Here is a 144,179-nt window from a genome sequence, read left to right as displayed (position 1 = left end):
CACATGAACTTATAAACAAGATGAAACATAAATAAGACCCATGTCTGTAATCAATAAACCAAAAGATGTAAAATGCTATACCTTCAAAAAGATTCCCTTTGTTCTAGAATTTTCAGAGGCGGTGGTATGGGGTTCATTGCGATCCAAAAGTAGAGACGCGAAGATCATTGGATAGTGGATGATAGGGTGATGATGTAGGGGACAATAGATGGTGGTGTTGTGGTGGGTTTGTTGCATATGAACGAATCGACCGGTTTTAGAAGGGAAGAAGGGAAAACGATGGTGGGGTTATTGGAGATGAAGGGATCAAACCGATTTCAAGTCTCCAATTCGGGTATCTCATCAATTCCTCCCAAACAATTGAACAACCTAGTAAGACGGATATAAAGATAATCAAAATTAATTTCATCCGAGTACATTTTAGATTTGTCACCATCTTCGTTCATTCCCCAATTTTCGATGATGTTCTTTACTCTAACCCAAAAACATAAGTGAGAAACGAAACATGAATGCCTTTCTTCCTAATCGTCCTTAATGTTTGTCTCTTTCCCTTGGTTGCCATCGTCTTCAACCTATCACTAAATAGGTGAGATAATAAACCATAGAATAGGAACTATGACGGACTCCAGTTTTATAGATGAATATGAAGATGAAGAGAAGTTTGAATGGAGATGAAGATGAACAAAGGTTTAGCCTGTGGAGTAATTAGGTCTTGAAATGGGATGGCGGTTCGATGATGAGAGAGGTTTGTTGGAGATGAGGAAGGAAGAAAGTGTTGGGGTAGCTTTGTTTCCGGTACGTATGCAATTGGGGTGTAATTGGGTTAGGGGTTGAGGATCGAGGTCAATGTTTTAAAAACCGGTTTTTTAGTTGAATCAATATGGCGACCGATTCCCGGTGCAACTGATTCGACCGCTTGGTCAATCGGTTTCTATATTTTTCTTTTTTTTTTTTCTATTTTCTTACACATACATACATATATAAATCATGAATTTGATGTTTACAAGTTTAAACACTAAAAATACATATAAAAATAAGTTGTAGAAGAATCCAAATATATTAAAATAACGCATAACCATAAGTTTTAGTGTTTTGCATCAATCCATATATATTAAAAAGAAAATAAAGTATAATATCGAAACAAAATATAGTTTTAGATGAATAGAAACACATCAAAAATATTATAACATTTACCATATGTTTTATTTAGAGAAAACTCAAAAAATTTGAAAAAAAAAAATCACTAAAGCAAAGTTTATTATGTAAGTGGTTTTTTTCATGTGTTTTTATTCGGTTTAACCAGTTTATTTTGACCGGTTCAACCGGCCGGTTTTAGAATAAACCAGCCGATTCAATCCGGTTCAGAAATCGATGTAAAATCGGTGATAATTAAACCGCCCCCTCTCCCTTTCCCAACCCAATCAGTTTGACGTGCCTGTTGAAACCGGTTTTTAAAACATTGATCGTGGTGGCTGTGGGGTGTTTTTTAATGTTAATATTAACTAAAAGAAAATATAAAATAAAATAAAAGGGTATAAAAGTTTTTTATCTAGCTAAGGAACCAACAATGCACGAAACTGAAACCACATGGACTCTTCATGAAACCGAAAAATGTTAGAGATAAAACTTGAGAAACTATTGGAACCATTTATGAAAATTAGTATTTTTTTTTTATTTTTGACAGTATTATTTTTTTTTATTATCCTTACATTATTTTTCTATTAACTTTTCTTAGAACAATTGAATGCAATAAAAAAAACTAGCAAGATGTAAGAACTAAAAATTACAAGAAACAGTTAAATAAAAGTGAGCAACACTATTTGAGGCCAATCTAAAACATTTAAATTAGAATTACGTTTGATCCGATTTAAAACCAAAGATTGAATGTCATCCGCCGTACTTAAAAGAGTCTGTTTAAAGTTCTTAAACATAACTCCATTTCTAGCTCTCCAAATCTATCACACCGCCAAATAGGGATGAGCATAGGCGGGTACTCGCCTCATTTGGTGAGAACCGGAACCAACGGTTCCTAGAAAGTTAGAACCGGAACCGGAACCGTTCTAGGTAATCTTTAAATATTTGCAACTAGTCACGGGTAACCCGGTTACATTAATTTTGTGAACTTTTCTCGATAAAGTCATAAAACAACAATTTAGTTTGATTGAAATCGAATCAATTCGGACCAAAGAGGGACAAAATCAGACCAATATATTCTAAATCGGTCTAAGTAACACACACACACACACACACACACATATATATATATATATATATATATATATATATATATATATATATATATATATATATAAACCGGTTCCGGCAGGTACACAACGGGTAGTGGTCCCGAAAAAATGAGAACCGGAACCGCTTAAGGTGGTTCCGGTTTCAGAACCGACAGTTTCGAGGCGGTTACGTTTCCAAAAACGGGTATCCGATTCCGATGCACATCCCTACCGCCAAGTACATAAGGGCACGTCTCAAAAACAACAACTTCTTGTTTGGCACACTAAACCAATTCCATATCGTATGAGCACAATCACAACCAAAGAATAGATGATCCACTTATTCATCTTCCAAGGTGTAGAATTGACACCTAGACGAAAAAATCAAGACACCTCTATGGATCAGATTCACGACGATTCGAAAAATTAATTTGGCATAATAGCTTTCTCCAACTATTAATATTTTCGAAAAAAGTAATTAATTATCCTTTTTCTATCTTAGATGTTTGTAGGGTATTTCTTTTACTAACATTTGTTAGTTTTTTTTTTTTTATCAAAACTATATAAATAATAAAAATTAACATATGTAGTTAAAAAAATTTAAAATAAAAATAAAAGATTAGTTAACCGTGATGTTTATAATATTTGATATATATATATATATATATATATATATATATATATATATATATATATATATATATATATATATATATATATATATATATATATATATATATTAGAGTTTGAAACTTTTAACAATTATTTTTAAATTGTATGACTTTTTCATATATTAATTTTTATTTTTTTTATTTAATCAATTAATTACCTAAATATAAAACCTAAAAGAAATATAATATCAAAACAAAATTACGGTATAAAATAAAATGTAATGATCATATGACAAATTCTAAAAAATAAATTAAATGGTTAGTAAAAAATAAAATTTTTGAAGTAACCTTTAAAGTACGTTTTCTTCTCAAATAATAAAAAAGTTTTTTTTTTTTTTTAAATCTTTTTTAAATAGTAAAAAGCTTTATAGAAAACAATCATTGGTTACATGGTTAGGCTATCAGTTATATATACCCCCGATTATACATATTATATCAGATCAAAAGTTATTGTCATCTTAGTTTTAAATCATCACGATTTTCCACCACTTAAGAAAAACTTACCACTTCACATCACCACGCTAATATGCATGTTGTCTTGTACATTAAAGAAGCTAAAGAAGGGTTCTTGCATGCCATGGCGTTGCACACACTACATCCTGTCATGTCATACCATGATGGTATGCACACTCTGACTTTTAATTTGACCACATAAAAAACACACCATAAACATGACATGCATACTGTTTTTATATCCTTAATAATGAATCCAAATACAAAACTGACATGTCTGTCGATTATAATTACTAGCATATATTAATTAAACGGACTTTAAAAAATAATTGTAATTTCTAATCTCAATTACATATAATAACATCATAAGAACATAATTTATATCGGAGAGCTTCAAATCGTTGCACTTGATTTGTCCCACTTACCAGTTACCACGCATCACTTCTAAAAACTAAGTAATAATTTTTTGTATTCAAAAAGAAAATATCATTTTGATAACTATTTAGGAAATTAAATCTCTTACACATTGAGTTCATAGTGTGTTTGTAGTGATGTTCGTTTGAGTGGATCTGTTTGGTCCGGTATAAACATATGTATGGATAATGATTTCTGAATGGTCCAAATTAAATCAAAATCTGATATGAACAAACCAAATTACAATTTATATGGATCAATTTTTATAGTTCATTTTTTAAAATGCCAGTAACATTTCAACATATATCAGATTTTTACATATTTACATACCAAAAGGTTTTTGATATGACAGTATCAGATGTTAGAAATATACCCACCAAAAAAGTTAGAGGCTTCAAGTCTCCAATGATGGATAAATAGGTAGTTCAGTAGAAGAACTGTCATAATAAAGAAGACATTAAAATATTTAAGTATCATATCTAGTCTAGGCAAGAACACACCATTTACAAATATTGGAGTATGGCTAGGCTAATCATGGTTAATTAACACCATTTCACCAATAGTAACACTTCGAATTCATATTGAATATTGCTATGAATATATGATAATTAAATAAGGATTTGGCCACATTCAAAATTGAATAACTCATTAAAGATTTGGCCGAATTGTAAGAATTTTTATATAATTTTGAAAATATAAATAAATTCTAGTAAAGAGAAAACGGTTGCTCCATTGGCAAATAAGTAAATGAAAACGATTTGTTTTATGCAAATTACACTACCATATTTTGTTGTTTTTCTTGTTAAACACTATTATATATTGTTCAATAGTGTTTAATTCGACATCGTTAGAATAGCTTGTGCGTCTGCTATATGCATGTATACTTTATCTACCATACAAAATGCCCGACAAATTCTTCACGCAATTGGTTGAAATCTCTAATTCTTTCCACATGCAGATTTTTGTACCTTAGTCGTGTCAGTCTGTCACATCCCCGACCGGCAGTGGAAACACCAATACCAACGTTTGATGTGATACACAAAAGATATAACCCAAGCAATAGTTATTGAATATATTGAATAACTGTTATGTTGTAGGATGATAGATGTGTTTGTCACACTTATTGACATGCTTGTATGTGCCGGTTGTCTTTATAACTCCTGCTAATATGAATGTATGATTAGATGTAGGGTAAAATAGACTCGTACCGATTGAAAGATACCGAGGGAGTCGGAAAGGACTCAGTGGTGAATTAGATCCGTCATAGCTTTAGGCTGATATGTATGCATGATGTGTATGTATGATATATGGTATTTTGGAAACTCGCTTTGTTTTGTGCTTACGATTTATGTTTAAATGTTTTTCAGGTACTTCTAGTTAAAAAGGGAAGGACCTGACATGATCACATCACATCCACAGTGTTTAACATTTTATGGTTTTGGGATTGTACTAACTATTTTCCACATTGTCATACTTTTGATGGTTTGAAATGAATGATTAATGGTTTTGTTGACTTAAAAACAAAAAATTTTACTTAGTGCTTTTGATTATTTAAAATTTTATTAGATTTTAATAAAAAAAATAAAGTATTTTCTCGAAATTCTAAAATTGCTAACTGAATTTGTTTTGGATATCCAAAAAAAAATTTCTTTTTCATTTTTAAAATTCCAGAACAAATATATCTACCAAAAATAGTACTTTTAAATATTGTGGAATGACCCTTTCAAATATATTGGTCATTAAAAAAAATAGTTATTTACTATAATGTTAACTTAAAATATGATTATTTTAGTTAATATCTCTATTTTATTTTATTTTAGATGGATTATATGAAATTAGTTTAATCACTTGATAAAATCATAGATGATCGAATATCGATGCATATAATATTTGTTGATGATGAAAGCTTGTATGCTAGTTTTAGCAATAATTAAAAAAAACTAAGGAAAAAGTTTTTCTTTCTTTCCTAAAAAAGGAATCCAAAGATATTGTCCTTCCAGATGAACAAAAGCACATGTAATGATGTAAATAATCCGATTAATAGGAATAACGTTTTATGAGTTTAAATAAATAATAACGAATAAAAGGATAATTAATGATGTAAATAATCCTATTAATAGAAATAACGTTTTATGAGTTTAAATAAATAATAACGTCTATACATTAATTTTGATTTTAGTTTTTTTTTTTTTTTGAACCGACAAATACATATATATCTAATCTACTCCTAAACTAACACCTAATTCCACATATGTCCATGATGGGACTTGAACCATCGACCTTAAAGAAGGACGGCATCACCTGATACCGTTGGGCTAGAAATCCTTAATCAATTTTTATATTAATTTTAAAAGGATTATTTTATTTCCTTATAAAACTCATTACAATTTTATGGAATTTTATTTTAAGAAAATAGAAATCCCTAAAAATGACAAGTGGAAAATAAAATTTTTAAAATTCTTACAAAATGACAAGTGTCAAAATAAAGAAAAAGATGACATGTGGCACAAACACTTTCATTTATTAAAGAAGATAACTATTTGAGATTTTGTTTTTAATGAACGCATCCAAAAATTATAGTATTTGGTTTAAGTGAAAATTCTTCAAGCATATGATTATTTTACCTGAAATCAACATATTTTGATGAGATTTTGTTTTAAGTCGGTAGGATATTTAACCTCTCTTTAAGCTATAATAAGGTTTTTATTATAAATGTGATTGTAATATACACTCATTTATTTGCACATTAACGGTTATTATAAAATATGTTGATTTTAGTCTGATGTCTAAATTTTTTTTAATTTATTGCAATAAAAGGACTTTTATGTATTGTATTTAAGTAAAAAAAACTCAAGAAAATTCACTTAAACCAAATATTATAATTTTTGGATGTCTTCATTAAAAACAAAATCTCAAATAGTTATCTTCTTTAATAAATGAAAGTATTTTTGCCACATGTCATCTTCTTTTTTATTTTGATACTTGTCATTTTGTGAAAATTTTAGAAATTTTATTTTCCACTTGTCATTTTTTAGGGATTTTCATTTTCTTAAAATAAAATTCCATAAAATTGTAATGAGTTTTATAAGGAAATAAAATAATCCTATTAATTTGGTAATAAATTCTCCTAAATACTTCAAATGATTTAATTTGTTTTGCAAATTTTCAAAATACTACATTCTGTTATATATAGTATTACATTATAAAATATTTCATATTTATATACTGATATTAATTTTTATTTTTAATAAACTCGTGTAATACATGGGTCTCACACCTAGTTTGTTATCAAATTATAATAAATGAAGATCCATATATTTTATCACATATCAATCTCTCATTAGTTTTGATACTTGTAATTTTATGATATTTATGAAATTAAATAATACACACATGTCAATTTCTAGATTTTCTAATTTTTAAAATTAAAAAGTCACATGATACTTATATATGCAAAGTATTAAATGTAATAAATATGATAATAATTGTAGTTAATATGTTTTTTCTTTCCTTATTTCAAAATTTTATTTAAAAAAAATACTTAATGTTTATATTTTAATATTTGATTTTTTTAATCAGCCCGTGTAATAGATGGGTTTTACACCTAGTTAATACTATACCTCTTCTCAAAATATACATAAATATATAAATAATTTTAGATTACTTTTATGTAAATAGAAATGATAGTTATTGAAACATTCTACATAAACCATACACAACAATTTATTATTTAACACGTTGTACAATATATAAATTGTATAGTTTTTAAAACATAAATTATTATGTACGACAAAATATTGTTGTGTTGAGATAATTTATAATAGTTTTTTAAGAATTAAATAAAATAATTTTAACTTTGAAGACTATTAAAGTAAAATTTTACATACTTATATGGTCTTATTAACACCAACAATACATTAATAAATACATTATAGATATTTTAACAAAATCAATAGTTGTATGTTCATCGTTAAGCAACCCGAATGACTATATTTCATTGCAAAGTATTTCCAAAAGTAGACACATCTTTTAGAAAAATTGATATAAAGTAAAGTTAAGAAAATTTTGGGAATTTAATCACTACCTTGGAACAACTTTAACTAAAAAATCGAGCAAAGAAAACGACACGCTCCAACGATAGTTGGTTCTCTTTTTCATTCAAAATCATTCGGATTCTAGTAATACTACTTACATTGCATTGTTTTTTAAAATTTTCGGTTTAAATTATGTTATTGTTTTTGGTTTGTCGACACATAAAAATCAATAAAAATATATTGCGACGAAATTTCATTTTAAACACCTCTGTTTCTCCAGCGTAAAAAAAATAACATTTTCTATATAATATGCAGTAGATTTATTTCTTGTAATGATTTTAGTATTGTTTTTTTGGAGGAACCAAATCTTTGTTTGAAATATATATGAAGATTAGGAGGGAGGTTGCAAAGACAAAACGGACACACCAACCTTCTTTTTGAAAGCATTATTGCCATTCAATATCGGAATTTAATCATTCATTTTGGGGTCCATGATTTTTGGGTAAGAACCAAGTGTTAGAATTACACATGTTCCACTCTATTCTTGACGAGTGGCAATGACTATCCAACTTAGATTTTCTTGTCTCATAACCAACAAAAAAAAAATCAAGATGAGCAAAAAAGATCGGTCTAAGAAAGATCAGTTTGGTATGGTCTTCATAAAGAATCGAATGTGATTGTAAAGTTATCTAATAATAACTTTGTTGTTGCTCTTCTTTAAGGGTAGAATCGATTAGACACCGTATCTTTTCTAGCATACTGAACCAAGAAATATTAATCCTTCTAGTAAAAATACTACACTAACTTATTTCTAAATGAATTCATGGTTTGCGGACTCTAATGAAATCCGATGGTACTAGAATTTAAGAGTCATTTCCATAGCTTGTACCACTATCAAATGGACCAAAGTACATTTATACATGTAGACCTCACAAACATATCTCGTTGAAACAGTAAACATGTTAAATACATTCGTAGGGATAAACCTTGCAAACATTACCCGTTTAGTTCGTATCCAGTTAGTAAGTTTAACGTTTAGACTTTGTAAACGTGTTGTGTCATGTTGGGTTGGAACACTAAGAGAGTGTTTGGATAAATTAGTTTATAGTTTATTACCTTATTTCTTATTAGCTTATTGCGGTAGGAATAAACAGTTTTTGCAAAAATGTCTGTGGTGGGAATAATAAGGAGATAAATGCTTATTAAAATCAGCTTATTTAGCTTATTCCTACCACAATAAGATGATTTTTAAGGATTTTTATCCAAACACTTAAACTTGGTTTATTGTGGTGGGAATAAGCAATAAACAATACCAACAATCTTTTTTTCCTATCCAAACACCCTCTAAACATGATGAAAGATAAGTTGGGGATAAAGCAAGTCAAAAGTAAATAATTAAGCAGAATATCCAAAGTTCATAACAAGTTTAAGTGGAATAAGTAGGAGTTGAAGAAACGGATGAAGATGTCGTGAGAAGTTAGGAGTGATAGAGTGCAATTGTGAAGTATGAGATAACATGAAAAAATTGAAAAATTAAAAATGAGGTCTTAATAACTTCCACGTTAAAAATGACTCAACCCAAATAATTTCTTTCGTATGTGGTTTTGGTTTCAACTCATTAGCAAAAACAGAGGCATTATGGAAAGTATGTTGTTCCTTAAATATTGATTTTCATAAATATTATGGCAAATTTTTGTTTTTTTTTTTGGGAGTTTTGATTTTATAGATTAGTGTTTGAAAATTGTGATATTTAGTTCAAAAATATTCTAAGATGTCAAAGGATATTAGATAGTTTTTATTTGCTACAATCTTTAATCATCAATCAAATAAATTTTGTTATATATATTGTCTAACACTAATTAGTTATGACATCATTTCTTTTTGTTTTAAAAAAAATAAGATGTCTCCTTCAAATTTTAATATTAAAACCCATCAAAAAAATCATAAGTATCAACAACAAGAAAAGTATGAAAATGATGTGTTAAAACGGAATATTTTTTCAAATGCATAATAGCTTTTAATGTAAAAAATGTTAGAGGCTTCTTTCCAAAAAGAAAAAAATAGGGGTGAGAAAAGTACCGAAAATTCCGATTTAAACCGATACTGTTTATGTTAATATGGATTGTAATCGGCACTCTAAAATCATGAGATTCGGGATTCAGTATCTGTGCTAGTATTATTGAAAACCGGTACCTGTACTAGTAGTATTAGTTCTGTCGTGTTCGGTATCGACTTTCCACCCAATTCGATATTCATAAATCTTGGGTCGGTACCGGTTCAGTTTAGGTCCCGTTCTATTCTTACCCCTGAAAAAAGGTTAAGGGCCGCTCGAAAAAATTATGTAATACCGAAAGGTTACCGGTGATTTTTTTTAAAAGTGTCAAATCGTAAAAATAAAAATATAAGTTATTTTGAGAAAAAGAAACGTTTAACTTTAAACCGGTGTATCATAAAATATAATGTATTTTATATATTATCCCTAGGTTTCGCAACATACGTGTATATACGACTAGTCCAAATAAGTACAAAAGTGTTTCACATAACTCATTAAGCCATTATGAGATCCAAGTTTAAGTTCCACAGAAATAATCCTTAGGTCGTTATAGTTTTTCAGACTTTGTTGTTCTTCGGTTGTAATTTTAGTTTTTCGGTGTTTGTACGACTTCCACGATCTTTTACTTCTAAAAACCTTCCTCTCCTTTTCAACATGTACAAAAAAAGTATATATACGTATTACCATATAACAATATAATTACGTATGACAGTATAAATACGTATTATCATATACTTACATACACGTTGATAATAATTATTTTTAAAAATAACTGTTAAATATCTAAAACCTTAAAACAGGAAAAATATAAAATACATAAAATCTTACATAATATATAATTAACAAATATATAAAAACGTGAATTTGAAAAGATATTTCGTTAAATTCAATCCGTTTTGAAAAACTTAATGGGAAGGGAATAATAAATAAACAATAAAGATTAATTCAATTCCCCACACAGAGAGAATTGAGAACACTACACAATCTCGTACTTGACGATCTTGCCACGTACACCCTAGCCCCTAAATTAGTATTAAACAATTAAAAATCAAATTAAAAAGAAAATAATTCAAAAGACTGACCACATGCCTGTCAGACCGTGAAATTACTCTCCACCAGCCGTGTTTCATTGTGATTGGCCCACGTCCGTCGCACGGAAAAGTTTACGGTACACGCGTTTGATGATATCAGAGATGGACGGCCGAGATCAGGGAGATAGGTGTTTAGGCGGGGAACCACTCTCATAACATACTCCCACACGTCACTTGATCAGTTGCCCCTGCCCAAAATTTTCACGGGCAGTTACCCCGTGGCGACACCAAAAAGCTTCCCTTGAGGTCCCTCTTGTTTCTCTTTAGTCTTTAGTGTCCCCTTTAAACACCTCTCTCTATCTCTCTCTTCTGCCTTCAATTCGACATATATTACGAATCTTCACCAGGATTTTGTGTACAGTGATGAAATATTCTTGAACATCGGTTGTTTATGATCGGAGACTTAAAGACGGCTGTTTTAGGGGTGGCGGTGGTGGTGGATTATGGCGGAGATTTGTTGTGGGGTTGTGAGTGAGAACGAGGCTTCGCCGAATTGCGACTCGAATTCTCAATCAGCGAGGCGTAAAAGGATGGAGCTCCGCCGTGTTAAGTTTGTGGCCGGAGTAGCGACGCTTGAAACGGAGAACGGGGTTAAGCAAGCGAGATTGTCGATCTCCCCGGCGTCGTTCTCACGTGAGTGCAGCGACGCTTTCCAGAACTGTAACACTTCGGAAATTAAACCGAAAACGGAGGACGATGGGGTTGATGTTGTTAAGCCTACGCCTTTAGTGGCTACAATTTTGAGACCTTCGGGGTCTGCTGTTTTTATTGACGCGGAAGCGCTTCCGAAATTCGGTGTTGCGTCGGTCTGCGGACGGCGGAGGGACATGGAAGACGCTGTCGCTATTCATCCTTCGTTTTTAACCAGTGATGATAATCAAACGTCTAGTTTGCACTATTTTGGCGTCTACGATGGCCATGGTTGTTCTCATGTACGTATAAACTTCATAATCTAAAATTGAACATGTTACAAGTTTCACGATTATTGAATTTTTCGTTTGATTATTTTAGGTCGCAACCAGATGTAAGGATCGGCTTCACTTGCTTGTGAAAGAAGAGTTGAACAAAAAGGTGGAATCGGAATGGACGAAAACGATGGAGCAATGTTTCAACCGAATGGACAAGGAAGTAATAGAGTGGAACCAAGGCACCGTCGCCGGCAACTGCCGGTGCGAGCTTCAGGCGCCGGAGTCCGACGCTGTTGGATCGACGGCGGTTGTTGCGATCATGACTCCTGATAAGATCATAGTCGCAAATTGTGGCGATTCTAGAGCTGTACTTTGTCGGAACGGAAAAGCAGTGCCTCTATCAAACGATCACAAGGTTAGTTGAGAATTACATCTAATGATTTGTGGTTTCTATGTTGAGTTTTTACTAATTTTACGTGAAAATTTGCTTGCAGCCGGATCGTCCAGATGAGCTCAACCGGATTCAAGCTGCCGGAGGGCGAGTTATATACTGGGAAGGTGCTAGAGTTCTCGGAGTTCTGGCCATGTCTAGAGCCATCGGTGAGTGTAAATAAGTAAATTACTTTCCATATCATTCAAAAGTATTTGAGAAAAAAAAGTTCGTCGTCTCCAATTCTCAATTCTCATACTGAATTTTGATTTTATCAGGCGACAATTATCTTAAACCTTACGTGAGTTGCGAGCCGGAAGTGACGATTACAGATCGGGCGCCGGAAGATGAGTGTTTAATAATTGCGAGTGACGGACTGTGGGACGTGGTGTCAAACGACACCGCGTGTGGAGTGGCGAGAATGTGTCTGAAAGGGAAGAGACCGGCGGCGAACATGAAGAATCCGGCGGAGAGCGAAGAGTCGGAGTTGGGGAACTGTGACAGAGCTTGCTCTGATGCATCGATGCTACTGACAAAGTTGGCGTTGGCACGGCGGAGCACGGATAATGTGAGTGTTGTGGTTGTCGATCTGAGGAAGAAATGAAGAATGATAATGACATTTCGCCTTGGATGTGTTTCGACTTTTGAGGGCAAAAACTGAAAAATGAAACTATGGGGAATGGAATGTTCATCTCCATCTTTTATGAAAAATTAAGTTTAGACGATTGTAATTATTTTTCATCAACTTAATTGGTTGTGCTTTCTTAATTCTCATTTCGATGTGTTTTTTCTTAATGTTTTCTGCCTTAACGTTGTTTCAACCTTCAAGAAGAATATCGTCACATTATTTTGATCTAAATTATTTAATAACTTTATTAAAAGAGTGTAATCAGTTTCGTTGTTTATTATTTGGGTACGGATGTTAAAATTAAGCATGATGAATGGCATTTGAAAAAAAAAAACACTCAAATGTTTTGATCATGAAATCCAACGTGATATGATTGTTGAAACATCATCTCAAATGTACTACTAAAACCATAAGGTGAATGTCATAGCACGAGTGTTATAGGCTTGTGGAATATGGTACTAAGAACGCAAGTTGTTGAGTGGTTGGATAATGCTCCAAGGGTGAGTGTTTGAATTATTTGATGGAACTGAGAAGTTGGAATTATGTAGTGGACAACTATGAAAATATCGATGAAAATGCTGGAAACAAGAGCTAAAGCACTCCAATTGTGGGATGGAATGAAGTCGGGATGTGAAACAAGAGCTAAAGCTAGGCTAGGAACACAAGTGCATAAAATGTGTGGTTACATTGCTATGAACATAAACGGAGGGAAACAATTATGCAATTGAATATGAAGTTTTCAAATCATGTAACACACATGTAGAAACACAAGCTTACATTTGTGCTATTGACAGTGCTTTGGAACATGAGGAACTTATCATCATGTGATATATCCTGTCCATCAACCACATAATGTGGATGTGATGGCAATGCTAAACGATGTTGTATGCTCTTACTGTGACCGTTACTTGATAGAAAATTGAAGATGAAAAATACTGGATCATAAAGTGAAATGAAAAGGACAATTGTTTCCAAAAATAGAAAATTTTAAAAAGAAGGGTGGAGAATGAAAGATGCTGTATTTTCAAAGGTGTAAGGGCGTCATGTGGGACAAAGTGAGATACGAGTGGGACCCACTAAGGATGCTGCGTCACGATCCAGGTTATGTGCTGGCACAAACCTGGCCCTCATTCTTTGCCTAAACAAAAGAAAAGTTCAAATAATTACTTCTAAAGAAATAAAATAAAATAACCAACAATATCAATCTATTAACATATATTGAAAATTAATGACAAGTCTTACATAAAAACAAAAAAGAAAAGTTTCAAATAATTACTTCAAATACATTTGGCGTGAGTTTTTACGTGCTTTTTTATTGCATATTAAAAAAGTAAAGCAGGGAAAATTATATATATATATATATATATATATATATATATATATATATATATATATATATATATATATATATATATATATACACACGTTATGGGGACGGGGATAAATACGGATATTAGAACATGAAAAGGTGAAAGTGTTATTTTAAAAAAGTAAAATAATAAAAGATATCATTTTACAAAATAGAGAGGTTGCAAATGATGGATTATACGAAGTTGAGGGGTGAAATATGAATGAACGAAAGTAGCATTTTACAACGTTGAAGGGGGAGGGGCTAAATGTGATATTTTAAAAAATAAGAGATGAAAAATACTAATTTACAAAATATAACGATTGCAAGTAATCAATTATATGAAGTTAAAGGATTAAAATACTATTTTACACATTGACATACTTGTATATTGTACGTTAATAAAAAAAAGGGCGGGAAATGCATTCTACAAAGTAAATGACTATAAAATTGTATTTATATATATATACTATGAAATGAGCACGAAAGTTTAGAAAGAGAATGAGTGAAAGTTACATTTTACAAAGTTGAAGGTGGAAGGAGTGAATGTGATATTTTAAAAAGTAAAGAGAAAATATTATTTTACAAAATATAGGGGTCACAAGTAACAGATTATACAAAGTGAGGGACTAAACTTGAACTTACTGCTTTAAGCACTTATACATTGTGCATTTTAACAAATGATCTCCACCTAGCTGATAGTGATGTATCGGGTTTATAACCCACAGTGAGGTGAGGTTGGATGTTCGAATCTTTGGGATTTTATAAATCCTCTTTAAATGCTCCTTGTGGGAGAATTTTCCCTGGAAATCCCGTCAGGGGCTGGGTTTGCCTGCTTTGCAAAGCTCAAACCTGTGGTGCATGTTTAAAAGTACGTGTAGGCTTCGTTAATTCATTTGTCGTTTCCAAAAAAAATGGTTGTAGTTTTAGCTCCAGTACAACCCATTCACACATATATATTTATAATTTATAATATATTTTTTTTATAGAGTTCAATAGATTGAGATATTATTATTATATATTCTATACAACTATATCAAAATTTTCTTATAGTGCATTAAACTAGAGAAAGTTCCCTGTCACAATACTTTTTAAAGCCGTGAGGGTGTTGCTTTTTCATGGGGTCCGGAGCAGCAGACCTCGTTTGAGAGACTTCGCCAGAGATTATGCGAAGCCCCAGTGTTAGCTCTCCCGGAAGGGATGGAGGATTTTGTGGTGTATTGTGACGCATTGATAGCGGGGTTGGGTGCAGTGCTTATGCAGAGGGGGCATGTGATAGCGTATGCATCGAGGCAACTGAAGCCTCATGAGATGAGGTATCCCACCCACGACCTGGAATTGGGGGCAGTGGTGTTTGCCCTCAAGATTTGGCGTCATTATCTATATGGGGTTCGGTGTACCATATACACGGACCACAAGAGCCTGAAGTATTTGATGGATCAACCCAATCTGAATATGCATCAGAGGAGATGGTTGGACGTGGTAAACGATTACGATTGTGAGATCCTGTACCACCCGGGCAAAGCCAATGTAGTAGCTGATGCGCTGAGCCGAAGGGCAGAAAGTGCCCCGATTCGAGGCACTTGTATGAGATTGTTTGTGATGACTCCGGTGTTGGACACCATTCGGGAGGCCCAGGTTGAGGCCGTGAGACCGGAGAACCGCAAGAGGGAGCGGGTGATTAGTCAGATACCTGGGTTCATTACCGATAGTCGAGGGTTGATGACCTTTCAAGGTCGGATTTGGGTGCCATATGCAGGCGGGGGACGTACCATTGGTGAGCCGTATGATGGGCAACTATCTCCTGCGGTTCGGAGAGGACTCAGCTGTTAGTTAGTACCCCCTTGGTTTCGGGGTGGACCCTTTCACTCTATTTTATTATATACGCTTAGTGAAAAGAATGTTTTTTGATACACCTAGGACATGGATTCTATATGAACCAATGGATCGTGACAAGTCGTTGATGGAGGAGGTGCATAGATCGAGATTCTCGATCCATCCCGGGGCTACAAAGATGTATTTGGACCTGAAGAAAGATTATTGGTGGCCCTGTATGAAGAGGGATGTCGCGTGGTTTGTTGAGAGGTGCTTGACATGTCGCAAGGTTAAGGTCGAGCACCAACGTCCGCATGGCAAGTTGCAGCCGCTTGAGGTTCCCCAATGGAAGTGGGAACAGATTTCCATGGATTTCATCACCAAATTGCCGAGAACCACGAGGGGTGTCGACACAATTTGGGTGATCGTCGACCGGCTGACTAAGAGCGCACATTTCTTGCTATCAGTGAGAGCTCTTTTGTCGAGAGGTTGGTAGAATTGTATGTGGGGGAGGTGGTATCGTGCCATGGGGTACCGATATCGATTGTGTGCGATCGGGATGTACATTTCACTTCCAGGTTCTGGAAGAAGTTCCACAAGGAGTTGGGGTACGAGGTTGCATTTCAGTACCGCCTACCACCCACAGACGGACGGGCAGAGTGAGCGGACGATTCAAACACTCGAGGACATGCTCCGAGCATGTGTGTTGGACTTCGGAGGAAGTTGGGACACGTATCTGCCGTTGGCTGAGTTTTCGTACAACAACAGACACCATTCTAGTATTGGTATGCCTCCTTTCGAGCTGTTGTATAGGAGAAGGTGTCGAACTCCCATTTGTTGGGGAGAGGTAGGGCAGCGTGTGTTAGGTAGCACTGAGATAGTGCTTCAGATGACAGAGCAGATACAACAGGTTAGACAGAGATTACTGATGGCTCAGAGTCGTCAGAAAAGTTATGCGGATCGACGACGATCCGAGCTGGAGTTCCAGGTGGGGGACTTTGTACTCCTGAAAGTATCTCCTTGGAAAGGAGTGATCCGATTCAGGAGGAGGAGCAAGCTGGGGCCCTGGTACATCGGTCCATTCAGGGTGGCCGCTAGGGTGGGCAAGGTAGCATATCAGTTAGAGCTACTTGTAGAGTTGAGCCAGATTCATGATACCTCCCACGTGTCGCAGTTGAGGAAATGTATAGCCGACGAGTCAACGGCGGTACCTTTGGAGGATATTCAGTTGGATGCGAGTCTGAATTATGCGGAAAGGCCAATCGCGATCCGGGATCGGAAGATCAAAGTTCTGAGGAACAAGGAGGTGTCATTGGTGCAGGTCCAGTGGCAACATCGGAAAGGGTCCAAGCTGACCTGGGAGCCGGAGTTGGAGATGCGGGAGCAGCAGCCATAGCTGTTTTTCGAGCAGGACTTCGAGGATGAAGTCTGATTCTAGTGGGGGAGAATTGTAACATCCAGATTCCCAGGTATCCTATATTAAGTATTTATATTGAGTTATAAGGGGAACTTGGCGAGTAGGCACTCTGACTCGCCGAGTGGGACCGCGCATTTTTGGTCTGATTTAATGAAGGACTCTGTGAGTCCATGAGTGGACTCGGCGAGTCCACGCTATTTAATGAAACCCTAAATTCTCAGGTTTGGGACCTATTTAAGGACCCTTATAGCTACTATTTGCGGCTACCAGACCCTTGAGAGAAACCCTAATAGTGCCTGAGCGTTTGTGAGAGAGAAGAAGCCATTATTGGACCTTTGTGGGTTTGTTTTGCAAGAAAGAAGGAGGGAGGACAAATAAGGAAGATTGAAGAGCTCAGATCTATCCCCCATTTCACCAGAGGAGGCTACTGGAGGTAATAGTTTGTGCTCAAACTCGTGTATTTGGTGTTCAAGTTGAACCTAGGGTTTTCTTATGCCTTCTTTGGCTTGGATTCGAAGTATGTGAGGTCCTAAGTTGGAGTTCCTTTTAGATCTGGAACTTAAGAGGTCCAGAGAGTCCCATCCATCTTGCTTTTTGCTATTCCATTCGAGTTATGGCCCTAGGTTGCCATTTTAGGGGTTATTTCACCCAAAGAAACTTTATGGTCATTGCATGAGTGTAAAGGTCGGACCTTTACGTGATTATAGTGGTTGGAAGGAAGTAGATTTGAAGCTTTGTTGTGTGCTTTTGAAGGCTTTGAAGGAGGAAGGAAGTAGATCCAGAAGAAGGGAAGCCATCCAGGCAATTATTGTGTTCTTCTAGCAGTTCCTTTGAGGTATAACCCGTTTTCCCCATGATTCTATGCTTAGTCCTTCATTTGGATCTTTCTTGGTCAAATCCCCAAGCTTGTCTGTGCATTATATGTCGTAATAAGATGTTTGGCCTTTGGATCTAGGCAAGATTGAGCTCCAGGAGCTCAGATCTGTTAGCTTTATGGCCCCATGTCACTTGTTAGCCCTAGATCTACCCTTTTGAGACATTTTGAGCCCTAAAATCCATATTGGTGAATATCCACACGTAAAGTTGGAAACTTTACGTGTGAATCGTGTCCTAGAAGTCCAGATCTGTGAATGGCATGGACTGGAATCGAGCAAATCGGTGTATTTTAGGAGTGCATGGCACGACTCGGCGAGTCGTTCATGTGACTCGGCGAGTCTGCTCGCGAGTCTCCGAGTTTGTCCCCCTTTCGTAGTGTAGAGTGAGCAGTGAGTCACGGGGTGTGACTCAGTGAGTCGGAAGCTTAACCCACCTATGGAGCTACTCGGCGAGTCAATGCCCTGACTCGGCGAGTTCAAGGCAATCTCCTTAGATCAAGAACAGACTCGATGAGTTGTTCATACAACTCGGCGAGTCTTAGCATGAGTGTTCATCGGATGAAGATGAACTCGACGAGTTGTTCATACAACTCAGCGAGTAGGATGAAGGACTTGATTATTGGTCATGAAGGCGAACCCGTCGAGTCGTCGCCTAACTCGACGGGTAGGATCGGGATTCAGGGTAGTCGCTTAAGTAGGGACTCAGCGAGTTGGAAAGCCAACTCGGCGAGTCGGGTCAACTGAAAGTTGACTCTGACTTTGACTTAGGGCAAGGTCAGGGGTAAAAAGGTCATTTTACCCAAAAGTCAGTTAGCAGTATTTGATTGAGTATGTTGTGGGAATTGTAGCCGGAGGATTTCCGGAGCAGCAGCAGCAGTCAGTCAGTTTCCGGTCAGTTCAGCAGCTACTTTGAGGTGAGTTACCTTCCAGTAGTGGTGGGTCTAAGGCCACAATGCCGGCCCACCAGTAGGATTTGTATGACTAGATGATTGTCTCTGTGATATTCATCTAGGGTCGCTACTATTTGTGTACGCTTATGTGCTAGTATGTTATGTTGCTATGTGCTAGGGACAGTAGGGGGAGTTAGTCCCCTAAACATCCGGTCGGTAGGAACGAAAGGGAGGCCAGCACCCAGATATGCTAGGCAGGATCCGGTCGAAAGGACCGAAGGGGAGGCCAGCACCCAGATATGCTAGGCAGTATCCGGTCGAAAGGACCGAAGGGGAGGCCAGCACCCAGATATGCTAGGCAGTATCCGGTCGAGAGGACCGAAGGGGTAGGTCGGGCACCCAGATATGCCTGACAACTTTTGTATGTTATGTGATTATGTGGTATGTGGTACAGTGGGGGAACTCACTAAGCTTTGTGCTTATAGTTTTCAGTTTTGGTTTCAGGTACCTCCTCAGCTAGGGGAAAGGAGCTGGCGCGATAGCAGCATGTCACACACACACTCTCCGGTTTTCGCATTACGAGTTTCACTGGGATCGATACTCTGATATTCTGATTAGTTGTATGTTTTGGTTTTCAGACATGGTTCACTTTATGTTATGGTTGATCAAACGATGTTTTTAGTTATTAATATTTTCTGAAGAAACGTTTGAAACAAAAATTTTTGGATGTGAAAATTGGGTCGTTACAATTCTATAAGTAGCAAGAATTTGATATTCTTAAACTTATGAAAAATGGATTTGGAGTTGTGAAATGAGAATGATTGGAAATGTGTTCAATGTGATCTATTTCACAAAGTAAGAACCATAGGTAACATTGTGTGCATGCTAGGAGCATGGGACAAGTGTAATAATTTAAGTAAGAAGTTGATTACTCGAAACGACAAATAATGAGTAATTGATATAGTGATAAATAAAAGGTGTTTTATTTATGCTCAAAGGTTTGAGGCTGTATGGGATTAGTATTATTCTTGTGTTTCACTTTGCATGTTTTGACTTCCAGAGTAATTTAATTGGTTAAGAACAATCAAATTATTTAAACGGGCCACAGTCGTTCATATGTTGGAAGTAGGTATGAATGAAGACTGTCGTGAATTGGTGTGTGGATTGTCTAGAAGAGTATTAGACATAAGCAATTGTTTGCTGCAACGTTCATGAGTGCTTATGAATATGATTTGAGCATTGGATTAAACCCACGCTCACTTGGATCACTCCATGAAATTGTATCACGAGTGATTAGTGAGACGATAACATCTTATATTCTTGAAACCGAGATGTGTGAGTTGTATCTTGCGAATCGGTTGCACATTGATAATATGTAAACGCACTAGTAACTTGGTGTTATAAAACATATTGTTGTGTGTGATTCGGTGCGTGAGTGCAAGCGAGCATTGTATCAAAGTTTATCCGTTCCTTTTATCCAAAGTAGGATAAAAGCGATATCTTTTGGGCCCCTCGATGGTTTAGTGATGACAAACGTAAATGCTCGGCCGGGTTAGGGCTAATTTGATTTGTTCAATTGGTCAGTCGTCATAAATCAGAAATCGAGAAGTAGTACAAAGAGAATGATTTGAAATCATATCTCATATGATATCTAGAATGGAGGAATATATGATCCCTTATCTAAGGACACGCGTATCTGATAGGATCAGAGTTGACAACGGCTTTGGAAAGCTACGATTGCAGATCAGGATCTGAAGTCATACGCAGAATAATTGTTAGACTTATCCAAGTGGGAGACTGTTGGATTAGTGTCTAAGTTCATAACTATTTTGGTATGTACTTGACCCGATGGTGCATGGTCTTTTTGGGTTGCCTTCACCAAAGCAACTTGATTGGAGAAATAAATAAAGAGAGAGAGGTTATTATGATTTATTAATATGATATAAGAATAATATATTAAAGGAGAAATCATATTTGTTTAATTAATATTGGTCAATAATTAATTAAGAATTAATTTTGTGATCAAGTGTAATTAATTAAACTAGAGGGGCTGAATTGTAATTATGTGATAGTTACAAAATAAGGTAAGGATTATCTTATATATAGGGTGAACGAATTTGTGGTGATAATGCCTTAGAATTCGACTAGGATAAGGGTTTCTAAGACTTATCTTATGGTTGCTTGGTGGACAAGCAACTAGATAAGGATAAGGGCTAAAACCCTAATCTTTACACCTATATAAACCCCCTAAGGCTCATGAATTCGTCCAACCCTTCCCTAGAAGTCCTAAGGACGAATTCCTACCTCTCTCCTCTCTCTTTATACCTTCTCCACTTGCTTACGGTGTTTGTAAGCCATTAGAGGAGTGACACTTGTGACTCTCAGCCTTCCAAAGTCAATACAAGGAGATTTGGGATTGTTATTACTACATAACAATCAAGGTAACATTATAAACCTATTCTCATGTTAATATGATTATTTGAATGCTAGAATTAGGGTTTATAGTCTTGGATAACATGCATGTACAATAGAGAAACCTAGATCCAAGCTTTAGGGTTTGCATGAGCACATAGGATGTTATTATGACCAAAACCCATCAGTTTTAAGGACTTAATGATTAAGATAAGTCATCAGGGAGCTATGCGGAGCGTAATCTGCCTTACATGGGGCGTAGCCATGATTTCCTCTTACCGCCTTGAGCTCTACACGGTACGTAGGCTGGGCGTAGGTCGACTGGGCCGATCGTTGACAGTTGATTGTGTTATGTATCCTTGTGTATAAGATGTTGCTATGTGTGGTATGCCAACAAACCCGGGAGCAGTCCAGCTTTATGTAGCATTCTCGGGAGCGGTCCAACTTTATGTTATAGGGTCAGGGGCGGTCCAATCTTGTGTTGCAGACCTTAGGGGAGGGGTTCCAGTCTTTTTATGTAGGCCCAGTATGCATGTATTATATGTGTTCTGTGAGATATTTTGGGGAAACTCACTATGCTTTGGCTTACAATTGTTGATTTAATGGTTTCAGATAATTATGATGTTCGGGGAAGGTGAAGGCATGATCGTACACTTCCTCCTATTGTTTGTCTTGATAGATTGATTTGACACTTTGATTTTCTGGGATATGATTTGAAAACAATGTTTGTTTATTAATGGTTTATTGTTGAAATGTTTTTATAAAAAAGAAAAAAAAATTATCATGGTTTTAAGGATGTTACATAAATGCTCTTAATGGAAATTCCAATGAGGTGGCTACTGGCAAGCATAATTGTTAGTTAATAGATAACAACTTCCATTATGAGATGTTATTTTAACACTCAATGAATTTGGAATCCAATAGTCATTGAACTCTTTAATGAAAAAATGGAAAGTTCTTTAATTATTTAGTGAATGTTTAAAAAAATTTCCATTCAACTTGATGATTTTAATTTTTTGGAAAAATAATTGATAGAGTTTATTGAATAAAGAATGAAGATGTGAGAATCTATTGTATTCTAAGTAGTCCACTTCAATGCATTATGGATAAAAAAACTCAAACCCAACCCCTACCCCAACCTACTCCTAAAACCCTACATCTTTATCTCCATCCATCTTCTCTAACTTAACGTGGATTTTTTCTCTTTAGAAACAATATCATCACCACCAGCCTCCTCTATGGTTGGATTAAGATCAAGTACAATGCGTGTGTGTGTGTGAGTGTCCATCCCCCTAAATAGATTTTTGTATGTGAGATTTCGTTTATGAATTCAATTTGTGTTTGGATTTGTATGTGTGAATCTAAAATCGATTTATGTGTGTTTTTATGTATGGGTTATCGTATGAGATCTGTTTGCCATTCTCCATCTTTTCAAATCAAAATTGAAATTGATTTTGAAACTCGAAATAAACCCAAAGTCCTAGGGACAAACACTAACAAGAAGTCTTCCCATATATGGAATCTGAAATCATGTGTAGGTTTCATTTTTGGAAATGAAACCCTAACTTGCTCCGACGATACCGAAAATTTCGAAACAGTGTACATATGTATGTGTTGCGTTCTTAGGACACAAAAAGATGTTCATCCTGGACACCAATTCTGAAATTAATTGTGTGTGTGTTTGACGATAACATATTTACTTTTTTTTTTTTTTCTAGGTTTTTGAATCATCTTCCTGGCATGATGAACTCACATAATCGATTTCGGTATTCAAGCTTCATTCATGGTGAGTGGTAATTTTAGATTTCAAGCTTCATCCTTAATGGCGATCGCTGATCAAAGGGTAAAATAGTAATTCCAAATCAGTTATGAAAAAAACATGAACATCTTAATAGTTGTACTCAACTAACCTTTTTTTGACAAACCATAGGAACAAATCACATAATTTTGTCTAACAAATATCATTTAAAGTAGATATTTTAAGACGTAATTTAACTGAAATTAAATTGTAGGATTTCTTTTTCTAAAGGAAGATAACGTTCTTTAATAAAGAAAATAGTAAACGAGGCTCTCTAATCATCAATCCAGGTGTTCTTTTTCTATCATTTTCCAATCAAGTGTAAATAATCTTTTTACACATCATCAATATCATCAATACTTAATATAAATATCACTATAATTGATTGAAATAGACATGTCTGAAGATTTATTTTGTTTGCAAAAACGAAACCATTTTAGAACAGTTTGTTTCTGATTTCTGACAATGGAGTTAAGATCCGTTAAAAATCATAATCAAAAGGACCAATAATTTATAAAGATATTGTTTTAAACAGTTATCTAGATATTTAATCATTCGTTGATAAATGGGTAGACATGAGGTGTTCCTTTACACCCATAACCAAACTTGATTAAGTAGATAACCAACTCTATCCTCCCTCCAAATCAATCAAAAGCATTAATTGACTCAAACTTTACCTAATCATAAAGTAACACTTCCACTTTAATTCTTGTAATATATTCCCAAAAGATTATATAATTTTTAATTATACTTTATACTTTGAGTATTGTTTTCTTTCACAAGTAAAATATCAAGACACAATCAACCAACGTGTTGTCCCCTCATTTCTTTATGAGCATTTTAACGTCTTAGAGCATTTATAAGTTTTTTCAAGAGTTTTATCAACCCAAAAAGTTCATGAAAGCTATTAGAGAAGTTTTTCTTTTCCTTTTTTTTGTTTTTTTTAATAACTTGCTAATCAACAAAGCTCTTCCAGTAAGATTTTTCTATCCTTTGTTGGGTCACATAGGTTTTCTACCAAAACTATAAGCATCATTAATTTAAAACCGCAACATTAAAAACAAAAACTAATCTCAAAACAATACTATGTGTGAAATGTAACAAAAAAAAACATTAGCAAATTAAAAGCACACAATTAGCAAGAAAAGCTAGACATGCTTTGGGTAGAAACCGTTTACAGACATCCCACCATCAACACATATAATTTGGCCAGTGATATAAGATGAAGCGGGCATGCAAAGAAATGCAACGAGTGATGAAACCTCATTTGGATCCCCTAATCTCCCAAGTGGTGTGCAATCAAGAACCTCTTCAACATACTCTTTCTTACTTAGTACCTGGATTCGATTAAGATTATAAGTTATCTCATGTCTTTTCTAACCTAAATCATTTTTTGTAAGCAAAGAGGAACTCACTTGTTCTACCATGGATGTTTTGATATACCAAGGGGCTACAGCATTGCTTCTGATACCATCTTTTGCCCACTCACAAGCCAAGTTTCTTGTAAGCTGATTAATCGCTCCTAAAAACGGATCAACAACACAACATTGTCATAAGTTTTCATCAACAAGACAAAAACACAAAATTGTCACAAGTTTACCTTTTGTGGCTCCTTGTAGAGTCATGGACTTGAGTGAGACAAAAGCTGATACAGATGAAGTGAACACAACGCTCCCTGTTTTTGATGCTTTGAGCAATGGGTATGCAAGTTGGCAGATGTGAAAAACCGATTCAAAATTTGTTGACATTATTGTGGTGAATTCTTTAGATGTTAACTCCACCATCGGCTTCCTAATGTTTGTCCCCACGTTGTTTACCTACTAATCAACCCAAGGAAGTTATAGTTATTGTTTCCTTTCGATTTAATCTGAAAAAAACGACTTAACATAGAAATTTGGGAAATTTACAAGTATATAAAGCTTTCCATCAAACAAGCAGGAAACATCTTTCATTAACTTTTCACGATCATGTTGTAAAGATACATCACAGACTGAACCAGTGATCTCAAAACCCTTATCCACCCAACCCTTCAAACAGCTATTTAGTTCAGATTCATTTCGAGCACAGGTGTGTACAGTTGCCCCATGCTCAGCCAATTCCTCCACAATCGCATGCCTGTATACAGAGAAAACAAAATCCTAAACCTAATCAGACATTTTGATGTTAAACTGTAGCACATTCGAATAGTAAAAAAATTCCATATAGACTTCGAATTTTAAAGCATGGCATGCGTATATGCAATATTGAAAATACCCAAATCGTACTTAGGGTTCCAAGCATAAATCGCAATTTTATCCAATACAAATATCAAAATCGTATCATATGTAAGAAGAGGAATTTGTCTGTGTACCCAATTCCCCTGGTACCACCAGTAACAAGTGCTGTCATCCCTTGAAGAGACCATCTGTTTGAATGACTTTGACTGAGGGAGGCATGAACGCTTCGGTACTTGGATCTAACTGAGGGTTTGAATGAACTAGTAGAGACATATGGGGAGCTTGAAATTTGAAGCTTTCTGAGGATTAGCAGAGATGGTGGTGAGACGAATGCATCGCACATGGCTACACAGATTGGGATTATGGAGGGAAGGAGGAAGCTTTTGTGCGTTTCAAATTTCAATTAGTTTATCTTGATGCATTGACTTACATGTGTTAAAACGAAAGCAAGAATCTACGGTTTGTCTCCAACCCCCTATACATCTTATTATATCCTTATATATTTCCTTCAACCTATCTTTTGTAATGAACATATAATTTGATACGTTAAGTAAACAATCTACAGTTTTGAAATAAAACACTAAATGATTGAAATTCAAAACAGTGCACAAACTGATATCATTAATACTATATAATCTCCGTATCTAATAAACAAAACCAACCCTCCACGTGTAAATTCAAAACAGCAGAATTATTCCAAAGTTAAATACCGATTATACCCCTACTTTGTTTCAACTACAAATCAAAATATGTAGAACGCCCTGTTTTCTTTCCATTTACTCAGTGATAACAGCTGTACATATTAACTCAAAAATTCATTACATACCCGATTCAATGCATGTTATTATGGTATCCAATTTCTTATATAAGGTATAATATCAATTGCATTCAATTTGATCGTATTCTGCTCAATATATAATTCAAACATATGATATCAATTGTTTATTTACAGCATCGTATTTCCAAGGTTTACAATCATCACAGTTGAAAATCGTCCACTCAATCACAGACTTCAATCGCTTCAGTAACTTTATAAAAACCTGCTTTCAGATTGTTTATTTATCTTTTGTTTTTTTTTTTTTTTTTTTTTTTTTTTTTTTTTTTTTTTAATGTTTGTGTTCTTTTTTTCACATCACTTTTTGCTTCTCAATGTGTATGAGTGTGTGGAATTGCTTAACTATTGCTATTTCTCTTTATGAACTAAATTGTTTTTTTAAGCCCCTGTTTCCCAGTCATGGACAGAAAATGGCGACCTTTATTTGCTCCCTTGATGTTGCTATTTCTGTTTAATATTAACCATCATATCTTAATATTAACGAAAGTATTACTTTTAACATGAAACTTTTAGTAAGTTTTTTTGTTTAAACACAAAACTGAGAAATCAAACGTAAAAAATGTTGACTGGAGTAAAGTTATTGAATGATTGGATATATATCGACCTGTTGACGAACACCGAGTGGATAGATATCGTCATATGTGACATCCCATTCGAAGAATCTGTATGGATCTTCATCGTCGTGTCACTCTGTAAAACGACCTGATACACCAAAAATATGATGGTGGACACCTAAGCTGCTCACATGCCATTTGAACAACTAACCTAAAAAACATATGCCACATAAAGCAAAATAAGTATTAACTGGTTCATAAATTTGATACTATTAATTTAAAAACAAAAACCAATACATAGATATTAAATCAAAATTACTTATAGAAGCATATATATTCAAGTTTTTTCATAATACCCGAAAAAGGAAATCTAATCCAAGCATATATATTCAAGTTTTTTCCATAATTGACAAATTTGCCCTTTAATCGCAAATTTTCTGTACAGGGACATAATTGTAATTTTCTGTACATGGATATAATGGTAATTTTCTGTATAGTGATATAATGGTAATTGACAAATTTGCCCTTTAATCGCAAAATTTATGTACAGGGACATAATGGTAGTTTGTGTTTGTATGTGTATTTCTGTTTTATTTTCTTTGTTTGGTAAGTCCATGGAATTTTTCTCTCTTTAATATTTGTTTCTCTTTTTGTGACTTTTAAATCCAATTGGTGCATTTTTGGGAAGTTTTCCACCCGTATAATATGTTAACCTCATTCACGACCACAATAAACTTTGTATTACACAAAGGGTAAAAAATTATGAAGCAAAAAAACTGATTATTTAATTTTATAACAATTTATTTCTGCATTTTTAGCCCTTAATAGCAGCATACTTTCATTTTATGCAGAAAATAGCAACATACTTTCAAGTTATTAGGATATATTTGTTGTTTCTGCATATTTTGTTATAAATTCCTTTTTAACAATAAAACTTCACAAATAATCCACAAAATAAAAAGGCGACCTTCTTTAATTAAACTTTTTTAATTTTTTTTTCTGCATTTTTATCCCTTAATAGTAGCATACTTTCATTCCATGCAGAATATTACATTGTACTTTATAAGATTTGTGTTTTTAACAACTTTTTCATAAGAGCATATACTATTTCTATAAGAACATATACTATTTCCATATGTGTTTTTTTTGTGTGTATTTGTTGTAACATAATAGAAAATTAGCATCACAATTTACTTTTTTGCCCCTACTCGATTAACTACTTTGTAATAACTCATATTTCTATGGTATTTTGCATAAATATCTACAATTTATGTAAATAAAAACTTAATTTTTTTCCAGTAACTAGCATATAATTTACTTAAATCGGTTTTTATGCATATTTTGTTATAAATTCGTTTTTAACAATAAAACTTTACAAATAACCCACAAAATATTACTAAAGTTCCAATAAATAATCATTCAACCATATTCACGGCCATAATAAACTTTGTGTTCCACGAAGGGTAAAAAATTATGAAGCAAAAAAATTTGATTATTTTATTTTATAATAATTTATTTCTGCATTTACGTAAATAAAAAAAACATTAATCCTTTAATTAATAATTTATTGAAAATGATTGATTCATAATTATGAGTTTTAACTATAAAAACTTATTTATTTTTAAAATATTATAATTATTATATGTTTAGGAATATATTTATGTAACATTTTTTAAAAATTAATTTGTTGATGTTAAAAATTAAAATTATGAAGAATTAAAGTCATTTTTAGGATACAGTTATGATCGGATTTAGGTAATAATAAACAAACTGCTTCATGAACATAAACTTGATAATTATCAATAGACTTTCGTTTTATGTGTCATATAGCATCTATTCAAATTTATATATTTTTTTACAAATATATATTAATATTAATTTTAAATAATGAATAGAAAAAGTGTTAAACAAATTTAACTCTTATTAATAATATAATTTTTTTATAAATTTTTTACCCGTGGTTCCCACGGGTTGTAACCTAGTTTACATCAAAACTAAATAAAACACCGCTAAAATTTTTTAGAAACTTGGGAAAATTGGGAGTCGAAACCGCAGACGATAGAGTCTGGACATATGTTTCTCATATTTTTCGTTATTCCACAATATTCAGCAAGATCATTTCTGTTAGAATAAGATAAATCATGTGAGGTGCATAAATCTCTAATGAAACGTATCAGATTTTGTAGAAGAAAATGTCGAATATAATTACTAAAGGTATATGATTTTTCTTTTAAATGATCCAGAATATATTTCACAATCAAATAATCATCAACGACACACATTTTGTGTTTTGGAAGGCATTCTAACGTTTAGTGGGCTGTCAACGGCCGGCCCAACAGTGTAGCTTATGCCTAGGGACTGTTTGACCCAAGTTTTTCTAATTATTTTTGTAAAATTAAACACACAATTAAATATTGTGTTGTATTAAAACAGTAATTTTGAGATTTTTGAGATGTTCATATCGACTGAAGTTGTAACAATTATTTAATTCAATATTTCAATATTTTGAAACTCTAGTAAGTTAAAAACTAATAAACAGAACAATAATTATATAATTCACTATTTCAGTATTTTTAAACTCTAATAAGTTGAAAACTAATAAACAGAATGTCTAAACGTATCCTTACATTATATCCGGAATTTAAGATATGAAAAATTATACAAACTATACAATGCTTTTTATAAGTTATTTTTTGATGAAGTTTATCTTTTGCAAAAAGTCTATCATATATAATTTCAAGAATTACCTATTTTCCTACAATGTCATTAACTATGAAAAAAAATATATGGATAAATTAAAGGGAAGTAATTTTACTTAACTTTAAGTTATCGGCTTTGTTGTAGTTATATAATGATACAAAATTGGTTGTTTTTAAAACATAAATAATCACAGCTGTAATAAATTTGATTATTATAACTTTAAATGCAATAATTATTTGTTTGAAACATGAATAATCATGTTTTAAAAGTCCTAATAAACACCTGACCATCTAACTTGATCTGAATTTAGTTGTGATGTGGTCGAAAGTTAACACAATATGAGACAGTTCACATAGATTTGTTGGTACATATGAAAGGACATGATTGTGACATTATTGATGTTTCCGCATATACGAAGCCGATGATTTGGTTGGATGAGTATTTGTTATCGATCACTAAATAAAACTTAAAAGGATAGAATTAAAAACAATAAATTTAGCTGAATCATGATGTTGTTGACGAGTATACCAAAGAGGCTGGATGGACTCCAATATTTTATTTGTTGTTATCGATATATGTTGAAAATATATAATGAGATACAATGAGGAAATGAAAGAGTTTTTATGAAATCTTTGTTTATCTTGTCTTTTATTGTGTGGATATTAATGGGAGATACGTAGATACGGGTGAACTTTTTTGTACTTGATTCATATACAAAACATATACAGACAAACAATATATTTCGTATTATCTTATATCCACTTTGTTGCCGTCTTTGGATTGTGTCAATTGAATCACTATATAACTATGACATAAATTTTATAGCAAATGTAATATCTTTTGTTGTATTTTATAATTTTATTCAATTTCGATAATTTAACAGGTATCCTGTTTGTCATGTTGTGTTAGAAAATACAATCTAAAAATTGCTAAAAGTGAAAAATAATAATGAAAACATAATGTCTTTTGAGCAAAAATTACAAAGTGCAGCGTTGGAAGTCGAAAATCAATAAAAACATAATTTCTTTTGTACTATTGAATTTAAATACAAATATCTTACATTAAACAAAAATAGAAAAATAAAACTCCACTTTAAAGCAAAATAATATAATCACAAAATCAAAAAAATAAAAACATATGTTTTATATTATTTGTCATTAGTTTTAATTTGTATACAAACTAATCGTTTTGAGAGGGTTAAAGTGTCTTTAAACTATAAAAATATTTCTTTCAGATTTTATATATTTCAAAATGTATATTTGTACAAACGCTAGTAATACTTTTCGTTTTTCATATTTTCTATACCACTTCAGGGTCATCGTATTTTTCTATCACTTTTCAAAACCTAGATCGAAACATAACGTATTTCTAGTTGTGTTCTTAAAATAGAAACACAAGATTTTTTCAGATTTTAGGATGGTTGGAATCCATTTTAATTGACAAAATAAATAGATTCTTTCTGAACACTTCGGCAAGAATATGGTATCTATCTATATATAAGCTGCAGGCCAACTTACCATATACAGTAAATCCTAAGATTTTCATAACTCATTCATTCATCACTTGACCACTACCATCTCCATCCGCCCTGGTTTCTCTCTCTCCGCTGCTCTTTTAGCCGTCAATGGAACCAAATCACTCAACCCCAGAAAACTCCGACGACGCAATAACCTCCACCACCACCACCACCACCGTTGAAGAACAGCATCAACAAAGTCGATCATACGAGTGCACTTTTTGCAAAAGAGGCTTCACCAATGCACAAGCACTTGGAGGCCATATGAACATCCACCGCAAGCATAAAGCTACACTGGCCTTCTCACCGCCACCAAGCGCCGCCACCACCACCACAACCACAACAGTCAACTCCTTTTCAAATTCCGGTCAAGGGAAAAACAAACCACTTCGACTTTTTGGGGATGGCTCGCATGATTCAAGAAATAACCATCAAGATAATGTAATGAAAGATCCAACATCACCGGCGCATGAAGTAGACCTTGAGCTCAGGTTAGGACAAGTTGAATCGCCGGGGAACAAGATTACGACTACTAGAAAATTCTTCTAACAAATTCAAACTAATTTTTTTGGGGAGTTTACTAATTTACTTTCTTTCTCATGCAATAATTGTAAATTTTACATGGAATATATGCAATTAACTTCTTTCTTCCTGCTTTGTGTTGATTTCTATTTAAGAAAACAATATTTTCTTAATCTTTTAAATCCTTTTTTTTTTAACATTTTTTGTTCATATTGGAGGACCCTGTTATTCATAATATACTATATTTCAATTCATTTTGTTGACAATATATTTACAAAGAGTTTGATGTTAACTTAATTATAGGTATATCTTTGGGAGAATTGGTTCAAGTTTACCTAAGGCAATATGAGAGTACACCGAAAGTTGAGGGTTGAGCTTGTATAACGAGAACAGATCCAGGTGATTGATGTATTTCTGACAAATGTCCGCGGAGATAATGTGGTCACGTATTTAATTTAATTTGCATGAGTTATCAAGAGAGCTAAAGAGAGATAAGAGATGATAAATTGAATCGGTTAATTTTAAACTAGTTATTCGATAATAAAATGGCGATTCAAGTTGATGGTGCGAGTTTCAAGCAGATCACATAGATTTTAATGTGTTGGTCTTCTTTTTAAATTCTCATGTAAAGTGTTTTGCTGAAACACAAACAGTTACATGAGTAGATCAAAGGTACATAGTCTCATGCAAGGAGACTTCAAGTTGTTCGAGCGAGAGCATTGGAGCTTCCGATTTAGAAGTTTAAATCCCTAGCGAACCTGAAGGGAGAGGAAGGATGGGTGACTTCATTTTCCGGCAGGTCCTAGTTAGCCTTCTTTAACGTAACGACATTGAAACAAGCTAGATAAGAAGATATATATAGTCGCGAAGGTTGCGATGAGGCAATGAAGTATTTAATTATGCATGCAGGTCGTAGTTCATGATTTCTTAATTCCACCAAGCTGTGTCCGTTCAATTTTGGCTATAACAAGGGATGAAGCTATGTTTAAATTTCGTTTTAGCGTTCCTTGGCGTACATGTTGAAGCATCACGAAGCCACAACTGTAAGGGTGGACGAAGTTGACATTTTTACCCCTATTTTGTGCGAAAAGTAAAAATGAATTATCAATTTAATTTTTTTATGTAGAAGCAAAAATCATTAATCATGTCATACGATTTGATACCTAGTAGATCATCAAGAATTATAGTATTGACTATCATTAAAAACAGAAGAACATATGATACACAAATAATCAACGAAATATTAGTGATGGTAATTAGAGAGCGAGAGAAGCCAGTTGATTCCAAATAAGCTAATGCCTCCCTACATAATTTTGTCGTTTGATATGTCGTTGTTAGCCTTAAGTCAAATTTCCAACGGAATTTAATTATGTCGATAATTCCTATATACTGTATGTCTTTAGTACATAAAAAATTGGGCCCCCATACACGAAACATGTGTGTTTGGTCGTACAACCTTAGAGTCGGCCATGATGTCTACTGTTAGGCCTAAAACTTTTGGTACATATCAATGTTAATTGTAAGATTAAGAAACATTGTAATTATTATATCGCAGTGATTTATATATTTAGGTTGCGTTTGATACACTAGCTTCTAGTTAAAAAGCTAGCTGCTACTTAATAATTTCGTTGTTAGCTAACTGATAAAAAAAATATTTGATAAAAACTAACTGATAAAATAGTTGAAAGATATAAAATTATATAAACGGATATTTTCCAAAATAAGTTTTCTATAATTAATTAAGGTTATATTTGAAAATTTTGTAAAAAAAACTTCTGAAAACTACTCCAAGTAGTTTTTTAAAAGTTGAGTTTTTGGCTTATCAAACACGACAAACCAAAAAAACCTTGAAAAATAAGATAGTTTTTCAGCTAACTAAGACGTGTTAAACACATTTTTAATTTATATCTACGTTATTTGATAAATATATGGACTATTGTGACGAATTGTTCTTAAGTATCTACATTAACGATCATATTTTTTAAGTTTGTGATATATAATGAACTATCAATCTATCACTTTAATTATATACCTGTGAAATCATATAGTATATTATATTTATTTTACATGGAAAAAAATCCATTGTGTATTTAACATACAGAATCAAATTTGATAAATAAATAGATTTTTTGAACACTTCGGAAAGAATTTGATATATATATATATATATATATATATATATATATATATATATATATATATATATATATATATATATATATATATATATATATATATATATGGAAAAGTGAATATACCCTTAAGGGTATATAAGCTTAGGTACCCAAACTCATCATACTATGTCGTTTTGTATAATTTATATACATTGTAATTGTCTAATGTTCTTATAATTCAACTTCTAACTTGATTTATTTCAAAGATTTTTATAAATTTCGCATTTATCGTCCTCTTACATAATTTTCATTTTCAACTATAATATATATAACTTAGTAGGTGTTCGTCAAAAAATATGATGTAAGAGGAAGATAATATTGAAAATTTGAAAATTTTGAAAATAAATCAAGTTAAGGATTAAAGTTTAAGAAAATTATAATGAATATATCAAACAAAACAACGTATTATGGTGAGTTTGGGTACCTAAGCTTATATACCCTTAAGGGTATATTCACTTTTCTATATATATATATATATATATATATATATATATATATATATATATATATATATATATATATATATATATATAGAGAGAGAGAGAGAGAGAGAAAGAGAGAGAGTTAGGTTCAAATGTTTTCACTATCTATTGTGTGCATGTATGATTAATTCTGGACCAATCATTTTAGTTATTTGAAGAAAATAATTAATGCATATTAAATGCTGAAGATGTAATTAATATCCATTATATTTTCAACATGTAATATGCATTAATTACTTTCTTAAAATAACTCAAATGATTGGTCCAGAATCAATCATACATGCACACAATAGATAGTAAAAACAAAATAACCTAACCATATATATATATATATATATATATATATATATATATATAAGTTGCATGCCAACTCCCAATATACAGTAAATATTATATTCTAAACTTCTTTCTCTTTCTCTCTCCCTTTGTGTGTTTGTTGCTCTTTTAGCCTTCGGTGGAACCAAATCAAGAAAACTACAACGACGTAATAACCTCCACCACAACTGTCGAAGAACATCAACAAAGTTGGAGATACAATTGCACTTTTTGCACAAGCTGCTTAACCAATCCACAAAGCACTTGGAGGCCATATATATGCAAATCCACCGCATGCATAAAGCTATGCCGGCCTTCTCACCACCACCAAACGTTGCTGCCATCAATGCTGCAATCAATCCCTTTTCAATTTATGCTAAAGGGAAAAACAAATCACGTCGACTTTTTGGGGATGGCTCACATGATTCAAGAAATAACCATCAAGAAAATGTAATGAGAGATCCAATATCACTGGGGCATGAAGTAGACCTTGCTCTCATGTTAGGACAATGAATCATCGGGGTGTAACGACCCAAAAATCACGACTAAAAACTTCTTTTAAAAACATTACTAAAACTAGATTTATAAAAACGTATCATAAGTCAAACATAACTATCGAGTATTAAATTCAAAACATAATATCATTATGAGAGTCAAACATTCCAAGGCTAACTGACTATGGTGTGTGCTCTGCAATCTTCTCGAGCTCCCCTTTTGAAAACCGAGTACCTGAAACCAAAACTGAAAACCGTAAGCACGAAGCTTAGTGAGCTCCCCCAATCTACCACATACCACACAATAACATATAAACCACATACTAGGCCTTGCCCACTGCATCGGACCGAAGTCCGGACTAACTGGGGCCTTGCCCCCTACATCAGACCGAAGTCCGAAGCTGAATGGGACCTTGTCCCCTACATCGAGCCGAAGTCCGAAGCTGACATCGGACCGAAGTCTGAAGCTGACTGAGACCTTGTCCCCTACATCGAACCGAAGTCCGAAGCTGACATCGGACCGAAGTCCGAAGCTGACTGGGACCTTGTCCCCTACATCGGACCGAAATCCGAAGCTGACTAAACATCGCATAAACATATCAACTGGCATAAACACATATATCCTGTCTGAGCCACGAAGGCATCAAACATACTAACTACTACATCGGATCGAGGTCCGAAGCTGACTGCTAGCTAAACGGGCCGGCATTGTGGCCTTAGACCCGTTCCTACTGAAGGGAAACTCACCTGGACTGCTGAGCTCTGCTGATAAACCTCTGGCTGCTACTCGACAATCCCCTGAACCGCTGCTCCTCTAGCTCTCCGAGCTATCAATATACATATAACACTTAGTCTGACAGCCAACTAAGTCAACTCTGGTCAAAGTCAACCTTCTAGGTCAACCCTACTCGCCGAGTCCTCCTAATGACTCGCCGAGTTCATAAGCTCAGGGTCTTTCTATTCGCGACTCGACTCGCCGAGTCATTCTATGACTCGCCGAGTCCAACTAGTTCCAAGTCCTGTCCTGTCCAACTCGCTGAGTCACCACCCGACTCACTGATTCGAGTCTCAACTCGAAGGGTTTGAGGTTTCGCGACCTGACTCGCCGAGTCCACTAATAGACTTGCCGAGTCCAAGGCAATCTTCAACCAACTCGTCGAGTTGTTCTTCCAACTCGCCGAGTTGATGCCTAACTTCATCCGACTCGACGAGCTGTTCATCCCACTCGTCGAGTTCCTCCTCATCTTCAAGATACTCGCCGAGTCCACTCGAAGGACTCGCCGAGTCTATTCAGTCCTTAATCCATGCAGTGGCTTTTCGAGCCAAGCAGGGCTTCCAACTCATAGATCCATACTTCTAAGGCCTATCCCCCACGTAAAGTGGCAAACTTTACGTGCAGATCAAGAGATCTAGGCTTAAAACACATTCAAACTAGGGTTTATGGCAACATACTTCTTCAACATACCAAGGGCTGATACTTTAGGGGATTCTAAACCAAAACAAACATGGATCTGAGGTAGCAACCTCAGATCTGGACCTCTAACTCGAAATGGTTACTTATCATGCCAAAATGTCCAAAACTCACACATGAGAATAGATCTAGGTGCAAAGGGATTCCAAGCAACAGCTTATTACCTCCAATTGGTCTGAAATGTCTTCTCAATCCCGGATCTAAAGTCCCTTCTTGCACCTCCAAAGCCTTTCTTCCTTTTCCAAGCTTTAGTACACTCTTCAAGGCAAGATCTAGCTCAAAAACAGATATGGTGGCTAGGGTTTGGTGTTCTGGGGTAGAGAGGCAGTAAAGGAACCCTAGGAAGGAGAATGAGACGCTTAAATAGGCTCCAAGTCCCGGATTTAGGGTTTTCCTCGTTCAGACCCAACTCGTCGAGTCTCCTTGGCCGACTCGCCGAGTCGGTCGCTTACACCTCGACCCGGATCCCGCTCGGACTCGCCGAGTCCCTCCTAGGACTCACCGAGTCTCCCCTTAAAATTGAGGTCTTCTTTCTTTTCTTGACTTTCCAAACTTTGGGGTGTTACACGGGGAGTTTCCAAATATTTACTTTTTTGTCAATAATTCTAAAGTTTACATGGAATATATGGAATTAACTTCTTTCTTCTTACCATTGGATGTGAACATTGACCAAGTTTCCTATAAATCAAGTTAAAATCGTCATGTAATTAGGACCAACTGATTTGTATGTTTGCTCTTTTTTATCAAACATGATATATAGGTAAAGGGATTCTTCAATTTGCTACCTCAAGGTTTTAGTTAATTAGTGGACTAACAACATATTCAAAATAAAAACATAATTCATCGGAACAAGTAACTTACATGTCTAGCAAATTTAAGACTCCTAGTTGGAGTTGGATCGGGAGGAAGATTATATGCAACATCTCCACCATTGCCTCGAGGACAATAAATGGTATTCCATTCATACACAACAATTTTTTTCATAGACAACAATTTATGTGTTAGAAAGTAGTACACAAATTGTACAATTTTATAAAATATAAATAGTTGTGTATGACAAAAGGTTTTGTATACATTTTGTATACAGATCACTTCCCATTAAGAAACAAGCTAGATAACCTACATGTTTAACATTAAATAATATTATGACCAATCATTCCCAACAGTACTCAACCACAACCCTAAGTTTATGGAAAATCTTGCATACTTAGAATCTATGATATTCTAATTTAACATGTGAGAGAATTTGATAACGAGATCGATGATTTATAATGAGGGGAGGCTGTTGCGATTGACAACCCATTGTTCTTGATATATCCTTATGTTTAGTTGCTCATTTAAGGTTCATGACCCCATTAGTAGAGAAACATGCCACATTATATGTTCGCTTAACGCTCATTATCACAAGTGACGGTACATGTAGCATGGTTGGGTTTGAATGTTTGACTTTGATTGACTCGTGACCATGTGTATAGTATTGGAAGACTTTGATCGACCCATGACCATGTGTTTAGTATCGGCAATATTAAAGCCACATAAACCAGGGTCTCCGGTTCTATCAAGACTTTGTTAGATGACAAAAATATTCAAGGAAAAAACATTGTGAGAAAACTGAATTGAGATGAGAAGCTTGTTCTTCGAGTTGAGAAGGTTGTTCTTTAATTTCGATGACCAAGCTACTCGCAACGTGGTGTGGCCGGACCACCCCCAGCACCGACCTCATCACTGAAAACTTGTTTGGGGGTACCACATTGTATGACCTTATGTGTTGTATATCTTATAAATCAATATAGCTTACCTATATTTATACTATTATGTAAAGGAAGTTGGTCACTTCTTGAAAAGTTCAGAGTTACAAGTTATGAAGCTCGTCGTACAAAACTCTATTGCATATATTATTAATAGTCATTGAAATAGCTTACCTTAGATAATATTTGTTAATTATCATATATAAATCGAGGAGTAAATTTACAAGAGATCCGTCAACTATTTGTAACACCCCTCGTAAGGGCTAGAAAAACTTTAGAAAAAATTTAGTCAAATTTTAAAAACATTTACTTCCTTGAAAACACCAATACAGAATTTGGTCAAATATAGTTTTAAATTCAATTTAGGTACGAGAGAGTTCAATCATAATATCTTCACAATAGTTTAGATAACCCATACATATCATGGATTTATAAATGTCCAATATTTCTAAATAAGTTTTTCGACTTCATCTATGAGTACATGTCAAAATAATACGTTAGGTTTGGGAAGCCTATTAAGTAATACTGAAACCCGACTGTTGAATGGAATTGGGTAATGGAAATAACCCACTTCCTAAGTCTAGACTCCAAAAAAATTTGAAAAAGTATTTCAAAATATTGAATCTTTTTCATAATCATGTCCTTATATCACAAGTCATTTACAAAACCATTCATCATTTCACTTATCATTTCACAATGGAAATTATAAGTTGAAGAGTAGATATGTTCATAATTATAGATGTAATGCATATACACCTAACCCATCCCAATTTGATACTCTCAAATAAGTCTCTCACTTTCTAAAGTATAAATGGTCTAGGCTCCACTCGAATTGACACTTCACGATAATCCAATCCATTGCAATTGACTCAACATATGAATCAAATTATGAACACGAAGATCATGTAACAAAAGGAATCGCTCCTTTAGGTAAACTTTTAAGAGAGTCATGTGACCATTACCATAACCTTGTTGGAATGGAATTGTAAATTCCATCCCTTAGCTTATAGCTTACGAGATTAGGAAATTGCTTACATCTAACTCAAGGGAGTTAGAGTCACTCCCTTTAACCTAGGATTCTTGTTCAATTTTCCTTTAAGGCGTCACTTCTTTATCAAGGGCACTCTCAAATTCCATCATGTAATTAATTCGCATTAAGGATTCTTAAACCATTTTCCAGACCAAGCTCAAAAAATTTCCAAACCAATTTACTTAATTCATTTCAAACATATTCAAAATTCTTCTTCATGCAATGCATACAAATGTCATAAGGCCAAATACAATCAAGTATATATATATATATAGTTTATAACATACTCAAAACATCTCAAATAAGTAAAAGGGACATGTACTTTGGGTATATGTTCACCTTAATCCAAAGCTAGATATCTAATATTTCCTTCATGTTTCACAAATAGGTTAAAAATTCAAGTGTTACCTATGAATATAAATAAAAATGTCAAAACCCTATTAATCTCTTAATTGAAAATATGAAATTTTATGGTCTCACAATATTTCTTACATCAAACCTTGAATGACGTGTTTTTTTATGTGCACTAGTTTTAAATTTATAAATCATAATTTATCACTAGTAAACTAAAATACACACTAAGCATTGTACATAATCGTGTAGCAGTATTGTTAAAGTAGTAAATGGTGTCAAGCATAAGGGGAACGAGAATGATTTAAATTGGATAATTCAAATATTAATCAAACAATAAATAGTAAAGTAAAAAAAGGGGTTTTGTTTAAATTCACTTAAACTCAACTAAAACTAATTAAACGAAGACAATACTAGAGATTAGATTTAGAGACAAGAGAAATAATGATCCTTTCATATAGATTCAATTACACATTTTAGTTATGGTGGATTTCAATAGATTGCAATGGATATTAGTAATTATTCATCGATTTCTATCCTAGTCAGTATCTTTGTTTGATTAACTAACATTATAATTATTAAGACAATCAACATAACAGTTGTGCAATTAACTATCTAAACATTTATTATTAAGTTCGCATCAATAGAGATTCGATTAGTGAATTAATTGCAATGGTCATGGTAATCAATTATATGTACATGATTGGTTATCTACACTCATACACTTTAAAGTTAACAACTTTATTAACCTAACTCTTGGATTTGGTTGATCATTGGTCATAATTATCATTGGATATTAACAATTATGATTCAAGCCAACAAAACCAGATTGGTCCTCTAGACTCTATTAACTCAGCTATAAGCAACAAAGATATCAACTAAAACATATACATAATTTAACCAAACAAACATACTAAACTAAATAAAACTAATAATTTGATTAAAGGAATCACAACAAATCTTTAAGGTTTCATCTACTCTATTGAAAGCAAAAGGGTTTTACGGTTTTACCCCATAATCAGTAAATAAAAACATCAAAACATCAAAAAGGAATTGTTAAACACGATCATAAAGCAAACTGATTTGTAGTCCTAATGCTCCTAGCTTCGATTCTTCAAATCTTCCAAAGTGCTTCTTCATCCCATTCAAAGCATTTAATAACATTTAAGATTTATTTATTAAGATACTAGTTTATAACCCGTGGGAACCACAGTTATAAAATTAATTAAACTTTTATAATAAAAATTTATAATTATTAATCAATTATTTTAAATAAGTCATTTTAAATAAATTATTAATTAAGAGATATATCAAATTTTAAAAGTTATTATAACTTTAAATTTAACATATAATTAGAAAATGTAAATTTGAATTTTAAAATGAGTTGCCTAATATATCTACATGACACATAGCATATTATTAATGAGGAGTTGTATTAGAGTGACACTTGGCAAAAGGAGATTAAAACTATTCATTTATTAAAATAGAGAATTGACAAAAATGTATAGCTAATTATGGCAACATCAATGAATGTAGATGAAAACACTGCATGATTTCGAGTCTATACAAAAAAATTATGAGCAAAAGAAGTTTGGTTGACTTAAGACTCTCAAAGCACGTCACGACCCGTATCATGCCCAGTAAGCGAAAAACAACCAACTTTCCATTCTTAGACATCATACTTTGATCCAAATGCAACTAATTGTCCTACAGGTTTCCCAAATGACCCAAATGGGTGTAATAAGTGTAAGCACCAAGTGTTTGAACTCATATACATCTTATCATTTAATGATTATGACCTTTTTAAGTCACAATAACTATAAGGAAGCTCATATAGACCTTAAGGTATCAACATTGCTCCATAACCTCTCAATGGCTTCCAGCATTACTCATAATTACTCCAACTAGCAAGTTCTTAATGAACTGTAATCACTCATATGGATCTATATTTTAGAATGAAAATTTTATTCTAAAAAATCGAAACGCTACAAAGAAAATGAACTTTGCAATTACTTTAAAACATATGCATTCCAGATTGGATTTGGTGTATGGAAAAATAGTACAAGAACAAAAGATTATATTACTACAACATACTACTTACTTGGATGTGCTAGAGGAGGTCTATATGTATCTAAGACAAAAAAAAAACATATCAAAAGTATTCTAAAACAAATTGTAAAGCAAAAATATACGTAATTACATATGGTGATGGAAAATGCACCATCTCTCGTGTTTTTCTTGAACATAACCATGCTTTAAGTCCCAAAAAATCTTGTTTCCAACAATCACATAAGAAAATGGATTCATATGCTAAGATAAGACTTGAATTGAATGATTATGTTGGAATTCCATTAAACAAAAATTTTCATTCGTTAGTTGTTGAAGTGGAAGGGTATGTCAATTTGTTGTTTGGCAAGACAGATTGTAGATCTTACATCGTAAAAGTAAGACAACTAAGTTTCGGGCTTAGGGATGCTGAGGCACTTCGTAATTTTTTTCTCAATATGCAAAAAAAAGAGTTTAAATTTTTTTCTACATGATTGACATGGATGATGAAAGTCGTATGCAAAATGTATTTTGAGCAGATGCAAGATCTAGGGCAGCTTACAAGTCATTCGGAGATTTTTTTTTTTGGAACAGCTAGCGCGCACACACCCATTAACCATACTCCTAAATCTATTAATTTTTCCACAACGAGACTTGGGCACGCATGCAAGAAGGAAGTTTGAGCTTGATGCAAATGGCTAAAATATCTTCTGTTGGGGAGGGGCACCTGTTCGCCACACCTAATACTGTTGGGCCACAAGCCCTTTGGTAGATGTTATGGCATATATTTGACCAAAAATATTATATGTCGTTTGCGCCTTTTGTTGGAGTAAATCACAATGGACAAACTATCTTATTTAGATATGGTTTGCTTTCACGAGAAGATACAGAAACATATGTATGTTTATCCAAGTCATGATTAGAATGCATGAATGGACGGGCGCCAAAAACAATAATAACATATCAATGTCGATGAACACAAGAAGATAAGAAAAGTGCTTATGATCCAAGTTCCAAATTTGATGATCTTATATTCCACAATGGCTCAATATAGCAAGGTACTTTGATCACAAATGGCATCATCATGATCAAGCATATCGGCTATTAAGTTGTGAACATGCAATATAAGAAAGCCTTGAAGATGCCATTAGAAGTGCCTCTTCATCTACTTCTACTCTTTGTATTATCGTCATTACCAATGTTGTTATCATGTTCTTCCAATTACTAAGAAAATTGAAAGGTTTAATGCTAAAGTACAAATAGAATTTGAGAAGAAAATGCAGAAGTTGAATTGAATTTGTGAAACTTCCATGTTACTCTTCTCCAACAAATACCATGGCACAAACAATAAAGCAAAAGTACATGGGAAAAAAGGGAAACATGAACAAACGTATCCATCAACATAACATTCATATATAGTAATGAAAAAACTAAAGAATACCTGCATGGAGCTATGTAATATAAGCTTGTAATAGGGTTTAGAGTTAAACTCTTTTTTGTAGAAGGACTTGAGTTAAAACTAACTTCAAGGCTTCTTCAAAGATGTCTGTTACTTGATAAAGCGTCCCTATATATAACATTAAAATGGATTTCCCCATATGAAGAAATCATGACTCTAACGGTGACCAATAACATGTTCAATAACACATCTCACTTAAGTTTGTTGGTTCCATTTAGGACTACCATGATAAGTGTTGTTATTGGCACTATATGTATCCATTCCAAAAACATTCACTTAGGTGGCGTTTTACATAATGTTTTTGAAGAAATTTGAATCTATTGAGGAATTGGAATTTGTCTTGAATTGGAATCCAATTCAATATTCTGTTTGGTTAGCAGTAAATTGAATTTGAATCCAATTTTATATTTTGTTTGGTTGGTGGAAAATGGAATTGGAATAGTGTAAAATGACAGAACTACCCTTCTTGGTTTTTCCTTACTTTTACTTTGTTTTATAATTACATGTAAATAGATATTATATAAATTATAAAAATAGTAAACCGTAATGGTGGCGGCGGCGATGGTGGCAGAAGCGACAGTGGTGGTGATGGCAGCAGTATGTGGTGGTGATGAAGGTGGAAGTGGTGGTAGTAGTGGCATCACTAGTGTTGATGGTGGAGGCAGTGGTGGTTGTGGCGATGGGTGTTAGTGACGGTGGTGGTGGTGGTTGTTGTTGGTGCGGGTGGCGGCGACGGTGGTGGTCGTGGTGGTGGCAATAGAGGTGGTGGTGGTGATGATAGAGTTAGTAGTAACAACGATAGAGATAGGGTGGTGGTGTAGGTGGTAACGGAGGTTATAGGTGGTGGTGGTGGTGGTGGTGGTGGTGACGGTGACGGTGGTGGTGGTAGTGGTATCAACGATGGTGATGGTGGTGGTGGTGGTAGTGGTAACGGAAGTGGTGGTAGTTGTGGGTGGTAGTGGCGACAACATCAATGGTGACTGTTAGTGGTGGTGGTGGGTGGGTGGCGGAGGTGGTTGTGGTGGGTGGTATGGTGGGTGGTAGTGGAGATGGTGGGTAGTGGTGGCGAAAGTTGTGGTGGAGGTGGTCACGAGTAGTGACAGAGGTTTTTCATATTTAATGTTAAAAATGAAAAGGGTAATATGGCATTCTTCAACATTCCTACTTTAAGGAATTTAAATTTCCTCATCTTTTAGATGGAATTTATTTTCCCTCGATGGAAGGAAAGTTGGACACATTTAAGAATCCAATTCCTTCTCAAAACTTGAACCAAACATAGGAAAGTGATGGAATTAAATTCCAATTCCTTCCGATTCCAGCGAACCAAACGATCCCTTAGTGTATTATTATATAAATAAAATTAATAAAAGATATGGATTATGGTTTTGCATATTTAGGGTGTGTTTGTTTTATCTTTTCAACCAACTTTTAGACTTTATCTTTTCCAAAAAGTTAAAAATGAGATAAAAGATGTTTGGGAAAGGGAAAAAATATTTTAAAACCAACTTTTCAGAAAGAAGAAAAAGGAGCATTTGGAAAAGTCACGTATCCGTGACTTTTTGGAACTTTTGAAGCCCTTGACACTTAAATTACTCATATACCCCCAACTACCACTACCCTAATCAATAAGCCCTTAGAACTTTTAGTTATTTTACATGTAAAAGTTAAACAAAACATCTTTTAAAAACAACTTTTGACTTTTGTTTCTCAAAAGCTAATCCAAACACATTTTTAAAAACATCTTTTGTAAAAAGTCCTTTTACAAAAAGTCATTTTGCAAAAAGGACTTTTAGAGGTAAAAAGATATCCCAAACACCCCCTTAATGCTCTCAGCATTTAACAAGTGTTGTAATTTTAAGAGATAAGAATATTTATAAGAATAGAAGGCAATTTAATTTCTCTATATTATATTTTTTATATTAAAAGAAAAACCAGAAAACCAAGTTACCTTTACGAGCGACCAACCAGAAATTTCAAATCCAATAAGAGTAAATTACACGAATGGTCCTTATGATTTAGGGTAATTTGCGCGTTTGATCCCTAACTTGTTTTTTTAACTCGGAAGGTCCCTACTGTTTGTTTTTGTTAGGTACTTGGTCCCTGTTTTACTTAAAAAGACTATTTTGTCTTTGATTTTTTTAATTTAGACAAAATTGCAAAAATGGTCCCTGTGGTATGCAAAATTTTGGGGTTTTAGTCCAAACCACGAGTTTTTTGGAACCATAGTCCTTTTGGAGTGGTTTCTATGTGGTTTTGGTCCCTGGACTTAACTCCCGTTAAGTTGGAACTGTTAAGCCCCCTCACGTGCCTCACACGTGAGGGTAATTTCGTCATTTCATATGTCAGGGACCATTTTTGCATAAACGTTTTTTTGGATTAATTGACATTTACCCCTCATTTACTTTCCCCAACACTCGTCAACTCCCCAACTCCCTCCTTCTTGCTTCTGCTCCATTGAACCTGTAAAAAACCCTCGTTGCTTATCCAAACAAGATAATCGACACTACACATATAAGGGCATACGTTTAATACGAAATGGTGTTCGTAATGTGGCATATCAGACCAAAACACGAAGTTGTTGATGTATCAACTGTATATGGTAAGCTGCTCTGTTTTCTTTAACTTTTATACTTTGCATTTTCTTATTGATTTAGAACAAAAAAATGCAAAATTTTAACTTTGTTAATATGTACAATTTTGATTTTTAGCTGGTGCACCCACATGGTTTAGTATTAAGCTTCATCACGGTGGGAAATTTACTAAATTACCTGATATAAAGTACATTGGAGGTGAAGTGTGTTATGTTGATTATGTGGACATTGATGAGTTTTTTGTGCATGAACTTGATGCCATAATGCTTGACCTAGGTTACCCAGACCCACGGAATTCTGAATTCGCTGATGAATCCCCAGTTATATACTACCATTTTAGGATACCCAATGGTGACTTTCAATTTGGTCTTAGAGCTTTAGGGAATGATCAGGATGTGATCAACCTTTCTAAATACATTGCACATAACAAGCTGATTGAGGTGTACACAGAGCATGGAAAGACAAATTTATTGACTTACTTCATGTCACCAAATGCAAAGGGTAAAGTTGTCATTGAGGAATTACCAGAAAATGATGATCAAGGGGCTGAAGTTGAGGGTCAAGTTCATGCAGATTCTCCAATGAAAAATGTGAACCATGGTAATGGTGAGCCTATTGGTGAGTTCATGTCTCTGATTCTTTTTGGGAGTAAGAATGATAGTTTCTCACCAGAGTATAAAAGGGGTAGGGTTGGGAATTCCAAAATAGGTGAAAGTTCTTGTAGCAAGAGGCTTAATTTAGATTATATTGATGAGGTTGTTCACATTTCAAAGGAAAAGAATGATGATCAAGATGGTTCAACTAATGTTCAGGAAGCAGCAACTTGTGTTCATATTGATGAGATGGATGGTGTTAGGGAGGATGCAAATGTTGTTCAAGAGGCATCAACTGTTGATGAAGAAGGCTACAACACCCCCATGTTAATAATGCTGATGAACAATTGAATGAGTTATTTGATAACCTTATGGAAAATTTGATTGGGAGTGATGATGATAATGCAGAGTATGAAGGGGATGGAGAATCTGAAGAGGGTAATCAAGAGTATGAAGAGGATGATGAATCTCAAGAAAGTGATCCAAATTTTGAAGAGTATGATGAATCTGAAAATAGTGATCCAGAGTATGAAGAAGATGAGAAACAAATAGAAGATGAAGATCATATGGATGACATAATGGATGTTGACAACAATATACAAGATGTGGATGTGGACATGGGAGACTTCACTCTCAATGTTGAAAGTGATGTGGAAGGTTCTTGTATAAATGTTGTTCATGGGCATGAACCTGAAGATATGGAAGTGATTAACAATGAGGAATTTGAATCTTTGGATGAAGGATCCGACCAAGACAGACAGAGAAGAGCTCTTATCAAGAATTTGAGAAAAGAAAAAAGGTGCAGTCTTGGGGCAGTACATAAACAATCTTTTTCAGTTGGAGATAAATTTAATAGTAAAAAAGAATTAAAGGAGGCAATTGATCTGCATGCACTAGAATCAAGAAGGAATCTTTTCTTTAAAAAAAATGACAATGTAAGGCTTAGGGAACAGTGTAGAGGTGTTGTACCTGTCACCAATAAAGGCCAAGTGGGTAGTCAAGCTACCACTTCAAAAAGAAAGGGTAAAGAATTAAAGACACAAAAAGTAACATGTGGTTGGTACATTCATGCATCTAGGTCAAATCCTGAATCCGACTGGTTTATAAGGACCTTAAACCAAACTCACACATGTTTGCAAACAAGGAAACCCAGGGCTTGTACTGCTTCTTTAATCAACAAGAAAATCTTTGATCAAGTTGAGGCGAATCCAGATATACCTTTGAGAGCCATACAAGATCACTTTCAAAAGACCTACCAAGTGGGTGTTAGTATGGACAAGGTGTTCAGGGCAAAGGATAAGGAAAGAAAGCATATAACTGGGGACTACACAAAGCAGTATGAACTGTTGAGGGACTATGTTCTCGAACTTCAAGCCACCAACCCAGACACCACGGTGAAAATAGATGTATGTTCTGAGCCTAACCCTGATTCCCTAACTAGGCGGTTTAGAAGAATTTATGTGTGCTTGGGTCCACTGAAAAAAGGGTTCAAGGCATGCCTTAGGGACTTGTTAGGTTTTGATGGTGCCTTCATGAAAGGACCATTCCCTGGGCAAGTCCTTTCAGCAGTTGGTCTTGATTCCAATAATGGAATTTACCCATTAGCATATGGGATTGTTGAGTCTGAAAACACAGAAAGCTGGAAATGGTTTTTAGATAACCTTGGGGATGACTTGGACCTTGGAAGAAACTCAAATTTTACTTTCATAAGTGACAGGCAAAAGGTAAAGTTGGAAGTAGTTTTTATACATTTGGTCATTTAAAGTGTGGTTGTAAGTTAATTCTAATGATTGACAATTAATTTTTGCAGGGTTTACATACTGCAGTTGAGCAAATTTTTCCCAATGCTGAGCATAGATATTGTATCAGACATATTCATGACAATATGAGGAAAAGATGGAGGCAAACAGAGTACAGGGACCACTTATGGAGGTGTGCATCAGCTACCACCATTCCTGAGTTTGAACATTTGATGAAGGAGTTTAGTCAGTATGATAAGGAGGCATGTGAATGGTTGAAGCAAATTCCTCCTAAACATTGGGCAAGGAGTCATTTTCCAATTTGGTCCTTATGTCTTTCACTTAGTGAACTGTTTTACATGTATGTGAATTGTATTAAATGTTTTTTAATGGTAATTTACACACAGGAAGAGCAGTTTCTAATGTGTTGATATCAAACATGTGTGAAGTGTTTAATGGGAAAATAAAGAAAGGAAGAGATAAATCTGTCATTGGATGTTTAGAATTCATAAGGGAGTATCTAATGAAGAGGATATGCAATGTCATGAAGGAAATGAAAAAGGCTAAAGGTCCACTAACACCCACAGCAACAGACATCCTAGCTGCAAGAAAAACAGTTGCTTCACAATACATTGCTAGGTGGAATGGGGGAGACAAGTATCAAGTCACAGGAGCTTTGCAGGATCAACATGTGGTTGATGTTAGGAACAAAACATGCACTTGCAGAAAATGGGAATTAATTGGAATTCCATGCAGAAATGCAATTGCAACTCTAAATGAGATGAGTAATGTAACGCCCGTAGATCCGGGCTAGTCAATTTAGAGGCAATAAGGGTCGAAAACGACTTTTCGACAAAAGATTATTTAGAATAAATAATCTTAACCAAGTTGTAGTATATGTCACGAGGTTTCCGTACATATAAAGAACGCCGAAATCTGAGTTATAACGAAGAAGTTATGGCCCGTCGAAGTTTTACAACAAAACCGACACGACACCGGGAAGCGTAAATAGTGAATTTACGATAGAGCGAGATTTAGCCTTAGCAATCTAAACAAAATTTGTAGAATATGTTAAACTAAGAGCGTCGGTAAAAAGAACGCCCAAATCTGACTTCGTATGACGAAGTTATGATTTTTCTAAGATTCGGCTTAGCAGTGCACGGCCCGAAACTCGAATTTTAGTTCGAGCGGTTTTTGGCTTACGCGACCTAAATGAGAGTTGAAAATCTCATTAATAGGAACTCAACGGTAAAAAGATGGACGAAAACGGAGTTCGTATGAAGGAGTTACGAATTCTTCGCGGTCATTTAACAGTCTAAACGCCTCCTACAGTTAAATTTGAGATCGGTCGAGAATTAGCCGACGGAGTCTAAATGAAAGTTGTAGATCTTGATTTTACCTACGCGTGGATATAAAGAACGTCAAAAACGGAGCTCGTATGCGAAAGTTATGATTTTTCTAAGTTCGGAGGCTGATACGCGATAGGGGGTGACGTGGCACCACCAGAATTGGACACGTGGCACCACCAGAAGGCCACCACATGGACCAACTCGGCGAGTCATGACTCAGACTCGACGAGTCCATCAGATTTTGCACTATAAATAGAGGTGCCGGGTCTAGCCTTCTCTTCACACCTCCCAAACTCACTTTCTCTCTCTAGTTTCTCTCTCTAAGCCTCCTTAAGCCCCCTAAAGCCTAGGTAAACCCCCTAGCACCCGAAGGAAGCCTCGAGGCTCCCGGAGTTCCGAGAAAAGAGCCTTTCGGCTCGGGAACGCTGCTCCAATTAAGTTCCGGTTTTCGATAAAATTCGTTGTAAGTGTGCTACGCTTACGCAATTTTTAATATAGCTTTCAAATAATTATAGGAATGTTATTAGGTCCTTAAAATAATTATTTGGGCTATTATTATGAGTTATATTGAGCGTTATTAACGCTTAATAATAGTCAGACTAATTAATTTGTCGCGGTTATCGTTAAACTAAACCCTAGTGGTATCGATACTAGGTTTTATCGAAGGAATATCGTTTTGAGAGTATCGAAGCGTTGTCCGAGTGCTGAGTCACCACCTACTCAGGTGAGTGCATGGTCCCTTTCATCTTACACATAGATATGAAGTATTTTAATATAAATTACGTGCTATGTGTGCATATTGTTTGAATACTTGTTGTCTATGCTGGATGAATGATTTATACATGTTTTAAATGATTTAAACTGTATATTTATTTTATATCTACAAATATGTTGGGATAAAACATGGGTAGATGAAGTAGTTCGTGAGTGATGAAATAAAATAATGAGAGATAGGTGATGATAGGAAGGTGATGATAGATAGGTGATTATGAATCGGTGATGTAGGATACTACAACCTTGTCCGACAATTTGGAGATGTAGTCATCTACCAGAGTATAGATGGCGACCACAGACTATTATAGACAACCCCGCGGAAACACCAGCAGGCTAGCAACCTGTAGGTGTTGAATTACGAGTTCAGGTGATGTTGTGACTACGTATTCATGCGATGATAGTCTAACCCTTATTATGAAGTACGAGTCCAGGCGATGTTGTGGCTACGTATTCATGCGATGATAGACTAACCCTTATCATGATTTACAAGTCCAGGTGATGTTGTGACTACGTAATCATGCGATGATACCCTAACACTTGCTAGACACATATTGAGGGAGTAATCCCCGGATTAGTATTGTCTATGCAATGTAGGCGATGATCCTTAGATAAAGTTCGTAGGAACAATCATATAAGGAAATACGATGTAAGGAGATGAGAAGTAAATATGATATAGGAGATGACCCTTGAGATAATATCTTTAGGGAAGACTAAAAGAAGATAATGGGGATGGGTAATTGGGTTGATTGTTTGATTGTTTGAACATAATAATTATATTATTGTGGGTTGAAAACCCTATGTACTCACCAGGTTTCCCAACCTGACCCACTCAGTTTATGTATATCACAGGTGACGAAGTGAAGTGACATTACACTGAGAGATTTAAAAGAGATGTAGATCACTAGTGTAAATAATTGTAGGTTCTGTTTATGCTTATGTTTCTGTATTAACAATGACATCCCAAACGTTTTAAAATGAAATAAATACGTTTCTTCAAAAATGTTTTAATAACGTATTTATCGTGTTTTTCTGGGAACAAATTCCGCAACATTTTTATAAAATGAAGTACTCTGATTTTTAAAGCATAAACAAAATCGGTCTTTTCTGAACGTGAAAATGGGGATGTTACAAGTAAAGACCCAGAGGCTGAGCTTGACATTTACAAATGGGTTCACAAGGTGTATTTTCTAGAGAAGGCTTATTCTTTTAAGGTGGAGCCAATTAAGGGTAGATCCATGTGGCCCAAAAGTGAATGTCCCACAAAGCTAATTTCTCCTCCACATCGCACTCAGGTGGGAAGGCCTAAGAAAAAGAGAAGATAAAGTGAGGGTGAAAGGTTAAGCAAAAAGCAGAAGGCAAGTCAAGGTGATGGAGTGAATGCTGCACAAGAAGGAGGTTCCCAAAAACCAACAAATGATGGAGTGCAGAAGCTATCAAGGAAGCATATCAGTGTTACTTGTAGCAAATGCAAGAACAAGGGACACAACTCTAGGACCTGTAAAGGGCAAGGTGGGAATCAATCCAAGAAGTAATGTGTCATGCATGCATGGAGTTTTTTGTGATTTTGGTTGGTTATGAAAACTTGGTTGTTATGTTTACAATATTTTGTTGAAATTTTTTGGTTGGTTGTTATGAAAACTTGGTTGTTATCTCAGGTATGGTAATGTGTCCCTTTTGGTAATGTTTAGAATCTTTGGTTGTTATGTTTAGAAACTTTGGTTGTTATATTACAAATCTTAATGAAATGTGCATTTTGGTTATGTGCAATTTGTTCTAATATATATATTTTGGTAACACATTCATACCATTTCTATTCATATGTTAATTCTTATACATTCATACCATTTTGGTAAAACATTCATTAATTGTACATATATCATTATCATCATAAGTCACTACAAACTTGATCACATAAAATTACAACAAAATGACCAAAACACCCTTCAGAGTATACCCCTACACAAACCAAATATAAAAGAATACAATCACAAAGAAAAACCAACTTCCAAACATGTACATTTTCAACTTCAAATTATCATCCTTCAATGCTCTGACATTTGCCACCAAAATGTTGTTCATGCATATCAGTCCATTGCATTGATCCTGTAGCATGTTCATACCTCTAACCAACTCATTGCACCGTTCCTACACTGAATTCAAATTTCTTAGCAGACCAGGTATGATGGCTTTAGACCTAGCACACATTGGGGGATCAAGCCACCCAATAAACCCACAAACGGAATCATTCATAGGGCATGCAAAAAATCTCCTTCATGGATTCAGAGGGGTCCAAGACGTTTTCACCACAGCAACTTTTCCACAAAAACATAACACCATTTTTGTTGTAGCAGAGCTCAAGAAGAAGAAGGGTAGAAGAAAAGAGACGTTGGGGAAGAAGATCGCAGGAAGTGGGGGTATTTAAAAGGAATTAATCCAAAAAAACGTTTATGCAAAAATGGTCCTTGATATATGAAATGACGAAATTACCCTCACGTGTGAGGCACGTGAGGGGGCTTAACAGTTCCAACTTAATGGGAGTTAAGTCCAGGGACCAAAACCACATAGAAACCACTCCAAAAGGACTATGGTTCCAAAAAACTCGTGGTTTGGACTAAAACCCCAAAATTTTGCATACCACATGGACCATTTTTGCAATTTTGTCTTTAATTTATTTAAATAAACACTCCCCAACCACACCCCTTTCACCTTACCTTATCTACCCCACCATTTTTTCTTATTTAAATAATAGTTTTTTTAGGTAAAGAAGGGACCAAACGCGTAACAAAAATAAACAATAGGAACTAAACACGTAACAAAAACAAACAGTAAGGACCTTCTAAGTTAAAAAAAATAAGCTAAGAACCAAACGCGTAAATTACCCCAAACCATAGGGACCAGTCATGTAATTTACTCATCCAATAACCCTAATTTAACATGTTTTAGAAGCCTGAAAAGGTGGCTTTGTTTGACCAGTTACTTGTTCAACACGGAACTTGTCCAATACGTTTAACTTGAACACTTGGGGAGTTGGGGTTTAAAAAGACTGATCCCCCTTTTGGGATATTCACAACCCACGCTGATTCAGTCCATATTATTCCCTAATTAGTTTAGTTAATAAAGATTCATCATCTTATGGTATATTTAGTAATCGTAAAGATATGGGTGTGCCATCTTCAAACGAAACACGTGTATTTGCTGAAGAAATTTTCCAGAAAGTTGAACACAAGAGTTCTGGATCAAATCTTTATCGACAACAAGAAGAGGCTGCACCAATGCTAACCAGGAAGCAGAGGATCACTTGCACGCTATTGGAGGCAGATGACGATGATGCCAAAGATGTGCCTGGTGGCTCTGTTTCTGTTGTCGATAAAGATGTGAAACGATTTAGGAAGAGGAGCCAAAACCAAGATGATGATGATGATGATGATGATGATGAGGGAGCTGGAATTTTGAAACAAGAAAGAAGGGTCAAACAAAAATCTTCTCATGAAAAATCAGATTATTCTGAATCTGAAGAAGAAAGATTACGTGACCAAATAGAACGAGAAGATTTGGAGCGTCGTTTAAGGGAAAAAGATGCATCAAGGATAAGAAAGCTGACTGAACAGAAGTTGTCTAAGAGGGATGAAAAAGAAGCAATCAGGAGAGCCAATGCCTTGAAAGATGATGACATTCGAGCTTTAAGAAAAGTTTCGAGGCAAGAATATCTCAAGAAAAGGGAGCAGAAGAAAATGGAGGAAATCAAAGATGATATAGAAGATGAAGAGTATCTATTTGAGGGCTTCAAGTTAACTGAAGCCAAACAACGTGAACTAAGATACAAGAAACAAGTATATGAGCTAGTCAAGAAGCGGTCACAAGTGGATGATAATGTCAATGAGTATCATATGCCTGATGCATATGATGAAGAAGGCGGAGTCAATCAAGAGAAAAGATTTGCTGTAGCTTTGGAGCGATACATAGATTCAAAAGATGGAGATAAGATGAATCTGTTTGCCGAACAAGAAGCATGGGAGGATCATCAGATTAACAAAGCAACGCTAAAATTTGGATCAAAAAACAAAAGGCAATCTGACGATTATAACTTTGTGTTTGAGGACCAGATTGAGTTCATACAGGAACAAGTCATGGGTGGTGTCAATGTTGATGAAGAGGAAGAGGAAGAACATGAAAGAATCATAGCAAAATCAGCACGCGAGAAGCTTCTTGCAGACAGAAAAACTTTACCTGTGTATCCGTATCGAGAGTCTTTGCTAAAAGCTGTTGAAGATCATCAGGTTCTTATAATTGTTGGTGAAACTGGTTCAGGGAAGACGACTCAAATACCACAATATCTCCATGAGGCTGGATACACAAAACGTGGGATGATCGGATGCACACAGCCAAGAAGAGTTGCTGCCATGAGTGTTGCTGCAAGAGTTTCTCAAGAAATGAATGTCAAACTTGGTCATGAGGTTGGGTATGCAATACGCTTTGAAGACTGTACTTGTGAGAAAACAGTGATCAAATATTTGACTGATGGAATGTTGCTTCGTGAATTTCTAGGTGAACCTGATCTTAAAAGTTACAGTGTGGTGATGGTGGATGAAGCTCATGAAAGAACACTATCAACTGATCTCTTGTTTGGTTTACTTAAGCAGATCGCACGCTTCCGCCCTGATATCAAGTTGCTGATCTCAAGTGCCACTCTCGATGCAGAAAAGTTCAGCGACTATTTTGATTGTGCCCCAATTTTTAGAATTCCAGGAAGGCGATTTCCTGTTGAGATTAACTACACGAAAGTACCAGAGGCCGATTACCTTGATGCAGCAATTGCCACAGCTCTTCAAATCCATGTCAATGAACCCCCTGGAGATGGCGACATTTTGGTCTTTCTCACGGGTCAAGAGGAAATCGAAACAGCCCAAGAGATCCTCAAACAGAGAACACATTGTTTGGGTAGTAAAATACCCGAATTAGTAATATGCCCGATTTATGCAAATCTCCCAACCGAGCTTCAAGCAAAAGTATTCGAACCAACTCCTCAAGGGGCACGAAAAGTGGTTCTTGCCACCAACATTGCAGAAACATCATTAACAATCGATGGAATCAAATACGTTATCGACCCAGGATTCGTGAAAATGAATTTTTACGACCCGCGAACCGGAATGGAATCGTTAAAGATTATCCCAATTTCAAAAGCATCAGCAAATCAACGGGCGGGTCGATCGGGTAGAACGGGTCCCGGGAAGTGCTTCAGGTTGTACACGGCTTACACTTACTATAACGAATTGGATGACAATTCAGTCCCGGAGATCCAAAGGACAAATCTGGCAAATGTGGTTTTGAGCTTAACAAGTCTTGGAATCGATGATTTGTTGAAATTTGATTTTATGGATCCACCACCATCTGAGGCGGTGCTTAAAGCTTTGGAGCTGCTGTTTGCGTTGGGTGCACTTAATAAATATGGGGAGTTGACAAAAGTTGGGAGGAAAATGGCGGAATTCCCACTTGACCCGATGCTGTCGAAGATGATTGTCGCATCTGATAAATATAAATGCTCAGATGAGATAATTACGATTGCTGCAATGTTGTCGATTGAAAACTCAGTGTTTTATCGGCCAAAGAATAAACAAGTCCATGCTGATAATGCTCGCTTGAATTTTTATACAGGTAATGTTGGTGATCATGTCGCACTTCTTAATGTTTATAATTTGTGGAAGGAAACTAACTTTTCTGCTCAGTGGTGCTATGATAACTACATCCAGTTGAGGAGTATGAAACGAGGACGTGACATAAGAGATCAACTGAAGGGGATTATGGAAAGGGTTGAGATCGAATTGGTGTCAAACTCAGGGGACTTGGATGCAATTTACAAGTGCATAACATCAGGATACTTCTCACACTCAGCAAAGTTGCAAACGAATGGATGTTATACAAGTGTTAAACATCGGCAGACTGTTTATATCCACCCAAGCTCTGGTTTATGTGAGGCGCTTCCAAGGTGGGTGGTATATCATGAACTGGTGCTGACAACTAAGGAGTATGTACGACAGGTCAGCGAGATAAAACCTGAGTGGCTTGTGGAGATAGCACCTCATTATTATGAACTGAAGGATGTTGAAGATTTGGGTTCAAAGAAATTGCCTCGTGGGAAAGGGCGTGCATCTAAACTCTAAAGACACTTTTTAAATGGCATGACTAAACAAAGTGAATAATGGTCTTGTTTTTCTGTTTTGCAGATGGAGAGGATCCTGGACGTTGAATGTTGCGATTTGTTGTTGGCACAATTGAAGCTTTCCAGCAATTTGCTGGTTGATTTCCTACTGCAGTGTGTAAATTTTTAGTCAGAATATGAGAGTAGTAACACTTGAGAAAAACAGATCGTTGTAATAATCAAGTTTAGTTTGTTAAATTCTTTTGGTTGCATTTGTGTCACAGATAATTTTTCTTAACTAAAAGTTTATATATTTTTGTGGTGGTAGATTTTTCAATTATCGAAAAAATATATATATATTAACAATTGTTATTTTATTGAAATTGCGACTTTAGTGATATACAAAATTTACCAACATATTAAAAACACCTTTTTATAGAACAGAATAACAGATGTTAGTTTTTTATGTCATGAACTTAAATCAGCAATGTGACACATTTATGGTAATGTATGTGAGACACACATTATTCTTAAAAACTGAATAGGCGCTTATCAACTTTACATCCTGTGATTGTTCTCCTTTTGAATGATCACCACCATTTGCTTATACCTCTTTACCAATAGATTTATAGATAGTTTCTGTGCTTTCCAATTTCGTCACACAACCATGCTTATTCTCCACTATGGGATGATGTTTGATCGTGTTCAACTTCTTTTGCATTAATGAAGACTGCATCAATCGAGATTGTGTTTCCATTGACGTTTCAGAATATAAATTTGGTGAGTTATCATGCAAGGTGTCAAACGACCAAACACAAAAATATATAAACTTTAAGATTTTCAAGACATCTTACTGGTTGGGAGCTTCTACAATTCTTGTCTCTTGATACCATTAAAGCCATGATAATGTCTTTTATTAACAATATATTTTAGAACTTGGCTTTATGTAATGAAAACAAATCTAGATTGAGTATGATTCTTCTAGATTGAGTATGATTCTTCTCCAATTTCGTCAAATGAATCCTCACAATTTAAGGAGTGCATTAAACATATGTTATCAAAATTGGAGCGAATACCTTTAATAAACTTATGTCACTACAAGGGTACCCATTCACATATTATCATGTATTTGAATCCCACAAGAAAATAGGAGACTTTTCCCCATTTTCATCAAAATAGGATTTCTCAATGTGAAACTTGTCATTCTCTAGGAGTAACATGTGCACGGTTATTTGAGAAAAAAGTTGGAAATTTCAATTGGTTTTTCAAGGTCCTCCCCCGATTGATGTTCTACTCAAACATCTTCCCCCACTTAAACGATCGTTCCTTCCGATAAAAACTTTTGATTTGTTTCCTATGTTCACATCAACAAACGTATCAAGCCATTAACCTTGAACCAAGAGCCATAAAAACCATTTTTTTATATTGATCATGGTTGTAAATATCGCCAAGCGGTAGCTGGTTGACTAGGTCAGGAAATTAATCGTTTATTTTGCTAATTTTGACCATTTACGAGCGTCACGCCCAATTATTGGCTGGCTTTGACTGAGCCCGCCTGACACAACCAATTACCACTATTTGTAGACTCGCAGTCGGATGGAGACAATGGATGAAGACTGCCAAGGCATCCGGTCATCGATTAATCAGTCACCTAGACCATGTCATAAAACTATCCAAAATCGGCTTCCACCTAATCAAGCACAAACATCCTCCTCTCAAATTGACTCTACCTCCTAAAGACCACCACTACAACTCTACAAGTATACTCACCGAAAAAGACAATCTCAATCATCCGATAGCTCAGTCATTGATAAAGGTAGCAAAATGAATTCCTTACCATCATAATTTTAATTGTACTAAAAAACCAACCCAAAGAGGCACACAACACCTATTTTCAAACATACCACCCTTAAATAAAGTGTTCTCTATTGAATTCCAAAAAGTTATGCGATAAGCATAGTAGGCGATTTCTTTCCTACTCTAGCATTGAGCCGTTGTATTATATATAGTCATGTTCAATCTCTATTAATAAATAGGAAATTTCAAAACTATTTTGCTAGCTCAATACCTATCATTAAGAATGTGATTGAATATTACCATTTTCAACTTGTGGAGGTTTGATCCCCAAGAGCCCAAACCAAACAAATGTCATAAGTCTACACATCCAGATATGCATATTTTTAGGATAATCAACAAATAACATCATATCAAGTATTTAACTATTTCCACAGATGGATCTATATATCCACCAAACAAGCACAAGAAAACTAAGTCCCCAGCAAAAAGGAAAACATTTATTACCGGCAAACTTAGCAGAAGGGAAGTCAGCACGATGAATATCCTTGAATTCCGTTCAGCTGCCATCAGCAAAGACAGACAAAGTGTATTAAACAGTTATCAACAATACAATACACAACCAAAATGCAAATGTCATGTCATAGGGAGAAAGAAAACATAATAATATTTTAAAGTTTTTTTAAAAAGAAAAGGAAGCATTGAAAATCAACAACAAAACTAATGACCAATGCTGCCCTTTTTAGCTCTGAGAGATTCAAGAGCTTTTTCCCTCAACTCAATTTCAAGTTTCTTCTGATCAGCATCTTCCTCATTTTCATCTGAAGATGGAGAAACATTCCCGCTTGCTTTCCTGCCTTTCTGCTTTTCTGCCTTCCTGCGACGTCGTTCCTCACGTCGTTTGCGCCTTTCCTCTTTTTTCAATCGTTTCTCCTCTTTGCGTCGTTTTTTAGCTTCCTTTTTGTCTTCTGTGTGAGAGTCATCATGACTATGATGGCTATAATCATCATCATCATCATCTGATGTCACGTCTTTCTTTTTTGACCTTTTGCGTTTTCTCTTTCCACCATCACTTTCATCCGACCCACCAGAATCCAATGACCCACTTTTTTGCAACTTTGCTGCTGCTGCTTCCTTATTATCATCACCAGCTTTATACCCTTTTTCAGCTGCTAAAATGTCCTTACGGTTTCGTGGGGGATTCTCTGTAACTTCATCGGGGTATTTCCTCCTTACATCATCGTTCTTGCTAACAAATTACAAAATCACAAAAAGATTACAATCCCTTTAATGGTTTTTTTTATATTTATACTAGCTAGTTAAAGAAAAACCTCTTTCGGTGATGACTAGTTAACTTTTCAGGAGAATTTTTGTTCTTGGCATGTTTCTCTTCCTTCACTCTGCATAACAAATTACAAAGATACACAATTTAAATACATTATACATCCTTTCAAGTACACGCTGAAATGGAAACATATCAATATTAATGCTAACCAATGATATATAACACATTTGGCAAATAAGGAGATGAAGGCTTTTATACTACATGTCTAAACCTAGTGAAAAGTATCATGGAGGCTGAAAATAGCCATTAAAGAAGACATAATTTGGTGGTATGGGACCCACTCAACCTACAAATTTGTCTTCCCATGCAAATTCGACCAATCTAAATGCACCCACTGGAATGAGTTCACTCTTGAATATGTTAAAGTAATTAAACATTAGAATATAATATTTATTGAATAGAGAGCCAACCTGGAAAAGGTCCTTTCTTCAACCTCAACATTATCCATACAGTCCTTGGTATCCATAGTTTCTTTCTGTCTCCTTGGAAGTATAGGGCTGTGGTCAGACATGTTAAAGTAACAAATTAGATAATATAATGTTACACTATAATGGAACATATATATATATATATATATATATATATATATATATATATATATTTTATAGCTGGCAATACCTCCTCTCGACACTAGGACTTCTGGCAGCAGGTGGGGGAGATACAGAACCCATAGGAGAGCTATGTTGTGGTGAAGACAAAGCTGGCCCTCCATTATGAGAAGTTCTCCTGCCCTTTGAATCTCTTTCCAAAGACCTTCCTGCAACAGGAGGTGGAGCAGTCTCTTTTCGTGGAGCTTGACGATCAACAACACTTCTCTGAACACCTCTGCAAAATTGCTCCATGGGTTCAGAACCATGTAAACAAAATATGACAAGCAAGAGTAACAATCAAAGAAATGAAATATATCAATCTAGAAGTATCAAAAACCTGTGTCCATCTCTAGGAGATTGTACAGGTGATCTCTGTTGTTGGCGCCTTGGTGATCCCCTGAAACTTTTCAGGGGTGTAGCATGTCTAGGGGAAAGAGACATCTGCCTTGATGGAGAAGAAGACATACTCCGAGGACTTGGAGGGGATCTTTGACGGGTGGGAAAAGCTGGCCTACGCCTAGCTGGCGAAGGAGACCGATGACGTGGAATTGACGGTGCTCTCTGGTATCGCCGCCTTACAGGAGGAGATGGGGACCTCCGACGAACCGGTGAAGGAGACACTGACACCTGGCGTGGCGGAGGAGACGCAGAGGATTGTGACCCGTGACGGAAAGGAGATCTAGGCCTGCGTTGAAACGGAGACGGAGACCTTCGCCGGATCGGAGAACGCGACCTTCGCCTGACCGGAGAACGTGACCTGCGCCTGATCGGAGAACGTGACCTTCGCCGGAGTGGAGAGCGGGACCTTCGCCGGAGGGGAGAACGTGATCTTCGCCGGAGGAGAGAACGTGACCTCCGGCGGATGGGAGAGCGGGACCTTCGCCGGATGGGTGTGCGGGACCTACGCCTTATAGGTGACCGTGATCTGCGCCACATGGGAGACCGAGATCTGCGTCTCACAGGGGATCGCAGCCTTCGCCTTGCAGGTGAAGGTGAGCGTCCACGTGGACGTGGTGGAGGGGATGGGGAATGCAGACGTGAGTCAACTCGGCGCCTCCTTTCAGAAGAAACTGAACGCCTTGGAGGTTTAGGAGATGCTGACAGGCTTCTGGACCTGAGATATGTTATGTATTAAATGAAATATATATGAATATATAAAAATCATGGATTATATATAATTTTGGATGGATGCAGACCTTGAATGACTTCTGGAATTAGAGAATGACTTGCTAACTGATCTTGAACGTGTACCTCTGCAGAAGAAACACCAAATAAGCAGTTAGATACTAAAAAACAACTCAAGCAATGCAAGATATAGAAGTTTGGGTAATACATACCGAGGTGGTGAGAGAGAATGATGAGGTGAATGTGGAGAGCGGGTGATCCTGGGTGTTGCTTTTGAGCCATTATTCCTATCATCTGTCCCTTTGTCATCTACAGTTGACCATTTGCTAGAATCTTTAGTGCGACTCCTTGAGTGGGGCTCCAACGTAGCAGCAGCAGCAACCTCTCTGTCCTACAGTAGTTTGAGGAAAGGACATGAACCCAAATAATTGCAGAAGCAAGCTGAATGTCATGAGAAAACCATACGTCAAAACCAAAAACTTGACTCTACGCTAACTAACTTGCATGGAAAGAATTACTACCATCTTCACTCTTTCTTGTTCAGCCTCCCGCTCACGCCCTTCTTTCTCTTTTGTTCTCTTCAATTCTCTGGTTATACGATCCGTATCCTCCTATATATACATCATGCTATAGTTAGAGGACAGATGATATACAAAAAGAAACCATATCTTTACCAAAAAAAAAAAAAAAGGTTACCTGCTTCTTTCGAGTTTCTTCCTCCTTGGCATCCAAGAACTGTTGAGGGACACCACTGGCATTATTCTGGGCACTCAGAAGATGTGTCCAGAGCTCCTTCATAAATTTCCCTGTATTTTTCTCCATAAACCCAGTAAGTGAAATTTGAATCTCTTTGCCATTAACTACCTGTATACAACAAAACATGTAACAGATTGTCAGACTTCTTATAGCAGCACTAATTCTGAATACAAAGATATATGGTAAGCTGGTAGCATGTTTGTTACCTTCTCCTCTAAAAGTCCATAAATAAAGTTGATCAGAACTTCATCTTCAAATCCAAGAAGTTCAGTCACCCTGTGAGCTATCCATGGGCGCATGACATCCATCTTAACCTTTGTCATGTCCACCTGAAGACAAGATCAAACTATCATCAAAAACAATTCCACCACTAGAAAGCAAGATAACCATTGAAGAGTGTAATACAAAGTTATAATGCATTGAAATTTTATGCTTATCATGCTTGAATTCTACTGTCCCATGTTTGTAACCCTTATGTTTTTTATATATCCAATAAAATTACAACATCCTCATAGGAAAATTCCAAAGTCAGATTACGCATTTTCCAGAATTATCCCTACAAAATAAACTGATGTTTCTTGATTTCTGTCCACATAATTCCTTCTGTAGCGGTTCTAGAATGGTATTTTTAGTTTTTAGATAAATAGTCCAACATTTTCCAAACTATTCATGGACATGGCATTTAAAAATATTACATTTCTTTTTGCACATCATGTAGACCATCCAGCCCTAAACCTACTCCCTTCCTCACAATTTAAGTAGGGTGCTACTATTCGTACCCCTTCATTACTATATGTACTCCCTCATGATGGGACATATGTGCATGGGGGTCAACCACTCACATATCTCCAATCAGTGGATGCATCTAGTAATAGGGGTCCGAATAGAATCACCCTTTTAGATGTTGCCCTATGAGCTAGTTAACATATTAAACTTAGAAAGTTCTTGGCTTTACATCTAATGTCATATACTCATATCATCCATCACTGAAGATGCTCCTACCATTCCAGAAAAAAGAAAAACACACACAGAAAAAATAATAATAATAATAATAAATCCCACAAGCATTTTGACCCCTAAACATAAATCTATTGTTTTCAAAGCTAAAAAATTGATACTGATTTTAGCATAGATCTAAAATTAGCATTCCTCTATTGGTAAAAATTTAGCATAGTCGTCGTTTCTTTCTCGAAATCACTCACTAAAATTTGGAAATTTGAACCTTTTGTTTTACCTCGGAGGTCAAGATACAATAAATTGACTCTCGCGTACACTCAAGATAACTAACAATAATGATTCCCCGGTTACACAAGGCCCCCTTACGAACAGGAACAAGGTAATAAAAACACGGATGATGTATAGATAAACGAACCAGATTTTCCAATTCAGGTGGAAACTTCTGCGATTTAAGAAGCTTAGCATGCTTGTTTGAGAAACGAGTGTCTTGATCGGCCGTAGTACCCTGCCAGAAAACAAAATCAATCAGTAATTTCACAACTTGAGCCACGAAGATCTACTCGAATCATCTATATCAATAAGTAACTTGATCGAACGAGATATTCATAACGAAATTGGTGTTGTAAGTGAAAGAACTAACCCGGAAGAAACCGCCTGACATCTTCTAGGGTTTTGAAATAGATGAGCCGAATGACGATGAAGCTGTGGTGTACTTTCCTCGAGTGAGTAACGAAGAACTGAGAACTAGGGCTACGAGCGGGATCTTTTTTAGGACATTTGTGGAAGGTGAAGGTACAACCCGCTACTGCATACGGAATAAAAGTGGGTTTACAAAGTGCCCCTTTGAAGTTTGGAATAATTGCAAAAGTTGTCCCCCAAGTCTTCAAAATAGACTTCATCCCCCGTATATCATATTCGCTCTTTTGGATGATTTTTGTCATTTAAATTGGAGAAATAATTGTGCCTAAAAACAAGTTCCAATTTTTGTAGGTGCATGACAAAATTATTTTCTGAAAAAAATAGTTTTACACTTTTAAAAGTTTTGTTTCGTACATAGACGATAGTTCCATTCTAATGTTTTAAAGGATATGAAAAGGTCTATCCTAAGTTATTTTTGTACGCCCCACTATCTATGTAAATACAAAATATTTAATATATAATTTTAAGAAACCCATAAAAATATATAATGTATAAATCAAATACTATAATTTAGTCCAAGCACGAGCATCATTATTTTAGTTGGTTTGGTGATGTCTCATTAGTCATTATTTAAAGTTATTGACTAAGGCTAAGTCTCTAACTGATATACACACAACGAATAGGTTCGTTGTCCACAGTTGCAAGAACCATGAGCACGAACACAGCTCTAGGTGTCCATGGTTGGGCATGTTCGTGGTGGTGAGTGTTGGCTACAACGAAGAAGAAGAAGGAGGTGAGGGTGTTTGAATCGGAGCAACGACTAATTTTCTACTTTCATTTTTTACCTATAAATACTACTTCAAACAAAAATATTTTTCACACCATTCTTTTCTTACTCTATTTACATGTAACACCAGTTCCAGCAATACTTATTTTGAGACTTGGTCATTTTCAAATCTTTTAAATGTGGAATTTGGTGGTGCCCACGACGTGGTGGATGAAGCACCATGGCGTGGCAAGGATTCATGGAACACACATTCTTTTAATGCATCATGACGTGGCAAAGGCATGGCTACGACATGGTGGCGGCCATTATGCAAAACACTGATTTATGGGGTTAGTGCCCGTATTTAAGGGATATGATGGCTAGGGTTTTCACCCTCAACCTCCATCACTTCCTTTAGACATGGAACAAAACCTGACCTCCCTTAGTGGTATCTTGAAGCTTTTTAGTAGTATTTTTGTGGTTTTAAAGAAAGAATAGGGTGTTCTTAGTCCAAGATTTAGCAAGTAAACTCCTTGCCACCTTCTTACATGCATTTTGGACCTTTGTAAGTCCTCGAGATCATAACTTTTGTGTGTAACCTTTCTAGGCTTTTAAGCAGTTTTCTCCCATGTTCAAGATGGTTTGAGTGTATGGATTCTATAAAGTTGGCAGCTTTATGGAGCCTTGAGGTCCCTTTGTGGTATCATGTTCTAGATCTGGGGTTTTATAGAGTGTTGATTCCATACATGAGGTTCTAACCCCATTTCTACCGTTTTTGACCTAGCTTAAGTTCAAGACATACATTGAACATGCATGTCCCCAAAGACATACAATCACATATTGTCAGGCATATCTGGGTGCCCGACCTACCCTGTTGTGCATACCGGGGTGCTCAACCTACCCCACTGTCAGGCATACCGGGGTGCCCGACCTACCCCATGTCAGCATATTTGGGTGCCCGACCTACCCTTTCGGTATCTTTCAATCGGTAACCGGGAGCTTGTCTCCCCTTCGGTATCTTTCAAACGGTGACTATATCACCCCTTAACACTACCATATAAAAGAATAGCATAAACACATAAATCACATACTGCCTAGCATATCTGGGTGCTGGCCTAACCCTTCGGTCCTGTCGACCAGTAACTGGGGACTATTTCACCCCCTACTACTACCACATAATATCATATCACATATATCATAATCTGTCTAGCATAGTTGGGTACTAATCTACCCCTTCGGTCCTATCGACCGGTAACTGGGGACTATTTCACCCCCTACTACCACTATCACATAACATCATATCATGCTAGCACATAAACATAACAGGTAATAGCAAACATAGACAATTATCACAAAGACAATCATCTAACAACAAATCCTACTGGTGGGCCAACATTGTGGTCGTAGACCCACCACTACTGGAAGGTAACTCACATCACACTGCTGAAGTCCCGTAGACACAATCTCAGCTACTGGATAACAGATTCCTGAACTGTCAATATCAAAACATCACCCAATTAATAATTGGGTTCCAACACATAACCATATGTACATACTTGGGGTAAATAATACTTTACCCCTAACTTAACTTTATTCAAGTCCAAGGCCCAATCCAAAGTCCAAAAAGTCAACTATGAGTCAAAGCCCAACATATGGCCTAATTTTCTAAATTGGGCCCAACCCTCTACATGGTCTTACTCTAAGGCCCAACCATTTATTCCAGTCCAACATTTGACATTCTAATGGCCCAATATCATATAATTATTAAGGCACAAACTGTGGCCCATCTATGGCCCAACTTTCCAAATTAGGCCCAAACCCTTTACATGGGCCTTACCATAGGCCCATTAAATTATTTTAGTCCATATGATTATTCTTGGATGGCCCATTAATAACCCAATTATCAAGGCCCAATAGAAAGGCCCAACAATGAAATTAGGGTTTCACATAAAATGACGATTAGGGTTAAGTGTCTCACCTAAACCCTAAACCCTAAACCCCCATTAATAACCCATTAAGGACTTAATCCATTAAGTCCATCACTCTTCTAAATAACTCATATGGTGTGATTAGGCTTAATACACACTTCCATTCTAATGGCCCAAAATGTGGGTCCCGATAAGTCCAAGCCCATAAATCCAATATTAGGGTTTTCAAAACCTAATTAGGGTTTCGAATCCCATCTTAGCCCAATAGGTCCAATAGCTAGGTCTTTTGATCAATTAGGGTTCATTAGGCCCATTCGTCACATGCTTGGGCTTTTAGGTCAATTAAGGCTTCATTGGGCCCATTAGGGTTTCACTAAGCCCATTAGGGCTTCTTTGGGCCCATTAGGGTTTCAAGCACCCCAAACGAATAAACACAACGAGGCAACACACACCGCCACCCGACACGGCAGCATATGGCGGCAGCCACCACCCTACGGTGGTGGTTTTAGATTTCAATTATTCCATTTTTGTTACAATTTACAATGCCAATTCGATTAACACACACACACATACTAATCTAATTAAACACACACATACACACATCTACCTAATGGTGGCCGACGGTGGCGCATGGCTGCAGCCACCACAAAATTTAGGGCTGAATCTATAAACGGTCAAGTCACCACGAACCTCTTCGTATCTCGACCGAACGAATTTTAATACATATTATAGTAAAAATATTCGTAAAAGTCTGAAAAAATCAGACGTTTTAGACCAATTAGATGCAAAACTTTAAACCTAAATTCACGGAGTTCTACAACTCAAAAAATTTATTTGTTCGGGTTTTTAGAACCTCGAATTAAATTCTACCATTCACCGCCTTAAAAAAAATACACCCAACGACATGAACCGGACATACAAAACGAAATTCGTTTGTAAAGCATTCAAATGTCTAATGAATTGTTACATTTTTGGGGTTAAATATATTAATAAATAAATAAGAAAAAGGCCAACCATAACGCCCACTCCGTCACGTGATTTCTGCATACAAAATATCATGATTTTATGACAAAATATGTTATTAAACTTGTGTCATAAGAAGTTACCACCATTGTAGTATTCCAAGTTCATACCCAACCTACGTATACGAGTTATCAAACTCTTATCTTGAAATCATTTATGTACCGTGTACACTACCATGAGATTTACCACTTGTTGGAATGAGCATTACACATTTTTATGGATTTTCTTATCAAGTATAACCGGTTTTTCATGACAAACTCTAGTTAAGGGCCTTATGAGTGAGACATTATTCATTACCCTAAGTGTAAACAAACACTTAGAAGACCCACACCATTATGACCGTTAATCTTCGGAGCTAAGATATGTATGTATAGATCTATACGGGTAGACATCCCCACCCGTGGTTGCTAGCTACAACCTCGACCGATCAATCGAAGCGGGTGATAAATATCTAAAACAGTTTTACGACGTCCAATGAAGCGTCGTAGAGGTAGGTACAGTCACATAGCTCGGTTATAGGACCCACTATAAGCATTAACTAGATCTCATAATCTAGAAACCACAGATCCGGTTTCTCTGATTATCAAACATTTTGAGTATGAATTTACTCACGGTTTTCTTTGAGTACCAAACATTTTGAGTATGGATTTACTCACGGTTTCTCTGATTATCAAACATTTTGAGTATGGATTTAATCACGGGTTTCTTTGAGTACCACACATTTTGAGTATGGATTTACTCACGGTTTCTCTGATTATCAAACATTTTGAGTACGGATTTACTCACGGTTTTCTTTGAGTACCAAACATTTTGAGTATGAAATTACTCACGGTTTCTCTGATTACTAAGCATTTTGAGTATGGATTTATTCATGATTCTTTGAGTACCAAACATTTTGAGTATGGATTAACTCACGGTTTATCTGATTACTAAACATTTTGAGCATGGATTTAATTATAAAGTTTTGTTTTATCAAACATTTTCAAACATGGCTTAAACTATAAATGGAATACTTTTTAATATTTTAAAGTATCATTACTGCGGTTAGCAGAAAATCTGTGAACTCTCACCAACCTTGTGTCGACCCTCAAATTTCATGTATTCTTAGGGTATCACCAAACGAGTTTTCAGTCAGAAGATTAGCCATGGATTTCAGGCGACCTAGTTTATCTAGTTTTTGTTAAATCGGCCTATTTGTTAAGCCAACTTTATGAATTTATTATTATGAACTTTGTATCCAAATCTTAAAGTGTAATGCAACTGCTATGTTGTTATTGTTGTAACTTGTGATGTATATTCAATTTGCTTGTGATCCATAAACTAAGTCGCACAGCCCGGCGTATTCCGCCGCCTCGGCTGGGGGTGTGACAACCGGCAACAGATGAACGATAGCGACAACATCTTCCATGGGGGCAGTGCCGCGGCAGGAGAATAGGGATGAGAAAGGTGAATGACTCCACCGCGAATCACAGCGGCCTCCAAGGTCGTCGACCTTCGATCCTCACGACTAAAACAGTGATAGGCGGCGACATTTCTGTCTTCGTCGACGGTGAGACGACAACGATGTCTTCTCGGATCTCCCCAATCGGTTATGCTTTATTCAGATTCCTATGGGTCTTCGTTCGTCTCCGACTGTAGATACAGTAGTAGTGGTGATCGTGTGCGAGGTGCAATAAGCGAAGGACGGAGAGAGAAGGTGGCGACGCGAGTTGTAGCAGCAATGAATAGTTTCGCCGGCCGGAGAATCGTGTGCGAAGGAGTGGCGGCTGGAAAGAAGACGGGTTAGGGTTAGGGTATTGGAGTAGCTACCTTAAAAAGAGATGGAAGATCACCGGGTCCAAGTCCCGTGCTCAATATCAAACTTTCATCCTTTTAACAAGTTTAGTCCCTCCCACACCAAGCCTTTCCAACTTGAGTCTAATATTTACCCATTCTACCCTGGCTTTAGAATTCTTCTTCAAATTAAATTCGATAATTACCATTTAAACCCTCAGTATTAAAATCCTTTACACCTTAGGTACAAAATCTACCAAACACCCCCCAATATCTTAATTATGACATAATCAGCCCTTCCACCTCATTTCCTTTTAAATTAAATCCAAATAATTACCACGGAGCCCTTGTCTTCATAAATATTTACAAACTGAGTTCGGAACTCACACTTTTAATCCCTAACTTTTAAAACTGTGACAATTAGCCCTTCGAGACCATCCTTTGATATATAATTATTTATTTTAGGGCTACCATTTGTTCATTAATTAATTTATTTATCTAATAAGTAAACAGGGTGTTACATATGGGCTTAAGATAAGACCCATGCGAGGTTGGGCCCAATTTGGAAAATTGGGCCATTAGTGGGCCTTTGAGGATCTTTTGGTTTTGGGGATCAATTTTGATGTATGTGGGGCCAGGGATAAAATGGCCATTTTACCCTAAACATGGACATTGGTTTATGGCATGGAACCCAATTGCTAATTGGTTTTGTTGTTGGTATTGATAGCTCGGAAAGCCGGTAGGGCAGCAACTAGGAATTTCTTTCGGGGGCTTCTGCATTCGAAGTGAGTTTTTCCTCACTGGACTTACTGGTTGAAGGCACCAAGGCCTGCCCTTTTGGATTGTTACCCTAGTTTATCGTATGCTTGTATGTTGTAGTGATCTGTTAGATCGGTATCAAGGTAGATAGGATGTTGTTATGTTATCATGATCTGTTAGATCGTTATCCTGGTAGATAGGATGATGTTATGCTTAGTGATCTGTAAGATCTGCCTATTTGTATATTGATTGGTTATATGTTAATTATTATGTATATGTCGACATATGTGTGTGGTTGGGTTGAGGTGGTATTGACTTGTGCTGAAGGACAACAGACCCAGGGCGGTCCGGATAGACTGAAGGCCTGCGAGGCGGACCAGGCCGAAGGCCCGAAAGATGGTCCAAACAGGCCATAGGCCCAGTGAGGCGGTCCAGACATGTTGAAGGTCCTGTGAGTGGTCCAGACAGGTTGTATACCCAGGAAGGCGGTCCATACATGTTGAAGGCTTTGTATACATGTTGTTATTTGTATTTGTTATATGTTTGGGTGTTGGTACTTTGGGGGAAACTCACTAAGTTTCGTGCTCACAGTTTTGGTTTATGGTTTCAAGTATTTCAGTAGATCGTGGAAAGGTGAAGGCTTGACCGTACACATCCTCACGTTTTGGACTTATGATTTATGGGAAACTCTGATAACGTGAACGTTTTGAAAACTATGTTGAAAGAGATTCTGATTTTAAATAATGTTTTGGGAACAACGGTTTTTGTAAATACTTATATAGAAAAAGGATTGTTTGAAAAGCTTAAAATTTTATGAAATTTAAGGGATGTTACAGGTGATCTTCTAGTTGTGACATAGTGTACTGTATTAGACCTTGTATGCAACAATGGACTATTAGACAGGTAGACTAGTGGAGACAGTTGCATGTGTTGATGTTCTTATTTGATTACTTGTCTGCATTACACATTGACATATCTTGTGGTAGGTTGAGTCGGTCTTGCTCCATGCAGCAGACCAATATACCTAGGCAGGTCAACGGTATGTTGTAGGCCAGTTGCGGACCAATTGTATGTTGTAGGCATGAGAGGCGGGCCAGTCATGGATTGAAGGCCGATGTGTGTATGCTTGTATGTATATCGTGGTGTGTGGTATTTTAAGGGAACTCACTAAGCTTTGACTTACAACTGTGGATTAAATGTTTTTCAAGTACCATTGATGATCGTGGGAAGGTGAATGCATGTATTTCAGGTACCATTGATGATCGTGGGAAGACGAAGGCATGATTGTACACACTCATCAAAAACATTGGTGTTCCGCATTTATTATATTATTCTAATTTTCAAATAATAGTATTTTGAACAATGAGTTTTATTATCTTGGGTTTTATGAAAATGGCGTTTTACCTTAACTAAAAAAATGGTTGTGAAAATGGGACGTTGCATTACATGTACACATTTCTGGTGCTTAATCCAAAAACCATGGATCTCAACCAAAATACCCCACCAAACTATCGAAACCACAAGCCTGATAATGTCTTTGCGCTGGATATAACGTCTCGTTAATAGCCGACCATGAGATCACCTCAAAGTGGTTTTATGATTTTGCTTTAAGGTGGTTCCGCTATTCAACAAAATAAACTTTTTCAACAATCATATCAACCATTCCCACCCTATCAACAAACTGTTCAACTACAATTCCAATCTGCTTTCGTATACCAATAACCTTTCCAAACACAATAAAAAGCACAACCCTCACAACCCCAACCATCGTATTCATCAGGTTTTGTAGCCGAAACACAACCTTCACCACCAACTTGACAAAAGAAAAGGAAGAAAACTTGCGGTTACCACTCAAACCAATCAAAGTGACAGGGTGAATTAGTCAAGAGGAGGAAGAGAATATAGCAATAGCATGGCTTTCAGCTTCCTAAGACCCCCATACACGGAGATGCTCAAACATCTACTTATGTTTTGGGCAAATATTTGAACTGTGTTTTATGGATTAATGGCAAATGAAATCTGAAATCCCGACAAAATTACTTCAAAGAGGCGCGATATCAGGCTAAAATGTACTGAATTTGGCGGAATCTACAACAATTTATCAAACCTACACAAAAGCGGGTCAATCGAGTTTGATGTGTTTAAGGCGGCCATGGGTCAATACAAAAAAACAAAAACACCCCGCAAAGCTTTTCCATATCTCAAATTTGGCTTAAGCTAAAGGATGTTGTGAAATGGATGATCCGAGGTCTTAGGCTTTTTAGCCTGACTTACTATTGTATGTGCCTACTCAGGCTTCCACTTGGTGCGGAAGTCTAACTCCATCTCTCGCCTACGGGCCTTCTCCACCATCTCATTTAAGGTTTTGCACCCTGTAAATCTCACAAACTTTCGGATATCATCCCTCAACATGGGATGATACCTCGTCCTCCTCATGTCCTTATCGGTAGCGTAATGTGGAATCAACAATGTCTGTTCCCGAAACTTGGTAGTGATCTCCGCCACAGTATCGGTGGTCTGCTGGAGCTCATGAAACTCCCTCACTAGTCGTTGCACCTCGATAGGTGGTGCAAACTCCAAGTCAAAATCACCTAACAAACTTAGCCCATGTCATCTCAGCCACACCGCATGCTCCCACCTGATTCGTCACCTCTCCCCACCAATCCCGGGCTCGATCCCTCAGCATACATGAAGCGAACCCCACCTTCGCTGCATCAGGGCATGAACTCGTGCGTTGGGCGTTCTCTATGTCCGCCACCCAGCGTCGGCTAACAATGGGGTCCCTGACCCCGAAAAACTTTGGCGCCCCACACGCCTTGAACTCCCGGAACGAGGGAGTTCGGGCCCCAACCTGGCTTGCAGCAATCTCAACTCTGAATGCCCCGAGCCTCTCCTCCATGATCTCCACCATAACCTCCTTGACCGTCCCATAGATAATTGGGGTAGCGTCAAGGATTCCCCTCATAACCGCGGTTACGATGAACCATATAAGACATGCATAAGAACATATAAGGAAGCCATGGAAACCCTCTGGGGTCTTACACCTAGTGTCACTGGAACCCCCACATGGTCTTAACTAACTGCCATGGGAACCCCCACACGGTCTTCCTGCGATGGGAACCCCCACATGGTCTTCCTACCAAACCCCCACACGGTCTTTACAATCAAAAGATGATATATAAACTACACAAGCAAATATACTAGAATGCCATGGAAGCCCTCCAAGGTCTTACATATAAGCGCCTCGGGAACCCCCCCTGAGTTCTTTCATGCGAGTATCACAGATAACTAGCATACCACATATCCTATAACCAACTAATCATAACTCATAACAATAATGGGTCGGCCTTGGTGCCTTAGACCTATTGGTATGGTGAGGAGACTCACCTCTCGTGAATACTGAACTGACAAGATAAGATCAGATAGTCCCTCACACTGCTCCAACTCAACCGCCTATAATCATCACATGATTAATTTGTCACAATCCCAAAATACCATAAATGCCCTCAAAATCAACCCTGGTCAAAGTCCAAGTCAATAGTCAAGGTCAACAGTCCATGTTGACCTCAACTCGTCGAATGCATCCAGCAACTCGTCGAGCTACCCGAGTAACTCTTCAACTCGCCGAGTTAACTGTGCAACTCGTCGAGTTCCTCAATGTCCAGAAGATCGATAACCCATGTAGACCGAAAACCTCAATCCTTTATAGAAATCACTCGGAATCTCGAAAACGGGTAAACTCCACTTGACTCGTCGAATTGGCTAATGGACTCGACGAGTTCCTTCAGTCCTTTTTATGTTCGGTCCTTTCCAGTGAGATCCAAGGTTCCAAACTTCATATCCAACCTCTCCTAGCGTAGTTACCACGTAAAGTTGCAAACTTTACGTGCATGTAAGGCCTTACAAGGCTAAAACACCAAAACTAAGGTTCCCACTAGGTCTTAATGCATGTAAAGGGCCTAAACTGAATAAAGTGAGCAACTTTATGTCATTGAGGACCTAGAGGGGTTTAGATCTGGAACCATATCCTTGTGAAAAGTCCAAATCTGAAGATGACACCCTTTTGGCACCAAAAGCGACCATTTACATCCAAGAAAAGAGATATAGGAAACTAAAGGTCAAGATAGTGACTTTATACCTCAGTATGGTCACCAATACAGGGTGGATGTCGGATCTACTGCTTCCCTCTTTGCTCCTTCTTCTTCAAGCTCCAAAATCTTCACAATCACACCAAAAATCACTCTCAAAAGCTCTCTTTCTCTCTCAAGAAGGTGCAAGGCTCAAACTAGGGTTTCTCTAGCTGTAGGAATGATGGAAGAGGTTGTAAATGAGCCATAAGTTCTTTAAATAGGGTATAAACTCTTGAATATTAGGTTTTCTCGTTATAGTGCCTACTCGTCGAGTCGGGGCCTTCCGACTCGTCGAGTAGGATCTGAATCTCGCATCCTCATAAATGACTCTACTCGATGAGTTGGAGCTCCCCAACTCGTTGAGTCCAAGCACGAAACCCTAAAAATTCCATAAATTAAATGATACCTGGAATAGGTGTTACAAACACACTGTCATCTAATGATTTAGTTTAAGAACCTATTTAAGTTAGATTACTTAGATGAGATTTAACTTGAAGATCTTATTTTGAGTAAATACTTTTGGAATTCTAAAATTATTTTAATTACCGACCTATATGTAATGGAGATTGATATTGCATCACATCCAATAATATAGCACTTGAATAGAATTTAGAACCATAAATCCTTCCTAATTCTGAATTTTAGTCATTATCTTGTATGTTATTTGTTTATGAAAGTTTATTTTTAATCAACAAAACTGTCTTTTATATTAGTTTTCAAAATGTATCGTGTGGAAAGGCTTAATAGCTAAATCTGTGTCTATGTGGATTGATCATGTGTATTTTATACTATTCATTCGTGTATTATAATAATGATTCCTAAATTTTTATCATTACACCCAAACACTACCTCGTTGGACTGCACAATGGCCATATTTGCTTTCTGGCGTGCACTCTGTTGGCTATAACTCTCCCAAAAAAAGTGTCATATCACCATGTTATGTTAGCGCCACATCATCAAACAGTGACACATCACCATGTCATATCAGTTGACTATTGGGTTGACCGGTCAAATTGTTAATATTATAACAAATTGGGAAATATAGTGTTAAAATCGAACGTTTGTTAAAACTTAGTGTTTTAATTGTAAAAAAAAAACAATGTCAAAATCAAAATTTTATTTAGTGTCTTTTATGAAATATATATATATATATATATATATATATATATATATATATATATATATATATATATATATATATATATATATATATTATAATCGATATATACAAATGTCATTATTTTTTTAGGGGTTTAGATCTCAATTGGTGGTGCTTCTCATTTAAATGTGCTAGAAAAAAATGGCGAATACTTCAAAATTTTCGTTACATACAACATGTAAGGGTTGACGGAAATTGTGTTTTTTTATAAGTAGTTGTGTTGTCTGAATGAAAATTACATGATAATAAAGCATAAAACAATTGAAATTAAATTGAACAGGAAATTCTATGATAATAAAACGTTAAAAATATCAAACATAAAAATAACCACTCTAGTAATATGCTAGCACCATATTACGCATCTATTGACAGTTTCCAAAAGTCTACATAATAGAAAGCTTTCTCATTTTCCTTGGCGGAAAATTCCAAGAGCATTGTTTAAAACCATTTTATCATTTTTAACATCTGATCATTTGTGTCTCAGTATACTAGTTTATTAAACATAGTGTTATACTACATCACCATTTTGTTCATGTTCCTCTATTTTGTATATATTTGTTCTTTGATTTGGTAGCAAACTCAATTCATTTCGTTGAGGAAATGCTGGGTGATTTTGTTTCAAAAAGACGACCTACTTTTTTATGCTAAAGGTTCTCCAATTAGGGGTAACAATTCTCGATCTGACCTGTTTATTTTATTAGATTAAAAAAATAAAAAATATATTTATTAAATAAAAGAGAGAAGAATGACTAACAATTAAATATGAGATATTTCGATCCCCCCCCCCCCCCCCCCCCCCCAAGAACTAGATTATAACTTACAAACTGATTTGACCTACTATCTCGAATCTGACTTGCAAACCCGTATAATTAAAATGGTTACCCGGGTTACACGAGTTGACATGTTTATGACTAATCCAGATTAAGGTTGAGCAAGACGATACAAATATTTATAATGCTCGTGTCCATGTTGTGATTTTATGACCCGGCAACCCAAACATGATACCAAACATGATAGGATTGCCACACCTGCCTAAAGCCACATCTTTATTGTCTTGTAAGGTAAAATCAAAGAACCGACTTAAGCGTTTGAGAGAGATATTTTTGCAAAACTAAAATTAAGACAAAACCATTTTTTTTTGGATCGGACCGGACCGGCAACTGTCCGTGTGCAAGCGAATCCTGAAAAAGCCCAAAAGAAAAGTAATTTAATCCTCTTTGAAACCGATGCAACCAAACCTATTTATATTGCGTTCCTCTCCTCCATTTCTGTCCCGCAAACCCCCGATCTCCAATTCTCCATCTCCGTTCTCAGGCGATTTTCGCCGCTCTCTCACTTTACACCACCTCTTAATCTCCCCGTTCATCTCATATCCCTAACCAATTATCATCTGAAATCAAATACCAACAAGTATCCTTACTCGTTAGGGTTTTTCTGTTAGCCGGGGTTTCCAAAAAAAATGGGAAGTTCGTCGACGAGCAGTGTATACATCCAAGTCATCGAAGACGTCATCACCAAAGTCCGGGAAGAATTCATCACCAATGGTGGTCCGGGTGAAGGCGTTCTCAACGAACTTCAAGGAGTGAGCTATTTCTCGACTCTCGACTCTTCCTCGTTCCTCATATCTGATTCATTTTCAATTTCGATTTAGTTCACTTCATCACCGATTTTTTCATCATCAGAAAGTAATCATCTGTTAATGGTGCAGATTTGGGAGTTGAAGATGATGCAAGCTGGTGCCGTATTTGGCCCCAACGACAGATCTTCATCGGCAAAGTTGCCGGCCCTTGGAGCTCCGGCCAACACTGTTCGTGATCTAAATGTGCCCTATGAAGGACCTGAAGAATTCGAGACACCTACAGCTGATTTACTTTTCCCTCCGGTGAGTTATATAAGCTGTCTGTTTAAATATGTAATTTTAAATTTTAAATTACAACTTACATCCAGATCTTTATCTGTACAGACACCACTACAGACTCCAATTCAGACACCATTACCAGGGAGAATCGATCATTCATACAATATACCTACTGCTTCTACTCCCATAACCCCAAATAATCATCCTCCTGTAGAAGAAAATGATCAATCTGGGAGGCCTAGCCAATTCATGGTAACTAAATCTTTCTTTTCTGAATTCTGATAATTGTGTAGCCCTAAATATTATTCCTTATTGAATTGTGTTCTTCATACTTGTACAGCAGCCACCTTCTTCTTGGTTGAACCAAAGACCACGTCTTGATGTTAATGTTGGTAAGTTATAGATTAATCACAAAGTAAATTATAAGTTCCATTCCATTTCATCTTAATAAATAAATTCTTGTTACAGTTTATGAGGAAGGTGATAGAGAAACAGCCCATCAAAACATGACTCAGGTTACCATAGTCCTACTCTTGTGATTAAACCATGTTTACTTCTTTACTTTTACATTATATAAAAATATATTATTTTATTTGTAGGATTTTCTGCAGTTGACTTCTGGGAAGCGAAAGCGAGAAGAGTTTCCTTCACAATATCGTCCAAGTGGATATATTCCACAACAAGATGGATCTGGAGATGTTGTAGCTGATGAATTTGAGGTGAGGTTTTTTGGTGTTTATCATTTTAGATGTTTAAGATTTAAACTTCTATTTTAGGTGGGTAATTAATTGATTTTCTTATGGAATTGAAGATATACAACTACCAAGGGGTTGTGAATGAAGACTACAATGTTGCTAATACACCTGCTCCACCTGGTAAAGTAATATATAGTCTATTTTGTTGTTTAATTTTTGGTTTGATTTTGAGAATTTGGTGTTACCTGGATTTGACTAGAACTACAAGGGCAAACTCCCAGCTTGGTCAATCAGAATGATGCTTTAGATGATGATGAAGATGAAGCTTTGAATGAAAATGATGATGATCTGGATGATGTTGACGATGACAATGATGATGATGAGGAAGTAAATACACAAAATTTAGTTTTGGCCCAGTTTGACAAGGTATAAGTTATGATATATGCATATAAATATCATTATTGCTTGGACTTTAAAAGTCAAACCTAGAGTTTTATCAAACCAAAACTCTGATTTTAAAAAATGAGTGATGTTGCAGTTTTTATATCCATTCCAAAATCAATAACTTTACAAGACATGGAGCAGTGTTTTTAGGTTAATTGGTATAACAACATAGTTGTAAAAAGTCTAGTCTTTTTACAGGTGACTCGTGCAAAGAATAGGTGGAAGTGCACTCTAAAGGATGGCGTTATGCACATAAACAACAGAGACATTTTGTTCAATAAGGTTTGTGACTTTGTTCTAACTTCAATGTGTGATTAAGTTCTCTTGTCTAATTTTAAGCATTCCATCTTGTTTGCAGGCTTCAGGAGAGTTTGATTTCTGATTATTTTGTCCAAACAAAATGATCACATTTTGAAGACGGGGTTAATCTAGAGCAATCATGCAAACATACCAAATTTTGTAATTCCATGTAGTAAAGATTGTAAGCATGTCTTTGGATAGGTTATTTTTTAAAAAGCAAAACTAGAATTCATGTAATTCTTGATGCTTATGAGGGAGGGATGCTTGTTGTACATAAAGTGGGGAAGCTTCATGCTGTTGGCTCTAGCATGACAAAAGAATATTAGTTTAATATTATCATTCGTATCATCCATATGTATAAAAGTCTACCTGTTAAATTGTAAACGAATAGGGAAAAAATGGTTTATCAAGTTGTGAAAGAACATGATTACTAATTTCAGCCTTCAATGGTTTTCGACTTCGATTATTTAAAATAAAATTTCCAAACTAAAACCCCAAAATTTTATACAGTAAGCATCGGAAAGAACAAACATGATCACTCAAAGAAGAAATTAACCTCTGAATAAGGATCACCGCTTACGAGGAAGGAGCACGCATTGCGATTGGAAGTAAGCATAGAGAGCTGATGCATCCGGCGTTTGCCCCGCCATGGCTGGATGCCGCCATCCGGAGTTGCTAGCACCACCGCTGCTTTGTTGCAGTTGAGGAATTATTCCGATCGCAATCTCATGGTTCATTTTGGCTTCATGATTGTTGTTGACGTTGTTAGGTGAGAGAAATGAATTTTGAGTTTGAGTTTGGCCAGTGGCATTGGGTAAAGGAGCCGGCGAGACTACCAGAGGAGATAATAATGGAATCACAGTTTTCGAGGAATTCCAAAGCTCGTTGTTGAATTGGAGAGTGGCCGGAGCTTGTTTCTGGAGCCGCGTCGGAGGCTTTCCTTCCGAGTTCATTGTAACGCTCAACAAAAATGGCAGCAACGGTGATGATGATGATGATGATGATGGTGGTGGTAGAAAATAAGAGTAGAGAGGGGCGGAAAGTGTGGTGGGTTTAAGTCGGTGAGAGTCATGTTTTGAAGGGCGGTTACAGGCGTTACGGTTTATGTGAGGGAGGAATGGATGAGACTTCCTTTTTGTCTATGCATATGTATGGCGTGTCTGGCTTTTGGCTACTTGTGAACTTTTTTTTGCTTTAGATTTTATTTTTAACTCCCAAGTCGTAATCATTTTGTATTTTTTTAATTTATTTTATTATTATTATTATTATTTTTTGTCAATTTTGCTTCTATTTTTTTTAGCTATTTTGATATTTTTGGTCATTGAAATCAAAATTTTTATATTTCTTTTGGAACTTTTTAATATTCAAAGTTTGACTACAATGCTTTAAAGAATTGATAACTTTGATCTCTTTTCTAAAACTTGCTAATTCCAACCATTTAATTCTTTAGCAATTTTGATATTTTTGGTCTTTAGAGTCAAAACTTTTACATTTTTTCATAAAAAAAATAAAAAACGGTCCGGGATGAAAGCCCGAATTTTTCCGCTAGTATTTTTTTTTTAAAATTTTAAGAGTCTTTTGTTGTTATATAATTTTTGTTAAGTCATTTGGGGGTGTTTGGAGATTCACTATTGAATTCTAAAAGTGTTTTGATATAAAAGTATTTATTGATTTATTGTGGTGGTAAAAAAGAGTTTTTAAAAGCATGTTTGAATTAGTTTTTATGATGAAGCAAAATGTTAATAAGTTAAAAAGTGTGACTTAAAATTTCATTTTTGAAACTATTTTGGTTAAAAAGCCAAAAACAATTTCAAAAAGCCAAGTTTTATATGCTTTTTAAAATCTGTTTTTTTGATGTTAATGAAAAACTATTCTAAAAAGTGTTTTTAAATTTGCGAAGCATTTTTTTTGCCTTATCGACTTTTTAAAAAACTAATAAGTTAATGCGTTGTTTTGAGAAGCAATCCAAACACCCATTAAAAATACCACAAAGTTGATGTAACATCCATAAATTTTTACGCCAAATTTAAACTTTTCCAATCACAAATAAAACCAAATAGTATTTGTTTACAAAATCTTTTCAATCATTATTCATCAGAGTGTCCCAATAACCAGATCATAAAGATGAGGAGCGGTATGGTCACGCCTTCACCTTGCCATGATCTCCTGAAGTACCTGAAACATTAAATTGAAAACTGTAAACCCAATGGTTTAGTAAGCTACCCCCAAAATACCAATACCACACCGATAATACCATATCAACAGCAGACAAACAACAACATGCATATTGGGCCATCGGCCTGACTGGACCGCTCTGCAGGGCCTACAGTCTATCTGAATCTGTCCCGAGCCTTCGACATAACTGGACCGCCACGCGGGCCTATAGTCCCCCCAGACCTCTCATAGGGTGTATTGGCCTTCAGCACAAAGCAGGACCGCCTCAACCCAAACAACAAGCAAATAACCATATGCGCATAACTAGCATATACTGTCATATACAAACATCAACATATCTATCTCACTGATCATCAATCATAGCAATCTCTCATAACTAGAGCATCGACTTAACATATCACTATCATACCAATCCCTACGGATCATAAAAGCATAACATATTGTCTATCCTAATTCCGATCTAACGGATCATAACCATAGGTATCATATCATAACAATAACAACTAAAGGGCCGACCTTGGTTCCTTAGACCCTATTGATATAGTGAGGATAACTCACCTTGCAGATGTCGACTCGGTAGATAAAATTCAACCCTCAGATCACCGCCACAAACTCCACCACCTATTACCATAGCATAATCATACCCATAAGTTACCAACCTTTCAAGGTATCCCATAAGGTAAATAATCAAAACCTGATCAAAGTCATAGTCATTATTTAAGGTCAACAATCCATGTTGACCCTAACTCGCCGAGTTCCTTGAAGTACTTGCCCACTCGCCGAGTCACCGGAGTGACTCGTCGAGTTCCTTCGGTTTATGATCGAAACCCTAAGGCCACTCGTCGAGTTTCCTTCTTGCAACTCGATGGTTACACACGCATACATAAATTGGGGAATCCTCCACCATATCGCCGAGTTGTTCATCCAACTCGTCGAGTCTACAACAATCTTCATCGGACTCGCCAAGTTGTTCATCCAACTCGTCGGTCCAGGCTCATCTTCATGAGACTCGCCGAGTCAATCTTGCGACTCACCGAGTTCCTTTAGTCCTTAAGCTATACAGACTCCTTTAAGCCATGCAGTGACTCCAAATTACAGATCTAAGCTTCTAAGGCATGCTTTTCACGTAAAGTTGCAAACTTTACGTGCATGCATAGCTACAAAGGCTCTAAATGTCAAATCCAAGCTCACAATGGGGTTTCATACTCAAAGAGGCTTCATACATGACCAAATTCGGAGCACTACAAGAAAAATACCCTTTTACGACGCGCAAACCACGACACTCATTGATTGATGTTACGCAATAGAGAGTGACATTAAAAAAGTGTCATCTCTTCAAAAATTTTAAGGATTTATGTCACGCATTATTGCGTGCCCTTAAATTAGTGTCTAAAAAGGAACACGGAGGGCACCTATAATAAAATGCGTGTCGTCTAAGGATGTCGCTTTATAAATTTTAATGGAACGCGCGTTCCATCGTTTAATAACCAGGGGGAAAATGAAATCCTTAAAAATTAAAAACCCTGCCTTCCTTTCTTTCTCCTTTCCGTCTTGCCCTAATTATCTACGCTCCTCTTTCCCCCTCCCAACATTGACTGCCGCTACTTCTTCTTCCCTCGCACTTCTTTGGGACTTACGAATTTTCGGCTCTTCACGCAGACAAAGACGACGATAGAATTAAGGGAAGGAAGATTGGAGAGATTCCAGCAGATACACATTCACATCCCTATTATGCGATTTTATTAGCAAAAAATCAAGTCCACAATCGAATTAGGCCGTCCAAGGTTTTCTAACCCTATATTTTTGTGAAATTTCAAGCACATCTCTCTAAACAGGGATGAGGATGGAAAATGACAGGTTGATCTAACCACTTGAACATTCAGGTTACGTTTTGACTCTTCATGATCTCTCTCTCTCTCTCTCTCTCTCTCTCTCTCTCTTCCCTGATATTAGGGTTTTTTTTCATTTATAAAGCAGGTAATTTGAAGAATGGCATCCCTAAAATCAATTTTATAATCACTTGGTGGCTGACTTGTATGAGCTCTACCAAATTTTGAGGTTTTATTATCATCTCTTTCATCGATACATCTTTTTACCAGTTCATCTTTTCATAAATTTCGTTATGGTGCAGGATTGGTAAACAAATGTATTTAGAGTTTATACATTCTGTGGTTTTATCAAATTTATATGTTTCTCCTCGTAAGAGTTCATCTGGGGCTGCCTCTGTGCTTTTGATTCGCTCAAGTGTAGAGCTTGGTGTCCCAGTTACTGTTCATCAAGTTTAATAATCACTAAACTTGTCAATTTTTCTTGATTATAACTTGTACAATTTCTCTATATATTCATGATTCAAAAACTCATATGAATTGATGGCTGCATTTATGACTTACCAGGATGGAGGTTGGCTTTATATTCAACTTCTCATGATACCCAATTTTTATATAGAAGGGTAAAATGGTCGTTAATTTACTCTGAAATAAGCATCTTCTTCAGCTATACCCGTTTAAATCTGCTTCAAGCTTCAAAAACAAGTCATTGTTACTTTGTGATTCCCAAATAAGAGATACAATTGACTTTTGGAAGTTGATTTTTGCATTCTAATCTTTAAAACTGATATTGATTGAAAAAGAGATTGTAAGTAATGTATTGATTATTGCTTTATTTATTTTGCCTCTGTTGTGAAGATCAGAAGATGTGGAGAAATGGCACGAAAGTTGCGGTTCTTCAAAGATCAAATGTCAAAGGCGGGTACCACATGGTCATTAAATATCTTTTTCAATCAATATCAGTCTTCATCTTCTTTATATTCTGCCATATCAAGTGATGGAAAATTCAGTCCTATGTCATTGTCTAGAGGTGAATATCGAGGGTATTTTGGTCTTTTAAATAAAAAGCGGACTGTGTGCCACCTGGACCTCGTGCTGGTGAATTTAGTCTGGTGAATTCAGTCGTATGTCATTGTCAGGAGGTGAATTCAGTCCCATGTCATTGTCAGGAGGTAAATTTAGTCTTATGTCATTGTCAGGAGGTGAATACCGGCCGCCCAAACTTTCACCTTGTCCTCAAGGTGAGTGGAAATGATGTTTAGCACCCAAATACTTCCAGGATAGCATTGTATCTTGTCCTTGGCATTGCCATGATCTGCATTCCCTACATCTCTTTGCTCCAAGGTGATGTACGAGCCACACTCACCAGAAGCAAATGATGTGTTAACGCCCTTGCTACGTAGATTTGCTAGTTCAGCTTCAAGTCCTTCGGTAAAACCATCACGGGAATCATCTAAAACCTTAAGGGTGAGCAACAGGAGCTCTTCTAGCAGATAAAGCTCACCAAGAGTAAATTAACTCCCACTTCCATTTGCTCCAGGAGACTTATCACGCAACCACTTTAACATCAAATCTTTGCTAACAACATATTTTTCCTTTTTAGCAAAAATAACAAGCATTTCTTTAGCAGTTTTTGCATAGATCCCTTTCTTCTTCAACTTCTCCAGGATTCGAGAGCTCTCCACCCCCTTCTTGTTCGCGCTTTTTTCCTGTATTTTGATTCCAGCAAGCATACACCAATTCCCTTGCACTTTTTCTTGGGGAACCATGATAGCACCCGGGAGGGGGTCCTGATGTTTGGACAAGGTGATATTAGAATCTTCATTGACCCTTTGAAATGTGTGGTATGCTTCTTCTCCATGAACCAGATGTTCAGAGAAATACTTGTCCCTTTTGTTATTAGTCACGAAAAGATGAAATATTTCATCACAGTTTGGGCAATTGACAATTTTTTCCAGGGCACCATCATCTTTACTGCAATCAACATTTGCTAATACACCATATGTGATACACAAGACAACACTGATCTCAGTAGAAGAGCCAATGTGCCTAGGTGAATCAACAAGATTGCTCAATAACTCGTTTCAATTATGTTCTCCTAGGTTCTTAGTGAGTTTGAAGGATGTTTTGGATGACAGGGATCCAATATTGAACCCTAGGGTTTTGAAGGTGAAATTGGGGTAAGCCATCGCCGCCGATGTCGAAGCAGATAGAGTCGTGGTTGAGTAAGAGGTGGTCGATTGGGGGTCAATCGGCAGAAGAGAAACAGAGGTGCGAGATTGAGGAATCAGCGCCAATTGTCTGGTTATTTTCATGAGTGTTATGTGAAAATAACGTGGATTTAATCGCTGTTTGACCTTCCTAGTCAAAGTCACAGATGATTCAATTAAAATTGGGATTGAGTTAGGAAAGTTACCCATTGAGTGACTCGTGTCCAAGGTCTGATCCATTTCAGAGGGGCCCAATTTTCCAATGTTAGTCCAAAATGCTTTGTTAAGCCCATGTCTGCATTGACCTAAAGTTACCTTTTCCGTCACTTCGTTTAACGGAGCCGTTATCTTCACGAGACTTGGTTGATACTCCGACGACGTTCCTCCCTTCTTCTCATTATATCCCGGTAATGGTGGTGGCGGTGTGGGTGGCGGCGGCAGTGGTGGAGAATACAACAGCGACGGTGGTGGAGGGTAGGGCAGCGGCGACAATGGTGGTCTGTGGCCATCGATCAAAGGCGTCTTGGGTTTTTTGACGAACTGATTTGAGCTTACAATGTTCCATATGACACCTTCTCTTCTGTTCTCGCACCCTAGAGGTCGCGTAGACGGTGACGACCACGGTTGTGCATCTGGTGACGTGTAGCTGATGCCATGGTGGATTTCCTTCTTCCTTTCCATTTCTTCGGTAGGGATCCATTTTTTCTCCCCCGTAGATGGTTGTGGTGACCGGCCTCCGCTGTTTTTCTTGTCTTTTGTGCGTAATTCTTCCCCCATTGTGAAGCACCTCTTCATATTCCCCCCGGTTATCTCGAGTCTCATCGGTGGTGGAGACATTGGTGGTAAAGGAGGGTAGGGCGGCGGTGGCAATGGTGGTATGTGGTCATCATACAAAGGCATCTCCAGCTTCCTAACACTCTGATTAGGGCTTTCTATGAACAGAATCGTAGCCTCGTTTCCCTTCTCGAACCCTAGAGCTGGTGTAAACAACGGTGGTGAAGGTGGTGGAGAAAGCTGTGGAGCCGACAACAGTGATGGTGGAAGCTGAGGTTCCATCACAGGTTCCGATTCCAGCTCAGTAACTTCCCATGATTCTTCTTCATCATCCGATTCCAACTTAGTAACTTCCAATGATTCTTCTTCCTCTTTATTGACTACTTTCTCCTTCTCCTTCAAAGTTGAGTAGTAAATTTGTCTCCATTTAGCCTTCTCAGCCTCCATCCCTTCCTCTGAGTAGTAATATTTTTTCATTTCTGCTATTTTAGCTTCTGTCTCTTCTTTTCTCTTTATCTGGTTCTGACGATGCATCTCCATTATCTTCACCATCTCTAGCAACTCCGTTCGGATGGTCTTCAGCTCTTCCTGGTCCTTTGCTTGTTGTTGAATCCACAGAGATTGTTGTTGTTCATTTGCTATCATTGTTTCCCCAACATCAACTGCTCTGATACTAATTGATAGACCCTTGTTGAATCTATCGTATATCCCAGGCATTGTAAAGCTCACACTAACAGAAATTCTTGATAATATTCATAAAGATAGTTTCTCACAATTCTAGAGGTGAGTCTCTCCAAAAGAAGAACAATGTTCTCTTACAAATTAATTCTTAGCTACCCTAAAACAAAATCCTGCAGGGAGATAAATACTAAACAAGACTCAGGGAAGTGGTCCCAAAAAACAGACCCGGGACAAGGTTAGTGTTGTCACATAACCAATAACAGATAAAATACCAAAAAGACCAAACTACCCCTGAAACTTCTAATAAAGCAAATCTACTAAAAGCAAGGCTAAGTTGGGGCTTATCAGCTGCATCCTCTTCCACCACCTGAGAAAAGCAAGGATGATATACTTATTTTCTTCAAGCTTTATGATCCCGTGAAGGAAGAACTCAGGTACTTTCAACAAGTTAGTTATATCTTTCAGTAGCCTAATGGGATGGGGTTATTGTGTAATCATATCATATGTTATATTATTTTTGGAGATATGTTGGTAGGTTTTTTGTCAAGAGTTCTGGTAAACCAACTGAAATTACATAAAAATTAAATGAGAGGGCTGGATTTAGTCTGGATGAAGAAATCGAACTCTATGAGGTATGTTTTCTGGTGTTCTTGCATTGCATTGCATGTTTGTTTGTTTGTGAAATCATATTTATGTGTTCATGATTTATCAGGAGATAAAATTTGAGCCATGCATGTGTGATGTGTGAACGTCTTGACAAGAGAAGCCCATTTAGATCTAGCCAGGTATTACTAGTCTCAACCCTCTTCTTCTTCTATAATGAAAAAGTTGCTTGCCTATATATATATATATATATATGTGTGTGTGTGTGTGTGTGTGTGTGTGTGTGTGTATATATATATATGTATATTTATATGTATATATATATATATATGTATATATATATATATATATATATATATATATATATATACAGTACAATACAGAGGACTTATCAGGGGGTGCATCAGAAAACAGTACCTTTATTTATGGGGAATGGTTGGAATTTACAGTTATACCCTTTACCCTTTACCCTTTATTCAAATGTATTTCTGCTTATTGCTTATATAGTTGAAAGTTGAAACACTTAATTCCGTTGTTGTAGGTGCAACAATTGATTTGTGGTATGTTGGCGTTATTCTTTTTGAGCTGCTTTTAGGGATACCACCTTTAATGCAGAATTTCCACAGGTACTCACTCACTCACTCTCATAAAATCAAAATCCTCTTCTGATGCTTTTTTATGTATGTCGATTGCATTGCATAAAAAGGTAATGAACGTCTTCTCATTTTATGAATTCAGGTTGTAGCAAGTTTTTGCCAACATTATGAACAGAGATATACCATGGCCAATGATCCCCGAGGAGATGAGCTATGAAGCATATGACTTGATTAACAAGTAAGTTTCTATTTGTTTATTAATCAATTCAATCATATCACATATTCATACATGATACATAATTTTGTTTATGTTTATTTCAGGTTGCTAACAGAAAATCCAGCTCAACGCCTTGGCGTGATAGGGGCTGTACAGGTAACATTTTCTCTCTCAATATATATATATATATATATATATATATATATATATATATATATATATATATATATATATATATATATATATATATATATATATATCAAACAATAAAAAGAGAGAAGACAAAGAGGTACGAAGTTAATTGATAAATAATGTGCGTCGACTTTGATTCTCTTAATTCTTCTATTCATTCCATTATTCTGTTCTTAAATGAACCATTATTTGTGTCTGGGTTTACGAAAAGCAAAGTTGCTACTGTGTTTTCTTATTAGTGACTGGGTTTAAGAAAAGCAAAGGTGCAGTCATTAATTAAGAAATCTCGTATTTGATAAGTGGGTGAAAGGGTGAAAGGGATAGAAAGATATTCGATATGTTTTTTAAATGAGTATAAAAATGAAATATTAGTCCCTCCACTCCCACAATATTTGCTTCTTTTAAGATACTATCCTAGTTTGTTTATTTTTTAAAAGCCAAAACATGAGGTAAGCCATATTCTAGTATTACTCAAGGACACTATTTTTCTTGTAATTTGTTGATGTATATTTTGGGCTAAATGCTACTTTCATTTTTTAGGAGGGAAAAAGATAAAGACCTGACGTTACAGGTAGTAACCACTGAAAGCCAGGCTGCCATGAAATTGGTATGTAACATAACTTAGTTGGTTCTAATCCTTTTATTACAAGAAAATGTATATTTTTATGATTTAGTTAGAAGGTTTGTTACTTTATTTTGGGGTATTTGTGGGCAAAACAAAGGGAAGATGAGATACAGGGATTGGAATTGAGATTAAGGTTTCATGAGGCTGCAGTAAAGAGGCTTGAGGGTGTGGACAAAGTGAGAGAAGTTGAAGGAAACCCTGATTTTTCCAACAAGGATGTCGGGTGAACTCAACAACCACCAATGGTTGCAGAAGTGAGTTGAAGAGCTGACATGGATATTAGCCTTTGAAAAACATTTGAGGGTATATTTTTTTATATTTCTTGTATCTAGTTAGTTTGTAAATTTTTGTTACAACTTTTATTGATTTGTTTTATCATTCCATGGAACGATTATTTGTATGACATTAAATTTATGCAATGGATTCTATTTTTTGTATATGATATTTTATTTTCTATTATGAAACATTAAATACAAATTTAATTTGAAAATAAGTAAATTTATAAATAATATTTTTTTTAAACATTTAAAATTAAGATACGCAAAAATGTGTGTCATTTTCATTTATGACATGGCCTTTCTTGACAGGGGTTTTCTTGATACACATTGCGTGTCATTAACATGCGCGTCGTAAGGTTACGACACGCGAATGCGTGTCGTCTTCCTTTATGACAGGGCCTTCCTTGATACGCATTGCGTGTCGTAAACGTGCGTCGTAAATGAGCGTCGTAAATGCGCGTCGTCTCTCTTTATGACAGGGCCTTCCTTGACGCGCATTTGCGCGTCGTCTGAGCCTTTTACGACGCGCAATGAGCGTCGTAAAAGGCTGTTTTTCTAGTAGTGGAGCTTTATGACTCTAGAACCCAAGAGGGGTCCATATCTGAAGTTACAACTTCAGATCTAGCTCATATCCCACATTATCATCTTAACCAAACCATAAAAACCCTAAATCTCAACCAAAAGAGGTCTAGAAGGAAAATGAAGTAAAGGTGACGACTTGATACCTCCAAATGGTGCTATTTGAGGTAGATTTATGATTTCCCACACTTCCTTGCCCCTAGCTGTAACGCCCGGGTTCCAGGGCTAAGCATTTTTGTCAATGTAATAGTCTAGGTCAACTCTTGTAACTCTTTTTGAAGTAATAAAGATGAAATATTTGAGTATTATGTGAATTATATGTGTTTATTATTTAATTATAAATGTATAATTAATAAAGAATAAAAATGAGCGTCAAAATTAAAGTGTGAGATAATCCCGATATCTCTACATAAATTTGTTGAATATGTCTCAAGGTTTCCGTGCATATAAGGAACGCCGAAATCCGAGTTATAACGAAGAAGTTATGACCCGTCGAAGTTTCACGACAGAACCGACACGATACCGGGAAGCGTGAATAGTGAATTTACGATAGAGCGAGATTTAGCCTTAGTGATCTAAACGAAAGTCGTAGAATATGTTAAACTAAGAACATCGATAAAAAGAACGCCCAAATCTGACTTCGTATGAAGAAGTTATGAGGTTTTAAACAGACCAATCCTGTCCCGGCTTGTTAAAAATATAACTTTAAAAATAAATCAAAACTAGCCGACGGAGTCTAAACGAAAGTTGTAGAGTACGTCTTCACCTACGCGTGGATATAAAGAACGTCAAAAACGGAGTTCGTATGAACGAGTTACAAATTATAATAGCATATTTACGTATTAAAATAAAGTATAAATCATGTATACGTACACATATATATACATATGTATATATCATTAGAAAGGTATCGACAATGCGGTCATTATAAGACTAATGTTGAGTTCTTTCGACATTAGTTTAGTACAAATATCATTAAATCCATTTATAATAGTATTATAGAGGGGTGTTTAGTTGTTTATATAACTAAAAGGTCATTAAGTAATTATGGCGGGTAGTTTTTGAAAATTCAATTAGTATAAATAAGAGCCTTGGGCTCTCATATTTCTTGCACCATTCTCTTGATTCAAGAGTCTTTCTCTCCTTATCCCCCGAGCATTTCGGTCCCTCGTGATTCGACTTCTCTTTCTGTAGCTTAGTATAGTAAGGTGAGCGCTGAAGCGCTGCACGAATCTTTCTTAGAAAGATTCAACGACGAAGTTCTGCCCCTGCAGAGCCCGACTCCTAGCTAAAACCCCATTGTAAGTAAGTTATGCTTACCTTATTTTAATATAGCTTATATTTAAAATTAGTATTGTTATTATGAACTTATAATAAATATTTGAGCTATTATTATAACTTATATAAGTGTCGTTATAATATTTCTTTTAACTACTCGCGGTACGGGGAATCTGGTTTAAAGGGCCGCATAGGGTTGTTGGATTTCAGAAGTACTATATGCCAAAATGGTCCTGCCCTCCGGTGTTTTATGTCTGGCCCCTGTCTGTACATAGTGGTTGGAAAATATTGTTTAACGCTTATATAATAATAATAATACTAAGACTAATAGTTGGTCACGGTAAATATTAGACTAAAATTTAGCGATAATAATGCTAGGTTTCGTTGAAGGAAAATAGAATCGTTAGAAGCAAGCGCTGCCCGATTTTGGAATCATCACCTTAACAAGTGAGTGCATAGTTACTTTCAACTTACACATAGATATGAAGTATTTTATATAAATTACGTGCTATGTGTGCATATTATCTGAATACTTGCTATCTATGCTAGATGAACGTTGTTATACATGTTTTCAATGATTTAAACTGTATATGTATTTTATATCTACGAAAATGTTGGGGTAAAACATGGGTAGATGCAATAGGTGATGTGTGATAAAATGATGAGAGGCCTCGATGTTGATGTTGTTGATTCTGTCATCTAGCGGAGTATGGATGACGACCACAGACTCTTTTAGACAGTCCAGTGGAACACTAGCAGGCTCGCAACCTGTAGGTGTTTGTGAACGATATGTTCACCGGTGTACTCCATCCCCCACATGGTTGCCTTTAGGACATTTATTGCTGAGGAATCCCCTTAGCAGTAGTGTCCGTCCCGATGATGATCCTTAGGCTAGGTCCCTTATGATAGGTGTTTAGGGACATAAAGTGAGGATAACGGGAACGGGTAATCGGGTTATTGTTGATCGATGAAATTAATAAACTTATTTATTGTGGGTTGAAAACTCTATGTGCTCACCAGGCTCCCAAGCCTGACCCACTCAGTTTTATGTATTACAGGTAGTGGCGCATGAGCATAGGTGTGATGTTTTGGACGAGGGATTACGGATATAGGCCTGTAGATATGAAATAATGTAGTAAGGCTTATATTGTACTGTTTATGCTTTTGATCTGTACGAACATGACATCCCGAGTCTTTTAATGAAATACATTTCTATGGAAATGCTTTTGATAAATCTTTATCATATTTTTGTTTTGGGACAAATTCCGCAACACTTTCATTTAAAATGTAACTCTGATTTTTAAACAAAGCATAAACAAACCGGTCTTTTCTGGCCGTGATTTTGGGGATGTCACACTAGCCTTTTGTCCTCCAAGCTCTTATTCTCAAAAGATCTCCTCTCCAAAGCTTTAGACACACAAGAATGAAACACCACACGAATTAGGGTTTCTGAGCTCTCAATGGACCGCAAAGAGGCCAAATGAGGCTTATGCTTCCTTAAATAGGGTGCAAAACCCCGGGATTTAGGGTTTTATCTGCCAGCTCCTACTTGCCGAGTCTCTTCATGGACTCGGCGAGTAGGCCACTAAATACGCGTCCCAATCCCGCTGCTACTCGGCGGGTAGGACAACCAACTCGTCGAGTAGACCTTAAAATCAAAGAAATTCATATTTAAACAATACTTTAGAATCGGGGCGTTACAGTTGAATTAATATACTAGACACCCATTAAAATTCCATTTACCAAAAAAACAACCACTATCTCCACCAACTAATGGCCATGTTAGCTTGACTTAGTGCTTGCAATTTAGGTGTTGTTTGTTTTTTGTAAAAAACATCTTCAGATCTCTTATTGCTGTGCGGCGCAGCACACGTGCAACACTTTCAATATTGCAGTTGTTTATTTTTTAGAAGTCTTCAGATTTAAAAACTTTTACGCATGTTCTGTTTGACGCAACACTTGTATTGCCTCTTCCAACCTCTTCTTCTTCTTCTTTTTTTCTTGCTGAAATCTTGATTATATGTTGTTAAAATCTTATTTTACATTTTTTTCCTTTTTTTTTTTTGTTTATTCTTGTTGATTTTTTTTTTTCATTTTTTATATTGAATAATGATAATTTCTTAATGAAATATCATTATTCTTTTTCTAAAATATCTTTATTTTTTTTGTTGAAATATCATTATTTTTTACTGAAATATCATAAAATTTTGCTGAAATGTCATACATTATTAAATTTTCGGTATTAAAAAACTATTTTTGGTTTATAAAATCAGTTTATTTTAATTTTTTAATATCTGCAGCAGCATGGAGATGTTAAAAAAAGCAAATACGCTTCTTATTACAGTTCTGCAGCCGTTTGATCCATCTTTTCTACTACAGAAGGTTGTAGAGGTGGTCCGTAGACTTCATGAATTTTTGTTTCAAAAAAAAAACAACACCTTGTTCTCCATGAGACTACTTTATTATATAAAACGATTATGACAAAGCTTGCTAAGTATTTAGGAGAGGCTAAGAAGATAGTTTTTCTATTGGATGTCCAATAGGAACAAAAATTTAAAAACAACTTAGCTTGGTTTCTTGCAAAAATTCTATATTAATTATTAACACTTTATAATTTTCTAGCAAGTTTATAAAATCTTACCATTCTAAAAATAAAATAAAATGGAGAATAACATGACAAAAAACCTCTTTAACTTATGTCATGTATCATAATTTATATTAACAAGCTAATCATTGCTATAATAATTAATAAGTAGATTTTGTCAAAGTATAATATAATATTAAAAATTATTTTAGAAATATGATGTTATTATAACAAAATGAAAAACATATAGTCCCTCCGTCCCAATATTATTGTCCACGGACAAAAAACACACAGATTAAGAAAAACATTAATTATCACTAACTTTATATAACAAAATGACAGTTTTGTCCTTACTTTGCATTTAATGTTTCATTAAATGCTTAGTTGGTTAAGTAATAATGAGAAAGTATTTTGGTAAAAATGTTATTTATTTTTAGAAGTGGACTTATATTTTGGGACAAACCAAAAAGGAAAGATGAATTATAATATAATAAAAAATATTAAGTAGTTTTTATATTTTAATTTTTTGCATTTAGCCTAAAAAATCAGTAGTAGCGGGCTCGTGATGGAAGCCAAACAAACTATTTGCAACTACTGTTCATGGGGATGGGGACTGGGGAGTAACAGTAAGCTGATTAAGTTTGGATATTAACCATGCAAACAGTGTTAAAACGCCAATTTAAAACAACGCAGTGCCTAATTTTTCGCCCTTTATCGACCCTGATAAACCCTAAATCATTTCTAGACATCAATTTCAGCTCCTTGGGTAACGTTGCAGCTCTTGACGATCACAAAGAGAATCAGTTAAAGCTGATTGATTTGGATCTTTTGGCTCGGTTGCAACATGGTTCTCATGGGTCCATTTGTAGCTCATACCCTCTTAACAAGCTTATATCCTCATGTGCAACTTCAAGATCACTTCATACTGGTATTCAAATTCATTCATTTGTTATCAAGATGGGTTTTTGTCCGCATGTATATATCAGCACTGCTCTTCTGGACATGTATGGCAAATGTGGTGTAATATCCGATGCCCAGAAACTGTTCGACGAAACGCCTCACAGAAATGTGATTACATGGAACTCGTTAATTTCAGGTTATCTTCATACCCATTTCGTGGATTTTTCAGTCGAGTTGTTTCTAGAAATGCTTAGATTGGGAATATACCCAACTCATTTTACTATTTCGACTGTTCTTGTTGGGTGTTCACAGTTGGAAACACTCGAATTAGGGGAACAAGTGCATGGGTTAAGTACAAAATTTGGGTTTCTTTCTAATGTTGTGGTGTGTACGTCTTTGCTTGAGATGTACTGGAAATGCTCTAATGTAGATGATTCTAGGAGAATATTTGACGAAATGTCTGATAAAAATGCTGTTGTTTGGACCTCAATGATCACTGGTTACACACAGAATCAACAAACCAACATTGCAATGTGCATGATTAAAAAAATGCTGGTTTCAGGTCATAAAGCAGATTCCATAACTTATAATACTTTGTTGAGTTCCTTTTCCAATATAGATGACATGATCCATTGTGAACAAATTCATGGCTCAATCATAAAACAAGGGTTAGATTCAGATGTTTATTTAGCAGTTACTTTAGTTACTGTTTATTCAAAATGTGGTAGCAGCTTACAGGACTTCCACAAAATATGTGCCACTCTCCCAGTAAGGAACAAAATAACATGTAACGCCATTATTGCTGGATTTTCAAACATGGGAAATGTCGAGAAAGCCCTTGGTGTCTTTTCGGAAATGAGGCAGATAGGTATTGATACTGATTTCTTTACAATTTCAAGCATTTTAAAAGTTATAGGAGTTATGTCATCTTTCAAAGAGGGTAAACAAATCCATAGTCTTATAGTCAAGTCAGGTCACTCTTCAAATATATACATACAAAACGGGCTTATTTCCATGTATGCAAAAAGTGGTGACTTTGATGAAGCAAAATGGATGTTTACATCAATGGTGGAACACGATACAGTATCATGGAACTCACTTCTTTCATGCTATGCTCAACATGGAAAAGGTAAGGAAGCAGTTGAAGTTTTTGAAGAAATGAGAAACACCAAAGTCAAACCTGATTTGACCACGTTTCTTATTGTGATTTCTGCTTGTGGTCATGTAGGATTGGTGAAGAAAGGGTTAGAATACTTTGAGTTAATGAGAAGTAATTATGGTTCACCAAAAGTTGAACATTATGCTTGTATTGTTGATCTTTATAGTAGAGCTGGTTTTCTTGATGAAGCAGAAGTGTTTGTGAATAAATTGGGAATGGAAGTGGGACCTGAGGTGTATAAAGCTCTATTAAGTGCTTGTAGGGTTCATGGAAATAAGGAAATCGGTTTGCGTATGTCAAGAAAAATTGTGGATTTGTTTCCTGATGATCCTGCAGTTTATGTGCAGGTGTCGAATATTTTGGCTAGTAATGGTTATTGGGATGATTCTGCTAGAGCACATAATTTGATTTGTAGTAAAGGAATCAAGAAAAAAGCAGCATGTAGTTGGATATAACCTGACTTATTGCTAAGTTTTTTCTTTCTTGTGTATGAAAATTGAAATGAGAATGATTAATCATCTATTTTGAGGTTGTGAAAGATTATTGTTTTGATAATCTTACTGATTTTACATATTTGATTCCTCTAATTCGGTTCTGAAAAATTGACCAAAACACTCCGTTTGCAAAATGTTCAAAGGTCAAATCATAAAACACATTTCTAATTGCTATAACATAATAATTATTGTATATGACAACTTGAATCAATTTGTAATTGGATACAATTATGGCTTTGTATTTGCAAATAAATAACTAATTTTCTGAACAAATTCGAAGAACTTACAACATTTAAAAAGCTAAATACATTTGTATTAAAAAAATGATGCCACATTTGGTGTTGGGATTAGCTTTCACAACCCTAATTCCCTTTTTAGTTGAGCAAGTGCAGCTTCAATCTCATCTATGTTTTCTTCAATACTGCTTCCTTTACTATCATTTCCAGTTCTACTCTTGCCAGAAGTTGCAGGTTCTTCATATCTTCTTTGTGTTTCATCTTCACTATCTGTAATGTTCAGCTCTTTTTCAAGAAACTCAACAAATTCTTCTCCAATTTCCTAACAGATTCAAAACTTTTAGTAAATTCTTGTTTTATCCATTATTCATTGAATCAATTTAAAGAAAAACTATTACCCCTAATTCCTCCCATAAGCTCTTGGGCTTTGCTCCAGAAGGAGCACTTGCTTCCCAGTTCTTATATTCTTCTTGCAGATCTCTAAGGAAGTCCCCTATAACAAAAAAAATAAGATTTCAAGAACACTAGACAACATAGATTTCATTTGCAAGATTACAAATTTGCCCAAAAAAGTTAAATTTTTTATGTTACTTTTGATATATCTGTGATAAAAAAGATGTGTCTACCTAATGATATTTGAACATCCCTCACAAAATTACCTGCAGTGACATGAAGCTCAAATCTTAATCATATCAAAGCATATGAGGTTTTTAATGGGACCCACAAAAATGAAAATGTTGGATGACTAAAACAGATTGTTTGCAAGATTTTGCAACAAGGTTATTTCAATGATTTAACATATGATCACTTAATGATACATCATACACTCATATACAAATAAGAAAACAAGTAAAAGTTCAATGTGTATAAATTATAATTAATTTAATTTACCAAAACCATAAAACTCTTCATCTTGAGCAGGCTTGTATGCTTCAGATGTACGGTTTCCAGAATCATACTTCCTTCTTGAATCAGAGTTGAGTACTGTATTGTATGCATGCTTTATTCTCATAAATTTCTCTTGAGCATTGGGCTGAGAATCAAGAATTCAAATATTTGTTAAACCTTTCATTACTTCACATGATGAAATCTTTTTGTTCTTTTAATTGCAAGAATCTTTGATGTTTCAAAGGCGTATTCACAAAGTGCCAATTATGACATTAACCTAATGGCAAGCTTTAGGCATTGCTTGTTATCTTTTGAGAGCAAGCTTGAAGAATGCCATTAATTATTTCTTTGGAAACAATTGGGACTCAAGCACTAAACCATCTCTGCACACATCTTTGTTACTTGAGAATTAATTAATCAAATGATCACTATTGATGACATAGCACCATAGTTTCAAGCATACTATATTCTTAGTTCCCTCTTCTTACCTCTTTAAAAATTTTATGATTCGAGTTCAATTTGTAAAATTTGTCGATTTCACAGGTTAAAATGGCAAAAAGTTTGCAAGTCTGCCTCTTAACAGTTAGATCAGATATCCATTATAAGAAGCAATAATAACATGGAATTAACTAAATTAAGAAAACATTGAAATTCGAAACAAAAAGCTCCATGTTTCGTAATCACTATGGAACAAATAAATTCACCAATAGTTCTTTATTGACTACAAACGCAAATAATTGAAGATTTTGAAATACCTCTTTGTTTACATCAGGATGATACTTCAAAGCAAGTTTCCTATAAGCCTTTTTGATCTCATCAGGAGTAGCAGAGGGAGAGACACCCAAAACTTGATAAGGGGACTCTCTACTACCGGCTTTGACAAGAGTTTTAGAGTAATTTCGTCCTATTCTTCTTCTCCTTCCATCCAAATTCCGGTAGATGGGTGAGCAGGGAAACGAAGCGCGAATAAGAAAGTTACAATTGAGACGACCGCCATAGCCAAATCTGCAAATGGGTATGGAAAAAGTCGGTTGATTTTGGAAGGAAAAGGAGATATGGGAAAGACTGGAATTCAAGGGCTTGAGATTTGGGGATAAAGGTTGGGGAACTCCATGCATATTCATCAAGTCATAACCGTGTAAAGATGAGCAGGCAAAATAGAAGGGTTTGTGGATGTGGGTGATGTAACGAATGAGTATATGGTGTGGGTTAAATCAGCACAAAATGCCATTCATCACGAGGAAGGGTGTATTGTTTAGGTCTTAGGTGATTTTTGGTCATTTAATTTTTTGTTTTGTGTTTGTTTGGTCACTTAACTTTTTTTAAGTTTTAAAAGGTCATCAAACTTTTGATTTTGTGCTCCTTTAGTCACTTAACTTTTATTTTGGTCACTTAACTTTTATTTTAAAATTATGTTCATTTAGTCACCTAACTTTTAAAATTGTGTTCATTTAGTCACTAAACTTTTGAAAAAATTCAAAAGTTTAGTGACTAAATGAACACAATTTTAAAAGTTAGGTGACTAAATGTGACAAAACTAAAAGTTAAGTGACTAAATGAGCACAAAGCCAAAAGTTTGATGACCTTTTAAAACTTAAAAAGAGTTAAGTGACCAAATGAGCACAAAACCAAAAGTTAAGTAACCAAAAATGACCTAAACCCTATTGTTTATACACTATACACTATTCTTGATAGTTATTCACTTGTTCGATTATGAATTTGATAAAATTAGTTATGATATGGGTCAAAAGGTGTGTTTAAGATTGCGTTTAAAAATTAATTATAATCATTATATTTTCGAAATTTATATAAGTTAGTTTTTGTATTGTATCATATATTACATTATCAAAATACATCTTTTACCATATCCCAATTGCCTAATTTAACTAATTCTATGCATACCCAATTCGTGATGTTTAAAGTTTAAACCATAGGTGATCTTTAAAATGATATTTACATCTTTAGTACCACCAAATCTTGCTGAGTATTTAATTAAGTAGATCTTTGCAGTTAACTGGAACAACTCCATATCATTTATAATCAAAATGTAGTTAATACAATTATACAATATTATTAAATGATTTTTTCACAAAATAAATCAACAATTTTGTTAGTTTATTATAAGCTAGCTAATAAAAAATAAAATTTGGTAAAAACTAACTAAAAGATATAAAATGAAGTAAACCGTATTTAGAATGATTCATTTTTATAATCAATTAATGGTATATTTGAAAATTAAAAAAAAAAAAAGAACAAGGAAAATAGTTTGACGACTTTTTAAAAAGTTAGCATACAAGTTATATTTTAATTTGTCAAATATGACATTAACAAACACTTTTATCAGGAAAAATATTCATACAAGTTATTAATTAAGAAATGTTTAATGATAAACGAAACCATTTGTATAAAAAATACAACTATTAATTAAACTAGAAATAAACAAGAAAATAAATAACACACAAGAAATAAATGAGTATCATACATACACTCAACATGTAATTTTATCAGAAAATTATTTATATAAATGGTCAATTTTAAAAATGTCGAATGATAAATAATTTGTATAAAATTATATATATTGTATGTATATTAGAAATAAACAAAAAAATAAATCACACAAAAACATAATATATAATATTTAACCTGATTCGGTTAATGTAACATATATTCACAGACCATGAATAAATATATTCTTATTCATGAGTTTGAAAATTGAAAATATAATTGAAACCCTAGCTATCAGCCATATTATATAAACAAAATACAAAATATAATCTGAAAAGTATAATTGAAACCCTAACTATCAACATATTATATAAACAAAATACAAAATATAATCCAGGACAGGATCTAGCTACAATTTGTCACAAATATAGGGTGTCTAGGTTGATTTGAATATTTTTATAAAAAAAATTCTTTTTAATCATTACATAAATAAAATTTGTTAACATTTAAATGAGAAAATAGTACATACACTCGCTGGGAAGGTGACACCATTATGCTGAAAAGAAGCTGAGGAATCTCGAAGGAGTAGAATTCGAATTCGGAATTTGGCAATTCCCAAGGAAAATGCTTGCTGGTTTTTGTCATCAGCAGTTTTTCTATGCATTGTTTTCATTTTTCACAATCACCTTCCGATTGGTTCGTAAAAATTATCGAAAATTATGCTAGCAATCGAGCACTAGAATTAGGAAAACGGCTACATGCTCACCTAATCATCAATGGTTTAGCTCGTTCCACCCACGTCGCCTCAAAGCTCATATCTTTCTACACCGAATGCCGTCAAATATGTGATGCCCGCAAACTGTTTGACGAAATTCCCAAAAGAAACACTCGACGTTGGATTGTTCTGGTAGGCACATATGCACGCCACGGCTTCCACCAGGAGGCCATGGGCGTGTTCTGCGAGATGCAAAGAGAAGGGCTGGAACCCAACAATTTTGTAATACCCAGTGTTCTAAAAGCATGTGGGCACCTTTTGGATCGACAAACAGGGGAGAAATTACACGCTGTTGTTGTAAAACAAGAATTCGAATCTGATCCATTTGTTATTAGCGCGTTGATTGACATGTACTCAAAATGTGGGAAAATCAATAAAGCGAGAAAGGTGTTTGATGTGATGGTAGAAATCGATTTGGTGGCTATGAACACCATGGTTGCAGGCTATGTTCAACACAGACTAGTCAATGAAGCCTTAATCTTGGTTGAGAAGACACAATCAATAGGAGTAATACCAAATTTGGTGACATGGAATACACTAATTGCAGGATTTTCACAAGCCAATGATGATTCAAATGTCGCTAAACTATTCCAATTGATGAAGGAATCCGGGATTCCACCCGATGTAGTTTCTTGGACTTCAGTCATCTCTGGATTCGTTCAGAATCTTCGAAATCAAGAAGCTTTTGATTTGTTCAAGAAAATGTTGGCAACTGGAATGCATCCAACTTCAGCTACAATCAGTTCTCTTCTTCCTGCTTGTGCAAATCTTGCAGATTCGGTTCATGGGAAAGAGATTCATGCATATTCCATAGTTATGGGAATCGAAAAAGACATCTTTGTTTCTAGTGCTCTTATAGACATGTACTCCAAATGTGGCTTCATATACGAATCCAAAACACTCTTTCACAACATGCCTGAAAGAAACACAATCACATGGAACTCGATGATATTTGGATTTGCAAATCACGGAGATTGTGATGAAGCAATTAGGTTATTCAATCAAATGGTTGACCAAAAAGTCAAACTTGATCATCTAACTTTCACAGGTGTTTTAACTGCTTGTAGCCAGTGTGGGATGATTGAGCTTGGTAAAAAGCTGTTCTTGATTATGCAAGAGAAATTCAAGATTGAGCCAAGATTAGAGCATTATGCTTGTATGGTGCATTTGTTTGGACAAGAAGGGAAATTAAAGGAGGCTTATGAGTTGATTCAAGAAATGGGGATTGAGGCTGATGTGTATGTATGGGGTGCGTTGTTGGGTGCTTGTAAGCTTCATGGAGATGTTGGTCTTGCTGAGGTGGCAGCTAAGCGTGTTGCTGAGCTGGAGCCTGAAAGTGCTGGAAGTAGTTTAGTGTTGTCGAATATGTATGCTGATGCTGGAAGTTGGGGATATGCTGCAAGGGTTAAACGAATGATGAAGAAGATGAAGATGAAAAAAGTTCCAGGGAGTAGCTGGATTGGAGGTGTGTGATTAGTTTTGATTTTTTTTTTTTGGTACAACAATCAAAAAGTATCCAAACCGAAAAATTGAAATTTGAAGTCTGTTATCTGCGGATATCATACACATTTGGCATGCATATACATATAGTCAAGTCATCAGTCAACAAAAACTTATTAAATATGATCTTACAAAGAAGTTAGAAGTTGTCACCAAAACAGGACTTACATAGAGAATCTAAATTCTTAATTGAAAATTTCGATATCATCCAATTGACATATGTGGAAGTTTAATGATGATTACTTCGAAAACTTCTCAATTATATAGATATACCCAAGAGATAGAACTTGTGATACATGTTATATGTTTTGCAAATAGTAAAAATTAATTATCCACGCTATAAAAAAGTTATAAAACAAAAAGAACAAGATACTATGTAATTTTAATATAATTACCTACAAATAATATATATTTTATTTAAATTAAAAAATTATATATTTGGAGTTTTAATTTTTTTAGAAAAAATTAATATTTATTAAAAGATATATTTGGAGTTTTAATTTGTTCTTTTAAAAAACTAAAATTATTTTCTTTGGAATGAGATTAAAATCAGTATAAGAGAAGGAAGCGTAATCTAAGACAGAATGATAAATTTCATTCTTTCTTGGCATTTAAAGAGGATTTTTCAATTTGTCATAATGCTAATTTTTATTCATCATTAGGTGTAAGACCTATGTATTACATGAGTTCATTTAAAAAAAATATATGAAATTTTAAACATTTAAGAAGTTTAAATTTATAAGTAAAATTAGAAAAATATTGAATTATTAAAATTAAAGTGTTTTTCTCTTTTAAATTTAAACATATGCTAATTTAGATAAATAAACAAATGAGACTAATGGGGTTTTAATTTAGAAATTTTGAAATTAGTAGTAAGTCAGTTAATGAAATTGATATGCATTTATTATTACATTTATTGCAATTAATATATTCAATCAATTATTATAAGAAATTTAATAAAAATGAAAACAACCACAAAATGTCATGTGAAAAAAAATTTAATTGAAAATAACCACAAAATTACAAGTGGCAAAATCAATGAGAGTGTGCCATGTGGAAAAAAAAGATTTTCATTTATTAGAATAACTATGTGTAAAACCTGTGTATTACACGAGTTGATTAAAAAAAATTAAATATTAAATTGTAAACATTGAGTATTTTTTTAAATAAAATTTTGAAATAAGGAAAGAATAAATGTATTAATAACAATTAGTATCATATTTAATATATTTAATATTTTACATATATAAATATATAAGTATTATGTGACTTTTTAATTTTAAAAATTCAAAAAACCTAGAAATTGACATGTGAATATTATTTATCTCAAAAATATTATAAAATGACAAGTGTCAAAACTCATGAGAGATTGACATGTGGCAAAATGAATCTTCATTTATTATAATTGATAATTGATTTGGATATTACATATCAAACCTTGTTGGTATTCTTTTTTCATATATTTAGAGCCTCCTTACAATAAAAAAAAACGTATCACCTATGTTAGCTTTTAAATAGCCACCCTCTGGACAATGCAAAACTTATGTGCCATTGCATTTCTTATAGAGTAAATTACATGAATGGTCCCTATGGTTTTGGGTAATTTATGTGTTTGGTCCATAACTTACTTTTTTAACTCGGAAGGTCCCTAATGTTTGTTTTTGTTACGTGTTTGGTCTCCGTCTTACCTGAAAAGACTATTTTGCTCTTTATTTTTGAATTTATTTAAATAAACACACCCACAACCCCACCCCTATCACCTTAACTTACTTACGCCATAATTTTTCTCTATCTAAATAAGTCTTTTTAGGTAAGATAGGGACCAAACACGTAATAAAAACAAATAGTAAGGACCAAGCGCGTAACAAAAACAAATATTAGGGACCTTTCGAGTTAAAAAAACAAGTTAGGGACCAAACGTACAAATTACCCCAAACCATAGGAACCATTCGTGTAATTTACTTTTTCTTATAAGACGATTTATTTACAATGTGTCATAATTTACTTTTTTCTTTGAAAAATAATTTATTATATATATATATATATATATATATATATATATATATATATATATATATATATATATATAATTCTAATAAATGAATAGTTTTAATCTCTTTTTGTCAAATATTACTCTAATACAATTTCTCATTAATATTATGTCATGTGTTATGTAGATATATTAGACAACTCATTTCAAAATTCAAATTTATATTTTCTAATTATATGTTAAATTTGATTTTATAATAACTTTAAAAATTTGATATATATCTCTTAAGTAGTAATTTATTTAAAATGATTTATTCAAGATAGAGGTCATGATGCAGTGGGAGATTCCGAGGTCTCCAACTGAGATTCAGAGTTTCCTGGGTATGACAAAGTATTATAGAAGATTTATTCAGGACTTCTCCAAGATTGCAGTTCCGTTGACCTGACTGACCAAGAAGTCGGTGGTTTTTCGCTGGGGACCTGAGCAACAGGCAGCCTTTGAGACGCTCAGGCAACGGTTGTGCGAGACACCGATTTTCACTCTGCCAAAGGGTGTAGATAACTTCGTAGTCTGCTGTGATGTTTCGATCACAAACATGGGAGCAGTGTTGATGCAACGGGGTCATGTGGTTCCCGCGAGTTATATATATATATATATATATATATATATATATATATATATATATATATATATATAGAGAGAGAGAGAGAGAGAGAGAGAGATTCAAATGTCTTCACTATCTATTGTCTGCATGTATGATTGATTCTGGACCAATCATTTTAATTATTTTAAGAAAGTAATTAATGCATATTAAATGTTGAAGATGTAATTAATACATATTATATCTTCAACATGTAATATGCATTAATTACTTTCTTAAAATAACTAAAATGATTGGTCCATAATCAGTCATACATGCACACAATGGACAGTGAAAACAAAATAACCTAACCATATATATATATATATATATATATATATATATATATATATATATATATATATATATATATATATATATATATATATATATATATATATATAGGAGTAGGATCAAATGAGAACACCTAAAAGGTTGAGAACGTGAGAACAGATCTGGACCATCTAAATACTAAGATCTATGGTTAATATTAAATGGGTGATTTATGTAAAAATCTAAAACTATTGGCATTTATGTGTAACTTTTAAATGGTAAGAAGGGTATTATAGGAATTGCAACTTTGCCTATTTCCTATAATTTCTCACCCTCTCACCTATTACCTTTCTAATTCTCGTATCTATATCCTCTTTATATCTCTCTCTAGGATTTCATAAGACGCATCGACTAAACAACCGACACTGACTCCCCATTTCCCCTTTATACGCATCGTCGCTTCCATCACCGAAGATCTCATCGGCTTGACGACTTCTACTCATCGGCTGACGGCGACATCTACTCACCAGCGCAAGGCAGCGAACAATGGTAGACCCCTATGATGACGTTCGTTCTTCATCGTCATCGTCACATTCAGAGTGAGACTTACAACCGACATCTCTTTTTCTTAACCTTGTCGGCAATTTGGTGAACTCGACTGCTACTCATCGGTGGTAGCAAGCAGCGATACACTACTGGATTTTGATCATCCACTCCGGAGCAGCAGGGAAGTGACGAAGTATTCTGAATCAGGTAACATTATGTTTTTTTCCTTGCAAATGCTGTTCGAAATCCACCTCTTCTCTTGATTGGAGCCTTACAATGCTATATATTGTTCGAATTTGTACATGTGTAGTTTTTTTTCTTGCAAAATCAATTGGAAATCCAAATGTTATGCTGATTTGAACCTCTTCTGCTTTTTATTTTATTGTATGCACCAAAGATTCACAATTCTTTTGCTTGAATCAAATGGTATGGTACTTTACTCATTAAAATTGGCTAATAGGGGAAGAAGATAAGTTGTGCATATAAGGTGCTCGATGAAATGCCTAAATTCAGAAAAATGGAACTTGAATGCTTGCAGTTGTAATCTTATATGAATATAATGTCAGATGTCTCATTTTACAGTTAATCATCAATGAATACTCCATGAGGTTGGTCCGAGAGGAGCAAGGCAAGCAACCACAGCAATTCAGGTGAGGGGAAAAAGCCAAGAGGCTGATGCCTCTTTTGATTTAACCGGAAATACAACCCCATCCTGGTGGTTATTCTTTGTAGGGAACGAAGAAGAAGAAAGGGAAAGAAGGAGCAAAAATCAGTTCATCAATTTCAACAACAAAAAGTGGGTTCAATGGAGATTTCTTGGGTCTTGATTTATTCAAAATTCAACAACTAACGATGACTAGAAAGGTAATTTTTTGTAGTTGTTCTTGGTCTTTGATTTCACAAGCAAATTAAGCATTAAAATTGTACTTTTGGTGTGGTAATACTTGACAAAAAGGAATGAGAAAAGAGATAAATTGAGGGTTGAAACGAAAGGGCAACAACTATTTTCTTATATTGATTTGTGAATATCAGTATATTTATGTGTGAATTTCTGTTTGAATGACTATATTTATTTATGAATAACACGGTATTCATTTATGAATATCAGTGTATTTATTTGTGAATATCAGTGTATTTATGTGTGAATGACTATATAATTATACATAATTGTTTCTTTAACGTTTTTGCAGATACAATGAATAAACATACATATAGTGGGAGGTGGGAGATTTACCAAAGAAACATCTACACCAATACCTCTTTCGGAAGGAGCACGAATGTGTTTTATTCATTTATAATTGTAATTTTAGTACTTGTTTCCGTGTCAAAAAAATATATATATTCTAACTTATTCATTTACTATTATAATTATATTCTTATATGAATAGAAATGTGTTTTATTTATTAAAATATGAGTACCATTTTAGTTGATTTTATAATCTTTTTTTCGGGTTTTATTCATTTATGATTTTACAAGTGTATTCATAAATACAATCGAGTTAATTCATTTATAATTTACAATTTTATTCATTTTTAAATGAAATGTATAAATGATTATTTATGAAGATATTTTTTTAAAAAAAATAAATGAGGTAAACCGATAAATTATTCATTATCTGATATTTGATTTCTAAAAATAAAAACATAAAAATGAAAAATGAAATGAAAAAAACGTTTTCTTAGATAGATATTAAATCATGATTTTATTAATTATTGGTTCATTAAAGAAAAGAATCTAAAAATGAGATATTTTGGGTAATTGTCATCATAATCACTAAAATTTAGGATATCATAATTTAATTAGATGGTAAAATTCCATTTACGCGCTCATAAAATGATTGGTCTACAATTGTTCTCGCGTTCTCAACCTTTTAGGTGTTCTCATTTGATCCTTTATATATATATATATATATATATATATATATATATATATATATATATATATATATATATATATATATATATATATATAGGAGTATGATCAAATGAGAACACCAAAAATGTTGAGAACGCGAGAACAAAGTATATTAATTTGTGGAGGATTGATAATTTTTTACGTCTTTAATTTCAAATGAATACATGAAATGACAAATGAATATACTTGTTCTCGCGTTCTCAACCTTTTAGGTGTTCTCATTTGATCCTTTATATATATATATATATATATATATATATATATATATATATATATATATATATATATATATATATATATATATATATATATTAGTTTATAACGCGTGGAAACCACGGTTACAAAATTAATTAAACTTTTATAGTATAAAAATTCAAAGTTATTAATCAATTTTAAATAAATTATTAATTAAGAGATATTTTTAGTTATATAAAATTATAATCATTTGTTTAAATAAATATATGAGATTATATCACTTTATAATTTGTATTAATTTTATTTTAATTTTTATTCTAATATTATTAATTTAATGTAATTAAAGTGACAAATTAAATTTTGAAAATTTGAAATGAAGATTTAATATGTTGGCAAGTGGTATGCATTAATTAGGAGACACAATAGGGTGACACATGACAAAAGAAGAATAAATATACATTAATTAGGAGGCCTAATAGGGTGACACATGTCAAAAGGAGAAAAAAACTATTATTTTACTAGTTTATAACCCGTGGAAACCACGGGTATAAAATTTATTAAATTTTTATAGTAAAAACTTAAAATTATTAATCAATTATTTTAAATATATTATTAATTAATATATTTTTTTAGTTATATAAATTTATAATCATTGATTTAAATAAATATGTGAAATTATATCATTTTATAATTTGTATTAAATTTTATTCTATTGTTATTAATTTAATTTAATTAGAGTGAATTTTAAATTTTGAAATTTGAAATGGATAATCAATATATTGACAAGTGACATGCACTAATTAGGAGGAATAATAGGATGACACATAGCAAAAGGAGAATACAATATGCATTAATTAAGAAGGCTAATAGAGTGACACATGTCAAAAGGAGAATAAAACTATTCTTTTATTAGAATAGGGATTAGAATATATATATATATATATATATATATATATATATATATATATATATATATATATATATATATATATATATATCACACGATCAAAATTTTATTTTACCGTTTATATTTTATTTGTAGGAAATTAAAAACTATGAATTATAATATAATTTTTTAATAAGCATATTATGATTATTATGCATAAAAACAAAATAAATAATAAAAAATAGGCAATTTGTGAAATTGTCAAATGGACGTTGTACGAGCTCTTTCAGGTTCAATCAACTGGCTTATACATATTTTTTCCCACCTAGACTACGACGTGGCAATCGACTGCCCACAAATAAACTAATAAATATAGTAAAATGCTATGTGAAAAAAACCATTAAGAACTTCTTATATTCCAAGTTAAAATTTCTAACATGCCATCCTTAAATTCGCAACTCCAACAATCCGATATACAATTATTATTATTATTGGTAAACTCTTAACAAGAAACTAAATGTACATGTTTTTTATTCAGCAAAAACCAAAAAGTATTTCATTTGAAGTATCTTTCAACATAAATGTTGAATATAACATTTGACGTAATTTTTTTTATCATAAACTCACTATTAAAGTTACATTAAATGGTTAAATGTGTAATTTAGATTAGAAACTTATCTAGACAATAAAATATATCTTTCAAAATGCTTATTGCAAAATAAACTATATTTATTGTTTAATGAGTTTATAAATCACATTTTCGAATCATTCCAGTTAGCGAAAGTTAATATTTTTATTAGTTGATAGAAAACTTCGAACATAAAAATTAAAATATAATATCCTATAGTAAATGATAAAATATAATAATTCATTAAATAATAAAAATATCTTGATGTATTTTTAATTGAGATTCTATTAAAAAGTTATTTGGATTTGGATGAGATATTTTGGAAGAATCGAGATTCGAGAGTGAAGGGGGGTAAGACTTCCACGGTGGCATTTGGAATCAGATCCTGCACTTTTGCCACATTTTATTAATAAATAATCCTTCCCTTTCGCACTTTTCGTTTCTGAATTTCCATTTCTACCCTCACCCCCGAAAAATCTCACAATAGTTCCAATTCCATCTTCATCTTGTTGTTGTTGATGCTGTCTAGTGGAAGCTTCAATGAACATGGCGGTTTTAGAGACGAAGAGAAAAGCTCATGTAAATGGAGTAAAGGGGTTTGGATTATGATTTATGTTAAAGCAAATATGAGCCACACATGTGGTGGAAGTTGCATGGAGCGAAGGCTAACTAAAGGAAGCTACAATTTCCTTAACCCCATGGCTCAATACAAAACAAAAGGAGTGTTTTCTTTCTTATTATTTACTTCCCAATTATATTTTAATAATTTTTTTAAAATACTTAATTATCGTACAAAAATCAAATTTATTCTAATTACCCTTATGTTATTTAATTTCTTTTGTAAAAATCTTTAAGATGGACCAAGTATAGTACGTACAATATTAAATCATAATTAAGCAAGAATACGATTTTAACCTATTTAAAGTACTGATTAAATTACAAATTATAAGTCAAAATAGTATGGTTTGCAGGCGTGGTATGCACAGACAGAGGCGAGACATCTCTACGTTTTACATCGCAGGTTTTCCAGACGGGACATGTAAACTGGATCTACATGTTATTTTAACCTATTTAAAGTACCTATTTAAAGTACTGTTTTTTTGCCCTTGTCTAATTTCATTTTTTTTTTTTTATGGTATTTGTTCACGTATGGGCGGTCGAAATTTCGTAGAAACAACCGGAGATGGTTGGTCGAAGGTTTGCAGGCGTGGTATGCACAGACAGAGGCGAGACATCTCTACGTTTTACATCGCAGGTTTTCCAGACGGGACATGTAAACTGGATCTACATGGGGTTTTTGACGCATTCGGGCAAGTATCGGACATCTATATTGGAGGGAAGAAGAACCGACGCAACCAAAACTTTGCTTTTATTCGGTATGCAGGTGTGAAGGATATACAAGATATGGAAAAGAAGATGAACGGTATTAGATGTCGTGGTGTATCCCTAATCGCTAACCTTGCAAAATACCAAGCGGAGAATCCTGACACTGGTCGAACTACCAGTGGCAAATCAAAGGTCTCGGTCCCCAAACCGGGGATCAAAATTGGAAGTAGGGATTCAAGGACCTATGCGCAGGCGGTTGCTGGAACAAATGCAGTTCGAAGTGGTAATTCCCCCCCTATTCCACTTAATGCAAAGACTGCCATGTGTGAATGGATCAAGAAGACCCTACTGATTGGCGAAGCCCACAGCCTTGATCACATAGCAAACTTGCCAAACCATACTTTCACGCATGAAAACACTAGATATCTCGGTGGTCTTAAGCTTGGAATTAAATTTGGTTCGTCAAAGGAGGCCAGAGAATTCTTAGAAGACAGACCAAGGTGGCATGAATGGTTCAAGTGGCTAAAGATAGATGCAGATAAAGAGGTACAATACGAAAGACTAGCCTGGCTAAGGATTACCGGGGTTCCTCTCAGATTTTGGGACACGGACAATTTCTCCTTAATTGCTGGTCGCTATGGTCAGGTTATTATTCCATTCGACAGCATCTTCGATAGAAGAGACCTATCCATGGGTAATGTGGGTATTATAACATCACTGAAGAATTGGATCAATGAAGAGGTCAAAATCTACGTCGAGGGTGAAACGTACAAAGTGGGTGTCGTCGAGTATACTGAAGGTTGGTCTCCCTTTAAACCTGGGCATTTCGATAGAGCGGAAGACGATCTGAAAGCAGAGGATAGTGAATTCGACAGCGAAGAAGATGGTATATCTGATACATGGATACCAGAGTACGCTAACGATCTTGAGGAAGGAGAATTCCGTTCCGACGATGAACCAGGAACACAGCTGGAGAAGTCTAACAGGCAGGCGATGGGAGGCAATGCCCCGGTGATCGTTGAGAACTCAAACGTCGCATCGCACGATACTATTGGTGCAATTCCCCAAAAAGATGTCAACCTGGAGCCTATTAATGAGTCGGTTGCAATTCCACATGTGACGAATCGGATGGTATATTCTCGGTGGCAATCGTCCGACAGCTGGTAGACAAGCTGCACACGGTCTGCCCAGTTGCCCCTGTGATTACTTGGAGCAAATTAGTACCGATTAAGGTTATTAGTATGGTTTGGCGAGCTGCACAGCTACGTATTCCAACTGCTACAGCCTTGGAACGGAGGGGTATTTCAGTCAGCTCAACATTATGTTGCTCGTGTATTGGTTGCCCTGAATGCGCTGATCATGTGCTAATCAACTGTCCGTTTGCTTACATGATCAGATCCTCCATATGGAGCTGGTGTGGAATTACTAATCTGTATGATTCTATCAAAACCATTAGTGACCTGTTACATTTTGCTAGCAATTGGGGTGGGAACATAAAGAAAAGGCAACGATTCATTGCGATTTGCTACGGCATGCTATGGAATTTATGGAGATTTAGAAACAAAAGATTATTTCACGCGGAGGGTATTTCTGTCCATAGGGGTTTGGAAAGTATCAAGGTTATGACTTTCTATTGGATTAAACATAGAGGCGATAGGGATATTTGTAGCTGGGAGGATTGGGCTACATCTCCATTTTATGATTTGTAATTTCGGATTCAATTGTATGCCTTTCTGTTTTTGGTCCCTCTTCTAGCTCCTTGCTGGGGGGGTTCCTTTTTCTTTAATATATTTGTCGTTTCCAAAAAAAAACACGTGATCGCCTAATTTCTTCACTCAAAATCTAACATTATTTTTGTGGATTTAGGGATTGAGATCGATTGATTTTGATTTTTTATTGTGATTTCGATTCTGATCTGTAATCATGGGAGAGGAAGTGAGAATCACCGACTACGATGTCGGCGGGGAGGATGACGATCGAGTTTTGGAGTGGGAGGCTGGGTTGCCTAACGCTGATGATTTGATGCCGTTGTCACAGTCTCTGGTACCGGTGGAACTGGCATCGGCGTTCAGCATCACGCCGGAGCCTCAACGGAGTATGATTGACGTCAACCGCGCTTCTCAAAACACACTATCAAATCTCCGAGGGCAGACGGTGAAACAGACATTGAATAAATTCAATGGTTTTAAGTCGTTTGGTGATGATAAAGGAGATGAGATGGTTGCGGAAGGCGATGAAACGGCTGATCTAACTGGAGATTGTTCAGATTCGAGGAAATTGAGGAGAGTCGATAGTGGTGGTACCGGTGCGATTGGTGGAGCTGGAGAGGAAGCTGACTCGGCTTTGCGAGCCGATGATTCCTCGGCGAGGACATCGAAGCGACCTCGTTTGGTCTGGACGCCGCAATTGCATAAGCGATTTGTCGATGTCGTTGCGCATCTAGGTGTTAAGAACGCGGTTCCTAAAACGATCATGCAATTGATGAATGTTGAAGGATTGACCAGAGAGAACGTCGCTAGTCATCTTCAGAAGTACAGGCTTTATCTGAAACGGATGCAGGGGTTATCTAACGAAGGGCCTTCGTCTTCAGATCACTTGTTCGCTTCAACTCCTGTTCCTCAGAGTTTACACGAGTCCAGTGGTGGTGGGAATGGGAATAGTCACGCTCCAGTGCCGATTCCAATGCCATACCCACCGCAGATGGTGCCCATGCCTTATCCACCGCCGCAGATGGTCTCCCATCCGGGTGGAGCCGGTGGTGGTGCTTATCATCATGGGTTTGACTCACATTCTCATCCATATAATATGATGATGCAGCAAAGGGACTGGTCTGGGAGTAAATTTGCTTCAGTTTCACCTTATCAGCACCGTATGACTCCCAATGACAAATAGAGGTTCTATACCGTTAGTTGGATATTCAAGCAAAAAGAGAGGTGAACTACTTGTTTGACTTCGTCTACAGTTTAATACATGATTCAATCAACGTTTATACACTGTCTACCTTAATCTAGATAGCTTGCTCATCTATACCTTGGTCTAGATTGCTTGCTCTAATCTCAAGTTTTATCTAGACCTGTTATCACTGAAATGATGCTACCATACATTATTTTTCTACTAATCCATCTTATTCTAAGGAGTGATGTGCTGATATTGTTCTCTTGTATAGTCTACCAAAATGTTGTCTGATGAATTGACATGTCAAACGTGTTATATCAGATTCTGTGTTGTATCTGTTTCATAACCATTGCTTTCTTTTTTGCTCTGATAGGTATGTATGGTTACCAGGGCATGGCTGACCAACTTCTTTGCAGCCCCTCAAAATCTATACTGGCATCATCATCAACTTCAAGTTTGAACTGTTGAGGTGTTACAAACTGCTTTGATGATGCACTCCTCTGAATACAAGAGTTGACCTTCAATGGTTTCAAAATTCCAACTGCGAATTTAAATGTAGCATTAATGATTTGTCAACAAGGTAATTGAATTTGCATATAGGATGGAAGCAAAATAAAGTAGATGGCAACAATAGTTTTTCCATATCCATTTAATTACTTCCAAGTATTACATGGAATAGAGGCTTCAATTGGTTCTTGCTTTTTATGGACCCTTGTCTCCATATTTGTCTTTTGAGAAATAAAATAGAGATTCAGTATTTCATTGCTGTTCCACTTTACAGCTTCTTTCCAATTGATTGATAATTTTGAGAAATTTTAATCATTGTGGTTTGGTGGTTTTTTTGATATTGGTTTCTTGGTAGAATTGTATCTTTGGATCTTGCTACTCCTGCCAAGTGCCAACTCTTGAGAAACAGTACAACAGATCGTTAGGCATTTCCTGGGTTAAGAAAAACAATGATTTGACAGAATCTTCCTTTTCTTAAAATAAATGTGCTATAAAGATTATTAATTTAGTTGACATATTAATCATTGATGTTATTTATTTATGACTCATGACCTACAAATGAATTAATAAATTTAGTCAACAGATGAGTAGGTCTTGTTTGTGGTTAATTAAGGAGTCATTCATTAATTTAATGGGGCAACGTTGGTACATAATCTAATAAAAAATTTGATAAAGATTTTATACCACTAAAATAAAGCCCTAAGGAAAATTCCCTCAACGTTCACAATTTCACGACCTCAATCTTCATCTTACTTAGTAATAGGGTATAGGGCCCGACATTATGCATGTACCCTCACTGAACCATCATGGATAAGTACCGAATCATGGAGAAATAACGACTAAGTACATTAACATTTACCTTTTGGGACCTAGCCATAAATGCAACAAGAAGATGAACCTGTGCGGTACAAGAAGAGGTCGCCACCCTTTTGTCACGACTATAAATAGGTAAGCTAAACCATCTTCACACGGTACGTAACACTCAATATAGTAAACAATTCAATAAATTCTTTTACTTCCCATAATACCTCAAAGTCTTTACTGACTTTATCATCGGAGCATGACCCAGGATCCCTCCTAGTCATCGGCTTACGAATTGTTTGTGTTTCCAGGTCAATTGGCAGTCGAGAGTTACACATCTAGCTTAGCTTAACCAATGGAAGACGGACTCGGTGGCATATCACTTAGGTTGGATGGAGTTGTAGCATTTCTAGCACCTTGCCACATCTGTTTTTTGATTGTCATGTCATTTTTTTGTCCCACAATGCTAACACATTTTTTTTAGCATTTTATAGAAAGTGGTAACACCCTAGCACCCCTTGTTTTTTTTTTTTTTTTTTTTCATTTTCTTTTTGTGGTCAAAAGATGCAACAACCAATCAAATCAAAGCTTCTCCTCTCTCTTTCTCTCCTCTCGTTAACTGGCTAGCGAATGGGTTTTAGAGAACCCCCTAGCATGTGCTAGGGGGCGATGTGTAGCGCCTTGCTAGAGGCTTGGCGAGAGAGGCACAACGAGCCACTCCCTATGGCCTTATTCACTGACCACCGCGTCCCTTAACTCCTAATTGTTTCACCCCAACCCTCCAAGTCGTTGTTGGCCCCAACTCAGTCACATATCTCCCTCTCTTCTCTATTGCCCCTTTCCTATAACTCCAACATTGATGCCATGACACTCACCACCCCACCTCCATGTTTTGAGACCACCAAAAAAACCTTGTCAAGCTCAAGATCATGCCTTCTTGTGCGGGTATACCACATTAAAGCTCATGTTCTTGCTACATTGGAACCATCAAATATACTCTTGCTCTCATGTCCCCTGCCCTCACCTGATTTATGGTCTTCCCACAACATCACCGTTGGTGTTTCACTTCTCACATGCGACATCCATCTCACCTCCTTTTGAGTATTAAATTTGTTTTGATCTTTTTAGGTTTGGATTTTGATTCGAAAATTATCCTTTTGATTTTAATTTAAAATTTTTAGACATGGAAACAAAATAACGTAATTTGATTTTTATGTGTTGATTTTGCTTTCCATTTTTCATTATATATAGAAATATGAACAATTGTGGGTGGTGGGTTGGCTAGAGACTGATTGTACCTATTGTGACGATGGTATATTGTGATGGTATCTATTGTAACGATGATATATTGTGGTGATAGAAGCATAGAGTGGGGCCTATTAATTAATTAATAATGATAATTATTCTAAAAAAAAGATAATATAAAGGGGGTTGGTCAATTCATATGTATTTACCAGAATTGTGTAGACCGAAACTGTGATAAGGACCAAAACTAAAAGATTTACCAACCATATCGATTAGTAGTATCAAAATTACAAAACTATGACTAAACCTATATATATATATATATATATATATATATATATATATATATATATATATATATATATATATATATATATATATATATATATATATATATATATATATATATATATATATATATATAGGTAAAGGTTCAAATGAGAACCACAAAAGATTAAGAACCCTAAGAACCACTATTATTAAGACTATTTTTCTTATTTCATAATACCTGATGCATTACTCTCGTTTTACAAAAACAAAAGGAATTATCTCATCTATTTCAACCACCTGTAATAAATACCACGACCACCACTGTCGACGACCTAGTTCCGCCACCATGGCTGCTCCACCACCGCCACGGCGCCCACTGCCGCCACCATCATCAACGCCAGCTCCACCTCCTCTACCTCCCTTCCTCTCTGCAGCTTCCGATTACCTGCGAGAAACATACATCTGTCGCACAAACTTCAGATCTGGAAGCGCCACTTTCAGATCTAGATATGTTGTCACTGCCTCTTCTCGTTCATTACTCTGATTCTCTGTTAACGACCTCAATCTACCACCAACAACTTGGCCTCCTTCAGTTCCATTCTATCTCTAAATTGCAAAAATGTTTCAGATCTGGAGAGAGAGCATTACCAACAACTTGGCCTCCTTCAGTTTCATTCTATCTCTAAATTGCAAAAATGTTTCAGATCTGGAGAGAGAGCATTACCACCGACGTTAAATCACCTCCACCACCTCCAGCGTCAAACAACCACCTTGATCTGACAGAGCACTAGAAAGCTTATTTGATATGCTTTGCAGGAACACTAGATCTGATGGAGAATGAAGTTATTTGTTGCCTCCATATGACCGAACACCTCCAGATTTGTTTTTTTAGCCAATCTCCTCTAGATCTGAAGCTAGGAAGCACTCTCAGATTTGGAAACAAGAGTTTTGAAGATGTTTGATGATATGCTCATGAAAAAGGTACATTTTAAGTTGTGAATGATGTAAATGTGTTATTTCATGTTAGATTTGGTGTTTATATGTGTGGTGTATCTGTATTGTATCTGGTGATGGTGTTTACATAAAAAAATTCTGCAAAAAAAAAGATGCACACTAGGTGCTTGATGAAATGCCTCAATGAAATTAGATAAATTATTGAGTTGTAAATTTAGTTGTGAATGTTACTGGTAAAGTTTTTTTTAGAGTTAAACAATGAATAAATTGTTAGTATAACGTCTCTTTGTATGTTTGTTTAGATCTTCTGTTTTATGGTGATTATGGATATGATGTATATGGTGAAAACAACGTGTTTGATGAAATGCTTCAACGAAATTCGATAAGTTATTAAGCTATGAATATATGTTTTTTTATATATTAATTTGTGAATATATAAGTTATTAAAATGTGATTATATATTTTGTTTATTCACTAAATTGTGAGTTAGTATCTGGAATATTGAATTATGTTGTGAATTAATGTCTCAAATATTGAATTAAACTGTGAATTCTGATATTTTTATATCTTGATCTGATTTTTTTATTCAATAAATTGTATATGTTTTTCTTTTGATGTCTGGTTTTGAAAGATGAGATAATTTATGTATATATTAAATTGTGGATAGTTTGTTTAATACAGTAACATATGAGGTTATACTTGTAAATGAGCTATAAATATATCATATTAAACTGTGTATTTTGTGTATTAAGTTGTAAATTTTATTAATGACTTAATATAATAAATTCACAATTTAATACATAGAAATGTCTGCATATATGAACGTATAAATGTAATTTTTAAGTTGATAATATTTATGTGAATAAATAATTTTACGTATTAAACTGTGAATTGACTATATTAAGTTGTGAATTGATTGTACTATGCTGCGAGTTTGTTATGAATTTTGTGTTTGCTTCTGAAATATAAGAAGAAATAATCATTATACACATATATGATTTTTTCTAAATTTAAATAGATTATACAAAAACTTAAATTTAAAATATTGTGTAAATTTAACTTTGAAAAAAAACACTAACCTTCATATATGAAAATATAAATGTATGTTTTAAGTTAAGAATATGACATTTCATCGTATTAAATTGTTAATTTAATATATTAAGCTGTGAACTTTTTGTATTAAATGGTAATTGATTATATTAACTTGTGAACTGATATCTGAAAGTGTAAATATAAGTTTTAAGTTAAAAATATTACATTTCAGTGTATCAAATTGTTAATTTACTATATTGACCTGTGAATTTTATGTATTAAACGGTAATTGATTATGTTAACTTGTGAACTGACTGCAACTTACTGTGATTTTTTTTATATATAAATTTTGTGTTAACATATAAATGATTTATGAATGAACTTTTGTATTAATGTTAGAATACATTTATTTTTTGTGTTGTATAAGTACGTAAGAATGCATTAGTTTTTTTAATTTTTTTGTATTAAATTCAATATGAGTGAATTAATAGGTTTATTAAATTATGAATGTAGTATTTACCCTCTCATTGCATTACTTTATATGCAGATCTGATTTTCAAGAAAAGATGGTTGCAATGTTGGCATAGGTGGTTGGTGGCAGCGTGTGCTGCTGGTGGTAGTGGTAGAGTTTGGGTTTTACTTCTTTAAATTTGTTAATTGGTATAAAATAAATTGTATTAAGTTGTGAATTTTGTCTATTAAACTGTAAATGGAATGTATAAATTTGCATTTTACATAAATTTTGGGTTAAAAATATAAAATGATTGTATGAATGAAAATATTAGACTAAAAAAATACAATTTTGCCCTTATCTTAACAAACAAACCAAAATTAAGATTTTAACATACTTAGTAATTTTCACAATACATATTACTTATTAAATGTTGGTTCTTAGGGTTCTTAATCTTTTGTGGTTCTCATTTGAACCACTCCATATATATATAATTCTATTATAATTCTAATACTAACCGATTTTATTCTTACATCTATTGTGTGTTCGTAAGCATAATTCTGGACCAATAGATGGATAAAATCAATGGTCATAATATGAGAGTCTATGATATTACAATACGGTAACATCTACCATATAACCACACAAATTTCAGCAGAAAGGTGTTTTGGTCAATTAACCTACATTAAAAAGTTGAAATTTCCAGATTTTAAGAGATAATTAATTCCTTTTTTAAATCTGAATTTTTTAAATTAATTCAAATTTAATTTTATTATAATTCTAATACTAACCGTTTTTATTCTGTCAGAATGACATAGAGTCAAATATAAACTAGTAATATATTCTCGATTTTATTCATGCAGAATATGGTTCATTCAATATATTTTTTATAATTAACATACTTATAGAATTATACAACATATTATCAAGAATAACATTTTTTAAGGAATACAGATTTTATTTTTAAGAATCACTAATTACATTAATTCGTAGAGAATAAGACTAAACAATTATTACATTCATTCTAAAAAACATGATTAATAATGGTTTAAGAATTACATTTCTTAGAGATTAAAACTAGGAATGGTTAAAAAATAAAAATTAAAACATCAAAATCTAACAAAAGCACTTTATACATTCTGACAGAATACATTCTGTTAGAATACTCTTGTTCTCCATGTTTTTTTTTTCTACATCAATGACAACCTCTTCAAAATCTATATCCACAAAGAAAACGTAATCAACTTTAAAATATTAAAACTTTTAGTATATTCTAAAATAATAAAACTATCAATTCTAATAGAATGTATTAGACATTAAAGACTTTTAATTTATTCTAGCAGATTACCAGTTAAACAAATATACTTGTTGTTCACATACATTCTTAAAGGCATTCTGCCATAATGAATTTATGCAGTCTATGCTTTAGAATGTTTATACATAAAACACATTCTGCTAGATTACACTATCATTCGCCATGATTACTTTCTTTTCGATATCATAACACAAAACCCTGTTCATTCTATGAGAATGTAAATATAAAATAAGAATGTGTTTCTAGAAATTCTGACAGAATGCATACCACATGGTTAGATTCTTTGATTTTTTTTAGCATTTCAACAAACACTTGTTAGCCATTACCATAAAACAAAGCCAACTGGTAATCACTAATCTGTTAATCATAAAAATTATGAGAATGAACTTGTCCATTCTGTGAGAATATAAGTATTACATAAAACATGTGTTGTTGATATCATATTCTGTCAGAATAGTATTACACAAGAAAAAAACACTAAAAAACACTTAAGAAACACTAAAAAAATATCAAATTTGGCTATAGATTAGAGTAAGGAATTTATTTAGTAGGAAGATAATATATATAACTGAAATAAGCATGAATTAGGCAAATATTAGAACAAAATAATGGTAAAACAAATGTAATTTACTTACACATCCGACGAATACAACATAATTTCAAGATTTCCATCAGTAACATTTGCAATCAGGTTTCCCCTACTTTATCACCATGTAGGACAAGGAGTAAGTGGAAAGAAAAGACTCAACTTTGGTAGCTTGTAGCTACAAGAATATCAAGAAGCCCCAAATGACAAGGAATATATAGTTAATGGGTATCTCTCTCCCACACAGGAAACTATGAAACTGAATATGATCAAAAAGTTTGAAATTAGTCTAAAATATGGAATAAAATACATATAAAGAACCAAAGAACATAAATTTTTGTGTATTTTGTTTTTCACCTAGGTTGCAGCTGAAACAGAATGAAAATCCATGTTAGGAGTGCAGCCAATGGTGATCTTTGAGCATTTATCTGCATTATTAATGAACCATTAATTCAAAATATTTGGGAATTAAGTGCAACAATGTAGATATCTAGTGATAAACTTCACTTCAAATCTTGAAACATAATATCTGTAGTGACCAAGCGTATTGACACATGAAATCAAACATGATCTTTTCAATACCGAGACTTGTAAAAAAATACTTACGTGAATGAAAAATCTCCAAAAAGCCGAGACTTGGAAATCGAGAATGGTAGGCAAGAACGGAATGCAAACCATCATCTTCAACCCACTAATAACAATATTTTGATAATGAGTGGCAAGAGAGAATGTGGAGGCGGTAATGGTATTGATCGATGGTGATGCAACCTTTGATGGGAAGAGAATCGACTGCTGACAAAGAATTCCAACACCGACGTCCTCTCTTTTTCAACTGCAGGAGGGGTAATTCACTAAGCCTTCGAGCTTACATTTATTGATTTTGTTTCAGGTACTTCAAGTGACCATGGCAAGGCGAAGGCGTGACGTACACATCCTCTCATTTTATGATTTGGGATTTATGGGAACTCTGATATGAAATAATTTTGAAAACAATTTGTGAACTATGTTGATGTTTGAATAGTTTTATTTATCTGGATTTGTTTTGAAAAGTTTAAAATGTTTGGTAAATGTTCGGAAGCTTGTTACGAAGAGAAGCTAAGGCACAAACATTATCATAACCCATACCATATATGCCGCTATCCCATAAGATATGGTCTTGCAATACCCAAGATTGGGCCATTAAGGCAACATAAGCATATGAGGTAGCCTATACTAAAGAGTATAAACCCAAACCACCAACGAAATAGCCTCACACTACACAACTCCACGCTCATCTGTAGGGAGGTTCAAACTCTTGATATGAGAAATCATACGACAAATCCCCTTACCACCTACTTCACCATTCATGCAACAATGAAACCCCCAAAAAGGGCATGGCCAAGTTCTGCTCGCATATGTATGAGAAGACGCCATAAACACATAAATAAATCTTATTAAAGCCTCAAAGGGAAGGCTCGATATGAGAAGCAAAAATCTAAAGTAAAATGTGACACTCCATTAAAAGGTTGGAGTGCAAAATGAAAAACAACACCAGAAAGAGACTCTACATCTTCTTGAGTCCTAAAATGGCTGCAACACTTGAAAAACTCATTTAGACATTTTATCGAACAATTGTCGGGCAAAAAAAGAAGTGTTTGATTTGCACCAATGAAGCTGGATAATTTAACCCATGTATAATCTTCAAGCTTGATGATTAAGAAGACAAGAATTTCGAGTTTAAGAAAAGACGATTCTGATTTCTTTTTTCTTTTAAATATACTCAAGGATATAAGTTGAGAAGCAAAATCATGAAACAATAAAAATCAAGAAACCTAAAATATGGCAAAGATTAAGCAAAAAACGACAGGAGAGTACTATGAAATTTATTTTTATTGGAAACGAGGTGAGGAGGAGTGATTATGGGCATGAAACCGTCGAAATGAAAAGTTAAATGCCACCTTCCTTCAAAGCCAAAAAAGTGTATAACTTGATGTCGTAATTTTTTTTTGTAATGGCAGATTCATTGAGACTTTAACAATACGTTAGAACAAAAATAAAGTATAGGAAGCATACATTACAACAAACAAACAAGCAACAAAAGGGGAAAATGCAACAAGAAGGCCAACATACATAATTTAGAACTTTTATTATTTGGTGGAACCAAGTTAACTATATGTCATTTGCTCTCCTTAGATGAGAGTAGCTTTTTCTGTTGAACATCAAATCATTGCGGGCTTCAAATTTTGGTAATGATATGACGCTGAGGCGACCAACACTTTTGTTGTGGTTGTGTGGTGAGTATACTCAATAGCTTTATATGTTATATAAGTAGCAAAAACAGCTAAAACCGTTATCATCGGTAACAAAGATATTTTTAAAAATATATTTTTGTTTTTGTTTATGAACAAGTTTTGATGATCATTAAGAAAGAAGTGTAGACGACAAATTTTAACAATAATAGACAACAAATATTTTGTAATGTAATATATAAAAATTTGCATCAAATTTGGTGTATTTTAATAAAATTTTATTTATTACACCAATTAGTATATTCGTGTCTTCTTGTAAATTTGCATCAAATTTTCTGCCTTCTGAAAACTTTATTTTTTTATTTTTATGCCAAGTTACTCTAATCTTTAGAAGATAATTAGAAATAGATGATTGAAGTATTTATTAGGGACAAAAATAAAGAACATAATTAATTAAATCCACCCCCTCTAGCTCTTCTATTTCAGGACCAACCTAAAACGGCCCTCCTCCTAAAACATCCAGCTATCATCAAGTCAACATGCATTCCACAGTGCCGTCAATGAACCGTCGATGTAGACCAAAAAAATTAAATAGCTTATCCCCTGAATTCTAAAATATATAAAAATAAATAACAGGATATAAAGTATAACGATATAAACTTATTAAAAACTTAGTTTTATTGATAGATATATAGTTTAAAAAAATTATAAGTATTGAGTGAGTACCTACCATGGAATGGAGAACGCCGTTAAATCATATTCTGTGTATATAAAAAGCAAATTTACCTCGTTTTCATAAAATCAATACAATACACCACACCATCGTCTGTGTGTGCAAGCTTCCGATACCGGAATATTGTTTCCGGCCATTATAGTATTCTCACCGACTCGCCGGATCTTAATTACCTAGTTGAAACCTAGGGGTGAAGGAGCTGATCCTAGTATAATTTATTTCTGAACAACATGCCAACGGCGTCGTATTGGTGTTATCGATGCACACGCTTTGTCAGAGTAGCGGAAGAGGACACGGTTGTGTGTCCTCACTGCGAGGGAGGATTTATTGAAGTTGTGGAGCCCAACGCGCCGCCGCGGCGACGTCTTCCAGCCGCTGCGATGTACATGCTACGGAACAGCGATCGATCAGATCTGAGGCTCCGGCGTCGTGGTCGACGTAACAACGGCGACTGGTCTCCTTTCAATCCGGTCGTCGTCCTTCGCAGTGTTGCTGACGTTTCGGCTACCGGTGTGGACGAGAACTCCGGAGGGGGAGAGAGAGGTTTTGAGTTGTATTATGACGATGGAGCAGGTGCCGGTCTACAACCGTTGCCGGCGATGATGTCGGAGTTTCTGATGGGGTCAGGATTTGATCGATTGCTTGAACAGTTATCACAGATCGATATAAACGGATTAAGTCGTTCAGAACAGCCGCCGGCGTCAAAAGCTGCGGTGGAATCGATGCCAACGATCGAGGTATCGAGTTTACACGTCAGCACCGAATCGCACTGCGCAGTTTGCATAGAAGCGTTTGCTCTCGGCGCCGAAGCTCGTGAGATGCCTTGTAAGCACATTTACCACCCCGATTGCATCATCCCATGGCTCTCTATGCGAAACTCCTGTCCCGTCTGCCGCCACGAACTGCCAACAGATACAACGGAGTCAATAGAACGTTCGGAGCCAATCGAGGAAGAATCAGCGGCAGTTGGATTGACGATATGGAGATTACCTGGTGGGGGATTTGCAGTCGGCAGGTTCACCGGCAGCAGAAGAACCGGCAGTGGCGACAGAGAGCTTCCGGTTGTGTACACCGAAGCTGACGGTGGGTTTAGTGACAATTCCGGTTCACCAAGGAGAATTATGTGGGAATCTAGAAGGTATAGGGCGAGAGGACAGGGTGGAATGAGTAGCGTTTTCCGCAACATGTTTTCGTTTTTTGGAAGATTGAGATCGTCTTCAAATTCTTCCGACTCTAATGGAGCATCAATGAACAGAAGTCGTAGTCTTTCAAGTTCAGTTTTCGGCAGAATGACAAGGAGGAGAAGTAGAACTTGGATATTGGAGGAACAAAATGGTATGTCCAGATTGTAGAATTCGATTCAAGAGGTTCGAGATTCAAAACTCAAGTTCCAAACTTCCAGACATACCTATATTGTAAATAATTTTGATTCAAGTATTCTGGTAAGTGAACTTAGAAGAAGCATCCATGAAGCCTACAATTTCATCTTCTGTTTGATCAGGAAAAAGGAACCAATGCCTTGTCCAAACAGTTTCTGGATTTTTGCTAAACAAACACTGGTTTTAATTTTCTTGATATGTAGATTTCTGCAGTTTATGTACTTTTAAGTTCATTTCATTCCATTTCAGAACCAAATTATCCCAATTTTGACTTTTCTTAATTTCTTGTGCTCTAATTTTTGAATTTGACTCAAGAACGATATGGTATCAAATCCAGGCTAAAGAACTTTACACCATATAAAGCTGAATTTTGTCAACAGTTCCTGCTTCATGATATCAAGAAGACAAGAACAAGGTATGAGTTTTACTTTATAAAATACAATATAAAGCATTCGAAAATGGTTATTTAAAGGTTAGTTATATGGATAAGTTTTACTGAAATATCTATATGAAGTATCTTTAAAGCTTGAAAAAACAAAAAAAGACCGAACTAAATAGAATCCAATGACAATTGGTTTTGACAAAAGAAAGTTAATGGCGTTAATTCTGTGGGCAAACTTTATGCTTTGTGGAATTGTGGATTGTAAATACATGTGGAGAAAGCTACTTTGGTTAAAAGAAACAAAAGAAGAAAAGAAAACCTGTTACAAATGACTTTGATATATAACTTTAGCTTTTGTTTTAGGTATTTGGTATAGCGGAATATTGGGTTTCTGTTTAGATTCTTGCAGAAAAAGCTCTCAAAACTTTTTGTGGACCATGTGTTGTTGTTCAGTGGGAATAGAAAGTGTATTATTCACATGTGCCATAACTTAATAGTCTTTTTGATATATTGCGTTTTCAAAAATCATAATAATAGTATATAACCTGTTTGAGAAATCTAGATATGTCACTACTAGTATAGTTGTATACAACCAAAGTTAGTGTAAGAATTTGACAAGAGAATATGACAAGGGTTGGTGAATGGTGATTTTTTGGGATATAGATTTTTTTAACTTCTTATGTGGATTGTGGAGTATGATGTAGACTTTAATTTTTTTTAAACTTCTTTTTTGTAAGTATCAGGATAATGGTACCCCCTTTAATGATACAGGTTATATTTTATTTATAATGGATTAAATGGGTATTATTGAAAACTGTAGGTAAAAGAAAAACATGTCAAACGAGTTAAAGGTTATCCAAATTTTTTCTTAATGCATTCCATTTTGAAAAAAAGTATATATTCCAAAAAGTAGGTTATTTATTGTATTAATATATTTTTATAATCAAATTTATACATTATCTATTCAAGAAATGGACAAAATAAGTATCATGTCACCCAAACCCCTGTCTCCATTCTAACTTTAAGGGATATTAAAGAAGGATGGTGCTATAAGTATTATTATTAAAGAAGGATGGTGCTATAAGTATCATGTCACCCAAACCCCTGTCTCCATTCTTAACTAATTTTATCCCCCTAACATCAATATAATCAACCTTTTACATTTGATTTGACATCATTTTTTTTTCTTTTTTCTTTTTGTTGTTTTTTCTTTTATTATTATTATTATTATTATTATTATTGTTATTATTATTATAAATTTCGATAACCATATAGTATTCGAACAACATTATAAATTCGGACGTCATTATAAAATTTGAACGATTATATAAAATGGAACAAAAGTAAAATTGTTTTCAATCCGTATAACGCACCATGCAAATGTAATAACAAACCAATTAATATATCAGTGATAAATAAAGACAAATTTTGTTTTTGTTCCGTTTTATATAGTCGTTCGAATTTTATTATGTTGTACGAATTTTAAAATTTCATCCAATTTTAAAAACCGATTTATAAAATATAAAATAAAAAAGAATTAAAAACCGATTTTATATAGTCTTTCGAATTTATAATGCCAACCGATTTATAAAATGTTGTTTGAAATTTATAATAGTAATAATAATAATAATAATATTAAAATATATAATAAAAAATAATTAAAAATTGATTTTATATAGCCATTCAAATTTTATAACGTTGTCCGAATTATAAAATTTTGTTCGAAATAATAATAATAATAATAATAAATTAAAAACAACAAAAAACAAAATAAAAAAAACAATAAAAGACAAAAAATCAAATCAAAGGGGGTGAAATTGAAAAAAGAACGAAGGTAGTTATAGAAAACCCCATTAACAAAAATATCACTCTTTTGTTTAGAATAATTTTGTTTTAACTAATACCGAAATGATTAAGATAAGACATAATACTATATAATGTTTTCCCCCCTCATTTTCACTAAACACTTTTTAAAGTCTTTTTATTCACGTCTCTCAGACTTATTTGGAAATATCCAATTTTCTCAAATGTCATCTTTTCGTTGCATTTTTTTAATAACATTTTTTTGTTAGATTTAAAAAACTAACAAAAATTTCTCAAAATTTTGGAATTGTTTATTAGAGTTTAGAATTGTTCTTAAAATTCCAGAAAAATTATTTATTTAATTAGGGATGGACGCAAGATTTCACAGTAGGGTTGGGAAAGTCAGGGTTGTATGATAATAGAAAAAATAAAATTTTCGAAAATTTTTCCACTACGGCCAGAAAAATCAATTATTTTTTATTTTGATGTGCAAAATCCAAAGTCCATATCATTAAGTCTGAAATGTATTTTTTTATGAAGAAATATTTTTGAAATGTATTTTTTTTAGAAGAAATATTTTTAGTATGACATAAAGTCGTGAGAAATTACCATTTCGAACAATGATATCATTTTTCTAAAACATAAAAACTTTGTCATTCATGATTATCATTTTTGTTGTCATCTCTAAATTTAATCCGCTATGAATGGTTACTTTAGTCGTCTAACTCACTTATCTCTTACATAGTACTGGACTTATTTGTTGGATGAAAAATTGTTTCTTATTTAGAAAAGGCTGTTTGTTACTAAATTATGGTTCATTTCGTTTATGTTATTAACATTGTTACCTTACCTCCTCTACCATAATTGTGGCCACCATTTGCACAACTTTTAACCATTTGGATTATTGGGTACAAATTCCAAATTAACTTAACCCTACCATACTATTAAGTACAATCGGATAAAGATATGGCCTCACTACAGGTTGTCTTACAAATTACAATAAACGCACACCACACGAATATCAAATCTTACACACTTGACATAGTTTTTAAATTAGTTAAGCAAAATTCGTCACTATTGATAGAGTTTTTAAATTAGTGTCATCATACTGTCATAAAATAATGAATTTAAAATATCTAAATATTATACTTTAAAGACCCCACTAATTATATACCGAAAGATATATTATATTCCCTCCCAAATTAGCAACCATCACCAGCAGAGGAGAGGACAATAAGCCACAGAGTTTTCCAATTGTCGTAATGTGTGTACGTATGTGTCGTGTTGCCAAAGAAACAAAGGCCTTTTACATTTTTTTTTATAATGGCGGGAGACACAATTACAAACAAAACAAACTAGCAAGCAGCTAGCAAAGTACAAAGATGTCACATATTACAAGCGGAAAAAGGAGATTCACTCCAAACAATCTAATCTATACTAGACATTTTTTTTTTTAAATGATATCCTTTCTTGCTTTCCAAATAAACCAAAAAAAATCGTGCCAAATAAAATGTCGATTAGTTTTTTTCTTTTTGACATCTCGAGTAGAAGCACCGGCTACAACATCTAACAAATCTGGAAAAGAGGTTTTTGGATCGAAACCAAAGCTGAAACCGGTTTAAAGCCCCATAAAATGGAAGGAAGAACAACACTTCTTTGAGCAAGATTATGAGTAACTAGAATTCTATTTAAGAGGAGTCTCCATATGAAACAATTAATTTTAATCAACAGCCATCTATTCCACTTAAAAGCACATGGTTCAGGAGTATAAATGGTTGAATCGATAATTTCCCTAACCGATTTAACCGTAAAAATTCCGGTTGAGTTTCCAAACCAAATCCAAGTGTCTTCCATATTTGATAGATAATTTTTACCTTCTAAAAGGGACTCTAAAGCAACCATTTGTTGTTGTTCCGCCCCTCTCCTAAGAGGTTTTTTTCCAATTTCAAGTCCAAGTCGTAGATTGATTATCGAGAGTAATTATCCTATCACAAACCGGACAATTTTTATCCAATTCAACCAGAGGAGACGAGGGAATGTGTGTTTTAGAATGAAATCACCAACCATTTTGTCTTTCCAAAACATGATGCGTTTCACATTGTTGACCTTTCTAAATAAAAAAATTGATAAATTCACCCCCCACTTCTATAATTTCTTCTTCAATCTTCACAAAATTAAGCCACACTCTGGGTATAGATTTTTTGGCCGTTAAACATTTACCGTGCCCATTGTAGTTGTGAATGCACCAAATAACCAGAGACCAAAGACCATTTACGTCCGTTTTTAATTTCCACCACCATTTAGGGAAAAAAGCTAAGTTAAAATTTCTCAAGCAACCGAGACCTCCAAAGCATTTTTGAGACACCACCTTTTGCTATGCAACCCAATTGATCTTCTTGTTGGAAACATCTCCTCCCCATAAGAAAGTCTTCCTCAAACCTTCCAATTTTCCAATAGCTTTTTTTTTCGGAGCTTTAAAGATAGAAAAAATACTATAAAGGTAAACTTCCAAGGACCGATTTTGTAAGAGTCAATTGACATCCAAATGAGAGGTTTTTAGCTTTCCATTTGTTCAATCTAATGTTAAATCTCTCAATAATCGGGTTCCAACTTTTACTAAATTTCATGTTTGCTCCAATAGGAACTCTTGGATAGGTAAATGAAAGAGACCCGCCTTCATAATTAAGAAGACTAGCCATTCGAGAATAATCCAAAATTTCAATTCTGAAACCGAATAACTTGATTTTAAGATAATTAACCTTAAGCCCAGAAGCAAGGTTAAAACATCTAAGAAGATATTTTAGATTGAGGAAGTAAACGACCGACCGTTGGCTGATAAACATAACATCATCGAAATACATCAGATGTGACAAACTAAGGTTGTTATTAGGAAAAATGATACATTGAAAAAGATGTTTTCCATAGCTATGTTCATAACAAAGTGTAAAGGAGATAATGGATTTCCTTGGCGAATTTGTAATGAACCGTGTTTTCTACTTGAGGGCATTCACTAAGTGTATGCTCTGTTACATGATTTAGAACGTATATTCATACTTTTCTTACTCTTTATCTAATAACTTGAGGGGCATTCACTTAGTGCCTCAAGATCCAACAAACTCACATATCTTCATTGTATACTTATAAAACTTGCATTTTTTCTTGAACCACATTCATTTGAAACTCCCATGTATTTTTTCCTTTCACCACATTCATTTGAAACTCCCATGACTTTTCAATTTCTTTTTAATAATTATTATAAGTTGGTTAATAAGGTTAAATAAATATCAAACCTAAAGTGTAATCATATATAAACTAAATTTCAATATTAAAAAAATATATTTTCTTCCACTTATAAAGTTTTTTTAAACTTTTAACATATTATATTTAATTTATTAGGTCTAATATGTTGTATGTAAACCATTATCATTTTAAAGCTACAACTTTTAATCAATTTGTATAAAATACTTAAATTGTTAATTTAAATAGAACCTTACATGATCAACTTAAATATAAAATTTAGTTCAACTTAAACAACCCAAAAAATATTTTGTAAATAGTTAGAAATGATAAAGTGTAATGTCTTTCTAATAATGATTATAAATTGGTTAATAAGGATAAATAAGTATCAAACCTAAAGTGTAATAAAAATAAACTGAATTTCGATATTAAAATAATATTTTTACTTCTACTTATAAAGTTATGTCTTTAACATTTAACATATTATACTTAATTTATTAGATTTAATATGTTGTTGTATGTAAACCATTATCAGTTTAAAGCTACAACTTTTGAACTGGATGGACAAAATACTTAAATTGTTACTTTCAATATAACATTACAGGGTCAACTTCAATATAAATTTCAGTTCCACTTAAAAAAAACTCAAAGAATATTTTGTGAATAGTGAAAAGTGATAAATTGTAGTACTAAATGCAAAAACTAAATTGTAATACCAATTCACTAAAATATTTCCTAAAAATATTTTTATAATCGTTAAAAGTTTTGAAATAAATTGCTTAAAATAACATACAATAACAATAGCTAAAAATAACTCTATATAAATGATTATATTGTTACCTTTAAAATAAAAAAAATTGTGTGATATTTTAAATAATTACACTGATAGAAATTAAAACATTAAACAAATAAATTTTAAAAATGAATTAACAGTAACAATAACTATAAATAATATTAAACCATATATTATATTTACTTTTATTCATGAGTAACCCGTAGGTAGATGTCATTCAAAAGATTGAGATTATGCAACTTTAATATATGTATATATTATCATATAATTCAAAATAATCAATATACTATATCAACTTAGCATATAAATTATTATATCAAATTTAACAACGACATAATTGCTATATTTAAAAAAACATATATTTGTGAAGATTTCAGCTATATAGATGCTTTTGCGCAACGCGCAGGCATTCGCCTAGTTCTCTAATAAATGAAAAGTTTTTTTGCCACTTGTCACACTCTCATTCATTTTGCCACATGTCATTTTGTGGTTATTTTGAATTAATTTTTATTCCATATGTAATTTTGTGGTTTTCCTATTTTATTAAATTTCATATGGTTTTCCTATGCATATCAATTTCATTAATGGACTTTCCTTATAATTTTAAAATTTTAAAATAAAATCTCATTAATTTGCTTTGATTATTTTATCTAAATTTGTTTAAATTTAAAAGAGAAAAAAACACTTTAATTTTAGTAATTCAATATTTTTCTCATTTTTCTTATAAATTCAAATTTCTCAAATGTTTATACATATTTAATTATTTTAAATACACCCATGTAATACATGGGGATCACACCTAGTATATATATATATATATATATATATATATATATATATATATATATATATATATATATATATATATAAAGATTATAAACATATAATCAATAATAGAGAGAGAGAGAGAGAGCTAACCTTGTTAGTTAGTGAAGACTAACTGCTATTTTTCTTCAATTCTTCCATTGATGCATATTTGCTTCGTTTTCTTTTCTCTTAGGCCTCAGGAGTGTAAGGATGTTAAATCCTTGTTAGGCTCTATCTCTAGCTCATCCAATCTCTTTCTTATCTTCAAAATCGCCTCCGATTTACTCTCCCTGACTATGGGGTGTTTTTGGTTCAAAATGAGGCTTTAATAGGTTGAAAATTCTTTTCTGGTAGCGTCATCACGTCGTGATGGCCTTCTTGCCATGCATTTGTGAAAACATTTCACAGATTCCAGGTTTGAGACATTTTTTCAAATCTTTAAACGGTCATAACTTCTTCGTTTTAAACCCAGTTTCAGTGATTTTTATATCTACGCGAAGGTATTGAAAAACTATAAAATTCTATCTAATTAATTTTAGCTTAATCCATACGAACCTTAATCCATTAAGCCATGCAAAAAGCTTAAAATACAAATTTCGTCCCATTTTCTAATGCATCTTCAAAGATGCATATATTCTTCATCTTATCTCCGTTTTCGACATATATTCATACGAAGGTGGGGACGCAACTATGTTAAGTCACTTGTCACTAACTTAATACGAGTCTTAATCTATTAAGTCATAAAGTTGGCCCAAAAGGCATAAAATTTCTCATTTTGCCCTTTTGACCAAACTTATCATGTGTTTCTTCTCCTAAACTTACTCATCTAATCGCATCTTAATGACTTGAACTCATCTTGGCTATTTTCATGAAGTCACAACTTCATGAACTTACTAAATTATCATTAATGACCATTTTCCTTTCGGTCAATATTTTACTAGAAATCAAATCTCTCTAAATTTAGGTTCTTACAGAACTCCTTTTGTAATTTTAAAATTTCAGGTAGGAGAGCCGTTAATACAAATAAAAGCTCTACCCGAAACAAGACCCCCCCCACACACACACACACACATCCAACTTCTCTATTTAAATCCGAATTCGATTTGTCCCTAGACGGAATCAAGATACTCCTATGAGCTAGAGTCGAAGGCTTTATCCAAATCCATCTTCAGTAACATCATCTTTGTATTCAATTTTTTAGCCCACGATTACAATTCATTTATAATAAAAGCCCCATCAAGTATATTATGTCCTTGAACATTGGTTGTTTGTTCAACACTAACCACCTTGTGGATGACCTTTTAAGGCGAATGGTAAGAAGCTTCGAGATAACTTTAGTAAAACATCTTATAAGACTAATGGGTCGAAAGTCCTTCAAAATTGTAGGATCCTGAACTTTTGGAATCCAAAAAATAAAAGACAAATAACAACCTCGACTAATATTTCCGGTGGACTTGAATTTTCTCAAAGCAATAATGAAATCAAATTGAATAATGTTCCAAAAATCCTTCAAAAATTTAAAAGGGAAGTCGTAAGGTCCTGGTGCTTTATCACTAGCACAAGACCAAATGGTTTTTATTTCAGTAGGAGAAAAATCAGCTTCCAGAAGTTCATTATCTTCGGGACTATTTTTTTTTTTTTTTGAAATTTTGCTGTTGAGTTTAAGAATCGGGCCTGTGTACACATAAATTTTTTTAGAAAAATTGAAAACTTCACTTTTAATCTTTTCGGCTTCAACCTTCTACATATTATCAATGTTAAAATCATTAATTTTGGTTTTCCACTTGTTTCCATTGATGATTCCATGGAAAAAGAGGAATTTTCCCCTTCGACATCCCATTTAATTCTCAATTTTTGCTTTAAGTCAATGTTCCGAAGATGTTCCAAATGGTGCAATTGTTTTTTTTGAAAAGAATACAATTTCTCTCTCAAAAGAAGAAACGACACGTGTCTCCACTCTAGACTCCACTTCTTCATTTTTTTTCTTTAATTTAAAAAACTCATGATTTTATTGATGTTGTCTTTTTCTAATCTCCACGCCTTGAGGACTCCTTTTACTACTTTGAATTTTTTTTTAGCATAATCAAGTCTGGTGCACCTGTGAAGCAACCTTCCGGCCACACTTTGATTACAACTTCTCTAATGCTATAAACATGAAGCCAATAGTTATAGAATCTAAAATGTGGAGGCCTGAAATCTTGAAATTAACATAACAAAATAATCACGGAGTGATTTGAAACCTCTCTTGTATGAGCTAAAACCGAAGTGGATTGCTATTTATTTAAAAAGAAGCCACAAGCAAGGTATAAGTAAAATTTTCTTAATCTCCTTCCATCATTGCTAATCTAAGTGTATTTTTCCCACCCATGTTGTACTTGATGGGTTTTGGCCATATGAACATTCCTATGTGCACATACAAACCTTAATGCTTGGATCTAGGTTTCTTTAATTAAACATGCATTGGATCCAAGACTTCTAATAACTAATAGAGTATAAGAACAATACAAAATCAGAGTTAGAAGTATACCTTGAAACACTTGTTTGATCTTCTAGTTCTTGGAGCTTTAGAGTCACAAATGTATCTCCTCTAATGGCTTACAAACACCAACTAGCAAGAGGATGATTTGAGAGAGAGGAGAGGGAAGAAATCGGCCAGGGTTTCTTTGCTTTAGCAGAGGTGCCGATTTCCCTTGCCCCAAGGGTCTATTTATACTTGTAAGGCTCCTAGGGTTTCACCCTTAAACCATAGTTGGATAATCTTTTACTCAAAGCAATCCAAATCCTTTCCAAGATAAGCCCTTGGACGATTTGTGGCTTATCCTAAGCCCTAGAAATCGTCCAACTCTATCCATAAAGGTTTTACAGCCTAAAGTGTAACTATCAAACAATTGACAGTTTATACCCTCTTATTTAATTAATCTCTTTAAGTCACCAAATTAATTCTAATTAAATTATGACTTATATTAATCAAATAACAATATTATTATTCCTTATATTATTCACATAATATATTAATAATATTTATTCTCTCATAATAAATCATCCTGTCAAGTTGCTATGGTGAAGGCAACCCAAAAGGACCATGCACAATCGGGTCAAATACTTGCCTAATATAGTTGCAGCCTTAGACACTATTCCAACAGTCTCCCACTTGGATAAGTCTAGTAACTATATGCACAAGTACAATTTGATTTGCAATCATAGCTCTCAAAGACGCTGTCAAACTCTGATCTAATCAATCTTGTCCTTTAGATAAGGGATCGTACAGTCCTTTGTTAGATATCATGCTGACAATTCTATGGAATAATTAGTCTAGCACTTGGTTTCTCGATCTCCGATTCATTTGACATAGAACTTAATCGAACACATCAATTTAGTTCTGACCGGGCCCGACACATAAGTCAAATCAAATCATCGAGCGGCCGAGATATCGCTTTTACCCTCTTGGGATAAAAGTAACAGATAAACTTCGACTTATATGCATTTACTTATTCATTAATCAACTATACACAACAATGCGTTTTATAACACCGAGTTACTGATGTGTTTTTGCATTATCAATGTACAACCAATTAACAAATAACAAACCATATATCTAGGTTTTAAGACTATATGATATTATCGTCTTGCGATCACCCTTTTATATCATATTCCATAAGGTGATTCCAACAAGCGCGGGTTTGTTCCAATGCTCAAAACCAGTTCATAAGCACTCATGAACATTGTAGAAACCCTTTGCTATGTATAAAACCATTTAGACAATCTACACACCGATTCATGACAATCTTCATTCATATCTACTTCCAACATATGAACTATAGTGGACAATTTGAATAATTCGATTATTCTTAATAAACTCAATTATTCTGGAAGTCAAAACATGCAAAAATGAAACAATAGTTAAACAATTAACACAAGACAGTAACATTACTCATAAATGATACTCCTTTATTTAATCATCAAATGTTAATTACATTTATCTATTACATGTTTCTACTACTATCTAATCTATACTAATATCATCCTTCAGCCCAATACTCCTAGCATGCTGCAAGTGCTTAACCCTACTCAGTCCCTTCGTAAGAGGATCTGCTAGGTTATCTTCAGATGATATCCTCTTCACTACGAGTTGTCCTTCTTCTACACGATGTCTAATAAAGTGATATTTTCTGTCGATATGTCGAGATCTACCATGATCCCTCGGTTCCTTGGTCAAGGCAACCACTCGTTCATTATCACATAAAATTTCCATGGGCTCCTTTATGGCAGGTACAACTCCAAGATCCCCGATGAAGTTCTTCAACCATATTGCCTCTTTCGACGCTTCGCTCGCTGCAATGTACTCTGATTCGCACGTTGAATCAGCTACGGTTTCCTGCTTGGAACTTTTCCAAGTTACTGCTCCTCCATTTAGGGTAAAGACCCAGCCCGACTGCGAACGGTAGTTGTCCCCGTCGGTCTGAAAGCTGGCGTCACTATACCCTCGCACCTTCAAGTCATCACTCCCTCCGAGGACTAAGAACCATTCCTTCGTCCTCCGAAGGTACTTAAGGATACTCTTAACCGCAATCCAATGGGCTCTGCCGGGATTCCCTTGATATCTGCTAACCATGCTCAAAGCAAAGGCTACATCAGGGCGAGTACAAGTCATAGCATACATGATTGAGCCAACTGCGGAAGCGTATGGTACTCGGCTCATTTATGCTATTTCAGCTTCGGTACTCGGACTTTGAGTCTTACTCAACTTGGTATTACTTTGTATCGGTAATTCTCCCTTCTTCGAGTTTTCCATACTAAAACGTTTTAGTACCTTCTCTAAGTAAGTGTTCTGACTAAGTCCTATTAGTCTCTTACTTCTTTCTCTCACTATCCTTATTCCCAAAATATAAGAAGCCTCTCCGAGGTCCTTCATAGCGAAGCACTACCCGAGCCAGGACTTAACCTCCTGCAAAGTCGGGACGTCGTTTCCTATGAGTAATATGTCATCGACATATAGAACGAGGAAGCTTACGATACTCCCACTGGCTTTGACATATACACACGATTCTTCTTCGCTTCGTACAAATCCAAACTCTTTGACTTTCTCATCGAAACAAAGATTCCATCTGTGAGACGCTTGCTTAAGTCTATAAATGGACTTCTCAAGCTTACACACTCTATTCGGATGCTTCGGATCCACAAACCCCTCTGGCTGAGCCATGTAAACATCCTCAGCCAACTTCCCATTAAGGAAAGCGGTCTTGACATCCATTTGCCAAATCTCATAATCATAAAATGCGGCAACAGCTAGCATCACTCTAATAGACTTTATCTTCGCAACTGGTGAGAAGGTCTCATCATAGTCAACTCTGGGAGTTTGAGTAAAGCCCTTTGCAACCAATCGCGCCTTATATGTGTGTACGTTCCCATCCACGTCGGTCTTCTTCTTGAAGATCCATTTGCACCCAACGGTCTTACGTCCGGGCACGTAATCAACCAAATTCCAAACTTGGTTATCTTACATGGATTGGATCTCGCTATCCATTGCCTCTTTCCACTTTACAGACTCCGGACCTGCCATGGCTTCCTTATAGCTATTAGGTTCATCAAGATTTACTAGTGTACCATCACTAATATACGTGTCCCCTTCGGTAGTAATATGAAAGCCATAAAACTGGGGATGAACTCTAACTTTATCGGAACGTCTAAGAGGTAAGGATTCGTCAATCGGTTCAACCAGAGTTTCCTCCTCGGGTTGAATGCCAGCGGTAGAGGTTCCTTCATCTATCGACTCTTGAATCTCTTCAAGTTCGATTTGTCTCCCACTGTCTCCTTGGCTTATGAGTTCTCGCTCTCGGAAAACTCCTCTCCTCGCAACGAAGACAACATTGTCCTTCGGTCTATAGAAGAGATATCCAAAGGATTTCTGCGGGTAGCCGATGAAAATACATCGCTCACTACGAGGTTCGAGCTTGTCGTGAGTATCTCGTCTTACGAAAGCCTCGCAACCCCAAACCTTGACATGTGCCAACGAGGGAGCTTTCCCTGTCCACATCTCGTGAGGTGTTTTGGCAACCTTTTTAGTAGGGACTCGGTTAAGGATATGGGCGACAGTCTCTAAGGCATACCCCCAAAAAGAGATTGATAGTGAAGCACGACTCATCATAGATTGAACCATGTCCAACAAGGTTCGATTACGCCTTTCTGCTACACCATTCAATTGTGGTGTCCTAGGTGGCGTCAATTGTGAAACTATTCCACACTCCTTGAGATAATCGTGGAACTCAAGACTTAGGTACTCTCCTCCTCGATCGGATCAAAACATCTTGATTTTCCTGCCCAATTGATTCTCCACTTCATTCTTGAACTCTTTGAACTTTTCAAAAGTGTCTGACTTTTGGTTGATTAAGTAGATATACCCATATCTACTATAGTCATCGGTAAAAGTCACATAGAAGCGGTTCCCATCCTTCGTGGTTGATCTAAACGGTCCACATACATCGGTATGTATTAGGTCCAATAGACCCTCACCCCTTTCACATGTACTTGTGAAGGGTGACTTAGTCATCTTTCCAAGTAAACAAGACTCGCATGTGTCATCTTCCCTAAGGTCGAATGACTCCAACACTCCATCCTTTTGGAGTTGGGCTATGCGCTTCTTGTTGACATGTCCAAGACGACAATGCCACAAGGATGCTCTATCCATACTATTGGAAGAATCCATGCATAAAACATCATTTCCTAAGTTATCTACAATCATAACGGTTTCATAAATTCCATTACATGGTATAGCTTCAAAATAAAAGACACCATTTAGATAAGCCAAAATAGAACCATTCTCATTATTAAAAGAAAATCTAAAACCTTGTCTAAACAAACCATGAAATGAAATGATGTTTCTAGCCATTTCTGGCGAATAGCAACAATTGTTCAAATCTAAAGATAAACCATTCCTAAGAACTAAAGAATACACTCCAATCTTGGTCACATGCGACGATCTTCTGTTCCCCATGATTAGATTTATCCTTCCATGCTCCACGTCCCTATTTCTTCTTAGTCCCTGCACATTAGAACAAATGTGGTAACCACAACCGGTATCAAGAACCCAAGAAATAGCATGAGATGAATCGTTAGATTTAATTGTGTATATACCTGCAAAAGACGGCTTGATATTTCCTTCCTTGATGGCTTGCAGGTACTCTGGGCAACTTCTCTTCCAATGTCCTATCTTGTGGCAGTGGTGGCACTCTGCCTCCTTTGGGTTAGGGTAGGGTTTAGCAGGATCAACTTTGGTCCCACTAGAAGAGGCACCATCTCGGGGCTTAACCTTGCGATGGTTCTTAGACGAAGCCTTCCTCTTCTTTCCCCTTCCTTGTCTAATAGCCAAAACAGGAGTAGCGGGTGGATTGGGAGTTGGTGCAACAGACTTGTCCTTGAAGTTGCTCTCAGCGACCCTCAAGAGACCTTGGAGCTTGCTTAGGGTGACCTCTTATTTGTTCATGTGGTAGGTCATCCTAAATTGATTGTAACTTGGAGGCAAAGAGTGAAGCACCATGTCGATCGCCAAGTCTTCCCCAAAGTCAACATTCAACTTGCAAAGACGGTCGACATACCTTTGCATCTTTTGCAGGTGCACGGTAAGAGACTCTCCATGACCCATTTTAGCAGAAATCATGTTAGTGAAAATCTCATAATGCTCTTGTCTCGCGTTTTGGTGGTATCTCTCCAACAAGTCTTGGTGCATCTCGTACGGGTACATGTCCTTATAGGACTTTTGGAATTCGGAGTTCATAGTGGCTATCATGATGCAATGTACCTTCGTTGCATCACGTTCATGAGTTTCAAAAGTGGTCATTTCAGCCGGAGTAGCGATTTCAGGGTTGATTTTCTCGAGCTTCTCATCGAGGACATACTCCTTGTCCTCATAGCGAGCAATAGTGCGAATGTATCTTATCCATTCGCTAAAGTTCGTCCCATCGAAAGTGACCTTTTGACAAAGGCTCATCAATGTGAATGAACTAGCAGCATCGTTATTTGCGTTCGACATCTACAAATAGAAAGGACAAAGATAGATTAGAATATGAATCCCTAATTATCACCCAATAAGAAAATTAGGGCTAGGATCCAACAACAATATTTACATATTAGAAAAGGGATGTCGTAATCTAACATGCAAACAATTTGAAGGTAAGTGAATGACGATTCACTAATTCTCCACCACAAAACATAACTTTAATTTCTAAATGTATTGAGAATTCCTAGGTTTGGATGAGATTCATTGAAACTTTTCAATGGCATGTTTAAATCTCGATATGCCCCTCTTGTTTGTGACTGGGATACCGAGGATCACAAAGTGGGTGTGAATTACCATGCAAATTTACATGGTGCCTTCATTGTAACGATCACCTATTCGATGTGCCGGTAAACCACACACGCTCCATCGAACTATGATAAACAATGAATCACCCTTTGCCACCTTTGATTAGAACCAATTAGTGTGCTGGTAAACCACACACGCTCCACTAACTTCTTAGCAAGGGTGCAAAGTGTAATTTCATGGGATTGCATCAATTCACTTTTCCTAAAGTAACTAAGATTGGGAAATTTTTGAAAAACATGTAGTTACTTTGTATTTCATATTATACTTTTAATGAGAGGATGAGGTTGCCCTATCCTACCTGTTCGGCTAACGACCCTCCACCGATCAAGCAAGCGGTGGGTGTGAGTGTACACCCATTAAGCGCCATTTTATAGGCCGCAACCTTGTACCCACCTTATATATCAGCTTCGTGAATGAGACCTACTAACGGTAAGACTAGCATTTTAATTATATATATATATATATATATATATATATATATATATATATATATATTCGATGTGCCGGTAAACCACACACGCTCCATCGAACTATGATAAACAATGAATCACCCTTTGCCACCTTTGCTTAGAACCAATTAGTGTGCCGGTAAACCACACACGCTCCACTAACTTCTTAGCAAGGGTGCAAACTGTAATTTCATGGGATTGCATCAATTCACTTTTCCTAAAGTAACTAAGATTGGGAAATTTTTGAAAAACATGTAGTTACTTTGTATTTCATATTATACTTTTAATGAGAGGATGAGGTTACCCTATCCTACCTGTTCGGCTAACGACCCTCCACCGATCAAGCAAGCGGTGGGTGTGAGTGTACACCCATTAAGCGCCATTTTATAGGCCGCAACCTTATACCCACCTTGTAGATCGGCTTCGTGAATGAGGCCTACTAACGGTAAGACTAGCATTTTAATTATACATATATATATATATATATATATATATATATATATATAGATATTAATCTTATAATATTATATTAGTATTGGGTTGGATTTTAAACTTGTAAAATTCTAGGGTTTGAAATTTAAATTGTCTAAATTAAACTTTTAATCACAAAACATAAATTTCAAAACTTGAGGGCAAGTTTTAAACATTCAAAACATGGAGGATCAAATAGCAAATAATCTTAATTAACAATTAATTCCATAATTATCCATATTTGATTTACTTAATGATTTCTTGCTTAATAATTTACCAATTTAATCAAAATAATTAATTAATTATCACATAAGGAAATTAAATATTTTATTAATTGATAAATATCTTCAATTAGATCAAGATTATAGTCATATATATCAAAAAATCGGATTAGGGTTGATCTAATATGATAAAGGCAAGTTTCCATAAGATAAATATCAAAAAATCCTGATTTTGGCTCTTCCTGACGCTCGGACTCGCCGAGTTCCCAACTGGACTTGCCGAGTCAGGACAACTCGCTGAGTCCACCATGGGACTCGCCGAGTTCATGACTCAGAACCACAAAATACGAATTTTGCAAGCAAGAAACAAACAATCATACATCAATTTAATAGAAACCAATCTAGGCTCTGATACCACTGATGTGTTTTGGCCATATGAGCATTCCTATGTGCACATACAAACCCTAATGCTTGGATCTTGGTTTCTTTAATTAAACATGCATTGGATCCAAGACTTCTAATAACTAATAGAGTATAAGAACAATACAAAATCAGAGTTAGAAGTATACCTTGAAACACTTGTTTGATCTTCTAGTTCTTGGAGCTTTAGAGTCACAAATGTCACTCCTCTAATGTCTTACAAACACCAACTAGCAAGAGGATGATTTGAGAGAGAGGAGAGGGAAGAAATCGGCCAAGGTTTCTTTGCTTTAGCAGAGGTGCCGATTTCCCTTGCCCCAAGGGTCTATTTATACTTGTAAGGCTCCTAGGGTTTCACCCTTAAACCCTAGTTGGATAATCTTTTACTCAAAGCAATCTAAATCCTTTCCAAGATAAGCCCTTGGACGATTTGTGGCTTATCCTAAGCCCTAGAAATCGTCCAACTCTATCCATAAAGGTTTTACAGCCCAAAGTGTAACTATCAAACAATTGACAGGTTATACCCTCTTATTTAATTAATCTCTTTAAGTCATCAAATTAATTCTAATTAATTTATGACTTATATTAATCAAATAACAATATTATTATTCCTTATATTATTCACATAATATATAAATAATATTTATTCTCTCATAATAAATCATCCTGTCAAGTTGCTATGGTGAAGGCAACCCAAAAGGACCATGCACAATCGGGTCAAATACTTGCCTAATATAGTTGCAGCCTTAGACACTATTCCAACAGTACTCACGTATATCTGCATTACTAATGAAGTCGGTCAATGTTACCTAATCCAAATTCCTTTTACATCTCATTCTTCCTCTTTTTCTCTTGCAAGAAATTCTTATGTTCATGAAAAGTTTGGTCAACGCTACCCACTAAACTCTTCATTAGTTAAAGTAGAGGGAGTGGTGGTGTACATGGTATGCTCTCACGTCATATTTTAAAAGTCAAATAAGGCTAAAGGGAGTTGTAGCACCCTTATCACATAACCACATTAGATTTTGTTAAGCCACATAAACATTTGTTGTTAGGAAGTAAATCGGATAACTAGCAAAACCAAAAGCACACAAAGACACAATATTTACGTGGTTTGGTCAATGTGACCTACGTCTATAGGAAGGAGGGGAGTATTCTTTATTCACAGATTTCTCAAACATAGATTACAAGTACAATTAACAGATATTCGTCCTACTCACTAAGGATACAAAAGAAAAGACACCAATGACTTAGCATGCATCCCTATTTAAACTTGAGAGATCAAACCTAAAACCATAATGGACCAAACCCATTAGCCGATAGGTCCATGAATGGTGTCAACCAATCATAAGCCGCCATGAAACAACTTCTGGAACATTCATCCTTGCATGAGAATCAACAACACACATGATGGAGCATCATGATCCATAGTGGCACACCATGATGCAATAGTGGCACATCAAGATCACCATCACATATCAACCATCATGGTGGTGCATTAAGCAATAATCCTTTAGCGTCTTCAACTTATGAGCTTCATTGAACAATCTTGAACATCATAAGGGAATTTATAGCATACTGTTCATCAACGGATACCTTGGCATATCAAGGAACCAAGTGGCGCATTAGACATGTGGATGGAACATATTGATCAAGGGATGACACATCCTCTTCCAAGTTGGCATATCTAGACTCAGAGTTGGCACACACTCTCCACAATGGCGCATCCATCACATGATGGAATATCTTGTCATTTGGTGGCATATCATGTCACTTGGCGGCATATCATGTCACTTGATGGCATATAATGTCACTTGGTGGCGTATCATGTCAATTCGTGGCATATCATGTTTCAGTAGTGGCATACCTTGAATTCTAAGTGGCACATCCAACCATAGGATAACACATATTGATCACATATGGCACATCCATGCACCAAGATGCTCCATTCCACCTCCTGGTGCTACATACCCCCTTTTAGAAGATCCATTCCTTTGTCACTTGCTCCATTCCTTTGTCAGATGATCCATTACCTTCTTAGATGATCCGTTACTTTGTCACATGCTCTAGGTACCCCAAGTGCTCCATTGAGTTCCAAGTGATCCATTGAACTCAAATGCTCCATACGAATGCTCTAAATGCTCAAGTCACATTTAACATTTGTTAAAAAAATCTTAGGACCTTGTAAATGCTAGGGAGTAGCGGTGAAAACATTTAAATTGAATTGATTTTGGAAAAGAAAACAAAAAAGAAAAACAATTAAGGTCAACCAATCACAACCCACATTCCTTCCTTTTCTCTCCTCTCACTTCTTGCCAACCGGGTAGCGAGGCTTGCGTAGCGCACGCCAGGGGATGATGTTTGGAGATGGGATTCGTGCATCCCACTCCACATAGCCTAAGTATAGAATTATATTGTAACACTCGTCTCCTAGAATGGATCAGTTTATGACATTAAGGAGTCAAAGGTGTGGTTTTTAAGAAAAGCCATATGTCACGACGTGATAAGAAGGATGTCACGACATGTAACGCCCGTATTTCTAGGCTAAGCATTAATAGTTTGATGTAATAGTTAGGGTCGGCAATCGTAACCCATTTTTAAGTAATGAAGAGGAATTATTTGAGTATTATGTGAATTATGTGATTTTATGTGCATTATACTTGCTATTAACGATGTAATAAGATAATAATAAAAATAAGCATCAAAAATAAAATAATAGATATACCCAATATATTTGAATAAATTTGAAGTAGTCGTAAGAAGGATTTCGGGGATATAAGGAATGCAGAAATCCGACTTATAACGAAGAAGTTATGGCCTGTCGAAGTT

At 35.0% G+C, this 144,179-nt stretch overlaps 14 protein-coding genes and 1 long non-coding RNA gene across 20 annotated transcripts; 12 read left to right on the top strand and 3 right to left on the bottom strand.

Annotated features, from left to right (window-relative positions):
* The first annotated feature begins 11,141 nt into the window (after positions 1-11,141).
* Positions 11,142-13,053, top strand: LOC111907488 (probable protein phosphatase 2C 24). Its single transcript, XM_023903283.3, has 4 exons — positions 11,142-11,873; positions 11,953-12,264; positions 12,344-12,449; positions 12,558-13,053. Exons 1-4 carry the CDS (start codon positions 11,385-11,387, stop codon positions 12,881-12,883), a joined length of 1,233 nt encoding a protein of 410 aa, XP_023759051.2. The 5' UTR covers positions 11,142-11,384; the 3' UTR covers positions 12,884-13,053.
* Positions 13,054-24,472: 11,419 nt separating this feature from the next.
* Positions 24,473-26,155, bottom strand: LOC111907487 (tropinone reductase homolog At5g06060). Its single transcript, XM_023903282.3, has 5 exons — positions 25,813-26,155; positions 25,370-25,577; positions 25,063-25,279; positions 24,878-24,984; positions 24,473-24,799 (listed from the first exon to the last, which is right to left on the bottom strand). Exons 1-5 carry the CDS (start codon positions 26,019-26,021, stop codon positions 24,611-24,613), a joined length of 930 nt encoding a protein of 309 aa, XP_023759050.1. The 5' UTR covers positions 26,022-26,155; the 3' UTR covers positions 24,473-24,610.
* Positions 26,156-31,391: 5,236 nt separating this feature from the next.
* Positions 31,392-31,832, top strand: LOC111907456 (probable transcriptional regulator RABBIT EARS). Its single transcript, XM_023903224.1, has one exon. It carries the CDS (start codon positions 31,392-31,394, stop codon positions 31,830-31,832), a length of 441 nt encoding a protein of 146 aa, XP_023758992.1.
* A 13,690-nt stretch (positions 31,833-45,522) lies between these two features.
* LOC111907486 (uncharacterized) lies at positions 45,523-47,119 on the top strand. Its single transcript, XM_052767438.1, has 2 exons — positions 45,523-45,974; positions 46,084-47,119. Exons 1-2 carry the CDS (start codon positions 45,911-45,913, stop codon positions 46,908-46,910), a joined length of 891 nt encoding a protein of 296 aa, XP_052623398.1. The 5' UTR covers positions 45,523-45,910; the 3' UTR covers positions 46,911-47,119.
* Positions 46,931-52,843, top strand: LOC128128890 (protein FAR1-RELATED SEQUENCE 8-like). The gene is made up of 4 exons (XM_052767648.1): positions 46,931-48,283; positions 48,370-48,643; positions 48,706-49,083; positions 52,770-52,843. The coding sequence occupies exons 1-4, from the start codon at positions 46,931-46,933 to the stop codon at positions 52,841-52,843; spliced, it is 2,079 nt and encodes a 692-aa protein (XP_052623608.1).
* A 607-nt stretch (positions 52,844-53,450) lies between these two features.
* On the top strand, positions 53,451-56,335 carry LOC111907483 (pre-mRNA-splicing factor ATP-dependent RNA helicase DEAH1). Of its 2 annotated transcripts, none has more exons than XM_023903274.3 (2): positions 53,451-56,073; positions 56,145-56,287. In XM_023903274.3, exons 1-2 carry the CDS (start codon positions 53,580-53,582, stop codon positions 56,153-56,155), a joined length of 2,505 nt encoding a protein of 834 aa, XP_023759042.1. In that variant the 5' UTR covers positions 53,451-53,579; the 3' UTR covers positions 56,156-56,287. The 2 variants fall into 2 exon arrangements, with proteins under 2 accessions (XP_023759042.1, XP_023759041.1); XM_023903273.3 differs by having other exon boundaries at positions 53,452-56,073; positions 56,169-56,335.
* Positions 56,336-58,825: 2,490 nt separating this feature from the next.
* LOC111907484 (uncharacterized) lies at positions 58,826-63,922 on the bottom strand. The gene is made up of 12 exons (XM_023903279.3): positions 63,765-63,922; positions 63,540-63,629; positions 62,374-62,496; positions 62,108-62,275; positions 61,933-62,022; positions 61,624-61,802; positions 61,483-61,539; positions 60,624-61,400; positions 60,315-60,521; positions 60,107-60,193; positions 59,683-59,751; positions 58,826-59,600 (listed from the first exon to the last, which is right to left on the bottom strand). The coding sequence occupies exons 1-12, from the start codon at positions 63,783-63,785 to the stop codon at positions 59,072-59,074; spliced, it is 2,397 nt and encodes a 798-aa protein (XP_023759047.1). The 5' UTR covers positions 63,786-63,922; the 3' UTR covers positions 58,826-59,071.
* Positions 63,923-76,533: 12,611 nt separating this feature from the next.
* LOC111907482 (uncharacterized) lies at positions 76,534-78,950 on the top strand. Of its 2 annotated transcripts, XM_023903271.3 has the most exons (10): positions 76,538-76,883; positions 77,010-77,183; positions 77,265-77,411; positions 77,500-77,551; positions 77,628-77,674; positions 77,759-77,878; positions 77,971-78,034; positions 78,114-78,280; positions 78,497-78,580; positions 78,657-78,950. In XM_023903271.3, exons 1-10 carry the CDS (start codon positions 76,761-76,763, stop codon positions 78,678-78,680), a joined length of 1,002 nt encoding a protein of 333 aa, XP_023759039.1. In that variant the 5' UTR covers positions 76,538-76,760; the 3' UTR covers positions 78,681-78,950. The 2 variants fall into 2 exon arrangements, with proteins under 2 accessions (XP_023759038.1, XP_023759039.1); XM_023903270.3 differs by having other exon boundaries at positions 76,534-76,883; positions 77,010-77,411.
* An 11,532-nt stretch (positions 78,951-90,482) lies between these two features.
* Positions 90,483-91,858, top strand: LOC128128672 (uncharacterized). Of its 2 annotated transcripts, none has more exons than XR_008226675.1 (3): positions 90,483-90,655; positions 91,011-91,079; positions 91,691-91,858. It is a non-coding gene; the product is annotated as an uncharacterized LOC128128672 (long non-coding RNA). The 2 variants fall into 2 exon arrangements; XR_008226674.1 differs by having other exon boundaries at positions 90,483-90,659.
* A 1,820-nt stretch (positions 91,859-93,678) lies between these two features.
* LOC111907479 (pentatricopeptide repeat-containing protein At4g13650) lies at positions 93,679-95,813 on the top strand. Of its 2 annotated transcripts, XM_023903265.3 has the most exons (2): positions 93,679-95,245; positions 95,345-95,813. In XM_023903265.3, exons 1-2 carry the CDS (start codon positions 93,871-93,873, stop codon positions 95,728-95,730), a joined length of 1,761 nt encoding a protein of 586 aa, XP_023759033.1. In that variant the 5' UTR covers positions 93,679-93,870; the 3' UTR covers positions 95,731-95,813. The 2 variants fall into 2 exon arrangements, with proteins under 2 accessions (XP_023759033.1, XP_042753924.1); XM_042897990.2 differs by having other exon boundaries at positions 93,686-95,813.
* A 105-nt stretch (positions 95,814-95,918) lies between these two features.
* On the bottom strand, positions 95,919-98,097 carry LOC111907481 (uncharacterized). 2 transcript variants are annotated; one of them, XM_023903268.3, is made up of 5 exons: positions 97,649-98,097; positions 96,897-97,038; positions 96,632-96,664; positions 96,404-96,498; positions 95,919-96,327 (listed from the first exon to the last, which is right to left on the bottom strand). In XM_023903268.3, the coding sequence occupies exons 1-5, from the start codon at positions 98,015-98,017 to the stop codon at positions 96,124-96,126; spliced, it is 843 nt and encodes a 280-aa protein (XP_023759036.1). In that variant the 5' UTR covers positions 98,018-98,097; the 3' UTR covers positions 95,919-96,123. The 2 variants fall into 2 exon arrangements, with proteins under 2 accessions (XP_023759036.1, XP_023759037.1); XM_023903269.2 differs by lacking the exon at positions 96,632-96,664 and having other exon boundaries at positions 97,649-98,096.
* A 1,737-nt stretch (positions 98,098-99,834) lies between these two features.
* Positions 99,835-101,670, top strand: LOC111907480 (pentatricopeptide repeat-containing protein At5g59600). The gene has a single exon (XM_023903266.3). The coding sequence runs from the start codon at positions 99,997-99,999 to the stop codon at positions 101,584-101,586; it is 1,590 nt and encodes a 529-aa protein (XP_023759034.1). The 5' UTR covers positions 99,835-99,996; the 3' UTR covers positions 101,587-101,670.
* Positions 101,671-109,144: 7,474 nt separating this feature from the next.
* On the top strand, positions 109,145-111,552 carry LOC122195844 (uncharacterized). Its single transcript, XM_042898061.2, has 2 exons — positions 109,145-109,725; positions 109,858-111,552. The coding sequence occupies exon 2, from the start codon at positions 109,899-109,901 to the stop codon at positions 111,177-111,179; it is 1,281 nt and encodes a 426-aa protein (XP_042753995.1). The 5' UTR covers positions 109,145-109,725; positions 109,858-109,898; the 3' UTR covers positions 111,180-111,552.
* Positions 111,553-111,747: 195 nt separating this feature from the next.
* LOC111907478 (transcription factor PCL1) lies at positions 111,748-113,669 on the top strand. The gene is made up of 2 exons (XM_023903264.3): positions 111,748-112,945; positions 113,281-113,669. The coding sequence occupies exon 1, from the start codon at positions 111,936-111,938 to the stop codon at positions 112,902-112,904; it is 969 nt and encodes a 322-aa protein (XP_023759032.1). The 5' UTR covers positions 111,748-111,935; the 3' UTR covers positions 112,905-112,945; positions 113,281-113,669.
* A 9,372-nt stretch (positions 113,670-123,041) lies between these two features.
* On the top strand, positions 123,042-124,689 carry LOC111907476 (E3 ubiquitin-protein ligase RDUF2). The gene has a single exon (XM_023903263.3). It carries the CDS (start codon positions 123,260-123,262, stop codon positions 124,379-124,381), a length of 1,122 nt encoding a protein of 373 aa, XP_023759031.1. The 5' UTR covers positions 123,042-123,259; the 3' UTR covers positions 124,382-124,689.
* The last annotated feature ends 19,490 nt before the right edge of the window (positions 124,690-144,179 follow it).

This window comes from Lactuca sativa, chromosome 9 (assembly GCF_002870075.4).
Source record: "Lactuca sativa cultivar Salinas chromosome 9, Lsat_Salinas_v11, whole genome shotgun sequence".
NCBI lineage: Eukaryota > Viridiplantae > Streptophyta > Magnoliopsida > Asterales > Asteraceae > Lactuca > Lactuca sativa.
The sequence above is the reverse complement of the archived record's forward strand: the minus strand, read 5'-3'. Positions and strand labels throughout refer to the sequence as shown.

What these genes read in the sequence shown, in the direction of transcription:
- LOC111907488 (XM_023903283.3), top strand. Translation starts at nt 11,385, where the DNA reads ATGGCGGAGATTTGTTGTGGGGTTGTGAGTGAGAACGAGGCTTCGCCG. An exon ending in ATGGCCATGGTTGTTCTCAT is followed by an intron (nt 11,874 to 11,952) that starts GTACGTATAAAC and finishes TGATTATTTTAG; the next exon opens with GTCGCAACCAGATGTAAGGA. An exon ending in GGCCATGTCTAGAGCCATCG is followed by an intron (nt 12,450 to 12,557) that starts GTGAGTGTAAAT and finishes TGATTTTATCAG; the next exon opens with GCGACAATTATCTTAAACCT.
- LOC111907487 (XM_023903282.3), bottom strand. Translation starts at nt 26,021, where the DNA reads ATGTGCGATGCATTCGTCTCACCACCATCTCTGCTAATCCTCAGAAAG. An exon ending in ATGGAAAGCTTTATATACTT is followed by an intron (nt 25,280 to 25,369) that starts GTAAATTTCCCA and finishes GTTGATTAGTAG; the next exon opens with GTAAACAACGTGGGGACAAA. An exon ending in AAACATCCATGGTAGAACAA is followed by an intron (nt 24,800 to 24,877) that starts GTGAGTTCCTCT and finishes AATCGAATCCAG; the next exon opens with GTACTAAGTAAGAAAGAGTA.
- LOC111907456 (XM_023903224.1), top strand. Translation starts at nt 31,392, where the DNA reads ATGGAACCAAATCACTCAACCCCAGAAAACTCCGACGACGCAATAACC.
- LOC111907486 (XM_052767438.1), top strand. Translation starts at nt 45,911, where the DNA reads ATGGTGTTCGTAATGTGGCATATCAGACCAAAACACGAAGTTGTTGAT. An exon ending in TGATGTATCAACTGTATATG is followed by an intron (nt 45,975 to 46,083) that starts GTAAGCTGCTCT and finishes TTTGATTTTTAG; the next exon opens with CTGGTGCACCCACATGGTTT.
- LOC128128890 (XM_052767648.1), top strand. Translation starts at nt 46,931, where the DNA reads ATGGAAAATTTGATTGGGAGTGATGATGATAATGCAGAGTATGAAGGG. An exon ending in GTCCTTATGTCTTTCACTTA is followed by an intron (nt 48,644 to 48,705) that starts GTGAACTGTTTT and finishes ATTTACACACAG; the next exon opens with GAAGAGCAGTTTCTAATGTG. An exon ending in TGCAACTCTAAATGAGATGA is followed by an intron (nt 49,084 to 52,769) that starts GTAATGTAACGC and finishes TTTTTGTTGTAG; the next exon opens with CAGAGCTCAAGAAGAAGAAG.
- LOC111907483 (XM_023903273.3), top strand. Translation starts at nt 53,580, where the DNA reads ATGGGTGTGCCATCTTCAAACGAAACACGTGTATTTGCTGAAGAAATT. An exon ending in TCGCTTGAATTTTTATACAG is followed by an intron (nt 56,074 to 56,168) that starts GTAATGTTGGTG and finishes AACTACATCCAG; the next exon opens with TTGAGGAGTATGAAACGAGG.
- LOC111907484 (XM_023903279.3), bottom strand. Translation starts at nt 63,785, where the DNA reads ATGTCAGGCGGTTTCTTCCGG. An exon ending in AATTCCAGAAGTCATTCAAG is followed by an intron (nt 61,401 to 61,482) that starts GTCTGCATCCAT and finishes AACATATCTCAG; the next exon opens with GTCCAGAAGCCTGTCAGCAT. An exon ending in ACTAGTCATCACCGAAAGAG is followed by an intron (nt 59,601 to 59,682) that starts GTTTTTCTTTAA and finishes GTAATTTGTTAG; the next exon opens with CAAGAACGATGATGTAAGGA.
- LOC111907482 (XM_023903270.3), top strand. Translation starts at nt 76,761, where the DNA reads ATGGGAAGTTCGTCGACGAGCAGTGTATACATCCAAGTCATCGAAGAC. An exon ending in GGAGGCCTAGCCAATTCATG is followed by an intron (nt 77,412 to 77,499) that starts GTAACTAAATCT and finishes ATACTTGTACAG; the next exon opens with CAGCCACCTTCTTCTTGGTT. An exon ending in ACGTCTTGATGTTAATGTTG is followed by an intron (nt 77,552 to 77,627) that starts GTAAGTTATAGA and finishes TTCTTGTTACAG; the next exon opens with TTTATGAGGAAGGTGATAGA.
- LOC111907479 (XM_042897990.2), top strand. Translation starts at nt 93,871, where the DNA reads ATGCAAACAGTGTTAAAACGCCAATTTAAAACAACGCAGTGCCTAATT.
- LOC111907481 (XM_023903268.3), bottom strand. Translation starts at nt 98,017, where the DNA reads ATGAATATGCATGGAGTTCCCCAACCTTTATCCCCAAATCTCAAGCCC. An exon ending in GGATGTTCAAATATCATTAG is followed by an intron (nt 96,499 to 96,631) that starts GTAGACACATCT and finishes TTTTTGTTATAG; the next exon opens with GGGACTTCCTTAGAGATCTG. An exon ending in GCTTATGGGAGGAATTAGGG is followed by an intron (nt 96,328 to 96,403) that starts GTAATAGTTTTT and finishes TGAATCTGTTAG; the next exon opens with GAAATTGGAGAAGAATTTGT.
- LOC111907480 (XM_023903266.3), top strand. Translation starts at nt 99,997, where the DNA reads ATGCATTGTTTTCATTTTTCACAATCACCTTCCGATTGGTTCGTAAAA.
- LOC122195844 (XM_042898061.2), top strand. Translation starts at nt 109,899, where the DNA reads ATGCACAGACAGAGGCGAGACATCTCTACGTTTTACATCGCAGGTTTT.
- LOC111907478 (XM_023903264.3), top strand. Translation starts at nt 111,936, where the DNA reads ATGGGAGAGGAAGTGAGAATCACCGACTACGATGTCGGCGGGGAGGAT.
- LOC111907476 (XM_023903263.3), top strand. Translation starts at nt 123,260, where the DNA reads ATGCCAACGGCGTCGTATTGGTGTTATCGATGCACACGCTTTGTCAGA.